At 35.7% G+C, this 144,179-nt stretch overlaps 3 protein-coding genes across 5 annotated transcripts; 1 reads left to right on the top strand and 2 right to left on the bottom strand.

Annotated features, from left to right (window-relative positions):
• Positions 1 to 28,421: 28,421 nt before the first annotated feature.
• On the bottom strand, positions 28,422 to 87,831 carry LOC141331783 (RAS guanyl-releasing protein 2). 2 transcript variants are annotated; one of them, XM_073836811.1, is made up of 18 exons: positions 87,545 to 87,831; positions 64,136 to 64,190; positions 63,722 to 63,909; positions 61,930 to 62,032; positions 60,855 to 60,908; positions 60,631 to 60,762; positions 57,185 to 57,335; positions 55,726 to 55,899; positions 52,239 to 52,355; positions 48,969 to 49,250; positions 44,715 to 44,795; positions 44,493 to 44,615; positions 42,340 to 42,455; positions 40,551 to 40,692; positions 40,015 to 40,051; positions 32,432 to 32,590; positions 32,281 to 32,343; positions 28,422 to 30,460 (listed from the first exon to the last, which is right to left on the bottom strand). In XM_073836811.1, exons 3-17 carry the CDS (start codon positions 63,789 to 63,791, stop codon positions 32,285 to 32,287), a joined length of 1,800 nt encoding a protein of 599 aa, XP_073692912.1. In that variant the 5' UTR covers positions 63,792 to 63,909; positions 64,136 to 64,190; positions 87,545 to 87,831; the 3' UTR covers positions 28,422 to 30,460; positions 32,281 to 32,284. The 2 variants fall into 2 exon arrangements, with proteins under 2 accessions (XP_073692912.1, XP_073692911.1); XM_073836810.1 differs by having other exon boundaries at positions 63,722 to 63,892.
• Positions 87,832 to 102,411: 14,580 nt separating this feature from the next.
• slc35c1 (solute carrier family 35 member C1) lies at positions 102,412 to 108,397 on the bottom strand. 2 transcript variants are annotated; one of them, XM_073837374.1, is made up of 3 exons: positions 108,356 to 108,397; positions 107,404 to 107,903; positions 102,412 to 103,266 (listed from the first exon to the last, which is right to left on the bottom strand). In XM_073837374.1, exons 2-3 carry the CDS (start codon positions 107,870 to 107,872, stop codon positions 102,695 to 102,697), a joined length of 1,041 nt encoding a protein of 346 aa, XP_073693475.1. In that variant the 5' UTR covers positions 107,873 to 107,903; positions 108,356 to 108,397; the 3' UTR covers positions 102,412 to 102,694. The 2 variants fall into 2 exon arrangements, with proteins under 2 accessions (XP_073693475.1, XP_073693474.1); XM_073837373.1 differs by lacking the exon at positions 108,356 to 108,397 and having other exon boundaries at positions 107,404 to 108,000.
• Positions 108,398 to 109,652: 1,255 nt separating this feature from the next.
• Positions 109,653 to 122,929, top strand: tollip (toll interacting protein). The gene is made up of 6 exons (XM_073836914.1): positions 109,653 to 109,819; positions 112,235 to 112,384; positions 115,335 to 115,517; positions 117,588 to 117,740; positions 119,191 to 119,287; positions 122,337 to 122,929. Exons 1-6 carry the CDS (start codon positions 109,787 to 109,789, stop codon positions 122,555 to 122,557), a joined length of 837 nt encoding a protein of 278 aa, XP_073693015.1. The 5' UTR covers positions 109,653 to 109,786; the 3' UTR covers positions 122,558 to 122,929.
• Positions 122,930 to 144,179: the final 21,250 nt, after the last annotated feature.

Raw genomic sequence — 144,179 nt, 5'->3', positions numbered from 1 at the left:
AGTGCACATTCAATACAATAAAGCACACTTCTTTTTCGCAATAACTGTGTCTCTGTCTCATTTCTCTGCGCTTAGAGAGCAACCCAAGAAAAATTGGCTGCCCTACGTTCTCCTAATGTGGTACTTGTGCAAGGTCACTATGTGCTATGTGCTTGAAGCAACACTATTTTTAGCATATGACACTGAATACCAAATAAAAAATAAATGCCACTTTATGTTCAGTGTCAAAAACGGCTGCTCGACAAAAATAGCAGAGGAGCGACAAAAAAATGTGTGAATAAGAAAACAACCATAGAGTAGATAATCATAAACACGGAAGGACATTATTCGCTTATTCATAAGCAAACCATCAGACCACATTCAGAACATGCTGAAAAAGTCACAGACTTTGCTCCACCTCCAATGCAAACTTTAGCTCTAGAACAAAACCTCAAGCAGGAAGTTTACAGCTTGGTTCATGAGGGTAAAATGAAACAGTCTTGCCAGTGTTGCATGTTTTCATGTGAAAATGTTCACTGACACAGATAAAACACGCAAGCAGACGTCATACTAAAAGTTTAAAGCAACACTTTTTTTTAGAGATGTTGAACTTTTGGCTGCATTTGAAACGGCAGGTGCTTTTTGAGTTGTGTGTTTGTATGACACATGAAGAGGAACAGGAAACTTGCATAACAAAACAACACAAAGGGAATTAAGTTGGGTAAATCAAAAGAGAGTATTTTATTTCTTGTGCTACTATTGTTTGGATGTTTTCTATGTGTGTGTTCAGGAGACTTCCTTTATCTATAGATCTATTTCTGCACATATGTGACCCTGGACCACAAAACCCGTCATAAGTGTAAATTTGTCGAAATTGAGATTCTTACGTCATCTGAAAGCTGAGTAAATAAGCTTTCCATTGATATATTGTTTGTTAAAATAGGACAATGTTTGTCTGAGATACAACTATTTGAAAACCTGGAATCTGAGGGTGCAAAAAAATCTAAATATTGAGAAAATCGCCTTTAAAGTTGTCCAAATGAAGTTCTTCGCAATGCATATTACTAATCAAAAATCAAGTTTTTATATATTTATGTTAGAAAATTTACAAAATATCTTCATGGAACATGATCTTTACTTAATATGCTAATGATTTTTGGCATAAAAGAAAAATCGATAATTTTGACCCATACAAAGTATTTTTGGCTATTGCTACAAATATATCCCAGCGACTTAAGACTGGTTTTGTGGTCCAGGGTCACATATGTACATGTTTCTTCCTGTATTATTAACAACTTGTGTGCATATGGGTTTATTATTACAAAATGTCCCCTTTTAGAGCAGTCTGGTGATACTTTATTTTTGAAAAAGGTACATTACAAGTCAAAAGGTCAGAATAATTAGAATTTTTTTTCAGCTCACCATTCATTTATATAATCAAAAATACAGTTAAATAAATATCATTCCAATTTAAAATAACAGCCTTTTTTTGAATATATGTGACCCTGGACCACAAAACCAGTCTTAAGTAGCACGGGTATATTTGTAGCAATAGCCAAAAATACAATGTATGGGTCAAATTATAGATTTTTCCTTTATGCAAAAAAATCTTTTTGTATATTTTGTAAATTTCCAACCATAAATATTTCAAAACTTCATTTTTGATTAGTAATATGCTTTGCTAAGAACTTCATCTGGGCAACTTTAAAGCAGATTTTCTCAATATTTTGATTTTTTTTTTTTGCACACTCAAATTCCAGATTTTCAAATATTTAACCAAATATTGTCCTATCCTGACAAACCATACATCAATGTTTGTATAAATCTCAATTTCAGAAAATGTACCCCTTATATTTGTGGTCCAGCATCACATATTATAAAATGCAATGTATTCCTGTGAACAAAGCTTAATTTTCAGCATCATTACTCCAGTCTTCAGTCACATGATCCTTCAGAAATCATTCTAATATGCTTATTTGCTATTCAGGAAACATTGATGATTATTATCAATGTTGTTGTTTTTCATTCAAAAGTAGGTGGTAAGAAAGATAAGTAGAAAATAAATGATTTTAGAAATAAATGATTGAAAAAATTAAATTAAGACTTTTAAATTAAATTGTGACATTTCCATTTTATTTGCAGTAGATGCTGTTCTTTTAAACCCTTTATTTAAAAAAATCCTTTAAAAATATGTATTTTGGTTTCCATGTATATTAAGCAGTAAAAGCTGTTTTCAACATTGATAAAAATAAGACCTATTATTTAAAATTAAGCATCAAAAATAATCAAGCAGCAAATCAGCATATCAGAATGATTTCTGAAGGATCATGTGACTGAAGACTGGAGTAATGATGCTAAAAATCCAGCTTTGATCACAGGAATAAATTACATTTTTACATTTGCACAGAAAACAGTTGTTAAATTCTAAAAAATATTACACAATATTAGTTTTCACTACATTTTTCATCACATAAATGCAGTCTTGGTAAGACTTTTTAGAAACATAAAAATTCATTTTTTCCAAACTTTTGACAGGTAGTGTAAATATTTTATTTCTACAAATGCAAAACTTTTATTTATTTTTTTAATTAGGGATCGAGATCTTTTACATAAAAATAAAAGTGGTCTGTAGCATGTCCTCATTAATGTGTATGCATGCATTTATGTTTTAAATCTCAACAGAAATGTGTCTTAATTCCCAATTAGACAGGAAGAACAACTGTTCCAAAGAAAGAGACTGAGCGAGACACACTCACACAAAGAAAGATAGTGAGAATCCTTCCCTTCATCACTACATCCATTATACTTCTTTCACACTGTCCACTCTGTCCATACTGATGTCTCTGCACCTGCACCTCCTTCAGAGCCTTTCACCATCCTCCTTTTTCCTACTTTACATTCCCCACCCATCTCAATTCAATTAATGTAAACATATACCCTCTGAAAAATAAAAATCCAAAAAGAGAGGGTGCAGTGAAGCCATAGAAGATCCATTCTGGGTTCCTCAAAGAACCTTTCAGTGAACAGTTCTTAATGTGAAGAACATTTTAATATTCTAAAGACGCGTTTGCCAACATAAACTACTCAAGAAGTCTATGCATGTTAAAGGTTGTTTATAGAAACATTAATGCCAAAGTGTTTCTTAAAGGAACACTCCACTTTTTTTGGAAATAGGCTCATTCTCCAACTCCCCCCGAGTTAATAAGTTGATTTTTACCGTTTTGAAATCCATTCAGCCATTCTCCTGTTCTGGCGATATCACTTTTAGCATAGCTTAGCATAGATCATTGAATCCTATTAGACCAATAGCATCGCGTTCAAAAATGACCAACGAGTTTCCATATTTGTTGTATTTAAAACTTGACTCTTCTGTAGTTATATCGTGTACTAAGACCGGTGGAAATGCAAAGCTGCGAGTTTCTAGGCTCATAAGATTAGGAACTACACTCCCATTCCGGCGTAATAGTCAAGGAAGTTTGCTGCTGTAATATGGCCGAAGCAGGCGGAGTATTATCAGAAATGAGTTCCCAGCTAGTTTAGCATTTGCACATGTGCTGCGTGGTATTACTGCTCCTGCTTCAGCCATATTACGGCAGCAAACTTCCTTGACTATTACGCCGGAATGGGAGTGTAGTTCCTAATCTTATCAGCCTAGAAAATCGCAGCTTTGCATTTCCACCGGTCTTAGTACACGATATAACTACAGAAGAGTCAAGTTTTAAATAGGACAATTACCGAAACTCGTTGGTCATTTTTGAATGTGATGCTATTGGTCTAATAGGATTCAATGATCTATGCTAAGCTATGCTAAAAGTGATATCGCCAGAACAGGAGAACGGCTGAATGGATTTCAAAACGGTAAAAATCAACTTATTAACTCAGGGGGAGTTGGAGAATGAGCCTATTTCCAAAAAAAGTGGAGTGTTCCTTTAAGGAGAGACACTGCAGGTGAATAGGGTTAAAAAAATTAACTAATAGTTATCGCCTTACTTACTCAGTTGATTGATTACATTGATAATTGCAAACATTTTTTGTATTACAAGTTTTCTGAAATGTTGTTTTAATATGCAAATGAGCATTATTTAATGAAATATGCACTAATGTCCATACATTTCTAGTACAAAAATCTAAACACTGAATGAAGTCAGTTTCAAAAATCATGTCAAATTTTGACATGTTAGTCAAATGTTTTTACAGAGGAAATGTTGGGTATCTAATTTTGTCACTTCACAATTCAGAAAATATTTAAAACAGACAGAAAACAATATATTTCTGCACTTTTGGGGGGAATAAAATGTTGTATAAAATCAACAAATCCCTCTGTAAAAGCCTTCAGAATATAGACAGGAATACAAATTTAAAGTTTGGTGTGTGTAAGTGTCACTGATATGAAGATTTATGGCTTAGTATAGGAAAAAAACTCATTTTGAGAAAACGGCCTTTAAACATATGTATTGTAATTGAAATCTATTGACACAAATAGATAAAGTGCTAAAAAAGAAACGCTTAACAGTGTCTTCTGGATGTTTTCTTTTTACTAGTCTGAAAAAACACTATGAAAAATCAAAAAGTTCAAACTTGACAGGTGCATGAAGAAACAGCATATAGTATTAAAGAAACTACATACCATAATAACAGTATGGAAATGTCTTTGTCAGTTTTGCAGTTTTTGTAAGTTGCATCTCTTTGCCCAAATAGTGTAAGATTACTTGTCATTTACCGGCTGAAAATAAGGCATCAGGTGTGAAATTACACATTTTTAGCTTGTGAATATCAACTAGGCCATGCAGAAAATGCTTAAAATATGACCTTCCTAGACTGCCCATTCTTTTGACCTAATTAATATTAATGAACCTGGGTGAGCTGAGCCCTAGGCTTGGTTCTTCTAATATCAATCAGTTCAGGTTTCATAGATTTGCTTGTTTCAAGGAGTTTAGAGACCAGACGCTTAAACAATTTACACACTAACCATGAGAAATGGGACAAAGTAGCGCAAATAGTGTAAATATTTGACAAAAAATTAAAATAGTGCGAAGTAGACATTGGCCTGTTCATCTGGAAAACATCTACTGTGTACAAACACCTGATGAACATCACACATCTAAATCATAAACACAGACAAAAAGTGGAAAGTGTAAACGGGGTGTAGAAACAATATTAAAAGTGAAATCTCACCAGCCTCTCTACACAATATGACACTTTTTTAAAGAATCAGCATTTATATGTGACCCTGGAGCACAAAACCAGTCATAAGGGTTTGTTTTTTAAAATGGAGTTTTATACATCAATTTATACTGAATAAATAAGCGTTCCATTGATGTGCGGTTTGTTAGGATAGGATAATATTTGGTCGAGATGCAACTATTTGAAAATCTGGAACCTGAGGGTGGAAAAAATCTAAATATTGACAAAATCACCTTTAAAGTTGTCCAAATGAAGTTCTTAGCAATGCATATTACTAATCAAAAATTAAGTTACGGTATAGGAAATTTACAAAATATATTCATGGAACATGATCTTTACTTAATAACCTAATGATTTTTGGCATAAAAGGAAAATCTGTAATTTTGACCTAAACTATTTATTTTGGGCTATTGCTACAAATATACTGTGTACTGTCTTTTTTAAACAAAATGAACTTCTTAAAGAACTTTAAGAAAATTGGAGAAGAGGGTATTTATTATTTAAAAAAAGCAAATGTTCAACCCAATCTCACAATCAAATCTAATAAAAAACATGAATATTCTAGATTTGATTTTCTAGAAAATGTACAATAAAAAGCAAGTGAGAAAGTTTACCCCTAAACGTAGTTGTGCATCAGTAGATTGCATGAAAACAAAAGACTTCCTGCAAATTCATACAGATTAGTCACCAGTTCACCAAACCTTAAAATAGTTGTGAGTCCTTCAATTATAATGGTTACTACACGCTTGGCTGCAAGTAAGCTGTATGTGAAATCCTCCTTTAAATATTGCTGTCTATTAGCACATGATTCTGTTTGCATAAGTGTTCTTAAATCACCACAATATGGCCACAAAGTTTGCATGCAATTTGTTAGACTGTGCAAGCAAATTAGTACCTTTAGTAAATCACTGTCTAAATATGCTAAAACCATCCAGATGGAGTATTTTGTGTAAATGCATACACTACAGCCATGCAAGTCTAGCTATTTTACTGTAAAATATGCTGTTCTGCTTTAGTCCCAGCAACAGACACCACCACATCCATCACGTCCAATCAAACCAGTCAGTTTTTAAATGTCTGGAGGCTATTGAAAGGCCTCTTATCAGATCTCAGACCGACCAAAACTTAACTCAAACAATCAAGCAATTGTCAGATGGCCAGACAGAATTAAACAGAAACGGTGCACAAACGTCCTCTTTGTGTGCAAGTGCCCACAGTTGTGTGTGAGAACGTCCGTTGGAGATGTTTTTGCTTTCCTAACCGCAGAAGAAGTCACGCTTCTCTAATGGGTTGCTTGACCGTTTAGCAATTATTGTGATGTCTGCCATCATATAACATATGTTAATTAAGCCAATCTTCTGATATCTTATGCCATATAGCTGGCAGACATAGCTGCATTGTTATTGCTGTTAAACACACTCTATATGAATGAAAAACGCTACTTCTGCAAAATGCATTGGCCACATGAGCCAAAAAATTCACACTTAATTAAAAAAAAGGGTAGCTAATGGCAGGCATGATGGTAGTGTGCTATAAAGTAGATTAAAAGGGTTAGAACAGAGTTCACACTTTTATTTTCCTTTCTTCTTTTCCATTTTGTGTATAATGTCTCCTCATTATCTTCACTTAGTGTCCTTAAAATGAAAATTCATTGCTCAACCCCCAAGGATTCTCAGTATAACAATGCAATACAAGCCAATTTCTTCTAGATTCCTGTAATTATCACCAAATAGTCTAACATTTCCAACATAAAATATATCACACACAAACCAAATTCCAAGTCACACAAAGGGCTAATTACGCACATTATATTATGTCACAGACACAAAAATAATCAGATAACAAGAGTTTGCCGTGCCAATGTACACACCAATGTCAATATATCAATGAAACACAACAAATTGCACATTTGACACGCCACCTCATTATACAGATCTGTCGCTTTAGGATAAAGACACAAACACATAGCTTTTCTCTTTACAAGATGTTAATTGATGGAGTGGAGTGATGTGGATTACTTGTGGATTATTGTGATGTTTTTATCAGCTGTTCGGACTCTTATTCTGACGGCACCCATTCAGTCCTCAGAGGATCCACTGTTGAGCAAATTATATGTTTCTACAAATCTGAGGAAGAAACAATCTTGTCTACACCTTAAATGGCCTGTTTAAGGTAACTGTGACTTTTTATCTCACAATTCTGACTTTTTCTCACAATTGCAAGATTACATCTTGGAAATCTTACTTTTTTTCTTACTTTATAACTTGCAATTGTGCGTTTTTATCTCACAGTTCTGAGAAAAAAGTAAGATTTCCAAGATGTAATCTTGCAATTGTGAGAAAAAGTCAGAATTGTGAGATAAAAAGTCACAGTTACCTTAAACAGGCCATCTAAGGTGTAGACAAGATTGTTTCTTCCTCAGATTTGTAGAAACATATAATTTGCTCAACAGTGGATTCTCTGAGGACTGAATGGGTGCCGTCAGAATAAGAGTCTCGCAATTCTGATTCATTTTCTCGCAATTCAGACTTTTTTCCTCAGAATTGTGATTTATAAACTCGCAATTGCAAGTTATAAAGTCCAGTTCTGAGGAGAAAAAAATGACTGATGTGTTCACAGAATTGTGAGTTTATATCTTTTTATATATACCTCACACTGACTTAACTCACAATTGCGAGCTTATATCACAATTCTTATTTCATTTCTCAGAATTGCGAGCTTATATCTTGGAATTCTGACTTTATAACTTGCAATTGCGACTTTATGTCTCAGAATTGCAAGTTTATTTCATGCAATTGTAACTTAATTTCTCACAATTGCGAGCTTATATCTCGGAATTCTGACTTTATAAATTACAATTGGGAGTTTATATCATGCAATTGCAACTTTATTTCACAGAACTGTAAATTTATGTCACGCAATTGTGACTTTATAATTTGCAATTGCGAGTTTATATCATGCAATAGCGACTTTATTTCTCAGAATTGCGAGTTTATATCATGCAATTGCCACTTTATTTCTCAGAATTGTAAATTTATATCACGCAACAGTGACTTTATAATTTGCAATTGCAAGTTTATATCATGCAATTGCGACCTTATTTCTCAGAATTGCGAGTTTATATCATGCAATTGCGACTTTATTTCTCAAAATTGCAAGTTTATATCTCGCAATTCTGACTTTATAACTCGCAATTGTGAGTTTGTACCTCAAAATTCTGAGAAAAATTGCGAGATAACAAGAAAAAAAAATACTGATGTGTTCACAGAATTGTGAGTTTATATCTATTTATATATACCTCACACTGACTTAACTCACAATTGCGAGCTTATATCACAATTCTTACTCCATTTCTCAGAATTGTGAGCTTATATCTCAGAATTCTGACTTTATAAATTGCAATTGGGAGTTTATATCATGCAATTGTGACTTTATTTCTCAGAATTGTAAATTTATATCACACAATACTGACTTTATAATTTGCAATTGCGAGTTTATATCATGCAGTGTATATTTTTGATTTTAATATTTTTATTGTGTGGTAACCGTTTTATAAAAGCAATAAGGTACTTGAGGCCGTGCACTCCGCTTCGCGTCGTGCCTAACAACGCCCTTCAGCCGTGATTTATTCACGATACAGCACGGCCTCTCGTACCTTATTGCTTAAATATATACCTCACACTGACTTAACTCACAATTGCGAGCTTATATCACAATTCTTACTCCATTTCTCAGAATTGTGAGCTAATATCTCGTAATTCTGACTTTATAAATTGCAATTGGGAGTTTATATCATGCAATTGACTTTATTTCTCAGAATTGCGAGTTTATATCATGCAATTGTGACTTTATTTCTCAGAATTGTAAATTTATATCACGCAATACTGACTTTATAATTTGCAATTGCGAGTTTATATCATGCAATTGCGACCTTATTTCTCAGAATTGCCAGTTTATATCATGCAATTGCGACTTTATTTCTCAAAATTGCAAGTTTATATCTCGCAATTCTGACTTTATAACTCAAAATTGTGAGTTTGTACCTCAAAATTCTGAGAAAAATTGCGAGATAACAAGAAAAAAAATTACTGATGTGTTCACAGAATTGTGAGTTTATATATTTTTATATATAGGCTACCTCACACTGCCTTAACTCACAATTGCGAGCTTATATCACAATTCTTACTCCATTTCTCAGAATTGCGAGCTTATATCTTGGAATTTTGACTTTATATCATGCAATTGCGACTTTATTTCTCAGAATTGCGAGTTTATATCATGCAATTGCGACTTTATTTCTCAAAATTGTAAGTTTATATCTCGCAATTCTGACTTTATAACTCGCAATTGTGAGTTTATATCATGCAATTGTGACTTTATAATTTGCAATTGCGACTTTATATCATGCAATTGCGACTTTATTTCTCAAAATTGTAAGTTTATATCATGCAATTGTGACTTAATTTCTCAGAATTGCGAGCTAATATCTCGGAATTCTGACTTTATAAATTGCAATTGGGAGTTTATATCATGCAATTGACTTTATTTCTCAGAATTGCGAGTTTATATCATGCAATTGTGACTTTATTTCTCAGAATTGTACATTTATATCACGCAATACTGACTTTATAATTTGCAATTGCGAGTTTATATCATGCAATTGCGACTTTATTTCTCAAAATTGCAAGTTTATATCTCGCAATTCTGACTTTATAACTCAAAATTGTGAGTTTGTACCTCAAAATTCTGAGAAAAATTGCGAGATAACAAGAAAAAAAATTACTGATGTGTTCACAGAATTGTGAGTTTATATATTTTTATATATACCTCACACTGCCTTAACTCACAATTGCGAGCTTATATCACAATTCTTACTCCATTTCTCAGAATTGCGAGCTTATATCTTGGAATTTTGACTTTATATCATGCAATTGCGACTTTATTTCTCAGAATTGCGTTTATATTATGCAATTGCGACTTTATTTCTCAGAATTGCGTTTATATTATGCAATTGCGACTTTATTTCTCAAAATTGCAAGTTTATATCTTGTAAAATATAATTCTGACTTTATAACTCGCAATTGTGAGTTTGTATCTCAAAATTCTGAGAAAATTGCGAGATAAGTTGCAAAAACTTTTTTTTTTTTCATTCAGTGGCAGAGACAGGCTTCCATTTAAGAGTGAGTAAATACTCACTCAAATATCCCTTGAATTAAATATTTGTATATTTTGCTTTAGAATTAAATATGTATATATTAATGCTTTAGATGCTGTTAATATGTCAATATTGTATGTTTTACTAATTGCACATGTGATAGAATTACATTTTAAGTCAAATACATGCAAATACCCAAGAGATCATGTTGCCTAGACAGTGTGGGATATTTTAGTGGCCTGTCTAGTGATAATGGGATCTGTCTCTCTCACTAGCTCTTACAGGGAATATAGAGCATTAGGACATGCATCTCCATCAACACAGCTTCCCATCATTTGGGTCAAAGCATTTAATATTTAAGTGTGCCATTTTAACATTACACTATATTTAGCTTGACATGCATGCAAGAGCAGATCAGAGTAAGATTAATGGAATAAAAGAAACAATACTGAATGCATTGAATGCATTTTTTGTCTTTTTTTCTAGTTGTGCTGAATAATTGTATACTTATACTCTTCTATGTCTGAGGCAAAGAAGCTTGTTTGTCTTTGCCAAATTGATCAATACAATTTTGTCACATATTAACATTGGTGCACATTTTTGTGCACTTCTTATGTCTTTGATAGGGTTTCTCACAAAGCAGTTGGTGTTTGTGGCATTAAGCTTGGAGTTTCCCACAGACACTCACAGCACTTCTATTGATTTTTGACTCTTTGCACCAGAGAAATGCATGTGCTAATTTTAAATGCTCTTCTTTCTTGCATTATCTTAAATGAAATGACTCTGCTTGAGAAACCCATGCATTTCATTAGAAGTGCTACTGAATGCCTCATGTTTCTATACATGCAGTCTGTATATAACACACATACAATGGCAAAGTAATCTCATGTATTCACACTGTGTTTCTACTACATGCACATTTACATATGTTTGCACAGACACTAAAGCACACAATATTGACAGGTTCATTGGTTCGTAAGGTTTACTTGTTGTCAATTTGTCAATATATAACACACAGACAACAAATAAATCTTACAGGCCTTCCAATCCCTATTTAATCTAAACTTAATGGAATTATTCAGTAGATATTGTATTCAATATTCATGATTTTGTGTTTTCAATTTCTTTAAACATTGTTCACACATTTGCTTTAATATTATAACATTTTATTCTGTTTTATGCATGTTTGAATTTACATTTACTTGACTGAATAACATTTCCGTCTGTTCGAACCATTATTTATTCATTCATTCATTTTGAATGAACACACATCATCTCGTACTACTTTAATACTACTTTTTTGCCTTTTTGCGGGATAATTTCATAAATTACAATGATTCCCTGTTATTATATGTTCTGTTATTTTTTTTCCCTGTATACTATATACTTTTATGAAATGGTTAAGGTAAAAATAAAAATGCTTTCAAAGGTTCTTCACAGCGATGCCACAGAAGAACCATTTTTGGTTCCACAAACAACCATTCAGTCAAAGGTTCTTTGAAGAACAAAATAAATATTTTAAAAATTAAATAACAACATTAAAGCTGAAATAAAATGATATGTAATATAAAATATATAATACAATAAGACTTAAATAAAACTATAAAATCATTAAAATAATGAAAACAAATGTAACAGTATTTAATGCAAATGTAGCTCAAAATAATGCTAAAATATATTTAAACATACATTTTAGATGAAAATGTATTTCAGTTAATTGCCAAGGCAACATTTCTAAGTTGAAGTACTAAAATTAGTAAAACGTAACCTGAAATAAAATAAAGCTAAATAGAAATATTAGTAAAAATTAAGAACATTAAGGCTTATATAATATAAAATATATAATAAACAATACTAAACTAAAACTAGAAAACCATTCAAAAATTAAATTAAATGTACAATAATTGAATGTAAATGAAGCTCAAAATAAAGCCAAAATATAATTAAACATAAATATTAGATGAAAATATATTTTAGTTAATTGCCAAGGCAACATTTCTAAGTTTAAATACTAAAATTAGTAAAACATAACCTGAAATAAAATAAAGCTGAATATAAATATTAGTAAAAATTGCACATTAAAGCTGGAATAAAATTATATATAATATTAAATATATAACAAAACAACACTTAGCTAAAACTAAAAAAAAAAAGTTCAAAAATTAAAATAAATGTACAATTATTGAATGCAATTGAAGCTCAAAATAAAGCCAAAATATAATTAAACATAAATATAGTTAATTGCCAAGGCAACATTTTTAAGTTTTAGTTGAAATAAATCTGTAAATGTTATTTACAATCTATGAAACTGCATATAAACATAACAACATTAAAGCTGAAATAAAATGATATGCATTATAAAATTTATAATACAAGAACACTTAAATAAAACTATAAAATCGTTTAAAAATGAAAACAAATTTACAATAATTGACTGTAAATGAAACTCAAAATAAAGGCAAAATATTCTTAAACATAAATATTACATGAAAATGTATTTTAGTTAATTGCAAAGGCAACATTTCTGAGTTTAAGTACTAAAATTATATAAAAAAAAATATAAAACGTATAATTATAAAATTATAAAAACGTAACCTGGAATAAAATGAAGCTTAATAGAAATATTAGTAAAAATTAAGAATAAAATTATATATAATATAAAATATATAATAAATAATTAAATAATAAATAAATAAATAAATAAATAAATAAATAATTAACAAACTAGAAAACCATTCAAAAATTAAAATAAATTTACAATAATTGAATGTAAATGAAGCTCAAAATAAAGCCAAAATATAATTAAACATAAATATAGTTAATTGCCAAGGCAACATTTTTAAGTTTTAGTTGAAATAAATCTGTAAATGTTATGTAAATTATTTACAATCTATGAAATTGCATATAAAGATGCATTTAAGTGGTGAGCTAACTGCAAATATAAACTGAAACTATAATACATTTAACACAAAAGTGTCTGAGATCAACAGAAATATAAAAAAAAATTAGTAACAACATTAAAGCTGAAATAAAAATATATGTAATATAAAATATACAATACAATAACATTTTAAAATAATAAAACTATAAAATCATTAAAAAATGAAAATAAATGTAAATGTAGCTCAAAATAATGCTAAAATATAATTAAACATACATTTTAGATGAAAATGTATTTCAGTTAATTGCCAAGGCAACATTCTTAGTTAAAGTTCCATTAATTAATTAAACGTAACCTATATAAAATAAAGCTAAATAGAAATTAGTAAAAATTGAACATTAAAGCTGGAATAAAATTATATATAATATTAAATATATAATAACACAACACTTAAATAAAACATGAAAATTATTTAAGAATTAAAATAAATTAAAGCCAAAATATAATTAAACATAAATATTAGATGTTAAATATTTTAGTTAATTGCCAAGGCAACATTTTTAAGTTTTAGTTGAAAAAAATCTGTAAATGTTACATAAAATCTATGACACTGCATATAAAGATGTATTTAAGTGGTGATCTAGCTGCAAATATAAACTGAAACTATAACACAGTAGTGTCTGAGAACATCACAATTAGTTCACACTTAAGTATATTCTTAAGTATTATTTCCGTATTAAGGAGAAAGAAGAAAAAACTGCTAAGCGGTGCTTCTTTTTTTTTATTATTTTTCTATTAGACTAGAGTGTGTCCTAATATGTTTGAAGCAGGTTCAGCCTCGCATAGACTGTTTATGAGTAATGATTTGCACCAATCGGGCCAAAAACAATCAAACGAAGCCAACAAGCGCATGTGTCACTGAGATAACTGAGAGGATGAGAAAAGACTCATTCAATCGCTAACCTCAGCCGAATAAATGCGTCAAAGTGCAAGATACCGTTGTGCAATTACGCACATTACGGTCAGCTTCACAGGGTCAAGTGCAGCCGTCAAAAAGCCATGCATTCGTACTCTTTGTTGTGCGTGCTTACGTAAGATATCTCTGCTCTTCCTATTCTTATTCCACTCCCTCGTTCTCATCTATTATCAACGTATCCCTAGCGCCTCGGAGAACAACCCTTCCCCCCATCCTAAATGAGAGAGAGATTGATAGAGACACTACAGTGCATCTTGCATTTCCCTCGCCACCTTGAACACCAGCAGCCAGCAGCAGCAAGAGCAGAGCTTGCGGAAATAACTTGAGTGCAAACTTCATGAAATGTCAAATCAACCCTTACCTTATTAAATCAGTTTTGTCTCCATCTCCTCTGTCTGTCTTCATCCAGTGCACATCCTCATCTGATCAGCAAGGGTCTGCGGTGGCTCGGCGTCTGTGTGTGCGTCTGTATGCGTGTGCATGTGTGCGAATGCGAGCCAGCAATGACGTGCAGACGTGTGAAGCTAGCAGAGCACGGTTTCAACCTCAGACATCACTTCCTCTGCTTCACAATGTGTTTCCCTTTACTGTGTTGACACATCCTCTTCTCTGCCTCTTTTCACTTGTATCCTCCAGACAAACCGCACATGCAAACGCAGAATCGGCCATGTGCACTGAAAAAAATTAAATAAAATAGGTGCATCGTTGGTAAATTGGCACATTTCACTATTGGCATTGAGATACAATTCAAAAAATCATTGCTCATACCTTCTGGATTTCATCTCAGCTCCATATACATGTGCATTCTTGCATTATCAGTGCCTAAATGACAGCTCGCTGTTAGCAGCTCACATCGCTCTGTTACACTGGCAGGTTGAATGCTCTCTGTCTTTTTCTGCCCCTCTAGCATGCCGTCTTTAATACCCATTCACATCAAACCAAAGCCGGCCCCTTCCTCCGCCCTGTTCTCCACCCCCTCCTGTCTTTTCTCTCCTTCACCCTTTTGCTTGGCTCTCTCTTGCCCTCTGGCTCCTCAGCCTCCTCCTCACTGTAGCTACAGTAATCCTTTTTCTAGACTAATGTATGGATGATTAGAGAGACTATATGGAGTCGAAATGAGGTTCTAGAAAGGCAGTTTCACAGAAATGCCATTTTGGTTTTAGAACATTTTATGCAATGGAAAGAATCTTCTATTTTTAAGTGTATATTCAATTCTCAGCATTGTGTTTGTGCATATTTGTGAATGCATGTGCATATGTGTGTGTGCATAGGCCTAAAGACCCCTGACTCATGTCAGCACACATATACACATTCATTCTCTCATTCTCTCAAGATGCGCTGTAATGGCTAGGATTGGGAGCGGCTTGCATTTAGATTCAATATTAGAGATAGAGGACTCTCCTATGGCTTGGCCATCTGGCAGCAGAATGTGGGGTGACCCTCCCTGATACTAACCCAACACCACGGATGTAGGGGAGGAGTGATTTGGGGGGGTTGGTCGATGTGCTTTGCATGTGCGCACACACACACACACACACACACACACACACACACACACACACACACACACACACACACATGTTGGGTTTACATGTTTTATGGGGACATTCCATAGGCGTAATGGTTTTTATACTGTACAAACCGTATTTTCTATCGCCCTACACCTAAACCTAGCCCTCACAGGAGATTGTGCACACTTTTACTTCATCAAAAAAACTCATTGTGCATGATTTATAAGCCTGTTTCCTCATGGGGACCTGAGAAATGTCCCCACAAGGTCAAAATCTACTGGTATTCCTATCCTTGTGGGGACATTTGGTCCCCACAACGTGATGAATACCAGGTACACACACACACACACACACACACACACACACACACACACCTTGGTTTTATATGTTTTATGGGGATATTCCATAGGCAGAATGCTTTTCCTACTGTACAAACCGTATATGTGACCTTGGACCACAAAACCAGTCTTAAGTCACTTGGGTATATTTGTAGCAATAGCCAAAAATACATTGTATGGGTCAAAATTATTGATTTTTCTTGCCAAAAATCATTAGGAAATTAAGTAAAGATCATGTTCCATGAAGATTTCTTGTAAAATTCCTACTGTAAATATATAAAAATGTAATTTTTGATTAGTAATATGCATTGTTAAGAACCTAATTTGGACAACTTTAAAGGTGATTTTCTCAGTATATTGATTTTATTGCACCCTCAGATTCCAGATTTTCAAATAGATGTATCTCGGCCAAATATTGTCCTATCCTAACAAACCATACATCAATAGAAAGCTTATTTATTGTACTTTCATATACAATATGATGTGTAAAATTTAAAGGTTTTGTGGTCCAGGGTCACATTTTCTATGGCCCTACACCTACCCTACACCTAAACCTAGCCCTCACAGGAGATTGTGCACACTTTTACTTCCTAAAAAAACTCTTTGTGCATGATTTATAAGCCTGTTTCCTCATGGGGACCTAAGAAATGACATTTGGTCCCCACAACGTGATGAATAACAGGTACACACACACACACACACACACACACACACACACACACACACACACACACACACACACACACACACACACACACACACACACACACACACACACACACACACACACACACAAAGCCTTTTTGTTTGACTCCCAAATTACAATATTACTGTAAGACGTGAAAGTGAGAGTTGGTTCTATTGTTGGTTTAAAATATATATCAGAAAGATCTTTTTATTTTTTTGAAGATTGTGTAAATTATATGAGCATGCATTTCGTATTAAAACCTTGCAGATGAGGAAACCACAATCAGAGCTCTTCTGGAGCTGTGTTGTTTGTGTTCATTTTAATTTAAAACTGATAAATATTAAAATTGATTAAATAAATAAATAAAGCTGAAATAAAATTATATGTAATATAAAATTCTATACTGTATAATACGGTATAATAAAATAAAACTATTAAATGTTTTTTTTTTAATTAACACATTTAAAATAATTTTATGTATTTAAAGCTGAAATAAAATTATATAGAATATAAAATTGTATACTGTATAATAAAATAAAATTATAAAATATTTTACAAAATTAACACATTTAAAATAATTTAATGTAATTAAAGCTGAAATAAAATTATATATAATATAAAAATCTAAACTGTATAATAAAATAACACTTAACTAAAACTATAAAATCTTTAAAATAAATAAATTTAAAATAATTTAATGTAAATGAAGCTCAAAATAAAGCTAAAATATAATAAACAAAAATATTAGATGAAAATGTATTTCAGATAATATTGGCAAAACCTGAAATAAAATGCATTAAAACTAAATAGAATAAAAAAATTAAGCAATAAATCAATAAAATATCAATGAAATAAAATAATATATAATATAAAATATTTATGTAATAAAATAACACTGAACTAAAAATATAAAATCACTCAAGAATTAAAACAACAAATATTTACAATAATTGAATGTAAAGTAAGCTCAAAATAAAATATAATTAAAACATAAATATAAGACAACATTTCTAAGTTAAAGTGCTAAAATTATTAAAACTAAACCTTGCAGATGAGGAAACCACAATCAGAGCTCTTCTGGAGCTGTGTTGTTTGTGTTCATTTTAATTTAAAATTGAATAAATATTAAAATTGATTAAATAAATAAATAAAGCTATTATAATATACAATTATATGTAATATAAAATTCTATACTGTATAATATGGTATAATCAAATAAAACTATAAAATGTTTTTTTTAATCAACACATTTAAAATAATTTTATGTATTTAAAGCTGAAATAAAATTATATAGAATATAAAATTGTATACTGTATAATAAAATAAAATTATAAAATCTTTTACAAAATTAACACATTTAAAATAATTTAATGTAATTAAAGCTGAAATATGTAATATGTAGTAAAATAACACTTTACTAAAACTATAAAATCACTCAAGAATTAAAACTAATTTTTACAATAATTGTAAAGCTCAAAATAAAGCTAAAGTATAATTAAAACATAAATAGGCAACATTTTAAGTACTAAAATCAAAATGTAAAATAAAATAAATTAAAACTAAATAGAAATATAAAAAAATGTAAGCAATAAATCAATAAAATATCAATAAAGCTCAAAATTAAAGCTGAAATAAAATTAAATATAATATAAAATTCTAAACTGTATGATAAAATAACACTTAACTAAAACTTTAAAATCTTAAAAAAATAACAAATTTAAAATAATTTAATGTAAATGAAGATCAAAATAATGCCAAAAAAATAATAAACAAAAATATTAGATGAAAATGTATTTCTGATAATTGCCAAAACCTGAAATAAAATGTATTAAAACTAAATAGAATAAAAATTAAGCAATAAATCAATAAAATATCAATGAAATAAAATAATATATAATATACAATGTTTATGTAATAAAATAACACTTAACTAAAACTGTAATATCACTCAAGAATTTGAACAACAAATTTTTACAATAATTTAATGTAAATTAAGCTCAAAATAAAATATAATTAAAACATAAATATTAGGCAACATTTCTAAGTTGAAGTTCTAAAATTATTAAAACCTGAAATAAAATAAAATAAAATAAAGCTAAATAGAAATATAAAAAATAATAACAAAATTAAAGCTGAAATAAAATTATATATAATATTAAATATATAATACAAGAAAACTTACATTAAACTATAAAATCATTAAAAAATTAAAGCTAAGTTAATGTAAATGAAGCTCAAAATAAAGCTAAAATATAATTAAACTTAAATATTAAATGAAAATGTATTTCAGTTACAGTAATTGCCAAGGCAACATTTATAAGTTTAAGTTAAATAAAATAAAGCTAAACAGAAATATTTGTAAAAATTAAAACCTTAAAGCTGGAATAAATTTATACATAAAATGGCAAAACCTGAAATAAAATCCATTAAAACTAAATATTATATATATAGAATTAAAAAAGCAATAAATCAATAAAGCTCAAAATTAATGATAAAAAACATTTAACTAAAACTATAAAATCACTCAAGAATTAAAACTAATTTACAGTAATTTATATATATATATATATATATATATATATTAGGGCCGGGACTTTAACGCGTTAATTTAGATTAATTAATTACACAAAATTAACGCGTAATCGCACTTAATTTTGCACTGCGGAACGTTTCTCACTGGATGAGTTTCAGCGGACCGATTATACTGGAGCACCAACTAGCGTTCAGACGAGACCAAAGCGACCAAAGGAATGCGCATATCACCGCAGCACATCGAGCCTCAAGTATCACCTCAATGCTTTTACAGAAGGTCTACCTACCTATAGGGTACCTGAATTTCTGAAATGAAGGCTACTATATTTCTAAATATCCCAGTGTTTCCCCTACCATCATCTTAGGGGGGGCGCGTTTACAATGTCTCCTCCAAGAAAACACGGACTGGATCGCGGACTCCATTCATAAAAAACGAATTTACTATAGCGTGGAATGCCACGTAAATTCGTCGATTTTTGGATTGATAAATCAAAAGTTCGTCTGTCACTTAATTCAAATCGCGATATGGACTAGTGTCTGTGAAAACTGAAATGCAAAAAGACCGTTTTAATATGAATCCTGCATGTTCCGTTTGCCTCTGTATGTATGAATGGCAGAGACCCCTTTTTTTTTTTTTTACTGCACGCGTGATGCTCCCGTTAATTTTTTGCATTTGAATCTCACATGAACAGATAGACTCAATCTCCAAAGCTACTGTCAGTGTCACATTTACCGTTTCATTTGAGAAAACTAGCATCATATCATACTTTACACACAGAAACTTCACGGCAACCTGTCAAAATAAAAGTACGGTTTAACATGAAACAGAACAATATTCCTATTTAAATAATAATTGACAAAAAACAATATATATGATAAAAAATAAATATAACAACAAGATTAACCACTTAATTGTAGAAAAAAATACTACGATTATTATTTAAATGTTAAATTATTATTATTTATTGATTTTAAAAGCAAATTTTAAAACCTCTGTTTGTTTGCCAAAAATTAAAAAGGTTTATTTTTTCGTTTGATTAAAAATAAATAAATGTTTATGCTTTCATTTGATTATGAGAAAAATTAAAACACAAGAATTTCTTAAAAAAAAAAAAAAAAAAAAGCAAAAGATTGTAAAGCCCTATTGTTCAAAATGTTAAAATAGAGAGTTTTGGGTTTATTTTTTCACTGAAATAAATGTTTTCGTTATTACACAAAGTAGGGTAAAGTACCGAGAAAAAAAGAATGGTAACCTAGGGGAAACACTGTATCCTATTGCTACAGTTAATGGCAATATTGCACTGGTCTGTTGGACTTGGTTGAACAAAAATAAACAATATTTTGTTGCTTAAGTTTATGTATTCAGTCATTATTCAATGGTATACTAAAAATCCATATGAAAAAACTTACTTCTCACTGTTCTCAGGTCAAATATTTATATGCGATTAAAATGCGATTAATTTCGATTAATTAATTACAAAGCCTCTAATTAATTAGATTAATTTTTTTAATCGAGTCCCGGCCCTAATATATATATATATATATATATATATATATATATATATATATATATATATATATATATATATATTATTATTATTATTTATCGCTACATAATAATGTTAGTGTAGCTCAAAATAACACTAAAATATAATTAAACATACATTTATATATAAAACTATATACATTTATATATGAATAAAATACATTAAAACTAAATAGAATAAATAAATAATAAAATTAAAGCTGAAATTAAATTATATAGAATATAAAATATATAAAATACAATAAAACTAAAATTATAAAATCACTCAAGAATTAAAACAAATTTGTGCAATAATTCACTGTAAATGAAGCTCAAAATAAAGCTAAAATATGATAAACAAATATTAGATGAAAATATATTTCAGTTAATTGGCAAAAACTGAAATAAAATATATTAAAACTAAATAGAATAAAAAATAAAACAATAAATCAATAAAATATCAATAGAGTTCAAAATTAAAGCTGAAATAAAATTATATATATTATAAAATATGTATGTGATAAAAAAAAACATTTAACTAAAACTATAAAATCACTCAAGAATTAAAACGAATTTACAATTATGTAAAATGAAGCTCAAAATAAAGCTAAAATTGTAATTTAACATAAATATTAAATGAAAATGTATTTCAGTTACAGTAATTGGCAAGGCAACATTTATAAGTTTAAGTTAAATAAAATAAAGCTAAACAGAAATATTTGTAAAAATGAAAACCTTAAAGCTGGAATAAAATTATACATAAAATGGCAAAACCTGAAATAAAATCCATTAAAACTAAATAGAATTAAAAAAGCAATAAATCAATAAAGCTCAAAATTAAAGCTGAAATAAAATTATATATATATTATAAATGTGTTATAAATATATGTGATAAAAAACACTTAACTAAAACTATAAAATCACTCAAGAATTAAAACTAATTTACAGTAATTTATATATATATATTATATATCGCTACATAATAATGTTAGTGTAGCTCAAAATAACACTAAAATATAATTAAACATACATTTATATATAAAACTATACATTTTTATATAAATAAAATACATTAAAACTAAATAGAATAAATAAATAATAAAATTAAAGCTGAAATTAAATTATATAGAATATAAAATATATAAAATACAATAAAACTAAAATTATAAAATCACTCAAGAATTAAAACAAATTTGTACAATAATTCACTGTAAATGAAGCTCAAAATAAAGCTAAAATATGATAAACAAATATTAGATGAAAATATATTTCAGTTAATTGGCAAAAACTGAAATAAAATATATTAAAACTAAATAGAATAAAAAATAAAACAATAAATCAATAAAAGATCAATAAAGTTGTATGTGTTAAAACAATAAAATATGTATGTGATAAAAAAAAACATTTAACTATAACTATAAAATCACTCAGGAATTAAAACGAATTTACAATTATGTAAAATGAAGCTCAAAATAAAGCTAAAATTGTAATTTAACATAAATATTAAATTAAAATGTATTTCCGTTACAGTAATTGCCAAGGCAACATTTATAAGTTTAAGTTAAATAAAATAAAGCTAAACAGAAATATTTGTAAAAATGAAAACCTTAAAGCTGGAATAAAATTATACATAAAATGGCAAAACCTGAAATAAAATCCATTAAAACTAAATAGAATTAAAAATCAATAAATCAATAAAGCTCAAAATTAAAGCTGAAATAAAATTATATATATTATAAATGTATTATAAATATATGTGATAAAAAAACACTTAACTAAAACTATAAAATCACTCAAGAATTAAAACTAATTTACAATTATGTAAAATGAAACTCAAAATAAAGCTAAAATTGTAATTTAACATAAAGATTAGATGAAAATATATTTTTTAGTTAATTGCCAAGGCAACATTTCTAAATTTAGGTTGAAGTACTAAAATTTTTTTTTAATTAACCTGAAATAAAATAAAGGTAAATAGAAAAAAAAACTGAAATAAAAGTATATATATATATATATATATATATATATATATATATATATATATATATATATATATATATATATATATATATATAAAATAGCACTTAAGTAAAACTATAAAAACATTCAATCATTCATTTAAAAATTAAAACAAATGATTAAAATATGCAAACTAAACCTTTTCTTCAATTTTATAGTCAGAGCGGCTATGAGATGCTGTAAGAGACTGTGATGTGCTATACCAGAAAATATTCTCAAATTGTTATATTCCATTTTATTCTTGGTAGAGTTTATTTTTTATATTTTACCAGAGTAAGACCGGCTCACAGATAGCGTTACTGCTTTCTCACAAGACTTCTTGACCTGTTTAACCTTTGCTACGGATGTGGCTTTAGGCTGCAGTGATAATAAACAATAAAATGGGTATAATAAACAAAATAAAAGGACTCTGACATCCTGGTTTCAGGCCAATATTTACCCAGACATTTCAAAGTGATTATATGGTCATCTAGTGGACAGAATTGGTACTGTAGCAGTTTTGCAGATTTCAAGTGCATGATTTCATGATGCTTGTGTCCCTAATGCTTCTAAACGGCGGGTTTGTCATTTTTAAGTGTTTATAAAAAGCCTTTTTTAATTTGCTTTTATGACCTGCTTTTCATTCTACTCTCTTCTCATGACTAAAATAAATCCCCGATTTAACTTTCTGTATCATTTTTCACAATATTATTAATGCGATCAATAAACACGTACAGTATAGTGGTCCTGTTGAGGTCTGTTATACAAAATTTTATATATAAACTATAAAATACAAAAAAACCCTATAAACTTCAAGAGGTTGGTTTAGTATAAACAGAAGGACAGTCGTGCAGAAAAGTACCTCATTGTCACTATAAAGTATGGCGTGTCTTTGAAGTTGCACAACTGTTTTTCTTCTAAAGGCTGTGGACAGCTTGTTAGGATACAAATAACAGATATTAAATCAACACGTGACTCCCTTTGCCATGAGGCTCCTCCAGCTGGACCATGATCCAAAGCACACCTCGAGAAAAAAAGAAAAGAAAACTATGTTTCACCAAGTACAGAATGAAGGCTTTGCACATCAAAATTGCTGTGAAGTGGGATGACGAATATATTTCAGACAGACAGAAGAGACATAATTACCAGCTTACAACCTGTTTGTGAACATTAATGTAAAATGTAATAAATGCAAACACTTCTTGTATACACTGGAGGCCAAACGTTTTAAATAATGTAAAGATTCTGCCGTCTCAGAAGCCAGTTCAACTAATCACAAAGTATAGCCAGAATATTTCCAATTTTATTTGTTTTATATGTTATGGAGACATATTTGAAAAGGTAGATGTAGACAGTGTTGGGGGTAATGCATTATAAGTAACGCAAGTTACGTAATAATACTACTTTTTCCAAGTAACTAGTAAAGTAACGCATTACTTTTTAATAGACAGGAAAATATCTGAGTTACTTTTTCAAAAAATCTCTCCTGTCCTCATGTTGAGAGAAATCGTGAGTAAGATGTTACTTTAGTTCTACAATAAATGTGAACATGCATTAATTCATCTCACTCACTAAAAACACAGATACAGTATTCCTCAAAATGAATAAAAGCGGTGAAATTCAACACAAACCTGCAATAATTAAATATGTTAAATAATACAAATATCCGATGTTTTTGCTGCCGACCTTCGATGATCCAATTCATCCATACTAATAAGCAAAAATGACTCAAGATAATCGAACATTTGTTTATTGCTGAAGAGTTGACATTTTTTCTTCTGCGGTCTGCTGTACAGACATGAACTTACGTTTCTCTAAGCCTGAGGCTTTTGCTGTGAAAGGGGCTTTTACATTTGCAAAAATAGAACTTTTTATATTAAAAACAAACAAGCAAGCCCTGCCCAGATTTAAAAAGTAATGCAAAAGTAACGCAATGCATTACTTTCCATAAAAAAGTAACTAAGTAATGTAATAAGTTACTTTTTTAAAGAGTAACTCAATATTGTAATGCATTACTTTTAAAAGTAACTCCCCAACACTGGATGTAGAAGACATGATCAAAATCATTGGCTCTGATCGCACAACCACACTTGGAGTATCTGAAAGTAAGACAGGTTTTTGTGCTGCCACAATGCAGTAAAATATTAATAACTATTTTGGCAGTGTGTTTTATTCACATAAAACACACATTGTTTAGGTCACCATCTATTGACTTTCATGGCTTTGTAAAAAGCAGATGGATTTCCATGTAAATCTGAGAGACATAGCCTCCTTGACTGCTTTAAACATGGCAGAGTCTATCATTTACAGGTTAACATGATCCTTATAAAAGGATTTAGGACACATATTACATTTATTAATGTGATTTTTTTCTGTATTTAAAATACATTTATGTCAGCACATTTCCACTAAAAATCACTATATTTCTTGCTTAAAATGAACCCAAAATACACTATATTGCCAAAAGTATTGGAACACCTCCTTCTAATGAACAGGTTTAACTACTTTAGTAATTTCCATGAGTCTAAATCCTAATTTTTAAGCATATAATGATATTCTAGGAAATTGTGTGCTTCTAATTTTATTGCAACAGTTTGGACAGGACCCTTTTCTCTTCTACCATGACAATGCCTCCGTGTATAAAGCCTGCATAAATGCATAAAGCCAAGTCCTAATCCCAGCTGAACATCTCTGGAGTGACTTTAAATGCAGACCTTAAGCCAAAAACTCATCACCAAACACCAATGACTTGTAAGGCTACAGTCATTTTAGCCCCTTCCAAAACTGGTGCAACAGAGATGGAAATACAATTTTTAAATGCATGAATTATGCTTCCATCTTGTTGCCACAGTTTTGGAAGTGCCTTTTTCTGTTCTAAAGAAGGGGGTGTCCCAATACTTTTGTCCGTATAGTGTATGCAAGTCATGGACGTTTTTGGCTCAAGGTGGCATTCAAAGTCACTCCAGAGGTGTTCAGCTGGGATTAGGACTTGGTTTACTGCAGACCAGTCAAGTTCTTCCACACTGACTGAATCAATCATTTCTCTATTAACCCTATTGTCTTATACACAAAAGGATTGTCATGTTAGAATAGAAAGGGTCCTGTCCAAACTGTTGCTATAAAATTCGAAGCACACAATCCCCTAGAATATCATTACATGCCTAAACATTAAGATTTGTACTAAAGTAGTCAAACTTTTTCAATAGAAGGCAGTGTCCCAATACTTTTTTGCAATATAGTGTAGATTGAAAATTAACATTTTACATTAGGTTTAAATTGAGTTAAATAAGACTACTTAGAAGCTTGGGTTAAACATTTGACAACAACACAGTCGCTGGGGTTATCCATATTTCAGCCAGCACTGGGTTGTTTTAAACTGAGCATTTTTTAGAGTGTAGATAGGCTACATTTCCAGCAATCATCACTCCAATATTTATCCTTGAATAATCACACAAAATTGCTAATTTAGTGCTAGAAAAGCATGTGCTATTATATCAAACAAAGCTGCAAGCTATTTTGTCTTTGTGTTTTCTTTTTTGAGTTACCACAGTATGCAACAGACTGGCACATCTAAAGGGCCAAGAAGGTCAAGAAGATTCACTTTCAGATCTTGGAACAGTCAAAACAGTCTTGTTATGTGTTGAGGAGACATACAGGGTATAATGGAGATGCGTATGGTTCACCAAAGTCACAGAAAACATTTTGCAACAGGAAAATGGCAACCCTTAAATTGCACTGGTGCCATTGAAGAAAAGCTGTCCATATTTCCATCATAGAACTGGGTTTCTCAAATCTTGCATTGGAGGGCCAATGCCCTGCCGAGTTTAGCTCCAACCCTAATCAAACACACATGAGCGAACGCATCAAGATCTTCAGGACCACTAGAAAATCATAGGAAAGTGAGTTTGAACAGGGTTTGATATAACCTTTCCAGGCCAGAGGGTTCCATCCATAAAATCTGGATGCCTCTTTTTTTAACTGCAAAAGGACTTTTCCATCTTTCTCTTCCTTATAGTTGCACATCACAAATTTACATGCTCAGGGAGGGGATTTTTTGAAAGCAGGGGAAATTCAGCCTTTGGCAAAAAAAATGGAGAACAAAATCCTCTATCATGTGCAGAAACTTGAAGAAACTTGTCAAGGCAACATTCAACTGTATCTCAAGAGACTGCACAATGGTGGAAAACTACAAAATAACATTTATAGCATTTTTTCCACAAAACCCACCTGTCTACAATGAATGTTTGAGTCGGAATGATTGCAATGGAGGTATTACTGATAAATGTTTAAATTTTATCATTAGCCAGTGTCACTAAGACATCAAAAACATATATAATAATAAAAGTAAAAGAAAAGAAAAACTAGATGTAAATATAATATTTTAATGGGAGACACTGCAGACAAAAACATCTTATATGCATCTTATAAAGTTTGAGATTTTGAGCTTTTTGGTTTTTCGTACTGTTTTTTTCAGACTAGTGGAAAGAAAACATCCAAAAAACACTGTTAGATCTATCCTTTATAGCACTTTATCTATTTGTGTCTTTATATTTCAATTACAATGCACATTTTAAAGGCCTTTTTTTTCAAAATTAATTTTTTTCTTCTACAATGGGCCATAAATCTTCACTTCAGTAGCACTTACACATACCAAACTTTACATTTTTATTCCTGTCTAAGGTTTTTACAGATGGATTTGTTCATATCTAATTAGCTTGATTTTATACAACATTTTATTCCCCCCAAATTGGTAAAGATACTAGCGTTTCCTGTTTTTTTTTCTTCTGAATTATGGCGTGACAAAATGAGATACCCAAACTTCCCTCTGTTAAAACATTTGACTCTAATGTCAAAAAATTGAATTATGAAACTGACTTCATCCAGTGTTTAGATTTGTGTACTACAAAATGTATGCAAATTAGCACATATTTCATTGAATAATGCCTTATTTGCATATTTAAACCTAACATTTTAGAAAACTTGCAATACAATTTTTTTTTGCAATTATAAATGTAATCAATCAACTGAGTAAGTAAGGTGATAACTATTAGTTTTTTTTTACCCTATTCACCTGCAGTGTCTCGCCTTAAACATACTGTCTTCCAAGGCTTTTAACCTTCACAATACTCAAAAATTTTGGTCTTAATTTCCCATTCGCCTTATGTTTTGTCATAAATAGTAGACACTCAAATACTATAGATACATATTAGCTGAGCTCCCACACATGTTTAGATAATTATGGGCCATTATTCGAAGCATACACCATAAGATATGTCCACCCTGTCATGGACATGTATATTACTGATAAATACATTTTCAAATATGACAATGAAAAATGAATTGGCTGGTTGGCTGGTCTTAGCTGATTTAAGATGGAAGTAGCTGGTCTCAGGCTGGGAAAGTGGCCAAAACCCCTCTAAAACTCAAAAGTAACAGGAGGAAACCAGTCAAATTTAATCCATTTCTAACACTAGGGGGCGCTACAATTTAAGCAAATCCTAATTGTGCAACTAAATGGCCAAAGAAATCTAGTTATACAGCTTGATTCTGGTTGTAGCCTAACAGAAGTATATCTTTTTATTTTTTTATTCCAAAACAGCAGTCTGGACTTAATTGAATACGAGAGGCTGATGCAATTCAGTCGCTCATGTAGATATTTTGATATCAATATTTATTGTCACTGAAAGATTCCAACAGACCTGCACAATAAAAAAGTTAGTTGCATGAGAAAAATACATTCAATCATCACCAAGAAAAAAAGAAGTCATTCTTTGTATTACATAAACATATTTCAGTGTGCAACACCACAAATTCACTTCAATGTAAAATGCATTCTCACTCTAAACACATATTCCTCTATTTTTTTTTTTTTTTGGTACATATAAAAACAAAACATTCAACAAAACAGCATAGGATATTTGAAAAGAGCATTTCGGTTAATATGCATACAATACATGTGTTACATGCCCAAATAACATAAGAGTCAGATTTCCCAGATTAACATTGACATTTCTCAGGATCATTGGAAGAATTGTGGAAATTACATTTTAACAGCTAATGCTACAACATACAGTACATTAAAAAGAGAAAGAACGGGATATTCTCAGATTGGAAACATGGACTTACTGTTGTGAAACAAATGGTGTTTTTGGCATCGTACAACAGAGCCAGAATTTTTTTTTAAAGGCATGTTTCACATCTTTTGAACACAGAACCACAAGAACTACATATAAGTATTATATTAGATATATTTAATCAGCAAAAGGCCATGGTAATGTAACTTCCTCATGAAGATTTCATTTTCCTATTTCTTTAAAGTGAAATAGCCCAGAACAAAGTGTTGGGGATTATTAAAATCCTCAATGATGAGTGATTGACCCTTTGAATTAATTCAGATTCTTTATCGCGTAGTGTTTAATGCTCAGATATGCTGATGAAAAAGGCTCTGGACATATGACCCAAAGGTGATATCTTATTTGCCATTGTGTTCCTTCACTAAATTAACATACTAGGTGAAGAAAACCAAAACGTTGTTTGGCAAACTTTCAGTCATTATATGAAGAGCTTCACAGGAATTCATTGTTTCGGTTCAAAATCTTGTTCACACATATCATTTGTGGTGTGAAAGGCAGGCCTTTCATACACTGTAAAAACAATGTGTTGAGTCAACTTAAAATAATTTGTTACCTGGCTGCCTTAAAATTTTAAGTTCCTTCAACTTTAAAAAGGTTAAGTCAACTTGAAATGTTAAGTTGCACTAAGTGACAACTTAGATATTTAAGTTGATTCAACTTAACATTTTAAGGCAGCCAGGTAACTTACCCAGCTTTTAAGTTTAACAAACCAAATTTTTTGTTAAGTCAACTCAAATATCTAAGTTGAGACTTAGTACAACTTGAAATTTCAAGTTGAGTTGACTGAACTTAAAATTCAGCAGGGTAACAAATTATTTTAAGTTGACTCAATTTACAGTGTATATATTTATTCTATACATTTGCTTAATATTTTTTTGATTTTTTTTTTTGTTTGTTTTTATAACAACATTCAGTTACAGCTGGAATATCACTCACCACTTATCTCTCAATATATAGATTATTTAAAATGGTTTTGATTCAGTTAATTCAAAGGCTTAAAGAAAATTACAGCTGATTGCATAATATTTCAGATGCAAACACACTGAGTTTACACTGAAATTCAGCCACAATTGCTTTGGTGACATTAAGCTCCAATAGTTGCATTCACAAAAAAGATCTTATTACTACAGTTTAAAAAAAAAAAAAACATTCCTGTACCTCAGAACATAGTCACCTGAAATTCCTCCTTTTCTTTTTTTATTTACAAAAGTTAAATTACACTGCATTCCAAGCAGCCTGGGAAGAATATACACCATAATGATAAATCCTACACATATGCTTGAGATTTTGAGATACATGTGCGATTACATTCAGGCTTCTGCAGGAAGAGGTGGATGGTCTGGTCAGCAGTTGCAGCTTCAGTCCAGCAGATAGCAGCATGTCCGTGTCTCACCATTTGTGGCTTCAATAGCGAGTGAACACAGTCGATCCCACAGTTCAATCCTAACTCTAGATCTTGTTTTCCTTCAACATTTTTGCAGTGGGTGTGATTGGAAGAATTTGGCCCCACACAAGACTCCTTGTTGACATGCTGTCCATTTGTGAAGTCAGACAAAAACCTGTACAGTTAACAATATTGAGTTACAATATTGATGACAGTACAATATGTTTAATGATATAATTATAATTATCATTAAAGGGGTCATCGGATGTAAAACTAAATTTTACATGTTGTTTGAACATTAATGTGTGTCGGCAGTTTGTGTACACAACCATCCTACAATGATAAAAATCCACCAAGTGGTATTTTTTAATCTTTAAAAGTAATATCCATTCTCAGCTTCTTGTCATTGTGATGAAACACAGCTGATTGACATGAGCCTCTTAACTTAGACCCGCACTCACTGAACTGAAAGAAGCCCGACTCAGATCACCATTGTGTGACTCAGGTGCAGAGGAAGACTTGAGCGAATGAGGTGTTCTGTTGTTTGATGTAATAATGAACATAGCAGTAGTCATTTACTAACGACATCTGAGCCGCTTAAAGGATAGCTATTGCCAAAATGCAACCTGGGCTGTTTTTTTTTTTTTTTACTGTAAACGAGACAAACTTATATCTAAAAGCATAATTACGACAAACAAGCCGTTTTTGAGATTGACCGTGATTTAGTTTTGTGGTCAATGGCCGGTGAATGGGAGTACTAGGGGCATAACTTTGAGCGCATCAAAATCGATATTTTTTACAACACTAAGAAGGCTCGACACACCATGAAACTTTGCTCGAAGTATTGCCTGGGTCTCTACACATGAACTCCAGCATTGAGAACATTGTTTGTGTCCAGAGAGTTTACTAAAAAGAAAGGTTTTTAACAACTCACTTACACTATTTGGGTTTCCGCTCGCAGCCGTCTGGCCAGTCAATGAATGGACTCCATAGGGCGAAATATTAGGCTTATATGAGGCTCTTTTTACAACTAGAAGGTTAATATTGTTTTTCACTTGCGACAAAACAACGAATTAGCCATGCATTTATATGGAAATATGCTTTAGGAGCTATCTATCTTTACTCTCCTCGCATTAGGAGATCGACACTTCTTGACTGGCAAGACGGCTAAACTGGCTAAACTCTGTGTACACAAACAATGTTCTCAATGCTGGAGTTCATGTGTAGAGACCCAGGCAATACTTTCATGGTGTGTCAAGCCTTCTTAGTGTTGCAAAAATATTGATTTTGATGCGCTCAAAGTTATGCCCCTAGTACTCCCAGGCACCGGCGAATTGACCGCAAAACGAAATCACAATCTCAAAAACAGCTAGTTTGTCGTAATTATGTTTTTAGATATAGTCTCGTGTACAGTAAAAAAAAAAAAAAAAAAAACAGCCCAGGTTGCATTTTGGCAATAGTTATCCTTTAAGAGACAGAGGACAATGTTACTTTCATTTTTAAAAGGAAAACACTGATCCCGATCTTCATATGGATCTATGTTTGTGTGAATCATTCGTGATGCAGCTTCACCCACAGCAGAAGTAAGTAAAAGGGTTTTTTATGCGTCTTTGCAAACGGCCTTTTTTAATGTGTTTAAATGTGTTTGTGGGCAAGTTTCGCCGATAAACATGGCTAAATGCAGCTAAAAGCTGCTAAAGTAAACATTACAGCTCATAATCCCTCAGCAGAGAGGGGCGGAGCGAGCAGATCATTTTCATTTAAAGGGCCCATGCGATAAAATGAGCTGCTATTTTGCAGAGCTGATTTTGACAAGGTAAAAGGGTGTTTATTTACACTACTCTTTTGAATTTTTTAACCAAAGTATATTAGAGACTTTTTATTAAGACCCTAAAGAATCATATGAACTTGTGTAAAACGGGCATCCCGATGACCCCAGTTTTTTTTTTTTTTCTGAGAAATGTATTTATGTAGTGATGCAGAATGTTGGTTTACCAGTTTAGAGGTGACAGTCAAATACACCCTGTTCAGCTGCCTCAACATCCTCTTCTGTGATGACTGAAAACCAAAGAACGATCAGAAATAGGCATTGAGAGTCTGGTTCACAGCTAATCTGAGTTTTGCAGTAATGTGTGTGAGAATGTACCCGTGTTTTGCAGGTTTGATGGGGCATTGCTGGGCAAAGGAAAGCTGAATGATCTGGACTGTAATGACGGTGGCGTCTCATGACTGATGCTCTTTGTTCTTTTGCGGCATTCGATCGTCAGGCGTCCGTGGCATGCTTTATGACAGTTCACACCACAAACTGAGAGAGAGAGAGAGAGAGAGGCAGCGTTAGTATTTAGGGTGTGGGACAAAAGTGAAAACTGTTAGCAAGCCCTTGTGAAAATTAAGTGCTGAATATGCACTTGTAGAGTACTTTAAATTGTTAAACTGTACTTGCAGATAATATGATAAGAACAAAATAGATTAAAAAAAGTTTAGGTTGGCTTGAGAAAGCCTAGCTTGAAAGTTTAAAGCAGCAGTTTTTAATGTTACATAGCTAGATTAGATGTTTAACATGTTGCTAGCATGATTAGAATGTAGTTAGCATGATTCTAACATTTTTTCTAGTATGTTTAGTGTGTTTCTAGCATGAATAACCTGCTGAAAAAAACAGCATGCTGGTTAGGTATGTTTTGGTGCTGGGATACTGGTTTTAGCTGGTTTATGCTGGTCATGTTGCTGGTTAATGCTGGTCCTTTGCTGGTTTATGCTGGTCATGTTGCTGGTCAAGGACCAGCATAAACCAGCAAAGGACCAGCATAAACCAGCAAAAACCAGCAAAGGACCAGCATAAACCAGCAAAAACCAGCAAGGGACCAGCATAAACCAGCTAAAACCAGCATCCCAGCACCAAAACATACCTAACCAGCATATGCTGTTTTTTCAGCAGGGTAGCAAGTTGCTGGCATGTTTCTAGCATAATTAACATGTTCCTTGCATTCTTAGGATGTTATTGGCACGTTTCTAACATGTTTGTATCATGATTAGTAAGTTGATAGCATGTTTCCAACATGATTAACACATTGTTAGCATGTTTCTAGGCTGACTAGCAAGTTGCTAGCATGCCATTAGCACGTTTCTAGCATGATAAGCAGGTTGCTAACACGTTTTTTGCATGATTAGCAAGTTATTAGCATGTTTCTAGCATGATTAGCAAAATACCAGCATGTCATCAGCATGTTTCTAATGATTAGCAAATTGCTAGCTTGTTTCTAGCATTATTAGCAAGTTGCTAGCACGTTTCTAACATGTTTGTATCAAGATTAGTACGTTTGCCAACATGTTTCCAACATGATTAGCAAGTTGATAGCATGTTTGCAGCATATTTCTAGCATGATTACCAACTTTCTAACATGCTTTTAGGCTGACAAGTTGCTAACATGTTTCTAACATGTTTCTAGCATGATTAGCAAGTTGCTAACATGTTTCTAGCATGATTAGCACATTATTTACATGTCATTAGAATTTCCAGATAGCATGGTGACACTGATACAATGTTGAGTTTTGGTTGAGAATGACATCTCCGTGTTTAAAGTATGTTTGATCAGCATTGAAATTTTGATGACAGACAGCACACATGGGTTACATTGAACTAACAGTGATTTGTATTTAATTTACAATGGCTTTAGCCGATTTGCTCTAATCCACTGGGGCTTGGTTTCAGAGCCTTCACGATTTTAGTAACTCTATTTAAAAACGGTTGAAAAACAACAATTGTAGTTTGAAAATGCATACTAATTGACCATATGCATGGATTACTTCCTTGTTTTAGACAAGCCAGCTCAGTCATTTCCGGTCAACTGTACTGTGCCGTAATAGGAGTGTACTTTGCTCTTTTTCTCTACATAATCCATTCACAATCGAACAAAAGTTTAATTTGTTTAAGAGGACCCAACATCCATGTATATGCCAGTAAATCGTTAAATATGGCGAGTCAATGCTATGATTGACATTAATAACTGGACGAAACTGACAAGCTGATGTAAAAAAAGCTTAAATGATTCAGACTAAATTCAGAGTGACGAAACTACAGCAGTAACAAGTTTGTGTTGGTTAAATATGGGCTATAATAGCTTTTACAGTTTAAGATAAAGCTTTAAAGATGTAGTTATTAAATTATATAAAATATTTTACTTGTTTAATTTAAATGAACTACATATAAGTATTTAAATAATATACCCTTACAGGCTGTTTGTGTCTGAGCTTAATGACTTTCTGCACTTGCTTAAGTATATACTTCAGTGCCTTTAAAGTACTACAATTTAATATACTAATAATTTTAGAATAAATCGAAAGGCAAGACGCCTTAAAGAATCTAGGGAGTTGAAATGATTGATCCTCTGCTGCCATCTTCTGGTTATATGGGTCATTTCATCTCATTTTTATCTTGAAAAAAGATGTTTTCCTGGAAAAGCCATTTTTCCCCATTTTCATCATGTTATGATAGTGGTTAGCTGTCAGCATTTAAATGTACAACTATGCAGGTACTCTCCTGGGATTACCAGCCTCCGCATTTCAACGATTAGTTGTTAAATAATATGAAACTTAATGTTCATGCCGCTATCATTATTTACAATTTTGCAATTATTATTTTTTCTCAGTTTTAGATAAGAACAAGGCAGTAGAGGAGTCTCAAGAGCACATATAAAATGAGCTTCAGCAGAAGTTTATGAGCTGCTTATTATTATGCATAAGTTATAAAGAACGCTCAGTGCATATGTTCAATTAGGTAAACGCCCATTTTGGACCTGCATGAGCACTTCTCTGTAGTATAATGTATGCTTCCTTATTAAGAAATCACAGGTGCATCCTATACAGAAGTCTAGTTTGTTGATCCACCTGACATGCATGACTTCTCTGGGTGCATCAGTGTTGCATCTATCTTATTTCTCCATTTCTTTGTTTTGCATGCTTGCTGTTTGCATTTGATTTTTTTGTTACTGCATCTAATAAGAAACCCATGCTGAAAAAACAGCTAAAACCAGCATAAGCTGGAGGGGTTTTGGCCACTTTCCCAGACTGGCCAGGCTGGGAGACCAGCTAAAACCAGCTACTTCCATCTTAAACCAGCTTTTAGCTGTTCTTTCAGCAGGGACATTAATTGAAAGATATTAAAGTTTTTCAATAAACCATTTTTTTTTTCTTAAAAAGAGCTATCCTGTGTCTTGTGCCCTGCTCCCTGATGACTGCTTCAGGTAATCGTTCATATTCCTGAATCTGGATTAAATGTGAAGAACGTAACTGATCTTCTTTCAGTTTAGCCTGTTCCCACTGAAACACAATCACAAAAAACTACACTGTCCCCCGGTTTCACAGACAAGACTTAAGCTTAGTCCCAGACTAAAATGTCTAAAAGTCTGAGCTTTTTCAACTGAAAGTAACTTGCACTGATTGATCTTAAAACATACCAGAGCCTTTGTTTTGTCTCAAGAGGAACAACAGTAATGTTTTTTTTCTAAGGCACATTTACAAAAATTACTTTAATGTCCTAATTGATCTATGGCCTAATCCTGGCTTAGTCTAAGCCCTGTCTATGAAACCAGGCCCTTGTGTTTATGAGAAAGTAACAGACATAGCTAATTTGTGATTGTAATAAGGTGAAATAGCAGCTTTAAAGAAACGGTTATTGAAAAAAAAACTTAAGCCCTTGATTCTACAAGTGAAACCTACTTTTATGTGATGTAGTTTCACAGAAAACAGGATTCATGTAATGGCCTTCGCTCTGAGGTGTTTATTGATCTTATTAATCTTATTAATGATCTTGATTATCGGATTCAGGTGTGTTCAATTATAGGGTAGGTGTTAAACATGGGTGGAACGAGTGAACACCTTGCCATAGTGCTTCTATTTGATATCGAAGCATTAGTAGATTTTAAATAAATACATGAAATACACATAATTCAACAGTATTATAAATTTAGTTAGATTATTTTGTATTGAGCAATTTATATAATCATATTCCCCCGGTTTCACAGACAGGGCTTAAGCCTAGTCCTAGACTAAAATGTAAGTCTGAGCTGTTTCAACTGAAATAAACTTGCACTGATTGATCTTAAAATATATCAGTGCGTTTGTTTTGTCCCAAGATGCACAGCAGTAATGTTTTCTTCTAAGCATGTTTATAAAAAATAACTTAAATGTCCTAACTGAACTATGGCCTAATCCTGGTTTAGTTTAAGCCCTGCCTGTGAAACCGGGCCATTGTGTTTAGCATATTAACTTTCCTGAATGTGACTTAAAAATAAAGGTGCTTTAAAAGGTTTTTCACAGTGATTCCATAGAAGAACCATTTTTGGTTCCACAAAGAACCATTCAGTCAAAGGTTCTTTAAAGAACCGTCTCTTTGTTACATTTTTATAATCTGAAGAACCTTCTTTTGCCATTAAGAACCTTTTGTGAAACAGAAAGTTTCTTCAGATGTTAAAGGTTCTTTATGGAACCATTTGAACAAAAAAAGGTTCTTCTATGGCATTGTTAAGCACCTTTATTTTTAAGAGCACCATGCTTTCTTTTTCAGATTTCAGAGAACCCAAAGAAAAAAAGGCAGCAGACTGATGCAAGCCAGATTTTGAATACTTGCTGGATTACTTGTTATAATGACATCAGACTTCTGAAAGTGTTATTTTATGTCTTTTTGCCATTGATCGTGTTAAACTGTGGACTAAAGTAAACTTACTCAGTTGCTGGAAAGGTATCATTGATGTTTGAAAATGTTTTCCCTAGACTTTGAAATGGTCAGAAATATTAATGTTGTTTTAACATTACCTTGGAACATCAGATAGCAACATTGTTTTGACATTGTTGACTTTTCAGTTGTATTTTCAATGTTTCAAGAAAAGTGGTTTAGAACCAATCAAATTAACAAAATGATATTACCAATTATAGCCTTTTAGTATATTTTAATATCAATTCAACAGCAGTGATGTGGAATTAACATCACTGTGTAACACTGATTCGCTGATATTATACCATTGATTATTTATATTAATTTCAATAGTGCTGTAACATCAGTGACACGGAATAAATCATAGCGTAACATTGATTAAACAATTTTACTATTGATTTTTTTTTGTTAATTTCAATGGTGATGTCAACACCAGTGATGTAAGAATTAATTATAGTGTAATATTAATTCAATGGATTTTTTTTGTTGAAATCTCAATCTTGTTTCAACATTAATTGTGGGTGCAAAAATTATGTTGCAGCAACATCACTTCATGACATTGATTCAATGACATAATCATTGATTTTCTGCTTAAATCTCACCTTTGTTTCAATATTGTGGGTGCAAAAGTGATACTGAACCAACATCACTTCATAACATTGATTTTCTGTTGAAAGCTCAACTTTGTTTCAACATTAATTGTGGATGCAAAAGTGATGTTGAACCAACATCACTTCATAATATTGATTCAATGACATAATCATTGATTTTAAGTTTAAATCTCACCTTTGTTTCAATATTGTGCACAACATTGACTTAACATTGTTTCAATGGTAGCTTGCTATCTGGGTTACTTTGTCACCCCTTCAAGATCCATTAATTTGCCCACTTTGCTCATTTCTCTCTCGCTTAAATGTTAACACCAGCTATTTTGGCCATGTTCCATGTTTGTCTTTTTACAAACATGGAACTGCTGAAGCAACTGCTATTCGAGCCTAAGATACAGATGTTTCCTCTCCTTACTGGAAACGTTTGTAAACTAAAAAGGGTAGTAAAAACTGTGGTAGCCAAAATGTTACATTACAGTATTTTAGAGATAAATTATACTCCACAATCTTTATAATTATGATCTATTCATTATAAAAGTCATAAAAGTCAGAACCATCCTGGCATAGTACAGTGAATACACTCTTAAAAATAAAGGAGATTTAAAATGCCATAAAAGAACCATTTTTGGTTCCACAAAGAACCATCTCTTTCTTAACTCTTATAATCTGAAGAACGCTTTTTCGCCACAAAGAACCTTTTGTAAAACAGGAAGGTTCTTCAATTGTTAAAGGTTCTTTAAGGAACCATTTAGACAACAAAAGGTTCTTCTATAGCATTGTTAAGCACCTTTATTTTTAAGTGTGTAGGTCCTCACACACAACACTATCACAGGATTATGCCCTCTCTCTCTCTATGTCCTGATCAGCCTTTCTTTTTATAAAAAATGATCTTATTGAGCATATTTTGCTTCCTGTATTCACTTCCTTGTATTCAGCTTCTTTTAGTCACCACTTGACAAAAATAATACCGCTCAACCACTGAGTCTTATGTTGTAACTTATAATACTTCAGATACGGTTTAACCTTTAATAGCATTGCTTCAATGTTTTTTTTAAGCTTAAAGCAAAAGCAACATATCATAAAAGCAGTTCATATTACTTTGTGCTATAACTCAAGTCTTTTGAAACCATGTAATAGCTTTGTGTGAGCAACTGATCTGAAGTAGCAATGTCCGTTTAGAGAACAAATACTTATTTTGAGTTGGATATTTTCAATTAATCATCGGATACACTGAATGATTCATTCACTATTCAGAATGATTTGATTCTTGAGTTAAGCTCACTGACTCATTGATCTGATTGCAGTGATTTTTTAGTTAACCCTTTCAGCTCTGCTGCATTATTGGGATTTTTTTTACTGATTTTGGCATACCTACTCACCCTACTCACATACACTGAAGTAAATTGATAACAAATGGTCTCTTTTTACAGAAAAAAGTCCAAATATTGGGTGGAATAATTAATATTTTTTTCCCATAATTATATGATGAACACAAATACAAAAATCTAAGTTTTTATTTGAACGCCTGTTATTTAAGATCTGTTTGGTCTATGATGCTGCAGAAAGTTTCTTTTGATTCCACTATGTGCCAGTAAATTGAAAAATTGCTTTTTTTTTTAACAGCTTAAATTTCCCACCCAAAACTATCATATGGCTTCGGAAGTAATATGGGATGCTTTTATGATAATTCTACGGTCCTTCTGAATCCTTTATGAAGCTCAAAAGCTCCAGTGCTCATGTACTGTAATGAACTCAATGCACAATCATTTCCGCATTTAACCTCAAAGGCCACCATGACTTCTGGTGCACAAAATTAACTCTTGAGGAAGTGTTACACAATAGGACAAAGTAATCTTGATAGGGTCTACTTTCACACTAAAGGTATTTTAAGCTTCTGGAACTCATAATATAATATGTGACCATGGACCACATGAGTATATTTGTAGCAACAGCTAAAAATATATTGCATTGGTCAAAAATGATAGATTTTTCTTTTGTGCCCAAAAAATATTTTAAGATATTAAGTAAAGATGTTCTATTAAGCTATTTTGTAAATTTCCTAACGTATAAGTATTAAAACTTAATTTTTTGATTATGCATTGCTAAGAACTTAATTTGGACAATTTTAAAGAAAATTTTCTCAGTATTTAGATTTTTTTGCATGCTTCAAATAGTTGTATCCCGGCCAAATACTGTCCTATCCTAACAAACCGTACATCAATGGAAAGCTTAATGTTATTTATTTAGCTTTCAGATGATGTATAAATTTCAGTTTCCAAAAACTGACCCTTATGACTGGTTTTGTGGTTCAGGGTCACATACAAAAATTCTATGTTATGCTATAGTTAATATATTATTATAGTTAATATATACCACAAACATGCCAAACAAGCACATGCAGCTCTCTCTTACCTTTGCATTTGTATCCTTGTTTATAAAAGCCCCATATCTTAAAAAAAAAAAGAGAATAGAAGTTATTTTTGAGAAAAAAAAGACAGATGCAGAAAGGATGCAGGAAATAATACGTAGAAGAGAAGAGGGAGGGACTAAGATCAAGAGAGAAAGAGAATCACAGCAGGTAAACAATAGATGAAAGGGAGAGCACAAACATCACAAACACACAACATCAGAGGCCACACACACACACACACACACACACACACACACACACACACACACACACACACACACACACACACACACACACACACACACACACACACACACACACACAGAGGTAGATCTGAAAGCACCACACACACTCAATGCAAGGGACTGGGGTACAACAATAAACAGCTACACACCACACCATGCTATAAATAAACCAACAGATCAAAGCAAATGTAAACAGGCTAATGTTCATCTGTTCATTTTAGAAAAGACAAGACGCAATAATTAAAAAAAAATAAAGTAATGAGTCTATTTCTATATGATTGCATGATACTTACAAAGCCAGCGCAGTGTTCGCAGAAGGTTGGTTTCACGTATGTGGTCTCAATAAAGGTGTGTATGAAGCCCATCTTACAGTTGAGCAAAGAACTGGCCTTCATGAAGTAATCTATCATCTCATCTCTGCTGATCTTTCCATCCCTGAGAGATGGAGAACGAAAGAACATGAAATAAGAGAGAGAAAAACAGACACTCATAAACAGCCAAACACTGCAAACAAAGGCTTAACATCCCTTATGAAAAATAAGTTAATTCAATACTAGGGGTGTTACGAGACACTTATCTCACGAGACGAGATTTTTTTACTTTTTAAAATAAATCCTCAATGATGAAATATATAGGGGAAAATAGTATTTTATTCAACGTAAAAATGTAGGTGCATTTTGATATGAACTTGTACTTTATGAAATTAAACTTATATTTTAATGAATTATATGCAGGATTAAATATGTAAACTAATGCTGCATGATTCTGGGTAAGCTGAAAAACTATTTTCGTTTATAACAGGAGATCACAATACTGAAGAAAAAAAGGATTAGAAATCTAAACAAAATTACGTAATTTACTAGTGGTTCTGACAGAATGTTCATTGCTTAAGTCTGAATTTAAAAAAAAAATGAAGGAGCAAGTGTCTCAATTACAGTTGTTTTACAGACGCTAGGACACATTTCTCAATACTTAGGTCACTTTTGCAAAACTCTTCACACAGTGAGCACAACAGAAGTCTATGTAGGCTAAACTGAGGATCAATTAGCATTGTTTAGGCACAAAATGCATTCAATGACTACATCTCTCAAATATCATGAATTGTTTTCTCACTCAGACACAACAACCGCCAAAAATCTTTGTACGTACAGCACATTTTGCACGTGCTTACATACTGTTTTCAAAACTGTTAAACTTATGTTCAAAACAATATCATAATGCAAAACTGAATAAGACAGCAAAATTCAACAGCAATATTTTATTGAAACATATTTCAAATCTAAAAATGCAGTAGATTAGCATTACTATTGTATCTGTATCAGTGGATGGTGTGAATACAAATTTTTGTATTTTGGAATTACTTAGTGCAAAAATAAATAAAAATAAATAAACAACATAAAATATAGACGAATTCTGCATCATGTCTGATTCATTCCAGTAACACATATTGCAGTTATAAACAATATATATTGCAATTATAAACAGAGATGTGTCCTTTTTTTACACAAGAAAACACTGTGTAATGCTACATGTTGTTAGTGTTTTTTAGCTCATTGTTTTGTGGGTGACAAAGTGTGTTTGTCGGCTGTCAACCTTTGCTATTTTTCTGGAAGAATGAGTTTATTTGAGACCTGAATAAAGTGTTTTGGTAGTTGTAGTGCATTTTGAATGTGAAATGAACTGCTTTGCCAAGCTGAAAGTCGGTTAGGAGAATTGTGTGAAGAGTTTTGCAAAAGTGACCTATCCTAGCCTCTGAAAAAAACTGTAATAAAGACTTGTTTCACTATTGGAATCTCTTGAATGTATAATTCAATGACAATTTTTTTTTTTAAACGTAGTTGTTGCCATCTCCTGGCGAAGAGAATAAACGTTGCTCTACAGACCTGTCAGAAGATATTTTCGTTTTGATCGCTACTGTAGACAATAAGGCCCGGTTTCACAGACAGGGTTTAGACTAAGCCAAGATTAGGCCAAAGTTCAGTTAGGACTAAATGTGATTAGAATAAAAACATTACTGGTGTGCATCTTGAGACAAAACAAAGGCACTAATATGCAATTTTATTTATTTTTCAATACACTTACTGATTTTTATCAAGTTCTCCAAACTTGCTGAGATAAGGGAAGTTATTCCTGATGCACTCGAACTCTTCACGTGAGATGAACCCGTCGCCGTTTGTGTCAAAATTCTTGAACACAGACTGTGTAAAGAAAATAGAAACAGTTTCATGAACATGTATCTCCAACAATACATTCATGTTGGGAGGAGTTGTAAATGAACATATTGAGCCTGTTAAATTTGATAATAAACAGTTACTGTCAAACAAATACACATATTTCATTCAGTACCAAGCCCCATTACTGACAAATCCCACATTGGCAACTAAAAACTAGACTGGTTCAAAAACAGAACACTGGAGCCTCAGGATGTGTTTTTTAAAGATGAGCTACTCAACAAAGCATCTAAAAAAAGCAGTGCTCAGGTCGCGAGATGCTAAAAAAACTGCTAGAGACACCACAATGGACAAACTATCATAGACAGAATACAAAAATAAATAAATATTAGCTTTATTTCTACATTATCCATCAAATTCAGTAACTCAAAGTTAGATTGCACTACAAAAAATGCTTTTCTAGCTTAGATTTTTTGTCTTGTTTCCAGCCAAAATATCTAAAAATTCTTAAATCAAGAAGGATTTTCTAGATGAGTAAAAATTGTCTTGTTTTCAGAAAAAAAAAGTCAAAATTAAGGTCTTGTTTTCAGAAAAAAAAAGTCAAAATTAAGTGCATTTTTGCTTGAAACAAGCAAAATAATCTGCCAATGGGGTAAGAAAAATAATCTTGTTTTCTGTTTGAAATAAGATTTTTTTTCTTACCCCAATGGCAGATTATTGTGCTTGTTCTAAGCAAAAACTCACTAAATTTTGACTTTTTTCTGAAAACAAGAATTTTTTTTTTTTTACTTGTCTAAAAATCCTTCTTGATTTAAGAATTTTTAGATATTTTTAATGGAAACAAGACAAAACATCTAAGTAAGAAAAGCATTTTTTGCAGTGTGTACTCAGTGGACATTTGCACACACTGCAAAAACACACTTTTCTTACATACACAGCAAAAAATGCTTCTCTAGCTTAGATTTTTTGTCTTGTTTCCAGCCAAAATATCTAAAAATTCTTAAATCAAGAAGGATTTTCTAGACAAGTAAAAATTATTTTCTTGTTTTGTTTTCAGAAAAAACAAGTCAAAATCTTTTTTTTTTTTTTTTTTTTGCTTCTTGAGTTTTTGCTTAGAACAAGCCAAATTATCTGCCAATGGGGTAAGCAAAAAAAATCTTATTTCAAACAGAAAACGAGATTATTTTGCTTACCCCATTGGGAGATTATTGAGCTTGTTTCAAGCAAAAACACACTCAATTTTGACTTGGTTTTTTTTTCTGAAAACAAGACAATTTTTACTCATCTAGAAAATCCTAATTGTGTGCAAATGTCCACTGAACTTGAACTTTGAGACACTGAATTCGATGGATAATATAGAAATAAAGCTAATATTTATTTAAGGCACTTTTTGTAATATCTGACCCAAGGAGATCTATTCAATGATTTATTCTGCCTAATATGTCTTTTCTAAGCAAATACTAATCAGGAGTTCACTAACCTAAACATTTAATAAAGACCTTCATTTAGCTGGCTGATCTTAGTTGTAATTACTATTAAATAAAGCCCGATTATCTTTAGTTGGCTCTCAAAAGTATTTGTCTAGTTTCTGAACCTTTCCATTGCACATTTCTTTTTCCAAATTGGACAATTACCAGTGAATAAAGAGGGACAGGGCTTACACTGCAAAAAAGACTTTTCTAACTAAGATGATTTGTCTTGTTTCTAGCCAAAATATCTAAAAATTCTTAAATCAAGAAGGATTTTCTAGACAGATAAAAATTATTGTCTTGTTTTCAAACAGAAAACAAGATTATTTTTCTTACCCCATTGGCAGATTATTTTGCTTGTTTCAAGCAAAAATGCACTTAATTTTGACTTTTTTTTTCTGAAAACAAGACAATAATTTTTACTCATCTAGAAAATCCTTCTTGATTTAAGAATTTTTAGATATTTCGGCTGGAAACAAGACAAGAAATCTTAGCTGGAAAAGCATTTTTTTGCAGTGAACTGAAGTAATGAGACACAAAAGTGTCAACAAAAAGACAAAACAAATTAGAATAAGAATGTTAGTTTTTCTCTTACTTCCACCATCTTCTCGATATGTTTGCTGATAATAGCGGGATTAGCTTTAGGCTTGACTGACGCTGCCCACTCATCAATCATTGAGAGCTGTTTAGGAGCTGGACTGGAAGAGGAGGTTGAGTTCTGATCCACCAATCAAAAAACATGGGAGAAAAAGAAGTCGAATGTGAATGCACTGTACTGTTTCACTGCCAGTGGGAATGAACTGAGTAGAAAACTGACCGCTGGTTTTGCAGCTCTGGGTTCCCTCTGTAATGAGAGCTGATAAATCTCCTCTTCTGTGTGGTACTGATCCAGTGACACCTATGCATAAGGATTCATTGAGTTGCAAATGATCGTTATAATGTTTTAGGAGGAGTACATGGATGATTTCTTATGTTCTTTTATTTTTAATAGACATTAAACATCTGATTTATTTCTTTTATCAAAGCTGAATTTTTCAGCATCGTTGCAGTATTCAGCGTCACATAATCAAAAATCATTCACTGCAAACAATGCTTTTCTTACTTCGAATTTTTGTCTTGTTTCCAGCCAAAATATCTAAAAATTCTTGAATCAGGAAGGATTTTCTAGACAAGTAAAAATTATTGTCTTGTTTTTAGTAAAAACAAGTCAAAATTAAGTGAGTTTTTGCTTAAAACAAGCAAAATAATCTGCCAATGGGGTAAGAAAAAAAATCTTATTTCAAGCAGACAACTAGATTATTTTTCTTACCCCATTGGCAGATTATTTTGCTTGTTTTAAGCAAAAACTCACTTAATTTTGACTTGTTTTTACTAAAAACAAGACAATAACTTTTTCTTGTCTAGAAAATCCTTCCTGATTTAAGATAAAGATATTCTGGCTGGAAACAAGACAAAAATTCTAAGTAAGAAAATCATTTTTTGCAGTGTTCTAATATGCTTATTTATTATCAGTGCTGGAAACAGTTGTGTTGCTTAATATTTTTCAAGATTCTTTGATGAAAAAAAGTTAAAAGGAACAGTGTTTATTTAAAATAGACATCTTTTCTAACAATATACACTACTGTTCAAAAGTTTGGGGTAAATTTTTGAAAGAAATTATTACTTTTATTCAGCTTGGATGTGTTATTGATCAAAAGTGATAGCAAAGACTTATATTGTTAGAAAAGATTTGTATTTTGAATAAATGCTGTTTTTTTTTTTTTACTTCAAAGTTAAAAAGAATCCTGAAAAAAGTATCACAGGTTCCAAAAAAATAACTGTTGCCAACATAGATAATAAATAAATCAGCATATTAGAATGATTTCTTAAGGATCATGTGACTCTGAAGACCGGAGTAATGGTTGATGAAAATTCAGCTTTGTATCACAGGAAAAATAAATATTTTTATATATATTAAAATAAAAAACATTGTTTTAGATTGTAATAACATTTTGCAGTATTATAGTTTTTTAAATAAATGCAGTCTTGATTAGCGTAAGAGATTACAAGCCTTACTGATCCCAAACTTTTAAACAGCAGAAAAAAAAATATTTATCCTGAATGGCAAGTCCTTAAAGAGGAAAAAGAAAAAAACATGGAAGTCCATTTTCACCAAGGGATATATAATAAAAAGTTTGACTTCTTATCTCACAATTCTGAATTCATATATCACAATTCTTTCTTTTTTCCCCCTCTTTTTTCCATTTTGTCTAAGTTAAATATGAGTTATAATGTTGCAGTTGTAACTTTATTTCTCTAAATTGCAAGTTTACATCTCACATCTCTGATTTTATAGCTTGTTATTAAGTTTATATCATCAGTTATGAAAAAAGTCACAATTGCCAGATGTGAACTTATATCATGCAATTGTTAGAAAAAAGTCAGAATTAAGTCACACCTTTTTTATTTTATTTTATGGCAAGTCCTTAAAGTAGAAAAAACTATGGAAGTCCATTTCCACCATGGGATATTAAAAAAAGTTTGACTTATTATCTCACAATTATGAGTTTATATATCACAATCCTTTATTATTCTTTTTTTCTTTTTTTCTTTTTCTCGCGTATTTTTTCTCAGAACTATGAGATAGAAACTTACAATTGTGAATTATAATGTTGCAACTGTAACTTTATTTTTCTAAATTGTGTATTTCCATCCCACAGCTCTGACTTTATAACTTGCAATTGCAAGTTTATATCATACAATTCTGAAAAAAGTCACAATTGCCAAATGTAAACTTATTTGCAATTGTAGATTGTCATGTAATTGTCATGCAATTGTTAGAAAAAAAGTCAGAATTAAATCACAATTATCTTTTTTTAATATTATTTCAGTAGCAGAAACAAGCTTCCATAAAAGGACTGTAGAAGTCAAATGAGCTGCGAAAGCTAAATTTAAAGATCCATTCTCTCTTGTCCTTGTAGTTTCTGAAATGGTTAGGTTTTGATCAGGTAAGATTTCTCTCTGTGCAGTAAATACCTGTAATTATTCACAATAATCTATGTAGAGCAATTCATGTTATGAGGACTTAAAAACACTTAGTTTCTATGGCAATGCTATGGCAACGGTGAAACGTATCTATATGCGGCTTTACTAAAACAAAACTCTGGCAAATAGCAAAAAATAGCTGTTTTTCGAAAACATATTCCATGATGAAAACTCTTAAAAACTGTGTTTCTGTGTTGCGTGTGGACACGTGGAAATCATTTAGGTATATAGTGATGCTGTGAACACACAGTATTTAAAAGTTTTTAAATACTGCGAACAGGAATATAACAGCAATGTGGGAATGCTGTATACAAAATCTCCTGTAGAAAATGCCTTTTTTGTTCTACTTCTGTGCTGAAAGTGTGTTTAATGTGAGCTGTGAACAATCAGAGCTGAAAAATACCTGAGATTTTTACAAAAAACTATAAAACGGCTATCAAACTACATGCTCGACGCATTGAGCTCTGTTGCTTATGCAGTTCAAGTTTTCCACAAGTCCACAGGCGTTACATACTTTTATACAGTTGAGGTCAAAATTTTACATCCCCCTTTCAGAATCTGTAAAATGTTAATTATTTGACCAAAATAAGAGGTTAAACTGCCTTCAGGTTCCACAAATTCTTTGGTTTTTCAGCATTTTTGTGTATTTGAACACTTTCCAACAATGACTGTATGATTTTGAGATCTTTTCACATTGAGGACAACTGAGGGACTCATATGCAACTATTACAGAAGGTTCAAACGCTCACTGATGCTCCAGAACAATAATAATAAAAAAAAAACTTGCATTAAGAAGTGGGAGGGGGGGGGGGTGTTTGAGTGGTTGAGTGAGTGTTTGAACCTTCTGTAATAGTTGCATATGAGTCCCTCAGTTGTCCTCAGTCTGAAAAGATGGATCTCAAAATCATACTGTCATTGGAAAGGGTTTAAATACACAAAAATGCTGGAAAACTTATCAGAAGAACAGCAGGCAGTTTAACTGTTCAGGACAAACAAGGGACTCGTGAACAACTATCACTAAACAAAAAAAACACAGCTGTGGATCATTCAGGTAGCAACACAGTATTAAGAATCAAGGAATGTAAACTTTTAAAGTGGGTCATTTTTATAAATTCAACTATTATTTGCTCTTGTGGACTATATGTAAACATCTTTTATATGAAATATCTTATTCAGGTCAGTACTCAATAATCAATAACATGCAGTTTGTATGATCCCTCTTATTTTGTTAAAAAAAATTAACATTTTGCAGATTCTGAAAGGGGATGTACACTTTTGACCTCGACTGTATGCAAAAGCTTGGTAAAAAGTTTCAATTGGTTTGTTCAATGCTAAAGATATCTTCATGTTTTACTCTATGACATAAAATACATCAGTAATGCACTAATATATGTAATAGCACTACACATGTTGTCAAGAGCATTAAATGTCTAATTTATCTAACAGATAAATTAATCTATGTATTAGTCACAACCACTTTTTTTCATAATTGCATTTTTTCAAACAATGAGACATTTGTTGGAAGCTTATTGTTGGTGACACTGAAGTAGTGTGAGCATTTAGTTTGTTTATAGTGTACATTTAGCTTTTATTATCTAGAGATTGATTGCTTTCATTTGTGAAGATCTTTATGATGAACATAATGTGCGAGAATCAGGGGCGCCGCTCGCAATTTTGGGCCCTATGACAAAATATGAGTTTGGGCCCCCCCTCCCACACCAAAGCAGATCTCTGGGGGCCCCTAAAGGGCATGGGCCCTTAGAATCGTCCTAACTTACCCATGCCCCCCCCCCCCCACCCCTTAGCGGCGCCCCTGGCGAGAATCATAAACCTTTGCTTATTTTCTGTAATAATGCAAAAGTCAATGGGAAATCCTAATGGATTTTTGTCAAAGGAACCAGGATTGGCCTACAAAAATACATCATCAATTGCCAATTAAGTGTTTTTTTCAAACAGACATCCATTCAATTAGTCAGTTTTATCCCACTCACTAAGAGACTCTATTCCTCTTGAAATCATATACACAACATAAAACACACGCACTCACTGTAAGTAGATTGAGCAAGTCTGTGTTGGCCTCGATGTTAGGAGGATTGTTCTGCACTAGGGCCAATTCCTGCAGGATGGCATAGAGTTGCTGAGTTTTAGTCAAGTTGACGCGAGTCTTCTGTGGGTCTGTCCAGTCCGACAAAGCGACATGAACAGCTATCAAGTCCTTGAGGTTAACAGCCAGGATTGGGAATCGGAAACCAGTGCACTCCGCGAATCGCCGCCGGTATTGACTGTAGTTTCCAAATGACGTCAACATGTCCAACAAACCGTTAAAGATCTGAAAGAGACATTCAGTTTAAAATAATGGTGTTGATCTTACAGTGGGGAAATTATTTAATCCCCTGCTGATTTTGCCCACTGACTTAGAAATGATCAGTCTATCATTTTAATGGTAGGTGTATTTAAACAGTGAGAGACAGAAAATCCACAAAAAATCCAGAACAATGCATTTAAAAAAAAAGTTACATTTTAATGAGTGAAATACGTATTTGATCCCCTATCAATCAGCAAGATTGACTTCCAGGTATCTTTTATACAGTTATCAAGCACTCGCTTAAAGGGGTAATCGGATGTCCATTTTCCACAAGTTGATATGATTCTTTAGGCTCTTAATGAGAAGTCTATAACATAAGTTGGTTAAAATTTCTCAATGGTAGTGTAAAAAAGCACTCTTTTTACCTTGTCAAAATCAGCCTTTTTTAAAGCAAGCTATTCTGTTGCATGTTCCTTTAAATGCTAATGAGCTCTGCCCACCCCGCCCCTCTCTGCTATGGAAGGACGAGCCGTAATGTTTACTTTAGCTGCATTTAGGTGCATTTAGCTGCGCAACTTGCTAACCAAAACATTTTTAAGAAAGGCCATTTGCAAAGATGCATAAAAACCCCTTATACTCACTTCTGCTGTGGGTGAAGCTGCATCACGAATGATTCGCACGAACATAGACGCATATGTAGATTGGGATCGGCACTGTCCTTTCAAAAACGAAAGTGTTGTTAATCCTCTGCGTCTTCAACGGCTCAGATGTCGGGAGTAAATGACTACTGCTATGTTCATTATTACGTCCAACAACAGAACACCTCAATCGCTCAATTAGAGTCTTCCTAAGCACCTGAGTCACACAATGGTGATCTGAGACGGACTGTTTCAGCTCAGTGAGGACGGGTCTAAGGTAAGGCGCTCATGTCAATCAACTATCCAGGGAGTGGCCTCTGTCTGCGTGTCGTCACACCCACAAGAAGCTGAGAGTGACCTGATTTTAAAAAGGAGATATTACTTTAATACTTTAAAAAAATATCACTGGCTGAATTTTTATCATTGTAGGGTGGTTGTGTACACAAACTGCCAACACACATTAATGTTCAAATAACATGTAAAAGTGAGTTTTGCATCCGTTGACCCCTTTAAAGGGAGTGCTCCTAATCTCAGCTTGTTACCTCTACAAAAGACACCTGTCCACAGAAGCAATCAATTAATCAGGTTCCCAAAAAGCTGTCGAAGGATGTCATCGCCAAGCACTTTTTCGCTTATTCGAAAATAAAAGAAACACAAAATAACTGTCAATCTCGCTCTGTCACGCAACCACCAGGACCGTCAGATTCATCTTCTGCACCTGCACTATCACCAAACACCAAACACCAAACACCAAACACCCCATCTCTAACCACCTTCACCTGCCGCTCATCATCATACTCCCTGCATAAAAGCTCTGGACATTCATTCCCTCGTTGTCTGTTCTACACGCTAGCTACCGCACTCATTCCCGTTCCTCTGCTAAAAGCCTATTACCAGTCTCCCAGTTTGACCATCTGAATCTGTTTCTTTTTCTTATTTACCAAACATTCTGTTTGTTGGGTCTATCTCTGTTCTACGCGTACCCTTCAATGTAAGTTTTGTTTGTTTCTTCATTTATCTTCTTTTCTTTTAGTTATGATGTATTGAGAAGTTCGCTGAACTGTGTTTTGTTGAAACTTTTCATTAAAACCTCGTTCAGTTTCCTAACCTCCTCTCCGTCTATCAGTTGGTCTCGTGACACCCTCGGTCTGGGTCTCCATTCAAGATCTCACCTCGTGGAGTTTCCATGATCATGAGAACAGTGAAGAATCAGCCCAGAACTACACAGGAGGACCTTGTCAATGATTTCAAGACAACTGGGACTATAGTCACCAAGAAAACAATTGGTAACACACTACGCCGTGATGGACTGAAATCCTGCAGCGCCCGCAAGGTCCCCCTGCTCAAGAAAGCACATGTACAGCCCATCTGAAGTTTGCCAACGAACATCTGAATGATTCAGAGGAGAACTGGGTGAAAGTGTTGTGGTCAGATGAGACTAAATTCGAGCTCTTTGGCATCAACTCAACTCGGTGTGCTGCCTATGATCCCAAGAACACCATCCTCACTGTCAAACTTAGAGCTGGAAACATTATTCTTTGGGGTGTTTTTCTGCACCGCATCAAAGGGACGATGGACAGGGCCCAAATCTTGGTTGAGAACCTCCTTCCCTCATTGGAAATGGGTCGTGGATGGGTATTCCAGCATGACAATGGCCTAAAACACATGGCCAAGGCAACAAAGTGGCTCAAGAAGAAGCACATGAAGGTCCAGGAGTGGCCTATCCAGTCTCCAGACCTTAATCCCATAGAAAATCTGTGGAGGGAGCTAAAGGTTCGAGTTGCTAAACGTCAGCCTCAAAACCTTAATGACTTGGAGAGGATCTGCAAATCCCTCTTGAGATATGTGCAAACCTTGTGGCCAACTACAAGAAATGTCTGACCTCTGTGATTGCCAACAAGGGTTTTGCCACCAAGTACGAAGTCATGTTCTGCGAAGGGGTCAAATATTATTTCACTCATTAAAATGCAAATCAATTTATAACTTTTTTGAAATGCGTTTTCTGGATTTGTTTTGTTGTTTTTCTGTCTCTCACTGTTAAAATGAACATACCATTAAAATTATAGACTGGCCAATTTTTTGTCAGTGGGCAAATGTACAAAATCAGCAGGGGAAGAAATCATTATTTTCCCCACTGTATATAGGTTACATGAGACAGGTGTTGTACTGCTTAAGTTACTTATCACTAAAGTATCTAAAAAAGCTGTGCTCAGGTTGTAAGATGCTGATAAACGGTGAGACACAGTACAACTAACGAATAATTATAGACAGAATACAAGAACACGTTTAAATGTCCACTGAGCAAAATCTGTCTTGAGATTTGTTGGGTCTAATTTATAGGTTACATGTAACAGGGGACAGGAGTTGTATGTACCTTATTGGTTTCGTTGCTGATGTGTGCCTGTGTCTCCTTCAGCCTAGAGATGGAGCTGTTATTGAGACCCCCGACCACCGCCATCAGCGTGTTGAAATTCTGCAGCTGTAGTAGTTTCTACAGAGCGTGAATTAGTGAGAGAAAAAAAGAGATGATTAAGTTAATATTTAATCAAATTAATAATACTTCTCAAACACATTCATGCTATTAGGAGGCTCTGAGCGATTCAGTGTCTGCAAATTAACAAATTCTTTATGCAAGCAGCAATTTTTTTATTTATTTAGTTTAGTGAATATTAGTGTTGAGGGTAAGGCTTTACAAGTAATGCAAGTTACTTACTAAAATCACTTTTTCCAAGTAACGCATTACTTTTTAATTGACAAGAAAATAAGAGTTTCTTTTTCAAATAAGTAACTCCAGTAACTTTTTCCCCCATTTATTGATTAAAAGCTCTCCTGTCCCCATGTTGAGAGAAATCGTGAGTAAGATGTTACTTTAGTTCTAGAATAAATGTCAACCTGCATTAATTCATCTCACTCACTAAAAAACAGATACAGTATTCCTCAAAATGAATAAAAACACTGAAATTCAATGCAAACCTGCAAAAATTAAATATGTTAAATAATATTAATATCCTTTATGTATTTAATCCCATTTTATTATCCAATGTCTTTGCTGCCGACCTTCGACGATCCAATTCGTCCATACTAATAAGCAAAAATTACTCAAAATAATCTAACATTTGTTTTCCTTTTTTTTTATTGCTGAAGAGTTGAATTTTTTTTTTCTTCTGCGGTCTACTGTACAGATGTCAATTTACTTTTCTCTGAGCCTGAGGTTTTGGTGTGAAAAGGCTTTTACATTTGCCAAAAATATAACTTTTTATATTAAAAACAAACAAGCAAGCCCTGGCCAGATTTAACAAGTAACGCAAAAGTAACAATGCATTACTTTCCATAAAAAGAAACCAAGTCATGTAGTTAGTTGCTTTTTTAGAGAGTAACTCAATATTGTAATGCATTACTTTTAAAAGTAACTTTCCTCAACACTGTTGTGTTGTGTCTACTAACTTCTGTTGTATGTTTGGTAAAATTTAAAATGGATCATTATTACAGTCACTCAGATTTACAAATTTCATTTAGAAATTGCTAGTAAATTCCACAAATAATTACAAACAGCAGAAACACACTCACCGCAAAAAATGCATTTCTTACTTGTATTTTTTGTCTCGTTTCCAGCCAAATTATTTACAAATTCTCGAATCAAGAAGAATTTTCTAGACAAGTAAAAACGAGTGTCTTGTTTTCAGAAAAAACTAGTTAAAATTACATGTGTTTTTGCTTAAAACAAGCTAAATAATCTGCCAATGGGGGTAAGCAAAATAATCTTGTTTTCTGTTTGAAACAAGATTTTTTTCTTACCCCATTGGCAGATTATTTGGCTTGTCCCCTAAATATGCTTCTAGCCTGCTTTTAGGAGGAGGACGGAAAGAGTATTTTAAAGAAAAAGGAAAAGTCAATATGAAAAGGAATTGGGCAGGAAACCTAAAGCGGTAGTCAAAGTGATATTTTGGAAGAGGAAGAGCTCAGGGGCCCATAAGAAGGAAGAGAACAAGGGATCATCAGGAGGAACGAGAGCAGGGGGTGATGGAGCCCCACTGCGCTTCTGAAAAATTCAAAGAGAAGAAAAGTCACATGGGTCTAGCTGTCATTGTACTAAAGGTCTACACCTGTGTTTTTGTAAGTCTTTGGATTTTCTTTTTTCAAGCTGGATTTTAGCTGACTTGCACTCTGCAGCTGTTGTACTAACAGTTGCCAACCCTATAAATGATCATTTCAACCACATTAAAAAGTCATAGGCCAAAGCATTAACAAGAAAAAAAGCTTTTCAAAGAATAATTTACCCAAAAATGACAATTCTGTCATCATTCACTCTCATGTCGTTCCAAACCTCTATGAGTTCCTTTCTTCTGTTGATCATAAAGCAATTTATTTTGAAGAATGCTGGTAATCAAACAGCTGATGGTAGCCATTGACTTCCATAGTATTTCTTTCCCTACTATGGAAGTCAATGGGGACCAAAAAACTATTTGGTTCTTCAAAATATCTTCCTTTGTGTTCAGCATGAGAAGGAAACTCATGAGAGAGTGAGTAACTTATGACAAAATTTTATTTTTGAGGTGTTTATGTGCTTACTGTACATTAAAATTAATAATTTAATATTACACATTGTGTACAGTACATACATGTTTTACATTGTACACAGAAAAAATTGTGTAGAAACAATTTTCACTCATCGCTAGTAAAATTCACATTTAATTAAATAGCAACACATGATTTAAACATGAAGTTTTGAAGACTGAAATAGTATTTTCTTGTAAATGTACTTTTTTTTAGAGATGCTCCGATCTGTCTTTTTCTCCTCAGATTTTTTTTTTTTGTCATTTAAATAAATGTAGAATTGATATATCTCTGTGTGTGGAACTGATAATCATCCTTTCACAATCTACTAAATACAGACTATTTAATTAGAAAGAAAAATTAAATAAACAGGAAATATGAAAAAAATATATGTATATTAATAATCGATGACAAAAAAAATATATATATATATTTTTTTACCTACAAAAATCAGTGCACAATAATTTTAGAAATCCAAACATTATTTTATGGGGAACAAATAAAAGTGTTGCACTAAATCTGGTAAAATGTTACACATTGCTATTTCACTGCAAAAAAAAAATGCTTTTCTTACTTAGACTTTGTTTTGTTTCCAGCAAAAAAAAAAAATCTAAAAATTCTTAAATCAAGAAGGATTTTCTAGATGAGTAAAAATTATTGTCTTGTTTTCAGAAAAAAACTAGTCAAAATTAAGTGTGCTTTTGGTTGAAACAAGAAAATAATCTTACCCCCAACGGGCTAAGAAAAATAATCTTGTTTTCTGTTTGAAATAAGATTTTGTTTTGGTTATTTAAACAGTAAGTTCAATGTACCCAACAATTTTTTGACAGAAGAACACACTGCAAAAAATGCCTTTCTTACTAAGATTTTTTGTCTTGTTTCCTGCCAAAATATCAAAAAATTCTTAAATCAAGAAGGATTTTCTAGACAAGTAAAAATGAATGTCTTATTTTCAGAAAAAACAAGTCAAAATTAAGTGTGTTTTTGCTTGAAACAAGCAAAATAATCTGCCAATGGGGTAAGAAAAATAATCTTGTTTTCTGTTTGAAATAAGATTTTTTTTCTTACCCCAGTGGCAGATTATTTTGCTTGTTCTAAGAAAAAATAACTTAATTTTGGCTTGTTTTTTCTGAAAACAAGAAAATTAGTTTTACTCGTCTAGAAAATCCTTCTTGATTTAAGAATTTTTAGATATTTTGGCTGGAAACAAGACAAAAATTCTAAGTAAGAAAAGCATTTTTTGCAGTGCAGTACATACATTAGATGCCTAATGTATAATAGGACTAAGTTACAGTAGCTTTCCTGACCTGTGCAACCTGTATGAAGTGTGCGATCACAGCGGCTCTCTGCGGTGCGGTGGGTTTACTCAGAACCATCAGCTGGATCCACTGCGAGACGCTGTTAAAGAGGGTAATAAACCTCTCCAGGATGGGGTTATCTACTGTACAGCCGTGCATTACAAAACTGTGGTAATCCTGAAACTGAAACATGTAAAACAAATGGTCACAGATCACAAGTGAGTAATATATTCATTATAAATTTATCACAGATGACAAAAACACGTTCTACACTGCAAAAAAAAAAAAAAAAAAAAATGATTTTCTTACTTAGATTTTTTTGTCTTGCTTCCAGCCAAAATATCTAAAAATTCCTAAATGAAGAAGGATTTTCTAGACGAGTAAAAAACAAGTCAAAATTAAGTATGTTTTTGCTTGAAACGGGATTTTTTTTTCTTACCCCATTGGCAGATTATTATAACTTTCTTGTTTTTTCTGAAAACAAGAAAGTTTTTGCTTAGAACAAGCAAAATAATCTGCCAATGGGGTAAGAAAAAAAAATCCCGTTTCAAGCAAAAACATACTTAATTTTGACTTGTTTTTTCGAAAACAAGACAATATTTTTTACTCGTCTAGAAAATCCTTCTTGATTTAAGATTTTTTTTAGATATTTTGGCTGAAAACAAGACAAAAAAATCTAAGTAAGAAAAGCATTTTTTGCAGTGTAACAACACTTTTCTAGCATTCATTGTGAAATTTCTGAACATTCTCTGAATAAAAGTCCTGAAAATGCTTTTGTAAATGTACTATATTTTAGTACATTTACCAGACTGAAGTTTGGTTTCTTTTTTAAGACACTTGGCAGATTATTGCTGAACTGAAAAAAGTTTAAAAAGTTAAACTAAAGTTATTGAAGTCTATGTTTATTTTGGAAATTACTATTTTATTTACATTTTAAATGAAAAATATATTTTCCAAAACATGTTTTACTCTAAAACTGCAAGAAAATCAATGCCATAAATCTAAACATAAATCTGTGTTCCACAATTGTGGTTGATATCTTAAAAAAATATATTTTTTTGTTTGGGCGGAACAAAAGTGTGACTATTTTTTTTTTTTCATAGGAATTTAACCTTTTTGAATCATGTACATGATTTTTATTACTAAGTACAATTCTGATAAAGTAAAGAAAAGAAGAAGAAAAATGACCGAACAACACCCAGAGGATTATACGCAAACATATGCACTCAACTGCATATCCAGGATTGTATTATTATATGTGGTGACTCATTATCATCAAGTACTTAATATAAGATAAAAATAAATGCATCAGCTTAGCACTCCACCCAGATATGACAGTCACATTTCAGCACTTTTAGATCATAATTAGAACATTATTTGATCTATTTCTATCTCTTGTGAAATTCTAAGGAAAATTAGAGCACTTTGACTCCAACAAAAACAGCAAAACCTGTACCCACAAACATACCATTATCTTGCAAAAGGATTTGTACTCCAGATAGGTCAGATGTTCAGCGAGCTCACAGGGGTCCAGGTGATCAAACAAAAGGGACATTTTTCTCTTTTTTGACATTGATGGAACTCTTTGGGTAACCTGGCGTTTCCATTTATACGAGGGCCTGCAACGGAAAGATATGTTATTTCAGATAGGACTAGTGTTGTTATTGTTGGCAGACGACTAGCATGCTGAAATCTGACAGTGTTGTGCAAGAACATCCTTCATGATAAACTCCCATTTTATCTTCAATTTATTGCTGAAAACTTGTGGAAAGTGCAAAAGTGTAAATAATATTTGAGTGCTACACTATTAAAAATAAAGGTTCTTTAGAAACTTTCACATCAATGGAATCTTTCTGTTACACAAAAGGTCCTTTATAGTGGAAATGGTTCTTTAGATTATGAAAAATTTCTTTGAACTTAGAAAAAAAAAAATCCTTAACGGTTGAATAGAGCAGCCTGGAAGTTATCTTCTTTTTTGGCCCACAGAATTAAAACCCATTTAAACTAGTTGGCGCAGTTTTATAGTTGTCATTTTCCTTAGTACTTTTCTAGATGTTATCCATGTTTTATGTCTCAATGACATGTAAGCAAACAACCAAATAAAGGATTTTAAGACCAAAAGGCATTGACTTCCTTCCTGTCACATGAGGCTGTCAACTTCCTACCCCTACTTCCAGAAACAAAAACAAAAAGGCTGGTTTTAGAGGGGTTTTAGACACTTTCCTAGCTGATCAGACTGGGAGACCAGCTGGAACAACTAGCTAAAACCAGTCTATCCAGCCTAGGAGACCAGCTTAAACCAGCCTGACAAGCCTAGCCAGGCTGGGAGACCAGCTAAAACCAACTACTTCCATCTTAAACCAGCTAAGACCAACCAACCAGCTTAGGCTGGTTTTAGCTGATTATCCACCTTTGTCTTGGGTTTTTGGTTTTAGAGGGGGTTTGGCAACTTTCCTAGTTTGTCTGGCTGGGAGACCAGCTGGAATAACCAGGCCTAGGCAGGTTTTAGCTGTTTTTCACCAGGGCTAGCCAGCCTAAGAGACCAGCAAAAACCAGCCTGACCAGCTTAGCCAGGCTGAGAGACCAGCTTAAACCAACTAAGACCAGCCACCCAGCTTAGGCTGGTTTTAGCTGATAATTCACCTTGGTTTTAGCTGGTCGTAGCTGGTCAGCTGGCTGGTTTTAGAGGGGTTTTTGGCCACTTTCTTGGCTGGACAGGCTGGTAGACCAACTAAAACCAGCTTCTTCCGTCTTAAACCAGAAAAAAACAGTTTAGGCAGTTTTAGCTGGTAATCCACCTTAGACTAAGCTGGTCAGCGGACTGGTGTTAGATGGGTTTTGGCCACTTCCTTCGCTTGTCTGGCTGGGAGACGAGCTGGAACAACAAGCTAAAACCAGCTTGACCAGCCTAGCCAGGCTGGAAGACCAGCTAAAACCAACTACTTCCATCTTAAACCAACTAAGACCAGCCACCCATCTTAGGCCGGTTTTAGCTGATAATTCACCTTGGTCTTAGCTTAGAAGGGTTTTGCCACTTTCTTAGCTGGACAGACTGGGAGACCAACTAAAACCAGCTACTTCTGTCTTAAACTATCTAAAACCAGCAAACAAACCAGTTTAGTAGGGATGCACCGATCCGTATCGGCCGATCACTTGCGCGTTTTGTCAGTAAAGCCGGTTCTGTAATCAGCGGTAAATGCCATCAGGTGCGTGATTTCACGTTGAGCCTTATTTACTACACACAGCCGTTGTTCACTGACGAGCTGCGCACTTTCACACTGATAATGAACATTGATTTGCGCAGCTCGTCGGTAAACAACGGCTGTGTGTAGTATATACGGCTCAACGTGAAATCACGCACCTGATGGCATTTACCGCTGATTAAAGAACCGGCTTTACTGACAAAACGCGCAAGCATGATCGGCCGATTCGTATCGGTGCATCCCTACAGTTTAGGCAGTTTTAGCTGGTAATCCAGCTTAGTTTTAGCTGGTCAGCAGACTGGTGTTAGATGGGTTTTGGCCACTTCCTTCGCTTGTCTGGCTGGGAGACGAGCTGGAAGACCAGCTAAATCCAGCTACTTCCATCTTAAACCAACTAAGACCAGCCACCCATCTTAGGCTGGTTTTAGCTGATAATTAATCTTGGTCTTAGCTGGTCGTAGCTGGTCAGCTGGCTGGTGTTAGATGGGTTTTGCCCACTTTCTTAGCTGGACAGACTGGGAGACCAACTAAAACCAGCTACTTCTGTCTTAAACCAGCTAAAACCAGCAAATCAGTTTAGGCAGTTTTAGCTGGTAATCCATCTTAGTTTTAGCTGGTCAGCAGACTGGTGTTAGATGGGTTTTGGCCACTTCCTTCGCTTGTCTGGCTGGGAGACGAGCTGGAAGACCAGCTAAATCCAGCTACTTCCATCTTAAACCAACTAAGACCAGCCACCCATCTTAGGCTGGTTTTAGCTGATAATTAATCTTGGTCTTAGCTGGTCGTAGCTGGTCAGCTGGCTGGTGTTAGATGGGTTTTGCCCACTTTCTTAGCTGGACAGACTGGGAGACCAACTAAAACCAGCTACTTCTGTCTTAAACCAGCTAAAACCAGCAAATCAGTTTAGGCAGTTTTAGCAGGTAATCCAGCTTAGTTTTAGCTGGTCAGCAGACTGGTTTTAGATGGGTTTTGGCCACTTCATTCGCTTGTCTGGCTGGGAGACCAGCTGGAAGATCACCTAAATCCAGCTACTTCCATCTTAAACCAACTAAGACCAGCCACCCATCTTAGGCTGGTTTTAGCTGATAATTCTCCTTGGTCTTAGCTGGTCATAGCTGGTCAGCTGGCAGGTTTTAGAGGGGTTTTGGCTACTTTCTTAGCTGGACAGGCTGGGAGACCAACTAAAACCAGCTACTTCCATCTAACATCAGCTAAAACCAGCAAACCAGTTTAGGCAGTTTTAGCTAGTAATCCAGCTTAGTTTTAGCTGGTCAGCAGACTGGTTTTGGCCACTTCCTTAGCTTGTCTGGCTGGAAGACCAGCTGGAAAAACAAGCTAAAACCAGCTTGACCAGACTAGCCAGGCTGGAAAACCAGCTAAAACCAACTACTTCCATCTTAAACCACCTTTTTTTGGCAGGGTATTGAAAGCAGTTATTTTGTGTTTTGTGTTTTTGTGTTAGATGTTCTCCTCCTACTCAAATTTGACATTGAAGGGGTGCATATAGTTGCCGCACATTCAAATACAAATGCAGAACATGTTCACATAAGACACTATTAACACAACTATATGCATGAAACCATTCAAACAGCAGTCTGTTTCGAACAGCAGTCTGAGCAGATGACAGATTTTTCATTCTTTTGGTGAACTGCTTAACCTTTTCAGACTGAGAACATGAAATGAGTGTGTAGGTGTGTGTCTGTGTACTTACACACTCTCTACATCAATAAGCTGACTCTGTGTTTCATTGCCGCCCGTGTTCAGGTTCTCTCTCAGGTCTTTAATCTGGTCAGCCAAAGCAGGATTCAGATCAAATTCTACGGGAAATTCTGAAATCCAGTATCTGCATAGAAAATGACAGAAAAGCAAATGCAATGCAAAACAGCAGATATGACATACCAGGCGAGTATGAATTAGATACAGGATTAGTCTTACTTTACAAGGTGGCATATTTTGGCTTTGATCTCTTCGGTGCTGCTTTCCTGTGATCTTTCCATTTGTTAAGGGTGTAACGTTTTTAATTTTAGGCCTTCATTTTATGTTAACACAAGCAAACCTTACATCAGAGCATGTAACCCAAAAATAATAGGGTTGGACATTTTTGGACATTTATGGACATTTTAATTTAATTTTGTTACATATAATTGTGCCTGTGTTAATGCTAACTGCATACATTTTGGCTCAGGTGTTTATTTTTATTGGAATTTTAATATTTCACCTTTAATAAATCTATTTTACACTAGGTAAAAAATATGTACTCTCAGGACGTTTTGGACAAAAATATCCTCATTGAAGCCCATTAAAACTGTGATTTTGAATCCCAGGCCCATTTAACTATAAAATGATGCAGTATTTATTAATAGGCTTTTATTCTCTTGGCAAGGCTTCAAAATTAAAAAAATTATTATTTTTTACTAGATGGTGCCATTTTTTGGTTTTGGCATATAAAGCAAATACTCACGTTATTCCTGTTAGTCAATTGGATAAATTATCAAGCTATAATTTTGTGGGTATGTAGAAATCATACTGTACTGCAAATCACAAATCCCACCACTGTGTTTGCCAGCAGAGCTTTGCTGGAAACCAATGGGAAAAGTTTGGTACTGCACCCAAACAAAATCTTACAATAAGCTATTTTTTTAGATATCAACCTCAAATTTGTATCACAACTTGTTTAGATGTATGGCTTTAATATTATTTTAATTTTTAAGCTCAACAATAATCTATCAAGGATCTTTAAAATGAGAGCAAACTAAAGTAATCCCAAGCTTAAAATTTTTTATGACAGTTTTTTGACATAAACATGTTTGTCCTGTGTGTAACTTTTTCAAATTGACACACAAGGGTTAATACTTTAGTGCTAAATGATATCAGGTTTTACAGCACCTTTTATTGCAAGATGTAAGATTTAGTTCCAATAAATCTAACATGGTTTGTAACTTTATCTAATGCAGTTTAAATATAATTTGTCAAGTACGATTGCATGAAAAATTCAACACATAAAGGATACTTTAGTAGCAGCTTCTTGGACAGATCGGTGGAAGATATGTACCAAGGATGCATCATCAGAAACATTTTCACAAAGGAGGCATCTTTAATTGTGCCTTCACTGTCTGTAAACATAAACATGGCAAAACATTAATGAAGAACAAACAATAACACTTTAGATTAGGGAACACATATTTACTATCAAGTAAGAGTTTTCCCACATTTAACTCTTAAGTTGCTGCTTATTTATAGCAAGCAAACTTGTTGTTTGTACTTGATATTTTTAGGTACTGGGTAGGGTTAAAATGAGTTCACTTCCATAACAAAAATGTACAGATAATGTACTCACCCCGTTGTCATCCAAGATGTTCATGTCTTTCTTCAGTTGCAAAGAAATTTTGTTTTTTGAGTAAAATATTCCAGGATTTTTCTCCATATAGTGGACTTCTATGGTGCCCCCGAGTTTGAACTTCCAAAATGCAGTTTAAATGCAGCTTCAAAGGGCTTTAAATGATCCCAGCTGAAGAAGAAGGGTCTTATCTAGTGAAACAATTGGTTATTTTCTAAAAAAATTGACAGTTTATATACTATTTACCTCAAATGCACTTCTTGTCTAGCTCTGCGTCAACTCTCGTCAAAACTCCCATCTAATTTCCTCCTCCAACTTCAAAATCATCCTACATCGCTGCAGAAGTGCCGACCCAGTGTTTACAAAGTGAACATGCAAAGTAGATCAAACGCCCTTTACAAAAAAAGGTAAAAGAGCAATGTAGGACGATTTTGAAGAAGTTAGAGAAGAAAACGAGATTGGAGTTGACGCAGAGCTAGACAAGATGAGCATTTGAGGTTAAAAAATATACAAATTGTTTTTTTATTTTTTGTGAAAATAACCAATCGTTTCACTAGATAAGACCCTTCTTCCTCGGCTGGGATCGTTTGGAGCAGTGTTTCTCAACTGGTGGGTTGCGACCCAAAAGTGGGTCGCGGGAACATTTTCAGTGGGTCGCGGAGTGTGCGGTTAAAAAAAAAACAAAAGTTTAATTTTTTAACTTATTTTGTTTATACCGGATTTTTATTTTGAAATGCACACGCGACAATCCCGGACTTTTATTTTGAAATGCGCGCGCAACGTACCGTTTGACATGTGAAATTTCATTTAATTATAGCAACAAATATGTTGAAGCGCAAGTACGACCCCGAATATGTTAAATGCAATAAAATATTGTTTATTTGTAAGTCTTGGTGATTTTCTTATGATTTATCTGTCACTACTTGTGTATGTTAACAAATAAATACAAATTAATTATAATTCCTAAAATTATATTATAGTTCCTAAAAATTTGGGTCGCGGCTTGATGACCATGTAAAACTGTGGGTCCCATGGCCAAACCAGTTGAGAACCACTGCTTTAGAGCCCTTTGAAGCTCCATTTAAACTGCATTTTGGAAGTTCAAACTCGGGGGCACCATAGAAGTCCACTATATGGAGAGAAATCCTGAAATGTTTGAATGAAAATTTAGTTCTGGAAGTGAACTTCTCCTTTAATATGATCGTGCAGTATAAGGCCAATTTGCTAGTAATATGTATGATAATAAGCAATAAGTACACACTTTTTGTTGTGAATTTCTAGGTCAACTTCCTTGACTAGCTTTACCAGCTAAGATTTGTTCTTAAAAAGCAAGATCGCTGTTTGCTGGTTCATCATTTACGTAGATTCACAGCAGAAACTTCTGCTTCTTAACTGCTCTAAATCATCAGAATAAACTTGTGTTTGAATCTCCTTCTTGTATAAGACCATGTCTTTATAGACTCACCGAAGGATTGTATGCAGAAGTCCACCAACTCATCCACCGTTCCTGAATCCATAGGTAACGGATCCATCATATCCCTCTTTTTCTTCCTCTGTCTTCACTTTCTAACAGCCTTCTGTCTTTCTCTTCTCCTCCAGTGATCTTCCTCTTCTCTTTTGTCTGTCAATGGAGATACTGTAATGGAGATGTTACTGTAAGGAGAAGAACACACTCAACATCCTTCTGATTTAAAAGTGCACTCAATTGTATTGAATGTGCAATTGTAGTGTACTTCAAATCTTAAAAGTAAATGTAAAAACATGTATTTGCAGTTAATATATTAATAAAAAAAATAAAAGGTCATTTAAGTGTACTTAAAGAGAGTACTTGTACTTAAAACACTTAAGTGCACTTTAAAAAGTGAATTTTTTCATGTACCTGTCAAGTTTGAGATTTTGGGCTTTTTGGTGTTTTATAAAGTGTTTTTTCAGACCTGTGGAAAGAAAACACATAAAAGACACCGTTAAGTGTTTCTTCAATTGCACTTTATCTATTTGTGTTAATAGATTTCAATCTCAATCCATATTTTTAAAGGCCATTTTCTCAAAATGAGTTTTTTCTTCTACACTGAGCCATAAATCTCCACTTCAGTAGCACTTACACACACCAAACTTTACATTTTTATTACTGTCTATATTCTGAAGGTTTTTACAGACGGATTTGTTCATATATGTAATTAGCTTGATTTTATTCCCCAGAAAGTGGTAAAAAAAAGTACAAAATTTGGTAACCCAAAACCCCCTCTGTAAAAACATTTCAAGGCAAGGCAAGGCAAGGCAAGTTTATTTATATAGCACATTTCATACACAATGGTAATTCAAAGTGCTGTACATAAAAGGAATTAAAATCATTATAGCATAAAAATCATACAAATTTATAATAATCACAACAATAAAAACAAAATTTAAGAACATTTAAGATGATTTTAAAAAAATGATTTAAAATTAATTAATACAGTGAAATGATTATACATAAAACAATGCAATCTGTTCGGACGTAGCACAGTACTCATTCAATAAATGCACAACTGAACAGATGAACAGATTTCACTCTAATATGTCAAAAAAAAGAAACAAAAATATTGAAACTGACTTCATCCAGTGTTTAGATTACTAGAAATATATTCAAATTAGCACATATTTCATTAAATAATGGCTCATTTGCATATTTAAACCAAACATTTTAGAAAACTTGTAATACAAAAAATGTTTGCAATTGTAACCAATTAAATAGTTAAGTAAGGTGATAATAATAATAATAATTATTATTATTATTTTTACCCTATTCACCTCCAGTGTCTCGACTTACACTGAAAAGAAGTACATAATAAATACTCTTTTAAAAACTTGACACAGAATGACATTTCTGGTGTTAAAGCAACTCTTAAAAGCAGGTTTTATAGAATATACAGAACAACTTAACTGGCATAGTTAAATATTGTTTCAAGTAAAGATCTCTGACCAAACCACCCGCTGAAGATGACATTGGACACTGTTTCTGAGATATTATTAGTGACCGAATGACAGACGTACCAAATGTCCCAACTGATAAACTTATTTAACACACACACACACACACAGAAATATCATAATGAGCTTCAGACTGCCAAGCAATTGACCTCACAATCAGAAAACCTCAAGTTATCACATCCTAAAACACAAATGGTAACACAAGCACCAAACCACAGTCTATCCTTCACACAACACACACACTTATCACTCATTGTGCTTTCCTGTACTGATAGAACAGACACACACACACACACACACACACACACACACACACACACACACACACACACACACACACACACGTTCATGCAGTCTTAGCAAACTGGCCAACAGGAAACCATGGCAACACATTCTCATCCCATTGTGATCAACCTCTCCATATGGAAACAAAAATGATATTCCAGTTTATAGAGAGAAACATATAAAGCATGACGCCCAACCAGCCATCTCACTGTCCTCTGACTGCCTAATTATTTCGGCTGAGTTCTCTGTTTGGCAGAAACCACTGAAAATACAAAGACAATCTTGTAGACAGTCGTGGATCCTTAAATAAGGCATCTTGGGTAATGATGCATGGCCACACACACACACACACACACACACACACACACACAAGCCTCCATTAAGCTACATGAAGCGTGTTTTATATAGGATCTCATTGTATGGTGGAATGTGTGCATGTGTGTGTGTCGCTGCAGAGAGGTGGGCGGACACTTTCAATTACAGCCCTCATAGAGAGAGAGAAGAGAATAATAGATTTAATAGAAGAGTGGGTTTCTGACTTAAACTAACAGCAGTTTTGACACAAGGCCTGAATCGCAAGCCACAGTCGGCCTGTCGTCTACAAATCCTGAGAAACCCTGAAACAATGTCTCTTTCTAAATGGACTAGAAATGCAAATTTTGGCAAATTCCTCTAAACGCGAACCTCTAACATGCTCTTATTAATTGAATAACCGTTGACTGGCAGGTCTTAAAGGGATAGTTCAACCAAAAATGAAAATTCTGTCATTAATTAGTCACACTCATTAGTTAGGGGACGTCATTTTATAAGTATGCATTACAATATTGCATTACTTTCTAAAAAAAAAAGTAACTAATTGCATTACTTTTCATAGAAAGTAATGCATTACATTACTTTTGCATTACCTTTTCACAACTGGGGTGGTCTTGCTTGTTTGTTTTAAATAAAAAAAGTTATATTTTTGGCAAATTCAGCAATGAAAAACAGAGATGATTATTTAAAGTCATTTTTACTTATTAATATGGTTGAACTGTATCATCGAAGGTCAGCAATGTTGATTAATAATTTGGGATTAAATTGATTATTTAACATTTTTAATTATTGCAAGTTTGTGTCATATTCAGAGTTTGCATTTCACTTTGAGGAACACTGAATTTGTAAATGCATGTTCACATTTAATCTAGTACCGCAGTAACCATCATGTTTACCTGAAACAACGTCCCTTTCTAAATGGACTAGGAATGCAAATTTTGGCAAATCCCTCTAACTGCTCACATGCTATTATTAATTGACCAACTAGCAGGCCTTAAAGGGATAGTTCAACCAAACAAGAAATTTCTGTCATTAATTAGTCACATTTATGACCAGAGTTTGTTAAAGTTACTTTCAAAAGTAATGTTTTGCAATATCACGTTACTTTCTAAAAAAGTAACTAACTGCATTACTTACTTTGTATGGGAAGTAATGCATTGTTACTTTTGCGTTACTTTTTTTCAACTGGGCTGGTCTTACTTGTTTGTTTTTAATAAAAAAATAATAATAATTTATTCAGTAATAAAAAAAGTGATGTTTATCTAAAGTAATGTTTGCTTATTAATATGGTTGAATTGGATCATCGAACATCAGCAACAAAGATGTTGGTTCATAATTTGGGATTAAATAAAGGATATTTGCGTTATTTAACATTTTTATTTTTTGCAAGTTTGTGTCATATTCAGAGTTTGCATTTCACTTTGAGGAACACTGAATCTGTAAATGCATGTTCACATTTAATTAAGTACTGCAGTAAATAGCTTTTTTTTTTTTAAACAAACAAGCAAGACCAGTCCAGTTGAGAAAAAGTAATGCAAAAGTAATGTAATGCATTACTTTCCATAAGAAGTAAGTAATTCAATTAGTTACTTTTTTTTAGAAGGTAACGCAATATTGTAATGCATTACTTTTAAAAGTAAAAATTAAAAAAAGTAAAAATTTGCATTCCTAGTCCACGCAGTCAGGGTTTCTTAGTTTATCAGGCATTGTGTGCGCTATGTAAACATGATGGATATTTGGCAAATTATTTTTGCTTATAAATATGGTTGAACTGAATCATCGAAGGTCAGCAACAAAGATGTTGGTAAATAATTAGGAATTAAAAGAAAAACTTTAATACAGTTGCTTTAATAAAAATCAATGTATAATTTATGTATATAGTGTTTTATTTTTATATTTGTTAATTCACTTTCTTAAAAGCTACTGATAAATACACCTACTGTATCTGAAAATTAAAGCACTGTTTGTTTTATTTGTATATCATGTGTATTTGTAACATGTAGCCTATCTTTGTTCTTATTTTTTAATAACAAAGATAAAATAATGACAAAAATTGTTATTGTCATTCTTTTTAATTTTGTTTTAAAATAGGTAAATTAGTTTGGCTGTGCTGCTCAGACAACTTGTAAAATAGTAAAACCAACATGACAAAGAATCGTGATAAAATCGTGATATTTCTGAAAAAATACAATAAAATAATGATATATGATATTTTTGTCATATCGCCCTCCCCTACTTTGTAGGAATTCATAGAATGTAAAAAAAGGGACGAGTTTTAGAAAAAACATGAAACATGAAAAAGCATGAAAGTCCACCCCGTCAATTGCACATGCATGAAAATGGTTAGCCACCAATACACTGTATTGTTACATGAGGGTGTTGTTTTGATAATGATAATGATAACAATAATAATAAAAAACTGTACAAAGTGGGCCATGGTGCATATTAAAATGTTTGCTTTGCCAGGATAGTTTGACCTGCGTCTACAATCATGCAAAGAAGATTGCTATTTACTATTATGTGGTGTGACTAAAAAGTCGTGTGGTGCAACCAACATGCAGAAAAATATAGCAGCTTTTATGTGGCTGAGCACAGAAATGGCCACACTTGAACCTCAGGAAATGCTAAATGAAAATCATATACACAGCTTACCCACAAAAGTACATGAGTGAGCTCAAGTCGGGTTTAAACTTGTATATTTTACAATTGTAAAATGTCATGTGGTATGACTTCCCAAAAACATAACTATATTTATAATATCAATTCCACAAATAATACAAATGAGATTTTCACCTTGAATGTCATATTTAATATTTAAATATAAAGTTTTTTTTTTTACATTTTTAGAGTCATTACATTTTAACTTTCTGAAAATAGAGTATAGTTTTTTAAAACTATATGAAACCATAAATAAAATGACTAGATTTATAATCAGTGTTGGGGGTAACGCATTACAAGTTATGTAATAATATTACTTTTTCCAAGTAACTAGTAAAGTAACGCATTACTGTTTAATTGACAAGAAAATATCTGAGTTACTTTTTCAAATATATATTATTTATATAATATATATATTATATATATATATAATATATATTTTCCCCCTCATTTATTGATTAAAAGCTCTCCTGTCCCCATGTTGAGAGAAATTGTAAGATGTTACTTTAGTTCTAGAACAAATGTGAACATGCATTAATTCATCTCACTCACTAAAAAAAACAGATACACTATTCCTCAAAATGAATAAAAACAGTCAAATTCAACACAAACCTGCAATAATTAAATATGTTAAATAATACAAATATCCTTTATGCATTTAATCCCATTTTATTAACCGATGTCTTTGCTGCCGACCTTCGATGATCCAATTCATCCATACTAATAAGCAAAAATAAAATAACATTTGTTTTCTTTTCTTTTTTATTGCTAAAGAGTTCAATTTACTTTTCTCTAAGCCTGAGGCTTTTGGTGTGAAAATGCTTTTACATTTGCCAAAATATAACTTTTTATATTAAAAAGAAACAAGCAAGCTGTCACAGTTTGTGTGGCTTAAGGGAAGAGCACGAAGCAAGAATATTCCAATACAGTCTTTTAATATAATCCACAACGAAAATACAGGAGAGCAAGGAGAATCACACACATGGGAACATCTAATAGCAGACAAAGGAAATGGGGATAACGCAAGACTTAAATACTAGAAGGGTAATTAGGGAGAACTGAAACAGGTGTGTAGCAATTAATCAAAAACCATGGGAACAAATGAGGAACTAAATCAACAGACAGGAACACAACAGAACAAACATGTGACACAAGCCCTGCTCAGATTTAAAAAGTAACGCAAAAGTAAAATAACGCATTACTTCCCATAAAAAGTACGTAATTAGTTACTTTTTTAGGGAGTAACTCAATATTGTAATGCATTACTTTTAAAAGTAACTTTCCCCAGCACTGATCTTACAAATTGGACATTTTATTATGAACTGACAATAAAAAAAATAAATAAAAATAAAATAACTTTAACACATTTATTTCCAAACACAAATTATAATTTCATAGTTTGGTGTGATGTCAGAAAAGAGAACCAATAAATCCTCCATTTTTTTTTTTTAGGATAAGCATTGAGCTTATTGCTCACACGCAAATTAATTAAACGTAGTTTGTCCTATATAGTATTTTTTTTATATCAAATGTACACAAGTTGTCACACTCTACAGTCCTGGATTGTGATGATCAATAGCTGCATATAACCTGAAATTTCTAACATTTTTTTGTAAGAGAAGTTTAAACTAAAACAGCTGTTCTAGTTGGTCTCTGATGCAATTAAACACTCATTATGAGTCCTGCGTGTGTATATATATGTGTGTTTGCACATTGTGTGTGTGTGCTATTGTCGTCTGTAAGCAGCTGTTTTCTGAAGCTTCTGTTGCTTGGTGACAGAACCCCAGAACTATTGATCCTCACAGGGGTTTAATCGAAGTGTGTGTGTGTGTTTGTCCGGTGTTTTATGGCAGAGGTGTTTTGAATATTTCAGTCTCTCCTGCAGAGAGTGTGTCCTGACAGCTCAGGGCTTGAATGATATTTCTAACTCAACAGAATGAAGCCTGTGAAAGTTGAACTATGAAATGCATCGTCTGTCTTTTTATTCATTCTCTGTTTTTAATAAAGGTGCAGATCTAATCAGACACACAGCAGTCATTACAGGAGGAAATAACATTATTCAAACAAAAGCTTTCATTCAGACACACGAGCGAGTGATATTATCGGCCACTGAATGAACACTAATGATGCCGATCTCAATGCACCTATTAATCTCACTCTCATTATTGGATGTTTCATCATTACTGTCAAAGTTAGAAGATGATCTTACCTTGGTGGAAAAAGAAAGAGGGAGAATTAGAAGTGAGACACGATATGCTATTTAGAGGAATGGCATCTGTTCATGAATCCAAAGTCGGAGACAGTTTCAAGTATAGACAAAATAAAACATTTCTAACTTAGATTCTATGCAAGTTTCATATCACTTGCTATGTATCATTCTTTGTCAACCCAAGGTTCAACATTGCAGCACTTGTGAATAAAAGTGTGAGGAGCCAATCGTTTGAAACGCTTTTCTTACTTAGATTTTTTTGTCTTGTTTCCAGCCAAAATATCTCAAAATTTTGAAAACAAGAAGGGTTTTCTTGACAAGTAATTTTTTTTTTGTTTTCAGAAAAAACAAGTCAAAATTAAGTGAGTTTTTGCTTAGAATAAGCAAAATAATTGGCCAATGGGGTAAGAAAAAAAAATCTTATTTCAAACAGAAAACATGATAAATTTTCTTACCCCATTGGCAGATTATTTTGCTTGTTTCACAAGACAATATTTTTGACTTGTCTAGAAAATCCTCCTTGATTTATGATTTTTTTTTTTTTTTAGATATTTTGACTGTAAACAAGACAAAAAAAATCTAAGTATGAAAAGCATTTTTTCAGTGCATGATTCATTTTTTTATGAAAATGAAGACACTGTCATATTTGTATATTTTAGTTTTTAAAAATTAAGGGATTAAAGGAATATTTTACCCCCAAAATTTTTATTTCCTGAACATTTTCTCAGTCAAAAGTGTTTGAACAGTAAGATTTTTAATGTTTTTTGAAGAAGTCTCTTTTGCTCACCAAGCCTGAATTTATTTGATCTAAATTACAGCAAAAACAGTAAAATTTTGAAATATTTTTACTATTTAAAATAAATGTTTTCTATTTGAATATATTTTAAAATGTAATTTATTTTTGTGATCAAAGCTAAAAAAAAATATGTTTTTCTAAAAACATTTTAAAATTTGGCTGGTAGATAAGAATTTGTACCAATGAATCCTCTGCAGTGAATGGGTGCCATCAGAATGAGAGTCCAAACAGCTGATAAAACCACAATAAATCAAATAAAAAAATCACAATAATCCTCAAGTAATCCACTCTGGTCTATCAGTTAACATCTTGTGAAGTGAAAAGCTGTGTGTTTGCACAAAACAAATAAATCAAATTAAGCAAATTGAGGCATTTTAACCTCAGCTAAAACACAATAACTCTTCCTCCAGTGAAAATGTTGCCTTGTCCGAATCAGGAGTGAAATCTGCACATATCAAGCATCATTTGCAAGTGAAAGCAGTCCAAAACAGCTCTAAGCTGTTTTGTCTAACAGCTTTTATTATGGATTATGGACTGATATTTTAGCCAGAAGCAATGGTTTGAAGTTTAAAAATGTCTTAATGATGGATCTGTTTCTTACAAACTCACAGATTTTCACTTCAAAAGATGTGGGACTGAAGTGGTGTGGACTATTTGTGGATTATTGTGTTTTTATCAGATGTTTAGAGTCTGATTCTGACGGCACCCATTCACTGCAGAGGATCCATTGGTGAGCATGTGATGCAATGCTACATTTCTCCAAATCTGATAAAAAAACAAACTCATCTACATCTTGGATGGATTATTTTTCAAGGCTTTGAAGACTGGCCCTACACTCTTAAAAATAAAGGTATTTTAAAAGGTTCTTCACAGCGATGCCATAGAAGAACCATTTTTGGATCTACAGTACAAAGAACCATTCAGTCAAAGGTTCTTTAAAGAACCATCTCTTTCTTACCTTTTTATAATCTGAAGAACCTTCTTTCGCCACAAAGAACCTTTTGTGAAACAGAAAGTTTGTTAAGATGTTAAAGGTTCTTTATGGAAACATTTAGACAAAAAAAGTTTTTTAAGAACAACTGCAAACAAAAACTTGCAAACAGTATTTTAATTGCATACGTACAAAGAACTGCAAAGCAGTATCTAGAATTATGTCCAGAGTAAGATAAACAAGGGTAATAACTATATGACATATGAGGTGACTTTGCTCACAGCTGATCGAAAAAGTCATCTCTTACCAAAAACAAAACCAGCAGGTTAGATGTGTTGCATTAGTAAGTAAGCTTTAAATAATAATAATAATAATAATAATAATAAAAGCACAACAAACTGTAGTGGACCACAACACCTTGATCCATTTTGTACAAGAGAAACATACTGGTAAAAAAACAGGTTCTAAAAAACAGACCTTACTTATTAATGTCTGCGGTTGAGCAATATTTATCATTTTCATTTTGTGTTCATTTCCTGAGGTTCAGATATGGCCATTTCTCTGCTTTGCCACATGATAGCTGCTATATTTTTAAATGTGTTGGTTGCACCACATGACTTTTTCGTTCCACCAAAAAAACATCATCTACCTACTAATGTGTGTAAATTTATCTAACTAATCTAGCATAGCTATAATTTTAATATACATCATGGCCCACTTTGTAGCTTTTTCTGGACAAGAAGTCATTTTTGTTTTTATATGCTATATATCTAAATTGGTAATAGCTATGAAGAATACGGTGCATCATCAAGCAATCTCAATGCAAGAGGTGAAACATATTGTAATTTAGTTGTTCATTTTATAATAAATAACTAGAGAGCTAAATAGGTGGGTTTATGATGTTAAGTTTTTATGTTGTTCAATGCTATTTAAGTATTACATTTCCAAACTTTCAATCTTTGAATTTGATTTCATGCTTCATTACAGTTAGACATGTTTCCTTTCCGTATTATCACTGTTTCAAACTCTTGAGCAAAAGTAGCTACATCTCTAAGTGAAAATGAGCTTGCTTTTTGTTTGCGGCTGTTTTAAACCACAGGAGGCCATTATGTTGCAAAAAACGACTTTTTTGGTAATGTGGCACACTCGTACGTTCCCAGGGATGTGCAGGTGTATTTATTATCTCTCACTCTCTGTAGTCTTTTTACAGATGCAACCTGCCAACTTACAGTGGTATGAAAAATGTTGGCCCCCTTAATGATTTTTATTTTTTTTGCTTATAAAGTTTGTCACACTTTAATGTTTCAGATCATCAAACAAATTTAAATATTAATAAGATAACACAAGTAAACATAACATGCAGTTTTTAAATGAAGAGGTTTTTTATGAAGGGAAAAAAAAATCCAAACCCACATGGCCCTGTGTGAAAAAGTGCCTGAGTTCAGTTTCTCTAGCCACACCCAAGCCTGATTACTGCCACACCTGTTCGCAATCAAGAAATCACTTAAATAGGACCTGCCTGACAAAGTGAAGCAGTCCAAAAGATCCTCAGAAGCTACACATCATGTTGAGATCCAAAGAAATTCAGGAACAAACGAGAAGGAAAGTAATTGAGATCTATCAGTCTGGAAAAGGTTATAAAGCCGTTTCTAAAGCTTTGGGACTCCAGCAAACCACAGTGAGAGCCATTATCCACAAATGGTGAAAACATGGAACAGTGGTGAACCTTTCCAGGAGTGTCCGGCCGACCAAAATTACCCCAAGAGCGCAGCGACGACTCATCCAAAGGTCACAAAAGACCCCACAATAACATCTAAAGAACTGCAGGCCTCTCTTGCCTCAGTTAAGGTCAGTGTTCATGACTCCACCATAAGAAAGAGACTGGGCAAAAATGGCCTGCATGGCAGAGTTCCAAGACGAAAACCGCTGCTGAGCAAAAAGAACATAAAGGCTCATCTCAGTTTTGCCAGAACACATCTTGATGATCCCCAAGACTTTTAGGAAAATACTCTGCTGGAAAAAAAAGCTGAACTTTTTGGAAGATGTGTGTCCCATTACATCTGGCGTAAAAGTAACACAGCATTTCAGAAAAAGATCATCATACCAACAGTAAAATAAGGTGGTGGTAGTGTGATGATCTGGGGCTGTTTCGCTGCTTCTGGACCTGGAAGACTTGCTGTGATAAATAGAACCATGAATTCTGCTGTCTACCAAAAAATCCTGAAGGACAATGTCCGGCCATCTGTTCGTGACCTTAAGCTGAAGCGAACTTGGGTTCTGCAGCAGGACAATGATCCAAAACACAGCAGCAAATCCACCTCTGAATGGCTGAAGGAAAACAAATGAAGACTTTGGAGTGGCCTAGTCAAAGTCCTGACCTGAATCCTATTGAGATGCTGTGGCATGACCTTGAAAAGGCGGTTCATGCTCGAAAACCCTCCAATGTGGCTGAATTACAACAATTCTGCCAAGATGAGTTTGCCAAAATTCCTGCACAGCGCTGTAACAGACTCATTGCAAGTTATCACAAATGCTTGATTGCAGTTGTTGCTGCTAAGGGTGGCCCAACCAGTTGTTAGGTCTAGGGGGCAAACACTTTTTCACACAGGGCCATGTGGGTTTGGATCTTGTTTTCCCTTCATAATAAAAAAAAAACCCTTCATTCAAAAACTGCATGTTGTGTTTACTTGGGTTATCTTTGATTATTTTTTAAATTTGTTTGACGATCTGAAACATTAAAGTGTGACAAAAAAAATCAGGAAAGGGGCCAACCCATTTTCACACCACTGTATATTAGATTTAGTGTGTATGCTTGTGATTGTGTAAAAATAGTTATTATTATTACTATTTAATGTTAATAGCTTATAATAATGATTTTACTCACTGAGTGCTTATTATTCATGATTGTACTGTAGTCTTGCATTAACTGTGGAGTTGGTCCGAGCCGTGTGTTAGTTTGAACAGAGACAGCTGGTATGCGGGTGGATTGTTGCGGCTCAGGAGATGTAGAAAAACTTGGTAAAAAGTGCTGTCTGCTGTGCCAAAAGTGTTCTTGACCCTCAGAATTTGCTCAATTTTTTGCTGTTTTCAAGCCATGTAAGAACACAGGCTTTACGTGGGAAGATAACCACGCAGCAAGGCCGCTTCGCAGACAGAATTAAATGAATTGCTCACTGCAATAAAAAAACACTTGACATTGGAATAAAAATATGAAGCCTGCAATGTAGTTGAGATAGATATGATGAATAATGGAAATAATTGTGAACAAGTATCTATTACGTGTTTTCATGAGAGCTTTTACTTGACTACACTAACTTGACTAAAAAAAGTTTATTGGAGTATGTTTTACAAGAAAATACCATTTCTATTATCCAAATAATAATTATTTATTTGTGTAATTTACTACCAATTTCTGAGGACATTTTATTATTATTATGTAATATATATTATATAAAATCTATTTGATGTGACATTGTCTTTCATTATATATACTGCCTTTAAAAGTTGAATTAAAATTTAAACATTTAAAAACAAATTCTATTTAACATTACATAGTTTTTCATTTTATATACTGGCTTTACAAAGTTATTTTTTCATGTCTATTTGGTGTTGCCTTGTTTCTTTTTGCAGTTTTTTTTTTTATCTTTTGTGCTTTCAGAAATAAACTTTTAAAGGCATTATATACAATGAAGATCTATATATACTTCATTTTATATACTATCTTTAAATGTTGATTTAAAATTTAAACATTTAAAAAAAATTCTATTTAATGTTAAATTTTTTTCCCCATTTGACCTTTTTTGTAATGTGCTTTGAGAAAGCAACTTTTAATGGTATATAAAATATATAAAGCACATACAATTGTTTACAAAGCAATTATTTTCCCCCATCAGAATTAAAGAATTGTGCCCATAATTTTATTGCACTCACTAAAAATGTATTTAAAATCATAAATAGTATATAACTGCATGTAAATGTGTGTTCATGTTTTTACGATGTCCTCTTTTCATTTTATGATGCCATTCTTGCATACTGCCAATTACCTCATTGCAAATTTTGATTTCAACTACACTCTTAAAAATAAAGATGCCTAACGTTGCCATGAAAGAACCTTTTTTGTCTGAATGGTTCCATAAAGAACCTTTAACATCTAAAGAACCTTTCTGTTTCACAAAAGCTTCTTTGTGGTGAAAGAACGTTCTTCACATTATAAAAGGAAAGAGATGTTTTTTAAAGGCATGGCTGTGAAGAACTTTATGAAGCACCTTTATTTGTAAAAGTGTGTTGATAAATTAGAGATATTGAAATCAAATCTGCAAATGTGTTTGAAAAACCAAATTAGTCAGAGCTTATTTATAATTATTTACAAAACTGTCGAATATGTCCCTCTATAATCTCATTTGACAGGGAGGTAATTTGTTTTTTAATTATTTAATTTGTAAGTTTGTTTGCCATTCATTGTTTCAGTTTATGTCGCAGCTTCACTTTACAGAGTCTATACTGAAATGCACTTTGGTCATAAGTGGTCACATTTGACATTGTGTAAGGCCCTTTGTAAAAGTTGTGGCCCTCTGTCTGTGTATATATGTGTGTGTGAGTTTGTGTGAAAGGGGGAGAGAAGGAAAGAAAGAGGGAATGTTCTCCGTTGGTTGTTCTATCTCAGCGCAGATGCTTCCTGTTGTGCTGAAAATGGAGCAGTTTGACAGCTTAACAAATGCCGGAAGTTACTGTTTATGAGTATTTCACAAAGAATAAATGAGATAAAGAGATACATTTCATGAGTTGTTATTACTTGTTTATTCACACTTCTGATATTTTGTTATTTTTAACTGCACACAGCTATGCTACAAACGCTCAGGCAGCACAAGTACAGTTTTTAGTAAAGTCATGCCAACAAACCACAGCAAAACTGAAACCGAGAGAGTCAGATCTTCAGCTCTGACTTGCCGCTGCACTGAGGTTACGGTAAAATTCTGGTGAACTGACAGGAAGACTTGTTTTTCTCTCTGTCCAGCTTCTGTCTTTCAGCAGAAACACAATGCAGCTTTATTAAACCAGAAATGCAAATGACCAGAACTCGCTCTCTTTATGTGTGGGTGTGTGTAACTGCTCATATGCACTCTTACTCTTTCCCTAGTAGAAATTAAGGGAAGACATCCCTAAAAAAAAGTTCATACAGTATGCTTTCTTAAATTCGTGGACTTCCTGTTTACCCGACCTGACAGTAGAAAGGGTCATACTGGGTTTCCTGTGTTTTTACAACGTTTATGTCAGAGGCCCAGACTCAGGGTCAGACAGTACTCTATACAGATTAGACATGCTGAGAGAAATATTTGCATGTCCGTGTGTCTGTGAGTGATATGCATGAGCAGCAGTGTTAAAAACAGTTGTAAACTTTCTGTGAGAGCAAGCAGACTGGTACTGCATCAGTTATTTGCGAATACTGTGGTACGTCTGGGTGTATGTTGCATGCATGCAAACGTCCGTGTGCATGTGTGTAAGAGGTTGCATAACTGCATCTCCGTGTAGACCTCATTTCCTGAGTATAGTCTGACAAAAGGTGATCCCCGTAATAGATGCTTAGGAACAGAACACAAAGTTGTTTCACTTAATGTCAATGATACATTGGTTCGGTTTCTTTAAAGGAACACTCCACTTTTTTTTGGAAATTCTCATTCTCCAACTCCCCCCGAGTTAATAAGGTGAGTTTTACGGTTTTGAAATCCACTCAGCCGTTCTCCTGTTCTGGCGATATCACTTTTAGCATAGCTTAGCATAGATCATTGAATCCTATTAGACCAATAGCATTGTGTTCAAAAAATGACCAACGAGTTTCCATATTTGTACTATTTAAAACTTGACTCTTCTGTAGTTATATCATGTACTAATACCGGCGGAAAATGTAAAGCTGCGATTTTCTAGGCCGATAAGATTAGGAACTATACTTCCATTCTGGCGTAATAGTCAAGGAAGTTTGCTGCCATAATATGGCTGAAGCATGCACAGTAATAATAATGTACCCTGTTGTCATCCAAGATGTTCATGTCTTTCTTTCTTCGGTCGTAAAGAAATGGTGTTTTTTTAGGAAAACATTTCAGGTTCCCTTCCGGGAACTCGAGCCGCGTCAGGAACGCTATGGGGAACGCCATTGGCGGGCCGCACTCTGAACTGTGTATAACAACCAATGAAATGACGGGGGTGACGTCACAGGCGCGGTGACGTCACCGACCAGGAAGTATAAAGCACGTGCGTTTGAAGCCGGCGGCAGCTTTTGTCATTCAGCGAGAGCGCTCTGTGTCTGTGTCTGTCTTGCCATTTCTGCTGTTTTTGTGTCCAGTTTGACACACTTTTATTTGAGTAGAATGGCATCTTTACAACCTATTAAGAAAAAGAGTTTGATGGTGGTTAAGCGCCCGCATAGACAGTGTGTCCCTCCCTGCCAACGCTTCATTGTTGGTGGGGATACACACAGTCTATGCGTGGTCTGCTTGGGAGCGGAGCATGCACAGTCAGCCCTCGAAAAGGCTGGCTGTGAGCACTGTGAACGCCTGCCGGTGCGTCTGCTTCGCTCCCGGAAAGCCCTCTTCGAGGAGGGGGCTTTCACTAGCGTGCCCCGTGGGTCTGGCCCCGCTTCCGCCGAGGCGGAGCGGCGGCTGCACTCGTGGGGCTCGCAGCTCGATCTGCTGGAGGGTATGGAGACGGGTGATCCCCTATCTCCGCCCTCACTCAGCGGATCGAGCGATCTCCTCCTGGATGTGGAAGCCCGCGCTGCGGTTTCTTCCCCCCGGGAGGAGGTCCCCGAGTTCCTCTTGTCTTCCTCCGAGGAGGTTGACATTGAAAGTGTTACAGAGGAACCACAACCGCCATCACGCTCGCCTCACTATGAGGAGCTCGTAGAGGTGCTGACTAATGCGGTAGCCAAATTACACATCACATGGCCCGCAGAACAACAGCAATCACATGAGCCGCAGCGAAGCCGATTAGATGATCGCTTCCTGCGGACAAAGTCAGCACCTCCAAAACGGAGCCTTCCCTTCTTCCCCGATCTCCACCAAGAGCTAGCGAGATCGTGGGAAAAGCCATACTCCTCCCGTCTTTTCTCCCCCGCTGAAAATTATGGAAATGTGGGGGGGGCAGAGGAGAGTGGCTATAGGACGATGCCACGGGTTGAACAGACGCTTGCGGGCTATCTGTCACCCGGCTCGGCATCATCCTTGAAGGCTCCGTCCTTACCCACCAGGCCCCTTAAAGTCACATCTGGCCTGATGGGTAAGGCATACACGGCAGCAGGTCAAGCAGGGTCTTGCCTTCACACCATGGGCATCCTGCAAGCCTACCAGGCTGACCTGCTGAAGGAGTTCAGCAGCGGCGAGGAAGTTAGCGTCACAGAGATGCAAAAAACTGCAGATCTCGCTCTCCGCGCCACCAAGGAGGCCGCCCGTGCTGTTGGGCGGTCTATGGCAGCCCTGGTGGCCGCGGAGAGGCATCTCTGGCTGACCCTGTCCGACGTAAAAGAGAAGGACAGGGTCACGCTTCTGGACGCCCCCCTGCAACCATCTGGCCTCTTTGGTGCTTCGGTTGATACCGTTGTGGCCAGGCACCAGGAGGCCCGCAAGCAGGCGGCGGCGTTCAGAACTTTCCTTCCTCGCCGCGTGTTCTCCTCTGAGGCTGCTGCACCATCTAAGAAGCAGCCTCAGCCGTGTACGAGCTCCCATAGAGAGGCACAAAAACAGAGCGTTGCCGCCCGTGCTCCCCCGGCCCAGCCTAGGGGACCCGGAAAGCAACGCTCTAAGTCGGGGGCTTCCAAGACGAAGAGGCCTGACCTGAGGGTCGTCCTCCAGTCAAGGAAGTCCTCGGCTAAGCGGCCCTGACGGTTGTGGTTCAGGGCCGTTGAGGGCAGCCCCTCTCGAGGGGGTTTGCACCATACCTCCAGGTGCGGGTTTCAGACCCCTTCGTGGCCCTCAGGAGATGAGTCAGCTAACCCTGCCAGTGTTACAGGGCGCGGCTATCTCCCGCGAGCATCCTCTAGCTGGTCCGCCCGGAAACGTAGCGGCCCTGGAGAGTTCGCAACCCCCGCGGGGGTTTTCCGAGGAGCTAATTCCGGCGCTTCCTGCCAGTTCGCTGTTTCAGGACTCCGAGTTAGTTCCTCAAGTAAATCCAGACACCAGTCTCGAGAGGCTGGTACCCTTAGTGAACTTTCTGGTTCTTTAGCACAGGAAGTATCTCAGGTTCGCTTTCAGGGGCAAGGCTTACCAAGACAGAGTGCTTCCTTTCGGCCTAGCTCTCTCACCTCGCACTTTCACGAAGTGTGTGGATGCTGCGCTGGCTCCACTGTGACTCCAGGGCATCCGCATACTCAACTAACAGTTAGCGGTTCAGCATCGAGGTGCTGTTCTCGCTCACATGAAAGAGTTAGGGTTGAGACTCAACGCCAAGAAGAGTGTGCTTTCTCCACTACAGAGGACCACTTACTTAGGCGTAGTGTGGGATTCGATCTCCATGCAGGCACGCATGTCTCCTGCACGAGTCGATTCCATACTGACCGCAGTGAATGCAGTAAAGCTAGGCCAGTCACTCACTGTCAAACAGTTTCAAGTACTGTTAGGTCTTATGGCAGCCGCTTCCAACGTGATACCTTTTGGACTGCTGCACATGAGACCACTGCAGTGGTGGCTCAGGACCAGGGGGTTCTCCCCGAGGGGAAACCCACTCCGCAAGATCAAGGTCACGCGGCGTTGCCTACGTGCCTTGGCCATGTGGAGGAAACCCTGGTTCCTCTCTCAGGGACCGGTTCTGGGAGTGCCTGGTCGCCGCATCACGCTAGCGACCGACGCTTCCCTTACCGGTTGGGGGGCGGTCATGCGTGGCCGCTCAGCCCAAGGCCTATGGAGCGCCCACCATCTCTCGTGGCACATAAACCGCTTAGAGATGCTGGCAGTATCCCTGACCCTAAAGAGGTTTCTCACAGACCTAAGAAACAAACACGTGCTGGTCCGTACAGACAGCACTGCGGTGGTTTACTACATAAACCACCAAGGAGGACTCCGCTCACGCCCCTTGTACAAGCTGGCGTACCGGATACTCCTTTGGTCTCAAGAGAAATTCCTCTCCCTGAGAGCAGTCCATATTCCTGGACATCTGAATGTGGGAGCAGACGTCCTGTCAAGGCAGGGGCCGAGGCCCGGGGAATGGATGCTTCACCCAGAGGTGGTGAAGCAGATCTGGAGAGTGTTTGGCCAGGCTCAGGTGGACCTGTTTGCGACTCAGGAGACATCGCACTGTCCCCTCTGGTACTCTCTAGTTCATCCAGCTCCACTGGGGCTGGATGCCATGGCACAGACGTGGCCGAGGCTGCGTCTGTACGCCTTTCCCCCGATCGCTCTGCTCCCGGGAGTTCTGGAACGGGTCCGTCGGTTTCAAGTGCGGCTGCTACTAGTAGCCCCGTACTGGCCGGCACGAGTATGGTTCTCGGACCTGGTATCTCTCCTAGACGGCTCTCCGTGGGAGATTCCCGTCAGGAGGGACCTCCTGTCTCAGGCTGGGGGCGCAATATGCCACCCCCACCCAGAGAGGTGGAGGTTATGGGTGTGGCCCCTGAGGGGGCACAACTCATAGGAGCGGGTCTCTCAACCGAGGTTGTTGAGACCCTTCCCCAATCCAGAGCTCCCTCTACGAGGAAACTGTATGGCCTTAAGTGGAACTTATTCGCGAGATGGTGCCGCGAGCGCCACCTGGACCCAGTCAACTGCCCGGTCGGTACAGTTCTGGAGTTCCTACAGTCTCGCCTATCCGCAGGGCTAGCTCACTCCACTCTAAAGGTATACGTGGCGGCCATAAGTGCCTACCACGCCCCTTTAGGTGGCCTCTCAGTAGGTAGAGAGCCCTTGGTCATACGGTTCCTCCGCGGTGCGCTCAGGCTGAGGCCTCGAGTGACACCCAGGGTCCCCACGTGGGACCTCGCTGTGGTGCTAGAAGCTCTCTGCAAGCCTCCATTCGAGCCCTTAGAGGAGTCTACGGATCGCGCCCTCACAGTTAAGACGGCGCTCCTGTTAGCACTCACCTCCCTCAAGAGAGTAGGCGATCTGCAGGCCCTTTCAGTGGCCCCATCTCATTTAGAGTTTGCCCCAGGGATGGCCAAGGCCTTTCTATATCCCAGGGTCGGGTACGTCCCGAAGGTCCCCTCCCTAGCACCGCAGCCAGTAACGCTGCAGGCGTTCTATCCTCCTCCATACGTGGAGCCAGGTCACAGGAAGTTAAACTGCATGTGCCCAGTCAGAGCTTTAGACGCATACGTCCACAGAGCTGCCACGTGGCGTAAAACAGAGCAACTGTTTGTCTGTTACGGCCCCCCTAAGAGGGGGAGCCCAGCTTCAAAACCCACTATTAGTAGATGGATCATCGATGCCATAACTACTGCTTACGAGTCCTCTGATCTCCCCTCACCGTTGGGACTCAAGGCTCACTCTACTCGGGGCATGAGTGCCTCGAGAGCTCTGACGGCAGGTGTCCCAATACAAGACATCTGCAATGCTGCGGGTTGGTCCACGCCCCTAACATTCGTTAGGTATTACGAGCTCGACCTCAGAGCCGCTCCAGGCTCGGCTGTACTCTCGGCCTAGTGCGCTAGGCCTAGAGGGGCAGCCACCTCCCTAGCCAGGAGGAGACTTCTCAAGGCGCATTCTTTCTGCGGAAAGAAGAGAAGTCGTTTCGCCACTCATAAGAGATCTGCAAAACTTTCCCCCTTTTGTCCGTGAAAGCTAGACAAAAGCCCTTTCAGTCCCTCTTGTCCTGGCAGAACCCCCAGACAAAGGACTAAGACCCCTCGTGAGCCCGAGGGCCGAGGGGTGCCTCTCGCACTGGCTGGCGAACCAGGCAGAGGTCACGGTTCTCGTGTGCCCGAGGGCCGAGAACTGTACAGCCCTCTTGTCCGCGGAATGCTAGACAATGGCTTAATTCTCCTCGTGTTCTGACGCAGGATGCTATCAGACCGAGTGTACTCCGGTCCCTCTGGTTTCTGGCTTTCCCCAGACCAAGGACTAAGACTCCTCGTCTGCCTTCACAGAAGGCCGAGGAGTGCCTCATGCACTGGCTGGCTACCAGGCAGAGGCACCTACTGTCTTCCCCGTGAGCCCGAGGGCCGGGGATTGCAGTGCCCTCTTGTCCGCGTAATGCTAGACAATGGCTTATTCCCTCGCGTCCTGGCGGAGCTCCAGGCCGAGCCTTGGATCCCTCTTGTTCTGGCTGAACCCCCAGACAAAGGATCACCCTCTCCTCGTGTGCCCGAGGGCCGAGGAGCCTTGAGGTCGAGCTCACCGTCCTCGTGGGTCTGCGGACCGAGGACTTCCCACACCATCTGTCCGCCGAGTGCTAGACAGTGGTCATTCGGTCCCTCTTGTTCTGGCTAACTCCCAGACAAAGGACTAAGACTCTGCGTGTGCCTGAGGGCCGTGGAGTACCTCTCGTTCTGGCTGGCGACCAGACAGAGGAAGACTACCATTCCTCGTGTGCCCGAGGGCCGAGGACTACAGGGCCTTCTTGTCCGCGTAATGCTAGACAAGGGCTCTCTCTTTTTCCACCCTGGTTGAGCAGACACTCGCAGGGCTCGGTAATTATGGGGGCGTTGGTAGTCTCGTTCCCCATAGCGTTCCTGACGCGGCTCGAGTTCCCGGAAGGGAACGTCTCGGGTTACGTATGTAACCTTAGTTCCCTGAGGGAACGAGACGCCGCGTCTCGGACCATAATTCCCGCACCCTGCGGCGCTCGCTTCATTCCTAAAGAGCTGCCGCCGGCTTCAAACGCACGTGCTTTATACTTCCTGGTCGGTGACGTCACCGCGCCTGTGACGTCACCCCCGTCATTTCATTGGTTGTTATACACAGTTCAGAGTGCGGCCCGCCAATGGCGTTCCCCATAGCGTTCCTGACGCGGCGTCTCGTTCCCTCAGGGAACTAAGGTTACATACGTAACCCGAGACGATTTCCCTCCATATAGTGGACTTCTATGGTGCCCCTGAGTTTGAACTTCCAAAATGCAGCTTAAATGCAGCTTCAAAAGCTCTAAATGATCCCAGCCGAGGACAAAGGGTCTTATCTAGCAAAACGATTGGTTATTTTCTAAAAACATTTACAACTTATATACTTTTTAATCTCAAATGCTCGTCTTGCCGAGCTAGACAAGATGAGCATTTGAGGTTAAAATGTATATAAACTGTAACTTTTTTAGAAAATAACCCATTCTTTTGCTAAATAAGACCCTTCTTTCCTCAGCTGGGATCCTTAAGAGCCCTTTGAAGCTGCATTTTGGAAGTTTCAACTCGGGGGCACCATAGAAGTCCACTATATGAAGATAATTCCTGAAATGTTTTACTGAAAAAACATAATTTCCTTACGACTGAAGAAAGAAAGACATGAACATCTTGGATGACAAGGGGGTGAGTACATCATCTGTACATTTTTGTTCTGAAAGTGAACTACTCCTTTAAATCCTGTTCTGCACCCCATACAAAACTATTGTATTCCGCCAGAGAGGACTGCTGCTACACATAACCATTATGTTTTATATTTGCTATAAAATGGGTAGGTTTAGGTTTGGGGGTAGGTTAAGGGGTAAACCGCTTAACTGATATAAAAGATTAGTAAATGTTTTTAGCTAAAAATACTTCCAAAATGTAAGTTTCAGCATTAATAAAAATGTAAACGTTAAAATGTAACATTATGTACTAATACCAATGCTATCTCATGACAAATTCATCTGTATGTAGTGGCAAGATTTTGTACAATTTGTCTAGACTCCATTGACGGGTGGGTTTAGCAAAAAACATACAAATTTGTACGAGTGAGGTTGAACATTGTATGTATTGTATTATACATTTAGACTGCTTAACTTAGTGACGGCTATCGAGATGTGAGGAGACTTATAACCAGCATGACAAAAAATGTTTTTGAACCAACTCACCCTGCCTTTAAAGTACAATATTTCCACAAACACAACTATTTTTTCACCAAAAAGTGCAGTAAACAGTCAAACTTATTTGCATTGCAAACCAGTGCGTGTGTACTGTGAAAATCATCCACTCTCATTAAAATGAATGTGACAGACCCCTGACAGAAGAGGATGATAGCTCACGAAAAAACAGTCCCAATTAAATGTTTCAAGATGTTTAGTGAGACACTGCTTTAATTGTGCTACAAACACAGCTGACCCGCACTGCCTTGAACCGATAAATGAAGTGACACTGACAGTCTGGAAATTCGCAGACTATTTTCTCCTGTGAAACATAGCACGGTTTCATCAGTCTTCCTGATGAGTCACGTCTTGAAATCCTCCTCTCTGCATATCTTTCTTCTAAAAAAAGCTCTGCGGCATTCCTTTTTTTGAATCTTGAGCTTAATCCAGCTTTCACCTCCAATACGCTGCTGTTTTCTGTGTCTGGCTCCTACTGTAGTGCGACAGAGATAAATATATGTGTGTGTTTCTCAATAGCAGATAAATTTGTATTTCATATTCCATCTATATCAAGCCAAAAAAAAAATCCTTTTGCTACAAAACCATTGCTTTATTAGTGAACTTTATTTTCTCTCACTGTCTCTGCATGTCTTTGCTCTTTGATCTATTTGTCCCTCCTGTGTGGCTGTGTGATTGATTTTCCCCAGGTCAGTCAGTATTTTATTTCTCTGTGCCTGAATAATCCTTGTTTATTGCTCTGTTCAGAGCTAATAACTCATCAGACTGCCGGTGAGGCTGCTTTAGTTACCAATGATTATTCAAACTCAGCTTATTGGAAAAACGTGCCTCTGTCGACATTACTGCAAAATGATTGCTTCCTAATTGCTTAAAGTGAAATATCTATTAGGTAGCACCAAAAGCACATTCAGTTTTCAGAAATTAAACGTGCCACTTAAGGTTAATGCTCTATAGTTTCTTTTTTATTTTTATAAATAACACACTAACACTAAACCCTGCCATAAACCTGACAACAGTGTTAACAAGAGTGAGCGTGAAATAAAAACACAAAAAACATTTCCTCAAGCAAACATGCCGTTTCAGCTTGCTTCTACAAGTCATTGAAATGTTTCATTGTGACTCATGTTTTGCTGGAACATTTGCAACACTATACGGGGTGCGCTACTGAGCAAGTTTACCACACCAGAAAAGCCAAACATATGGAGCTAGTAATGTGACACAAACATCAAAATGCATTTGTTTACAAATCACATGCTATGATAACAGTGTTTGGAGGTCATAAACAGGGTGTGAATTATGAGGATGCATTTCTGTAGCTTGATTTTAAATTGTAAATTCGGCATGCTCTAAAATGATCTATAAAATCCCAGTCATTTAAGGATGTGCATTTATAGCATGGACAAAATAATTGAATGATAAAGTTTAACCTCTTTAACATAATGCTGTTAAAATGAATGTGTGAAGCATACTGCTCAAATGCAACACTAAAATAAAAGTGTGTGCTTTATCTGTCAATCAGATGTGCATGAATGGCAACAGCACGCTCCCGGCGAGTTTTCTTTTCAGAATCATTATTGATCTATATCAACCCCCATGATGGACACTGTAAGTCACATCCTGATTATAACACAGACATAACAGAAAAAAGTTGAATGGCTAATGCTTATATGCTTAGTTTAGTCAAAAAAAAAAAAAAAAAAAAAAAAAAAAAGAAGTTATTCACACCTGAGTGCATCTCGTTCTTCTGCAGAATCAATAAATTGACTTTTATTGTATGAAACAAGATGCACACCGGTTTGGAATGACATAAGGGTGAGTAAATGATGACCGAATCCTTTAAGGTGAAAAACAGCTTAGAGAAGCTTTCTAAACCAATTTGGCAGCATTGCACCACATGGGTGTAAAGAAGAGGCCAGCTTAGGAAAAATGCAAAATGCACAAACGCACACTAACAGAAGTGTCAGAATGTAACTAAAATAACCCCATGGCGTGAGAGAAGCCTCTCTCTTTCTCTGAGATAAATGCGCTTCTGTCCGGCTCTGTGCTTATATTCCTGGTTTTGCATAATGCGTAATAACAGAAATGAGTTCAGACCCCCCAAAACAACAGTCCGCTGCGCGCGCGCACGCACAGATATCCAATCAGACTAACAGTGCTCGCTCACCTTGATGATCGGCTGATGAACACGCTGCGGATTCTGGTCTGGATCAGCACATCTGTCCACGGTCTTTGAAAGTTTGGAGATCCGAACGCAGCGCTCAGTGAATGATCACACGCTTTAATGTTTTCAATGTGTGATGAACACAAACACAAACAGCGTCCTGTGCGTACTGCTCTTCATCACTCTGTGCCACAAGTGTCTTTCTATTCGATCCCCCAGGGCTGGAGATTTACCGGGAGCGCGCGCACGCGAACGCGAACGCGGAGAGGGAAAGGCTGAGTGCGCGTGTGAAGCAATCTCTCTCTCCCTGATTCTGGAGCTGAAGGCGTGTAAAGGCGGGCGAGATCGACGTGCTCCGCAGAAAGGCGGCGTTCCGCGAGCACACTTCGATTTTGGACGGGTTGTCTCACCTGTTGACTGTTTTTGATGAAATCTCGCCCTCTCCTGTCGGAGGTCTGTCACAGACACCGATTAAGAATGACTGAGGGGTGATGGAGTAAATTCATTTTTTTTTATTAAAGAAGAATGATTGAACATTACTTATTATCTTAAACAGTGAAGAAGAGGAGAAAAATAGATAAACAAAATAAACTAATAACCACACAGAAAAAAAAATAAAACAGAGAAACTCAAATAAAAAAATTGTCCTTAAGACATTCAAATGTTGCAGCGTTTTTAAATTGTTATAAATTTGCATTAGAGACTTTTTCAAAGCTTCAATTTCTGATAAAATGAATTACACTTTGGTATGCATTTTGCAAATTTTTGTTTATGAATATCATATTTACCTTGCAAAATGTAAAAGTTAACGACATAATCATTTTACTTTTGTGTGAATAAGTACAAATAACATTTTTTAAATATATCATATAATTAATATTTCTTTGCAGGAATAGAAAGGCACTAACATTAAACCAAAAAACCATGAGACGAATCACAATTATATTGAGTAATTTTCTCTCTTTTTGCCGGTTTCATGACGACACAGCTGTGGTTGCCAGAAATTAAACGTAAAATCTGTGACACTAATGTTTCCAGATGTCATATTTATCTGTCCATAATGACCAACACAACTAGGACAAGGGCAAAACACAACTTACATTGTACTAAAATAAAGCAATAAAGATTACACTATCAGTCAAAAGTTTTTGAATAGTAAGATGTTTTATGTTTTTTTTTTTTAAAGTCTCTTCTGCTCACCAAGCCTGCATTTATTTGATCCAAAGTAAAGCAAAGCAGTACAATTGTGAAATATTTGTACTATTTAAAATAATTGCTTTCTATTTGAATATATTTTAAAATACAATGTATCCTTGTGATTTTAAAGCTGAATTTTTAGCATCATTACTCCAGTGACACGATCCTTCAGAAATAATTCTAATATTCTGATTTGCTGCTAAAAAACATTTATTATTATTAGTATTATAATTATTATGTTTAAAACAGCTGAGTAGATTTTATTCAGGTTTCTTTGAAGAATAGAATGTTAAGAAGAACAGCATTTATCTGAAAGAGAAATCTTTTGTAACATTGTAAATGTCTTTATCATCACTTTTGATCACTTTTAAAGCACCCTTGTTAAATAAAAATAATAATTTCTATAATCCCCCACCAAAAAGTATTCATTTCTATTACAGTCCCCCACTGGAAAATCATGGAAAAAATGACTCAATTGTTTTAAATATTGATGATTATAATAATGAAAAATGTTTCTTAAACAGCAAATCAGCATATTAGAATGATTTCTGAAGGATTATGTGACACTGAAGACTGGAGAAATTATGCTGAAATTTTAGCTTTAATCACAGGAATAAATTACATTTTAAAATATATTCATATAGAAAGCAGCTATTTTAAATAGTAAAAAAATATTTCACAATATTATTGCTTTTGCTGTTGGATGTTGGATCAAATAAATGCAGGTTTGGTGAGAAAAAAAAAAGACTTCTTTAAAAAACATTACAAATCTTACTGTTTAAAAACGTTTGACTGCTAGTGCACATATTAAAATAATCAATAAAAATAGGCATAAACAAAAATATTTTTAAACAAATTTGGGAATGTCCTTTTAATTCTCTTTATAATAAAATATATGATCTTTCATAGTTTTCACTTGCAAAAACACTAACTGGCCAGCATCTTGAAGTAAAATTACACTTGAGAAAGAAATAAGTTTTCACTGTATATGGCATAAGTTCATTTACTGTACAGTTAACCAGCAAGCAGGTTTGTACTGTAGCATTTTTAATCTTGCTAGTTGACATTTTTATAGTCTGTAAAAAGAAATAAAAAATACAGTGTAGAAAGTCATGTAGAAATGCACAGCATGTGTGTAAAAACAATTACATTTCAACAAACAGTGGGTTTGTTTTTTTAAGTCACTGGATGAGTTTAAAGTTTTGAGAGTTTGAGATACAATAAAGGCTTACATTTCAAAGTGATATAGATAAAATTGATCTTATGGATTATTGTCAAGCAACCTTTATGCTCTTTTTGGAGCTTAAAAATTCAGCCTCCCATTGACATTCATTATATGGAAAAAATATTCTTTAAAAATATGTTCTTGTGTAAAAGTCATAACTGTGTAGTATGGTGATAAAGTGTAAATCAGTTGCACAACCTTTTTAGAACAATCTGATCTAACTAACTAAAAAATTGCCTCAGAGCTCTATTTGCTTGGCTGACGCAGCTGTTAAACCCTCTATTGCAATAACAACCTGCTCAGTCACGTCTCTTACTAGGTCAATCATGTGTTGAAGTATGCTTATAGCAGAAAAATCCATAAAAGATCAATGATGCAGTGTATAATTTTTTTTTATAAGGATTTAATTGCTGAGAGCTGAATGTGTTTTGATGGCAACCTCCGACAAGACAGCAAACATCAGATCCATATCATGCTTTTTTGAGTCTTGATTTGTGCTGTTATAGCACCGGTTGACAATAAAGGGTTTTTATATTTGTTTTTACACCAAATATACATTAAACTAATTGAAATGACACATTACTTCTAAAATGTGATTAATATAAACTCTTGAATGCTGTTAAAACAGCTTCGCTTGCATAGAAAAAAAAACTTGCCCTTTAGACTCACTCTATTCTTTATTATTACTCTATATAATTACTCTATTTGCTTACTGCTTGTTTTCTTAAAAAAAAAAAAAACTTACACTAGCTTATCTGTTCTTTTTGTAATCTATCTATTTTTAGGCCTCTAACACTAGCTTGCTTTTTCTTTTTTTATTCAATCTATTTTCTTTTTATTTATTATATAATTTAAAAACTTGAGAAATTAGACTTGTCACATTGCATGTTATTGCTCCTTTGTTGATTTTTATGGCTTCCATTGTCCTCTTTTGTAAGTGGCTTTGGATAAAAGTGTCTGCTAAATGTCTAAATGTAAATGTAAATGCATAATTTTTGCAATGAGGAAGTCAGAAGATAATTGTCACTGCATGCACTTACTTTTTGCTATTGCTCACATAACTGAACATTAAACTTTAACAGGTATTTCCCTTCACTCAAAAACACAAAACAACACTTAATTTAAGCATTTACTCTCCCGATCGAGTTCTAAGCACACTAGGAACAAAAAATTTCACTTAATGCTGAAACTGGTAATCCCAACTCAAAGGTAAATTTCAGTTTTACATATTTATGTAGGTTGTGCACAATAAAAAAGCAGCTTTAATTTTAAAGAAGTAAATTTAACAAGCAGCAAAGATCTTTTTTTTAACTCCTTTATGTTTTGCAATTTGCTGAATTCATGTAGACGCACCTTTTGGCAGAGGTCTAGTGTCCTTGCGTAATTATTCCTGAGGGTGGCACTAATGCTGATTCACAGGCTCTCTAAGTAACTACCCCAAACGTGCAGTTGGGTCCATACACCATTGAAGTATTCCCTCAAAATAGGTCTATCTATCTAGTAACATTTATAGCCATCAGATGGCACTGTTGCCAATACTATGAGACTGAAACTTTTCCCAGTACAGAGTACACTCTTAAAAATAAAGGTGCTTCAAAAGTTTCTTCAAGCGATGCCATAGAAGAACCATTTTTGGTTCCACAAAGAACCATTTAGTCAAAGGTTCTTTAAAGAAATCTCTTCCTTACCTTTTTATAATCTCAAGAACCTTCTTTCGCCACAAAAAAAAAAAAAAAACTTTCTTGATGGGACCATTTAGACTAAAAAGTTTCTGAAGCACCTTAATTTTTAAGAATATTGGGTAGACTGAGTACAGTAGACACACGTTTTGCTTTTTTCCATCACTACACAAAAACTAGATGCAACCGATTTTTCATATAATATATTCTTCAGTTTGTGCACTAAAATTTCATACATTTATAATAGCTAATAAAGTAGTTAATATTTTCCACATTTAGCTCATAAACATGGTGCATTTTTGTCTCAAATGTACCCATATGGTGTACAGTTAAAACACCCATTCTTAATGATCTAAAGCTTATGGCAAATGTAAAAAATTACAAAATTACAGTTGTGCAACATATTTATTTTTTTATTCAGACTTATTATTTGCATTATTTAATTCAGATTCAGTTAAAAAAGGAACATATATTTGACACTAGAAAAGATATGGCAAACAGTACAAATGTAAACCTTATGGGGACCTATAAATGTTCCCATAAAATGGGATGGAGTTTCCTTTTAATCCCCCGTATTTTTCCGGTGTTCCTCTGTGCTTCATTTTAATTGTTGTTGTTGCACTAGATATACGTGTTTGTCCTGTGCCATTGCATTTGGTTTCATTTTCTCCCTTTAACCATACTTCTGCATGTCTGTCAAAAAAGTAGGCTACTTTTTTATTGCTTGAGAACAAGTTGTACTTTTTTACTTTTACTCAAGTATGTTTTTGGCCAGATACTTGCACTTTTAATTGAGTAAAAGTTTCACTGACACTGATAGTAGGATGAAAAACCAATGTTTCAATAACTGAAAATCCAAAAGACAAAAATCCAAAATCCTAGGCCTGCTGGCTGGTCTTAGCTGGTTTAAGCTGGAAGTAGCTGATTTTAGCTGGTCCCCCAGCCTGTCCAGCTAAGACCAGCCTGACCAGCCTACACTCTTACAAATAAAAGTTCTTCATGATACCACATAAGAACCTTTTTGTCTAAATGGCTCCATTAAGAACCTTTAACATCTGAAGAACCTTTCTGTTTCACAAAAGGTTCTTTGTGGCAAATAAGGTTCTTCAGATAATAAAAAGGTAAGCAAGAAATGGTTCTTTAAAGATCCTTTGACTGAATGGTTCTTTGTGGAACCAAAAATTTATTTTTGAAAGTGTAGGCTGGTTATAGCTGTTTTTTCACCAGGGAAGACAAGGGTCATTAGTCAGTAAGTTGGTAAGACAAATAGAAAAAAAACAAAAGACTAGGCAGGTGAACAAAAATGAAAAATACTGTTGTCGGCCTGCAGAGGGCATTATTGTGTTCAATGCACATCTATAACATTTTTCTGTTTTACTAAGCTGAAAAAAGTGACGAGAAGAAAATAACTATTAAAAAGAACGGAGTGTCTATTTACACTATACGTGAAAATAGCCCGCCTTGTTGGCAGAGGCTATTTACACTAAGTCCACCCACCAATGTGTGATTTGGATAGTCAACATTACAAAAGATTGCTGTTAATTGTCAGCTTAAGTGGCGCAGAGGATACAATAGCCAAAAATACATTGTATGGGTCAAAATTATCCATTTTTATTTTATGCCAAAAATCTGTATTAAGTAAAGATCATGTTCCATGAAAATGTTTTGTAAATTTCCTACCATAAATATTTCAAAACCTAATTTTTGATTAGTAATATGCATTGCTAAGAACTTCATTTGGACAACTTTAAAGGCGATTTTCTCAATATTTTGATTTTTTTTTTTTTTTTGCACCCTCAGATTACAGATATTCAAATTGTTGATTTTCAAAAGAGCTTATTTATTCAGCTTTTAGCCTTTAAAATGACAAACATTTTAACTATGACTGGTTTTGTAGTCCAGGGTCACATATAATGAAATCTGCAAGTTGTTACTGCATTCTAACAAATAATATTTTGAAATAAATGTAAATACTACTAAAATACTGAAATACTTACTGGGAATAAAAAAATAAAAAAAAAGACTAAAACTGAAATAAAATAATTTTAACCTAAATAGTAGTATTAAAAAAAGCCTAATAAAAATGACAAAAGCACACAACAATATTGGAAAAATTATATAAAAATAAAATAATAAAAACTTATTTAAAATGCTAATAAAATAATACTAATAAAACAAAAACTTATTTAAAATACTAATAAAATAATACTAACAAAACAATAACAAATAATACATTGACACATATTTATTATAATGTAAGAAATTGTAAAATGTAAAATGTGAAACTGCAAACAAACATGAATTTACACTGATTTAGCACTACTATAGTAGTAGTACCGTACAACAGATGACCTTTTTCTCAGTATGTAGCCTATTGTTTTGCATTGTATTATTTGCATGTTCTTTTTTAATGATCAAAAGTAAAATGGGGTTTAATAGGCTTGAAGGTAATTATAATGTTATGTTATGCTGAGTGAATGATACCATTGTCTGTTTGAAAGTGCCATTAAAGGGCATCTCAGTCTGGAGGATCCTTGGTTTCGGGCCACTTTCAGCTCCAACGCACCTGTCAGGAAGTTTCTAGTGATCCTGAAGATCTTGATTAGCTGGTTCAGGTGTGTTTAATTAGGGTTGGAGCTAAACTTGACTGGAAAATGCCCCTCGAGGAACAGGTTCAGACACTTGTCATGGATTGTATATTAACTTGGTTAGGCACAGAATTTTTAATGGGATTTAAAGTTTCTTATGTGCATAAATGCTGCTTTTATTTGGTTAAAAAAACTGTAAAATTTGGAAATATTATTTCAATTTAAAATAACTATTTTCTATGTGAATATATTTTAAAACGTAATTTATTCCTGTAATACAACGCTGAATTTTCAACATTATTATTCTAGTCTTTAGTGTCACATGATCCTTCAGAAATCATTCTAATATGCTGATTTATTATCAATGATGAAAGCAGTTGATATTTTGCTGCTTGATATTTTGTAGGATAAAAAGTGATAGCAAAGACTTATATTGTTAGAAAAGATTTATATTTTGAATAAATACTGTTATTTTTAACATTTTATTCATCAAGAATCCTAAAAAAGGAATCACAGGTTCCAAAAAAATATTAAGCAGAATGATTATTTTAAGATAATAATTTTGGTTTCGGGCTGATTTTTTAAGAAACGTGACACTGAAAACTAAAGTAATGGCTGATAATAATTCAGATGTGCATCATAGGAATAAAATATATCTTAAAATATATGAACATAGAACACCATTATTTCAAACCGTAATAATATTTTACAATATTACATTTTTCCTGTATCGTTTATCAAGTAAATGCAGCCTTGATGAGCATATAAGAAAATATTTATTTTTATAAAAAAGAAAAATCTTACTGATCCCAAACTTTGTGGCAGTCTATATGTATGCATAAATATAACTCAAAAGATCATTAGCAAGTCCTTAAAGTAGTCAAAGAGAATCCAATCAAACAAAGGAGACAACAATATGTACTTTGTCATTTATTTACTCAGAAAAATTATGCATTGTCAATATCTATGAGTGTCAAAAGTATGTTTTGAATATCTGTTACCCCTTTTTGCAGAAATAACTGCACCTAAACATGTCTCTTGTAACTTCTGATCAGTCCTGCATAATGACCTGTTGCTTATTCCTCAGTACAGAACTGCCTCAACTTGTGATCGGATTAAGGTTCGGACTTTGACTTGACCATTTCAAAACATTAACGTTGTTCTTCTTTAACCATTCTTTGGCAGAACGACTTTGCTTGGGGTTGTCTTGAAATTCAGTTCTTGGATAAATATCCAGACATTTTCTTTTAGAATTGCAGATGTTATTCAGAATTCATTATTCCATCAATGATGGCAAGCCATTCTGGACCAGATGTAGCAAAACAAGCCCAAACCATGATACTACCACCACCATGTTACACAGATGGGATAAGGTTCTTATGCTGTAATGCATTGCTTTTCTTTCTCCAAACATAATGATTCTCATTACATTTACATCTAGACATTTAGCAGACGCTTTTATCCAAAGAGGACAATGGAAGCAATCAAAATTAACAAAAGAGCAATGACATGCAGGTGCTATGACAAATCTCATTTAGCTTAACACAGTACATGTAGCAAGGTGTTATTTAATTATAAAATAAATAAAAAAGAAAATAGAATAAAAAAAGAAAAAGCAAGCTAGTGTTAAAGGCCTAAAAATAGATAGACATAAAACAACAAGAACACAGAAGCAAGTGTTAGTTTTTTTTTTTTTTAAGAAAACAAGCAGTAATTATTTTTTAAAGAATAGAATTAGAATAGAGGGTGCTAGAGTTAGAGGGTCAAATAAAGATAGAACAGATGTTTTTAGCCGAATATTGAAGATGGCTAAGGACTCAGCTGTTGGGATTGAGTTGGAAAGGTCATTCCAGCAGGAGGGTACAATAAATGTGAAAGTACGTGAAAGTGATTTTGTGCCTCTTTGGGATGGCACAATAATGTGCTGTTCATTTGCAGAACACAAGCTTCTAGAGGCACATAAGTCTGAAGTAATGAATTTAGGTAAAGGGGTGCAGAGCCAGTGGTGGTTTTGTAGGCGAACATTAATGCCTTGAATTTTATGCGAGCAGCTATTGGTAGCCAGTGCAAATTGATCAAGAGAGAGGTTTGATGTGTGGTGTTCTCGGCTCATTAAAAAATTAATCTTGCATGTATTTGCGCATTAGATGGGCCCTACGGGCCTATGGGGTTCCTTGGAACTCTCAGTTGCCTATTCATCCTTTGCGCAAACTAATTCTTCCTTCTGAGGAATCTCCTTCCTCTGCTTCAGTTATCAACTCTTTCTTCTTGAGCATTCATACAAACCTTTATCTACTACAACTGTTTGGGCCAAAGATCTCAATGAAGATGTGAATGTTTTATTTTCAGATCAGGTATGGGATATGTTTAAATCGTCTTCGAAAAACCCTAATCACCAAATGATTCATTGGAAATTGCTTCATAGCCCAGCAAGCATTTTTTGGTCTAAAAGACGTCTATTAGCCGTGAAAACACAGCCCAGACGTCTAGGCTAAAACAAGTTTAATCTGGGCTGTCAGTGAAAATTTAATAGACGTCTACAAAGATCCCAGTATTAGACTAGTCATCAATTTAAAAATGACAAATTAAAATTACACAAATTAAACCATAAAACCTTGTAAAGCCGCTGAGTCTGCTTACAGGATGGAATATCATACATCTAACTAGTTATTTTGCCAAAAATGGCATGCAACCAAATTCAAGATTATTTGGGCTGGAAGTGGGTTACACATAGCCGGACTATATCGGGTTTATAGTTAACCCAGATGGTGAAATGACGACTATTGCTTGCTGGGAGGGTTTACTTGACTCGAATGAAACGTTTTTATATGAATCTGTCATCTTCTCCTAAGTGTAATCTCTGTTCACAAGAACCTTTAGGGACATTTTTGCATTTTTTTTGGGGGGGAGTGCCCCTCTCTCTCACTTTTTTGGTCTCAACTTTCACAGGATCTATCATCTATATGGGCATTGAGAGGCACTTTTTCATGAATGATTTCTGGGACCTTACTTTATCTGGCCAACAAAGATGTTTACTGTTATCTGCTCTCACAGCAGCAAAAAAAATTGCTAGTCAACCGTTGGAGTCCTCCTCACACAATGGACAGACGAACCTGGACGGTGTATTTGTTGGACATTATATCAATGGAACTCTCAACTGTTCTCGTATACATGGATCTAATGTCAAAACTGTAAATTTATGGCAGTCAGATTTTAATGTTGTGTCATCCTTTCTAAAATCGTTGTAAATGTTTTTTTTTTTTTTGGTGGTTGTTGTTGTCTGTTTTGTTTTGTCTTGTTACCAGGGGTGGGATGGGGTGGGGTGGGTTCTTAATTTGCACATTTGATTTTTGCTTTATATTACTGTTATTTGAAGAAAATTAAATATACAGTTGTTAACAACAACAAAAAAATAACAAAAATAATCTTGCAGCCGCATTCTGGATTAATTGAAAAGGTTTGACAGAACTGGCTGGAAGACCTGCCTAAAGAGCATTGCAATAGTCCAGCCTGGACAGAACAATGAAGGAGCTTGAACAACGAAGGATTAGTTCACTTTCAGAACAAAGATTTACAGATAATGTACTCACCCCCTTGTCATCTAAGATGATAATTTCTTTCTTTCTTTATTATGTTTCTACTTCTATGGTGCCCCTGAGTTTGAACTTTCAAAATGCAATTTAAATGCAGCCTCGAAAGGCTCTAAACAATCCCAGCTGAGGAAGAAGGTTCTTATCTACTAAAGTTAATGTACAATTTATTCACTTTTTAACCACAAATGCTCGTCTTGTCTAGCTCTGCGATGCTCATCACACTCACACAGTGTTTTATCTTTTTTTGTAAAGGGCGTTTGACCTTATTTGCATGCTTACTTTGTAAACACTTTTGCAGTGATATACGATTTTGAAGTTGGAGGAGAAAATGAGATGGGAGTTTTTCAACATACCCTAACTGTATTGAACAAGAGTGCACAGAGTACACATGTGCATCACAGTGCTAGACAAGACGAACATTCGTCATTAAAAAGTATATAAATTAACCGAAAATAACTGAGCGTTTCATTAGATCAGAGCCCTTTGAAGTTGCATTTAAACTGCATTTTAAAAATTTAAACTCGGGGGAACCATAGAAGTCCACTATGTGGAGAATATTCCTGAAATGTTTTCCTCAAAAAACATAATTTCTTTACAACTAAAGAAAGAAAGACATAAATATCTTGGATGACAAGGAGGTGAGTAAATTATCTGTAAAATTTTGTTCAGGAAATGAACTAATCGTTTAAAACCAAAGTTATCTATTTTGGTCTCATCTGTCCATAAAACATTTCTCAAATAGCCCTCAGGCTTGTCCACATCATCTGTACCAAACTGCAGATGGGTAGTAGTGTTTTTGTTTGTTTGTTTGTTTGTTTGTTTGTTTGTTTGTTTGTTTGTTTGTTTGTTTGTTTGTTTGTTTGTTTGTTTTGAGTGCAGGGGCTTTCACCTTGCAACTCTGCCATGCACACCATGGTTGTTAAGCATTATCCTGATGTTGGACACATGAACATTAACAGTAGCCAATGTGAGAAATGCCTTACAAAACTTGCTTTTAGATTTATCTTTTGTTGGACCACTCCTGAGGGTAACAGTAGGCGCATTTCCATTACAGTTTTGCACAAAACTTTGCCGATATTTTATAACTGTCGATTAAAAAGTCTTGCGAAATGACAGCGTTTCCAATAACCAATGTTATGCGACTAAAACGCAATTTTTCCTCTTGTGATAAGTCATGGCATCAGATTTTTGTGGGATTTTGGCTATGGTTTTGTAACTTTTTCCAGTCTGATCAACAACCCGATGTCCTCAGAGCTATGATTTACTTCCACAAACTTGATCAAACTTTGATAGATCCTGTTTTCTAAATAGTAATCCCACTGACCGAAAACACCTCTGAACAAATGGACTCTAATTTCCTCTTTAAATTAACTGTTAATATAGAGATTCACATATTTTTGCCACTCACAGATATTATTTATTAGATATTTTTCCTAAATTAAATAAACTACCATGCATTTTCAACTCATTAGTTTGATTGGGTTGTCTTTACCAACTTTTGTAGACTTCAATCTGATGATCTTTTGGTTTATTTACGCAGAAATACAGAAAACTCTAAAGGGTTCACAAACTTTCAAGCAGCAAAGTATATACAGTAGCATACAATAGCTGGAATTTGAGCTCCAGTATACTATAACAGGATCACCAAGAGTGCATTTCCACTTAAGCTGTATGCAGATACCTGAGGAAAAAGTATCACATGCTCAAAAACCTCTGTTAACACTATAAACAGGTTAATCTGGTTGTGTGTCTTTGTCTTGCATCATGAAACACAATCTTGTTGCACCATCAGAATACACTCCATCCTCCTTAGACAAGATGAGTTTTTTTCAAAAAGTTCAACAATTAGGCCTAACTCTGGGTCAAAGTAATGAAATGATAGGTTTCATAAAGATTTCAGTAAGATTTAGAGTAACATAATGTAAGACGTAATAGACTAATGTACTTTCTACAATGTATAATTTAGAGATTTTGGAATTTAAAGAAGTGATCAGCATGAATACCATACATCAGCTGTAAATGTATGGATGAGATAAAAGTAAACAGGATGAAATGTAACAATATCATCTTTACTTTTGACTGTTAATTTGAGTAGAAGTTCAACACACCCTAGAGAAAAAGGAGGAAAAGAATGAACTTTATTGGTCTTCGCATACATCATCTTCATTCAAAATTCATAGTTCCTGCAATGCAGAAGTAGAATAGTTATCACTTACCCAGTTGGTTGATTACATTGATAATTGCAAACATTTGTTGTATTACAAGTTTTCTAAAGTATTAGGTTTAAATATGCAAATAAGCCATTGTTTAATGAAATATGTGCTAATTTGCATACATTTCTAGTACAAAAGTCTAAACACTGGATGAAGTCAGTTTCAAAATTCTTGTTTCATTTTTTTGACATATTAGAGAGTAGAGATTTTTGGGTATCTCACTTTGTCACTCCATAATTCTGGAAAAAAAAAAAAAAAAAAAAAAATATATATATATATATATATATAGAAAAGACAGAAAACACTATATTTAGTTTTGGGGGGAATAAAATGTTTTATAAAATCAAGCAAATTACATATGAACAAATCCCTCTGTAAAAACCTTCAGGATATAGACAGGGATAAAAATGTAAAGTTTGGTGTGTAAGTGCCACTGAAGTGGAGATTTATGGCTCAGTGTAGGAGAAAAAACTCATTTTGAGAAAATGGCCTTTAAAAATATGCATTGTAACTGAAATCTATTGACACAAATAGATAAAGTGCTATAAAAAAAACACCTAACAGTGTCTTTTGGATATTTTCTTTCCACTTGTCTGAAAAAAAAAAAAAAAAAAACACAAAGCCCAAAATCTCACACTTGACAGGTGCATGAAAAAATTGCATTTTTGTCTGCAGTGTCTACCCTTAAAAGTGAATAAATGCTACTTATACAAGCAATAAATCAGTTAACTCTCATGTACTATGTACTTACACTTAAGTTAATCATTTGATACAATGCACTTTTTGTGTAAAATGTTTTTACATTGTACTTATATTTTAAAAATACCTGCATGTAATTGCATCTGTAATAAATTTCTGTAATTACATTCATAATTACACTGTTGACCCATCACATACACCTTAACCAACCCTCAAACCTACCCATACCACCTAACCTTACCCATTTCCCACGTCAATAGCAGCAAAAGTGTTTTGCAATACAATATGAGCACAATAAGTACATTGTACTTATTTTTTTATGTAAGTACATAGTTAAGTCTACCTAATATAAAGTGTGACCAGTAAAATGCATTGCCACATCTAATGCAAATTAACCTGAAGGATAGTGGGAAAATAATCCATTCACACCAAGAACAATACCTATAATATATATATATTAGCATCCACACAATGCACAATATTGTTCTTTTTATTATAAGCACATACAGTTTTTTCACTTGCTGCTTTAAAAGCGGATTCTGATTGGCTGTCAGCGGGGGCAAAAAAAAAAGTTCTGAAAGTGATTTCAACAATGTTTTTCTTTACGGAAACTTGTTTCCATCACAAGATAAAGAAAATAATAATAAAAAATGTAAATGCGACTTTATCTCACAGTTCTGACTTTGTCACAGTTGATGTTTTTTCAGACTTTTTTCTTGCAATTCTGACTTTATTTTATGTAGCTCCACCCCTTTCAGAGCGGCGCTCATTGTGTCTTCTGTCTTCCGTATGTATTTCCACAGCGTGAAGGTAAGGTTGTATGAATTTATGAATGAACCACTCATTTTAAAATGTTCTTGGTCTACTGACTTTTCTTATGACTTCCGCTTCAAACATTATGCACAATGATATCTTCGTTAAAGGGGTCATTGGATGCAAAACTCAATTTTACGTTGATTGAACGTTGGCAATTTGTGTACACAACCACCCTCAATGTGATGACACACAGACAGAGGCCACTCCCACAATACTTGATTGACATGAGCGCCTTACCTTAGCCCCGCCCTCACCGAGCTGAAACTGTCCGACTTCAAGCGCCATTGCGTGACTCAGGTGCAGAGGAAGACTCTAATTGAGAGATTGAGGTGTTCTATTGTTGGATGTAATAATGAACATAGCAGTTGTCATTTACTCCTGACATCAGAACTGCTGAAGATGCAGAGGATTAACGTTACTTTCGTTTTTGAAAGGAAAGAGCAGATCCCGATCTACAAATGCGTCTATGTTCGTGCAAATCATTCCTGATGCAGCTTCACCCACAGCAGAAGTGAGTATAAGGGTTTTTACGCATCTTTGCAAATGGCCTTTCTTAATAATGTGCTAGTTAGCAAGTTTCACTGCTAAAAGTGTCTAAAGTAAACATTACAGCTCATCATCCACACAGCAGAGAGGGGCAGGGCGAGCAGTGCTCATTTGCATTTAAAGGAACATGCAACAGAATAATTTGCTCTAAAAAGGGCTGCTTTTGACAAGGTAAAAAGAGAGTTTTTACACTACCATTGAGAAATTTGAACTGAATTATGTAATAGACTCATTAAGACCCTAAATAGTCATATTAGAAAACCTTTAATAAATCCTCTTCACCAGCTAATTACTCTTCAACAGTGATGCTACAGAACTAGCTAATGAAAAAACTCAAGTACAAAGTTTTTTTTTTGTTTGTTTGCCAGAGAATAAGAAATTTAAAGGTAAATGCATTACTTTACTCAGAAATGTCAGTTTGTATATTGTGTTATTAAATAAGTAGAGTTTTGTTAAACCGGTTTTAATAAGTATATTTTACACTACAAAGTAAATGTATATACATCAAACATTCAAATGCCCATGTAAATATAAACAAGTATAAATAGATGTGCCGAACAGAAAGATTCTACAACACAGTGTTTCCTAAACTCTTTTTCACACCGCTGCATCCTCTTTACTTTTCTGACTGCTTGTGTTTTGTGTTTCCGGAGGCACTTCGACTTTCTTCATCTCGAGTCCTTTGACCCAGGTGTAGGCGAAGGATCCGCCCAGCACCATCATATTGCTTGTCCACCAGAGCAAAGTCTTACTGGAGGCCGAGTAGAGGACCGCCAACACGGTCTGTGCACAGGATTTGGCTGTGCCCGAAACATTGTGCGTCAACGGACTGGTGAATTTGATCTGAAGTCCTGTCACGTAACCGATGGCAAAGCCAAAGATTCCCCCCACAATCATCATCCCCCAAAAATCTAAATGCGTCAATCGGCTAAACGTAGACAAGCTTTTCAGTTCGCCTAAAATGACAATAAGTGGAATAAAAAGTACACTGGCATTGAGGTTATTGTAGTAGGAGAGCTTCCAGATATTTCCATCCACCACCGGCATCACTTTTTTTGTGTAAATGGCGTTGAGAGATACACAAAGACTGGCAAGTACGCCGAATATCACGCCTGTCCAAGAAAGGGAACCTGCGACAGATTCCTGGTCCACACCCAGCCAGAATCCACCTGAGGCAAAAAACAAAGCACAAACTGAGCATATCTCTTTTGTTGATGAACGGGATCTTTATAGTTGCTAAAAAAAAGTATTCTCATTAACTAGGTATGAATGCTGGTTTCTAACTTTTGAAGCCTGTTTACATCAATTACTGTACACTGTAAAAAAATTGCTGTAGTTCTGCAGCTGGTTGCCAGTAAATTACTGTAGATTTTTAATTTATGTTATTTACTGGCAACAGTTTGTTCAAAGTTAAATGAACATTAAACATTAACAAGTCTTTGTCTTTACAGAATAAAACTATAAAATAACAACCTACTGCAAAGCATTCTGGGAACCAGAAACCTTCATCAACCTTTTTCTGTTTTTTTCCTTCAGATTTTGGTTCCCAGAATGCTTTGCATGAGGCTGTTATTTTAGTTTTATTCTGTAAAGATAAAGACTTGTTAATGTTTAATGTTCAATTAACTTTGAACAAACTGTTGCCAGTAAATAGCATAAATTAAAATCTACAGTAAGTTACTGGCAACCAGCTGCCAGTAATACTGTAATTTCTACAGATTTTCTTTACAGTGTAGCTATAAAGACAACAGTAGCACTATATCAGTTTTAACCTTAACCCATTTATTTTACACTACACAGTATTTTTACATATGCTGCAAGTACACATAAGTGCACATACTGTAAAATAAGTGCAACCAAAATAACTATAAGGTCATTCCGTGACAAGTCAAATTTTAGATTTTGCTAATATGTTTTCTGAAGAAAGATAGACATGTATAGTCATGAAAGCCAAAATATTAAATGTCATGGATTAATATTTACTAAATAAGCCACTATTTTGTAGAGGGGGGTCAAAATGGAAATTTTCACCTGCGATTCAGAGCCAAGTAACAGGGGGTAAAAATTAGGTCAGAAAGATGACAGCATCGTCATGTTATTTTTACACAGAGATTGGTAAGTCTGTTAGTAAAATATGCTGACTTTATTACACGGCTCTTTAGAATGCTTGATTCTGATTGGTCAGTTGAGACATTTGCAGGTTCGTTCTTTTCAAATAATCACCGCTCCAAAGTAATAACGCATAGCCGGTACTACTTGTATGTTTAAAATCCCTCCGTGCCAGCAAAGATTACCGTTTGGCGCCATCTTGTGACAAACACTGGACAACCACAATTAACAATGGAAAATTTCGACATTAATCTATTTAAATTGTCTTACTAACGTACATAGTTTGAATGTTAGTCCCGTGGTACTATATCGTTTCGCGGAAGGATAAAAATGTTAATTTAAAACAAATATGCCAATAAAAGGTTTCAAATTCATATTCATGTCCAGTTTTTTTTCCTTATGTGGCAAGTAGCCGTGTAATAAGCGGGATAATGTACAGGCAGCCGGTAGTTATCGCAGAAATAAGCCCCTTCAGTGTCGCGTCGGGTCGGGTCCTGATCACACTGTCGGGGCTTATTTCTGCGATAACTACCGGCTGCCTGTACATTATCCCTTACTTAGCCATCTTTTTTACATTATGTGCCAATGGTGACCATTCAAAAATGGGGAAACGGCACATTTCAAGTTTTTACTACGAAGTTTGCATGTCTGTAACTCAAGAAGTATTGAAGACATTTAATGCCCTTTTAGATTTTGTGTCTTAACAAAATTTCCTTTCGGCATCTTCATTTTTAAGGCCATGTTTGGTTCCAGAGATATTGGAATTTCAACATGGCACCAGGGGTAAATTGTTCAATTGTACACATTTTTAATGGTCAAAAGCCTAATGTGGGTCAATTTGCAAAAAGTCTTCTTTTCTTTTAAAGAGGAATGTCTGAAGAAGAAATTTTGGAAAATTTCATTTTGGCAACTGTTTTCTATATGCGGCTGATTCTCACTTGAAAAAAAAAAACTAAAAGTGATTTAGTAAATGTTTTTTTTTTTTTTTTTTAAGAAAAATGTGAAAATGGGGAGAAGGGTGACATGTTTGAATTTTTTTCCTGTGGCAAACACAAAAGATATTTTGAAGAATGTCAGAAACCAGCTGACGGTACCCATTGACTTCCATAGTATTTTCCCATACTATGAAAGTCAATGGCTGCCATCAATTGTTTGGTTGACGATATTTATTCAAAATAGCTTTTGTATGTGTGTATATTCAGCAGAAGATAAGACATTTATACAGGTTTAGTCATTGACATGACTCTGAATAAAGTTTAATTTTGGCGTGAACTGTCTCTTTAAGTGGCTGATACTCGCCTCCAAAAGAATTTACTGAAAGTGATTTTGTAATATTTTTTAAGAAAGATTGGGAGAGGGAGAAGGATGACGAGTATGAATTTGTCTTTCTTTTGCCAAACACAAAAGATATTTTGAAGAATGTCAGAAACCAGCTGACGGTACCCATTGACTTCCATAGTATTTTCCCATACTATGAAAGTCAATGGCTGCCATCAACTGTTTGGTTGATGATATTTATTCAAAATAGCTTTTGTGTAATATTTTTTAACAAAGATGGGGAGAGGGAGAAGGATGACGAGTATGAATTTTTCTTTCTTTTGCCAAACACAAAAGATATTTTGAAGAATGTCAGAAACCAGCTGACGGTACCCATTGACCTCCATAGTATTTTTCCAATACTATGGAAGTCAATTGCTACCATCAACTGTTTGGTTGACGATATTTATTCAAAATGTATCTGTGCTCAGCAGAAAATAAGACATTCATACAGGTTGAGGGTGAATAAAGTTTCATTTTGGCCTAAACTTCAGCGTCTTTTAAGTATTTTTAAGCGGCTGATACTCACTTAAAAAAAAAAAAATCCCTGAAAGTGATTTAGTAATTTTTTAAGAAAGATGGGGAGGGGGAGAAAGGTGGTGACGTATATGAATTTTTATCTTTTAGTAAACAAAAGATATTTTGAAGAATGTCAGAAACTAGCTGACGGTACCCAATGACTTCCATAGTATTTTCCCATACTATGGAAGTCAACGGCTACCATCAACTGTTTGGTTGATGATATTTATTCAAAATAGCATTTGTGTGTGTGTGTGTGTTCAGCAGAAGTTAGAGATTCATACATGTTTAGAATGACATGAGGGTGAGTAAAGTTTTATTTTGGTGTGAACTGTCTCTTTAAGCATCTGATTCACCTCCAAAAAAAATTATCCCAGAAAGTAATTTGTAATATTTTTTTAAGAAAGATGGGGAGGGGGAGAAGGATGACGTGTATGAATTTCCGTTTTTTTTTTAAAGGATATTTTGAAGAATATCAGAAACCAGCTGATGGTACCTATTGACTTTCATAGTATTTTCCCATACTATGAAAGTCAATGGCTACCATCAACTGTTTGGTTGACGATATTTATTCAAAATAGCTTTTGTATGTGTGCTCAGCAGAAAATAAGACATTCAAACAGGTTGAGGGTGAATAAAGTTTCATTTTGGCCTAAACTTGAGCGTCTTTTAAGTGGCTGATACTCACTTAAAAAAAAAAAAAAAAATCCCTGAAAGTGATTTAGTATTTTTTTAAGAAAGATGGGGAGGGGGAGAAAGGTGACGTATATGAATTTTTATCTTTTAGTAAACAAAAGATATTTTGGAGAATGTCAGAATCTAGCTGACGGTACCCATTGACTTCCATAGTATTTTCCCATACTATGGAAATCAATGGCTACCATTAACTGTTTGGTTGACGATATTTATTCAAAATAGCTTTTGTGTGTGTGTGTTCAGCAGAAGATAGAGATTCATACACGTTTAGAACGACATGAGGGTGAGTAAAGTTTTATTTTGGTGTGAACTGTCTCTTTAAGCATCTGATTCACCTCCAAAAACATTTTATCCCTGAAAGTGATTTTGTAATATTTTTTTAAGAAAGATGGGGAGGGGGAGAAGGATGACGAGTATGAATTTTTCTTTCTTTAGCCAAACACAAAAGATATTTTAAAGAATGTCAGAAAACAGCTGACGGTACCCATTGACTTTCATAGTATTTTCCAATACTATGGAAGTCAATGGCTACCATCAACTGTTTGGTTGATGATATTTGTTCAAAATAGCTTGTGTTTGTGTGTGTTCTGAAAAAAGATATAGATTCATAGGGTGAGAAATGTTCATTTTGGCGTGAACTGTCTCTTTAAGAGGCTGATACTCACCTAGAATGACTCCGCAACAAAGCACAGCGTATAAGGACGTTGTTTGCTTCAGAACCACGTAGGACAGGACAACGTTAAATACAGTGGAAAGCGAACGGCCAACAGTATAGAAGGCAACTCCCACATATTTCAGGCACAAGTTGTTGAATGTGATCATGCCGATGAACACGACGCTCAAAGGTAAAATCTCTCTGGATAGTCTCAAATCAAATTTCAAAGAGGGGAAGTCCACAAATCCAGGACATAATTTAGAGAGAAAGTTCATGATCCAACATAGTCCAACACTAACAACACACTGGAAAAATGTGATGAAGACAGGCGCGTCCAGGTCCTTGTTGTCTAACAGGTAGTTGTTCAGAAATACCATGGAAATCGAAATGAACCAGTAAAGAGCCACAACCAAACCGATTTTGGTCGCTCTCATAAAGAAGGGCTCCTCTTTGTCCGGAGTGGAGTCTGTGAAAGCCATTCTTAAGATTCTGGATCGTTTGAGTTGGGATCTGTTCATGGTTCAAGAATAAAGGAAGATGAACAATGCAAATGAACATTAGTTATTTCATAATAACAACAGAAACATTTCGCGTTGGCTGCCTGTGATCCTCTGAACTAGCCATGAGTTAAACGACAACTTCCCGGTTCCGTGTTGGATTTCTTAAAGGGATACTCTCACCCGAGTAAAGTCATACAGCTATCAAGCTAAAACCATTATATTTGATCAGGCTATCACATATAAGCTGCCACAATCAGATAATTATCGTATTATTGTTTATACGTCCAATAATTAATATTTAAGTAAATAAAAAACACCAACAAATACTATAAGAGCATTTCTGATGCTTAACTATACGTTTATTCTCTTACGTAAACATTAATAATAAAATAATTTACAGTTTTACGTTTGTAACGTTAAAAAAATGAAAGAATCTGTACAAATTTAATGCTTGAGTCTTACCTTCCTGGGCATGTGACATTTGCTTGCTAGCATTTGCAATGCACATTGAAGCAGGAAGTGTTTTTATTTTTCAACTCCTCCTTTCCCTTGAGACAACCTACCGTATTGCATTATTATTACAATGAAACAACAACAACAAAAAATATATTTATGAGTCACAGACAGATAAAAGAAGCGCAAGTTCTGTTACAAAGTTTAAACTTGTCTAGAAAGCTCATTTCTGTTTTAATTTTTAAAAGAAACAAATTATAAAATTGCATAATTTTAAATGCATTAGACTGAGGTGGTATTTTAAGTATCATGTATGCATATATATATGTGTATATATGTGTGTTTTTTAAATATTATTTACAATATTTTTTCTTAGAAATAGGGAGTGACATAAATATTTTCGGCTATTATGCTCCCATTTGTACATATATCCTTCCAAAATATCTGTATAAAATTGCAATAAAATGCTCTACATTTATTAGAAGTTGTATAAATGTCATTTATGATTTTAAATTGCACCTCTGCATTTTGGAGCTATGGGAAATAAACATTTACTAATTTCAAACGATGCTTTTTAATGGCGAAAATTCCTCAGAAAGACTATATAATGGTTTATAATGGGCTCATGAATTTTGAAGTTTGTCACTACTTGAAATGTTCTTATACTTAACTTAATCAGTGCTAATAGTGTACTTTTAATAACTTTATTGTGAATATTCTATGACATGGCCGATAAAATAAACATTACATTAATTAACGTTAATTTCCAGTGGCTTTCCAGTGTATTCTAAACAAATACAGCTATGTATATGTAGCTTCCCTCAATTTTTATTTATTATTTAGCATTCATTTAGTATTTAGATTAAGTAGACTGCATAATATATATTTATACTTAATATTTATCTATTTTTTAGATTAATTTAGATATTTATGGCCCGGTTTCACAGACAGGGCTTAGACTAAGCCAGGATTAGGTCATGGTTCAATTAGGACATTTAAGTAATTTTTATAAATGGGCTTAGCAAAAATATCACTGATGTGCATTTTGAGACAAAACAAATACACTGATATATTTTAAGATGAGTCAGTGTAAGTCTCTTTCAGTGGAAACAGCTCAGACTTACATTTTAGTCTAGGACTAGGCTTAAACCTTGTCTGTGAAACCGGGGGTATATGTCTAGTTTTCCTTTGCTTATAGGAATTATTACCATGAAAATAGATTAATGGCTCTGGAAATTATTGCAGGGATTCTTCATGGCAGAAGGACTTTTATTCTGAAGTTCAGAAAGGGGCGGAGTCTGAGAGGGTGGTTGCTTATTTCCGGTAGTGAGCTTCGCTGATGCATATCGTTAGATATCACTGCATTCTGACGTAATTATTACTGTATTTTGCTTATTTGAAATATAAGACAGGCCTTGTCCGTTATCTAATAACTTCGGGATGGCAACAACAATTAGTACCCAAAGGGGACAGGTAAGAGCTGATTTGTAAATACACTCTTAACAGTACGCAACATGCTAGCTTGCTCAAGCAGCATAAGAATGATTTTTCCTATTAAAAACAAACATGGGAAGTTGCGCAGTACAGAATTAGCAACATGCCAATATGCATATATTGATGTTACATGATGTTACAGATGAAGTGGCGACTAAACATCGCAATTTTTGATGCACACTACCGAAAAAGACCAAAATAAGTAACGTTATGTACGTATGTCAGTACTTGACTTTCTGCTGCAGAAACGTCGAGATTATTTCCATTTAGAGATCGTCTATGTCGACCTAAGGCAATTGTAATGCTATGTTAACAAATATGATTTTATTCCAGACTTTAAAGATCTGTTTGTATTCCTGTGGAGCTAAACAGTCGATTTATTTCATACATTACTTGCATGCACGTTATTCTTGTCGTAAATGTGGTTTTAAAAGTCTAAGGGAGTTACAGTTGATGCATGGTATCGTTATATCAGGCTCGTGATTTAGCACAGTAACGGGAAGTTGACGTATGACATATTAACAAACACTTCCAGTCAGTGTTAATATACAATAGTAACAGAGAAATGTTCAATTTCCAGTTTCCTTGTTCTTGTATGTTTAAGTTTTTTAATAATAATAAAAAAAAAAGTAACAGAGAAATTATTAAAGGTGTGTTTAAAAAGAAAATTGCACCATGTTCAACCGTGTTTTGGTCAGCTTTTGGAAATGTTAAATAGAAAAGAGTCAACACAGAGACAATAAACAATAAAAATATTCTTTAAATGATAACAGACAATCTACCCTGTTAAACAGTTATTTGATCTCTGTAATTTGGATATTGAAAATTATTGCAAAAATCTATTTTTAAATTGCTTAATGTATTTGTTTTATATAAATTGTTATGTTTATAGTTTTGTGTCATTTACTTTATTATGCTTACTTTAATATATTTTAAAATGAAAATGTATTTATTCTAAGCATATGTTGTGAGATGTTTAAAGCTTTATTCATTTTGGTTATTATAATGAAAATATATGTCAGTATAAGTATAGGTTTGCTGATACCATAAAAAAATATATATTTTAGGGTCAAGTCACATAATTATAGAAATAAATGCCTGTTACAATAAGACACCACCTACTAATAATGATAATTTGTACAATACAAGTTCAACTAAATTAAGTCATTTTGGGAAATGGGAATAATTTAAAGAATCATTCTTTCCTTTTTTAAAAGCAAGAAATATAACATTCCCTCTCACTCTGACCCAAAAATAATTCTGCAAGAACATTATGCATTGTTTTAATTAACATTTCTATTAACTCTAAAAGAGTACATTGTGCCCTGTTTTTAATTCCCAAATACAATGCACAATTTTAAACAACTTACATTAGTAAACAACATGCTTGTAGAAAAAAAAAATCACATAAAATTATAAGCAATTATCAGAATGAAGTGTAGGTTCTTCAATAGCAATGTACTTTTAGAGTATAGGCATCTAATAGAAGATGATGGTTGCATTGAATTTCTTCACTTTTATCATGCTTTTGATTCAAATGAACACCCGTATGTTTTCCATTATTTGCATTATTTATTTATAGATGCATTGCTAAACATTATAGAATCTCTTCATGAAAATTGTGATAAATCAATCTCTTTATCAAGAGGCACATCACCCTGATTTTCCATTTAACATGGGGTTAAATAGGGTTGCCCTGTTTCTCTAAATAATGGCTACAGAAAGGCATTCTGTCTTTATTAAAAATTCAGCTATTCAACTGTATTCAAATGTGAACATGCCAAATAAAAAAACAGATACAGTATTCCTCAAAATGAGTAAAAACAGTGAAATTCAACGCAAACCTGCAATAATTAAATATGTTAAAAAATACAAATATCCTTTGTGTATTTAATCCCATTTTATTAACCAATGTGTTTGCTGCCGTAATTCGGTGATCCAATTCATCCATACTAATAAGTATCTGTTTTCCTTTTTTTATTGCTGAAGAGTTGAGTTTTTCTTCTGCGGTCTACTGTACAGACGTGAATTTACTTTTCTCTAAGCCTGAGGCTTTTGGTGTGAAAAGGCTTTTACATTTGCAAAAAATAGAACCTTTTATATTAACAACAAACAAGCAAGCCCTGCCCAGATTTAAAAAGTAACGCAAAAGTAACGTAACGCATTACTTTCCATAAAAAGTAACTAAGTAATGTAATTAGTTACTTTTTTAGGGAGTAACTCAATATTTTAATGCATTACTTTTAAAAGTAACTTTCCCCAACACTGACCACTAACTTGAGTTGGTCAAAGAAGCAATGATTAGTAATTACATGTACAAAAGGCTCTTTTTGTGATTCTGAAGTGTCATAATTCGTTGTGCAGAATCAAAAACTGTTGTTATTCTGTGTTCAGGTCTACATTGGTGAGCTGCCTCAGGATTTCCTGAGAATCACCCCCACACAGCAGCAGCAGCAGGTGCAGTTAGATGCCCAGGCGGCCCGACAGCTGCAGTACGGAGGAGCTTTAGGAACAGCTGGCCGCCTCAGCATCACTGTCGTACAGGTACATCTACATCAACTATGTATTCAGACTTACAGAGCTGTTCTGCATTACTACATTACTGCTGCAGAAAACACACACTGTTCTTCATTATATTGAAAGTAATAGTGAGTTTGTGAATAAATAGTTTTAAGGCAGTGCTTTTTAATAGGGATGCACCGAATGTTCGGCAACCGAAATTATTCGGCCGAAAATAGCATAAAAACAGTTTTTCCGGTGGAATAAGTGAAAAGGCAAAATAAATTACACCGAACAATGATGTGACGTGATCTAATAGAGGCGCACACTAATGCAGCAAACATGTCGGCAGTCTGGAAGCCTTTAAAACTGTCTGAGAAAGATGCAAAAATCATTACAAGCACCGACAGCACGAAAATGTGTAGTATCACAATGCATGTCTTCCATGAGAAGAGGAAGGGCTGGTTGTTGCTGGTTACTGTATGATGACTGAAATGGCAAAATGGCCTTAATTAGGGATGCATGATATTTATCGGACGGATATATTATTGACCGATATGGGTAAAAATTACGTAATTTTTATTACTCCGATAAATAAATGAAATCCGATCCGATAAAGTACTCTTGCTGGTAAATCAATCAATCAGTCTGGTTTATCTGAGATTCATCTGCTTTCCGAGTGCAAGTGACTGCAGCTGTAAACTGCAGTGACTCTCGGACTTTGTCGCTTTTAATACGTCATCATCTGTGTCGTCATCATCGTCTTCGCCGGTCTGGAAGTTTTTCGCGGTGGAAGATGAGGACGATGCTATTGCTGTTTGCAACACATGTTTAGCAAGGATTCTGAGAGGAGGTAAAAAGCCGTCAAGTTTTAACACAACAAATCTCACTACAGAGGTCATCATCGCGGTGAATCTGTTTTAGGGGCCGTTCACATGTCGCACCTAAAAACGCGTGGAAAACACTAGACGCGACGCTTTCTCTTTCTTTCCAAACCGCTCCGTAGCCTGTTCTACTGTGGCGTCTGCCGTTGCTAAGCAACCATGACCTGCGCTCTCCATAAAGACACAGAAGTTTCAGCAAAGGATAAATGGATTTTCAGCATTAAAAATCGCTTGCAGTAGCTCTGTTATTAAATTTATTTAAAAATGGTTATTCCTGTACAGCTATGATAAGCTGTTTCTCCACCTTGGCAGTGCTTTCAATGTTATTAAGGGAACGGGTGAAGCTGATTGGTTGGTTCATGTCACATGACCTGCGTTGGGCTTGCGGCGTTCTGAAAAGTTGATGTTTTTATCTCGATTCTGATGTTTTATTCCCCGCCTTGTACGATTTGGTTGCTGCACACATTCATAATATGATCAATAAGACGCTTTAACGGACATTTGGACATGTGACGTTACTCCATGATGCACTTTTCATTTTTTCCAGGTTGACAAATGTCAAAGCATTTTATTTATTTAGAATTGTGGTGCCTTACACAAAAAATAAAAACATTTTTGAAGAGTCAGGACTGATGTTTGCTATGATTGTTAGACCCAGATATATACAGTAATATACATTTCATTAGTTTATCTCAGATTTTGTATTCTCTTGGGTGCACAAAATTATCATATAAAAATATGAACGTATCGGCCACAAGAAGGACTTAATTATCGGCTATCGGTATCGGTAAAAAATTTTCATATCGTGCATCCCTAGCCTTAATCCATTAGTAAGTAAACTACAGAACGTTACGTTGTCTAATACAAACACAAATTGTATTTATTCTGACAGCGCTGCACAAGCTCCTTAGCCAGGGTTCAAAGTCCAAAGCAGAAGGAAAATCTGTGATGAGGATCGTTCATAAATCTGCTGCTGTCAGCATAAAGTAGTACTGAGGTCTTGCGGGTTTCCGCCAAAATAAAAGTCAACCTTCATAAATGTTAGCATTGTAATTTTACTGTTGTTTTGTAAAATAAAATAAAGTAACGCAAAATAACGATAACAACCTTAACAACTCTTTATTTGTACATTTAAAAACACATGCCTGATTCAAGAAGTGGGTCTTAAAAATGGCTAAAGAATATTATTTTACTAACTTATTAATTTTAAGTTAAATTGTGCTTTGTTGGTAGGCTATAATGTCTGCTAGAATGTTAAAAATGTTTAGTTAAAGAAATATTTTTAAATTGTTTTGAAAATCAAGACAAAACTGTAAAAAGCAAATATTGGCTGTTTAATTTATGCAATGGTGAAAAAAAAAAAACTGGCAAAATACATGGGGAAAAACCATGTTCGGTAATCTGTCTTCAGCTCAGTGTGTCATTTCGGTGCATCCCTACTTTTTAATGAATCAGATTGTGAAATGAACTGAATGATTTAATGCTAATTGAACCAGTCATTAAAGTAATAATTGCCATACTGGGCCATTTTTTCTTGAGCTGTTATTGACTGTAGAATCAATGTACTCAAAATGTACTCAACTTAAGGCTATCCAAGATGTAGATGAGTTTGTTTCTTCATTAGATTTGTAGAAATGTAGCATTCCATCACTTGCTCACCAATGGATCCTCTGGAGTGAATGGGTGCCGTCAGAATGAGAGTCTGAACAGCTGATAAAAACACAATCCACAAGTTATCCACACCATTCCAATCCATCAGTTAATGTCTTGTGAAATCAAAAGCTGCGTTTTTGTAAGAAATGAATGATTACGGCTTATAATTTCAGGCAAATCCTCTACGCATAATATTGCTTTCTCCAGAGACTAACTTGGTAAAAGGTCTAAAAATATGATTATGATAACAATGTTAAGTTATTTCCATTACTAACATCCTTCTGTGATTGTAACATTAATTGAGCAGTTACTTAAGCAATGCATTTTAGCTAGTTGTGCAAAACATTTTGGCTTAACATGACTCATTGCAACTGTTTTCGTGTTTGTGCATCTGCGACTTCAAGTGTGTAATGATTATACTGGATATTTGAAGCCCAAATTTAACCTTTTTTTCACAGGCAAAGCTTGCAAAGAACTATGGGATGACACGCATGGACCCTTACTGCAGGATTCGACTTGGTTACGCCGTCTATGAGACTCCTACTGCCCACAATGGAGCAAAAAACCCTCGCTGGAACAAAGTCATCCAGTCCACTGTCCCGCCCGGGGTCGACTCCTTCTATCTGGAAATCTTTGATGAGGTCAGACTGAAATCACTTCATTTGGTTTCATTCTAGCATCACCTTAATCTATCTGCTTTATTTTGGTCTCTTTCTCATCTGAGCTATAAATAACAGAATGCTCTTAACTGCTTTTGTACACTGGTTACATGAAGCAAAAAAAGAAAACGCATACATGTGTATATAGTTTTATTTTTTTATGCTGCATGCTGTATATCAGCATTCTCATTACCTCTTACTTAGTTAAAAATTATGTTAATTTTATCAGATTTCTTTTTTTATTTATTCTTGTGTCATATGTCCTTTTTATCACATTTAGTCAACATTAACCTAACCTTTCTTAGTTCAATTTTAGTTAACTAAAAGTCTAGGCATTTTAGTATAGCTTAATTCATTAAAAACTGGAAAAACTGGTAATCATGATTGCTTTGCTCAGATTTAGTTGGTATTAGAAATCATTTGAGAAGTTTCTTTAAAGCTTTATTTAATGGTAATGTAGTTAAATGTTGTACATGTGATTTATAGCCACACAAATGTGAAATCTGTTCAAAGCATATCTATTTTTTATTGTGTGTTGTTGGTATTGTTTTATATCTGTAATCTGTTGTAGGGCTGTCACTATTGACTTAAGTACATATGTAATAGCAACGAGGCAATAATAATAAGTTCAAATAAAGTATCAAAAGCAAGTAGTTTTATTAAACAAAACTGTTCAAATACATAATGTATTATAAACAGTAAAGCTAATGTATGTTATGCATTATAACAAATGCCTGCAGAGGGCGCCAACGGCCTAAAGATTTTTTTTTTTTTTAACTTTAATATTTGTTTAATCCTCGTTTAATATTGACTCAACAAACATTTCATTCAAATGTCCACTTAATCTTTAATATTTGGTCATTTCTTTACGACAGAAATCCTGCAGGCACTGTAATTTGTTGAATATGTGAACATCAAAACGTGTAAACACAAAGGGCAAGGGTTTAAACTTTTATTTTGAAATCGCTATGAACAGTTAGCATATAGAGATGTACAGATGTATTTTCCTGTGTTTGTGTAGTGTTATAAATGTTATACCTTACAAACCTGGTGAAACCTTACACGCATGTAAATAATTAAAGCGCATATTTTAAACATGCATCGCATATATATATATATTTAATTGAATCGTAGCGTTTGCAAATTTTTAATAGCATTATGCTTTATCATTTTAAATGGGTTTAATATGTGACCCTGGACCACAAAACCAGTCATAAGGTTAAATTTTACAAAACTGAGATGTATACATCATATGAAAGCTCAATAAATAAGCTTTCTATTGATGTATGATTATGGTTGTTAGGATAGGACAATATTTGGCCGAGATACATCTATTTGAAAATCTGGAATCTGAGGGTGCAAAAAAATCTAAATACTGAGAAAATCACCTTTAAAGTTGTCCAAATTAAGTTCTTAACAATGCATATTACTTATCAAAATTTACATTTTGATATGTTTACAGTAGGAATTTTACAAAAAATCTTCATGGAACATGATCTTTACTTAATTTCCTAATGATTTTTGGCATAAAAGAAAAATCAATAATTTTGACCCATACAATGTATTTTTGGCTATTGCTACAAATATACCCCAGCGACTTAAGACTGGTTTTGTGGTCCAGGGTCACATATGTGGAATGCACCACTTCCGGTATTTTGCCGATTACTCGACACGGGCAAAATGCAATCAAGGATTTTTTTTAAATCGAATACTCGGAATAGAATTGCGAAATCGTTACAGCCCTAATCTGTTGTCATGTATATAATTTTTTTAACCGTTATGCATCACATTGATTAACAGTTATTGTTTTTCATGACCAGTTGACATTTAACAAGTAAAATAACCCCAAATCATACCCTAATCATAAATGTAACCCTATAGTAAGTAAATTTGATTAATTAATATTACTCATCACTTATTTGTGTAATTTCACTGTAATAACATCACCTTAATAAACATAGTTTTATATTTTAGCAAGCAAATGCAAACAAAAGTCTGCATGAAATCGCAGTAAGTGCTTTTAACTGATGATTGTTTTGTGTTGGTGGACAGAGAGCATTTTCCATGGATGATCGCATCGCATGGACACACGTGACGATCCCAGAGAGCCTGCGAGAGGGGACCGTCGTGGATGAATGGTACAGCTTGAGCGGAAGGCAGGGTGATGACAAAGAAGGCATGATTAATCTTGTCATGTCCTTTGCTGTAAGTCCTCACTCACAAAATACTCCTGCGCATGAACTGTTATGGCATGTCTTGACCTTACGAGAGAGAAGTTGTTGCGTTTTGCTTGTGAAGTTGTAAACCAATGCAATTGCAATTAGTATGCCTGTTCACTGGACTGCGATTGTGTCATGCTGCATTTGTTCAGTGTGAACAGTCACAGGGTGGCCGCGGATCCTTAAAAAGTCTTAAAAAGTCTTAAATTCCGTTGTCCTAAAATAAGGCCTTTAAATGTCTTAATTTGTCTTAAATCTAAATCCAAGGGTCTTAAATTTTTTACACTTTGAAAAGGAAAAGTTTATCGTTTTGAGGAGAATCTCCTGCGCAGGTTCTAAATCTGTTCTGTTGCTAGACACGCGCTTGCTTGACAACGCCTCAGTGTTGCCAGATTTAGCGGGTTTCCGCCCAACTACACGCATTTGATTCGCAGATTAACTGTTAAGTTTAACCATCATAGAGTAAAAGTTTATAATTAGCACGTTTTTACGTTGCCGCACACACCTGACGCGAGCACACGCAGAGAGAGAGAGAGGAGAGAGAGGCGCGCGGCGCGATTCACACAGATTGATTCCTCTTTAACTGCTATTTGAACGGAAACGTACATACCAAGTCATGTCTTAATACCCGTTTTGGTATTCTGTTTAACAGTCGTTTATGTCTTCAGTGAACCGAAACAGCTGAGAAAGAGATGCGTGCCAGTATTCGGTTCGTGCATTTGGCCTTAAAGAGACAGCGTCCTATAAATACCTGCAGTGAGAAACACTAGTTATTTTACAATTAATTATTAAATTTCCCCTCCTGAATACTAGTGTTATTGATTTTATTACTAACTTTATGTTGTATTCATTTACACTTGTCATTTGTGTAATTGTTCTTGTTTTGTTACTGAACTTTAGTTCAGCTAGTAGTTTTTGCTGTGGATGAGAAGTAGCCTACCTAAAGTAAGCATTCAGTAATTAGGAAAAAACAAACTTTTTTTTTTTTTTTTTCTGATCCGAAAAATGATCCGATCCATGACTCAAAATCCGTGTTTGTTACACTGTTACATTGGCTTCAAAGTGTGTGAGAGCCTTGACTTTGTCATGGAATAGAAAATAATTTCTTCTTCTGGAATAGTGTTTTCTGTTGAATATTCCCAAGAATAATCAGTTAAATAAAATAATAATTTAAAATATCTTCATAGTTTTGTGCTAGACTTTTGCGGGACTTTCAATTTGGTCTTAAATTTTGTTTGAAAATGGTATTAAAAAGTCTTAAAATGTCTTAAATTTAACTTGGTCAAACCTGTAGACACCCTGAGTCAAATGACTGTTGAGGACACGCATGAAAATTCAGAAAGTGCATGCACTATAAACCGGTATAAAGTGTAAGAATAGTAGCTCTTTCAAAAAAAGAAGATGCCTATAAATTATTTTCCCTTTTTTTGTCCAAGTCTATCCCAGCGGGAATGATGATGCAGATGCAGCCGCAGCCTGTGGTTCTCATGCCTACCGTTTATCAACAAGGCGTTGGATATGTGCCCATAGCAGGTTTGTTTAACATCGTCACACAATAAATAGGCATGAAGCAATCGATCAGTTACTGCTTTATTTTCAGGAAGTAGTCATAAATTCAGTTTAGGGGCCATTCATCATGTTTATCTCTACTGTGTCATATATGGTACGCAAATTTCTAAGGCCTCTAAATGATCAAAATGATCAACGTTTTTTTGTGTATAATTGTACAAACGTCCACCTTTAGCATATGCTTCACGTGTCTTTTTGCTGTAAAATTACTTTTGTATTCTTAGTAATATTTCAAGATGACTTACTGGACTGAACTCAGGTTTACTTGATTATCCAGACATCATTTAAAAAAAAAAAAATCTTGTTAAAATGTAAGTATCAAATATGATCATCAGGCTTTTGAGGAATGTCATTGAATTGCATCACATTATACATTTTTATCATAAAACTAAGCATTTAAATATTATCTTGCTTAGACAATATTGAAGATACAGACTGACAACTGATATTAATATTATTTTAAGTAGTCTGTTATATTATATAGATCTCATTGATTTACATTACAAACTATCTGAATTTCATCCTACTTGTTGGCAATATATACTGCTGTTCAAAAGTTTGGAAGATTTTTCAAGTTCAAAAGATTTTTAATGTTTTTAAATAGGTTTCTTATGCTAATCAAGACTGCATTTATTTGATCAAAAATACAGAACAAAATGTAATATTGTGAAATAGTATTATGATGTAAAATAACGTGTTTTTTTCCTAGTTTAATATACATTAAAATCAGATTTATTCCTGAGATCACAGCTGAATTTTCAGTATCATTACTTTAGTATTCAGTGTCACACAATCCTTCAGAAATCAGTCTAATATGCTGATTTATTATCTATTAATGATAAAAACAATTGTGCTGCTTAATATTTTGTTGAAACCTGTAATACTTATTTAGGATTCTTGATGAATAAAAAGTTTAAAAGAACCACATTTATTCAAAATAGAAATCTTTTCTTACAATATACACTACTGTTTAAAAGTTTGGTGTCAGTACATTTTTATTCTTTCTTTTTTTTTTGAAAGAAATGAATACTTTTATTTAACAAAGATGTGTTAAATTGATACAAAGTGATAGCAAAGACTTATATTGTTATAAAAGATTTACATTTTAAATAAATGTTGTTCTTTTAAATTTTTTATTCATTAAAGAATCCAAAAAATTAAAATAAATGTATCACAGGTTCCATAAAAAATAATAGATAATTCTAATAATAAATCAGCATATAGGAATGATTTCTGAAGGATCTTGTGACATTTAAGACTAGAGTAATGGCTGATAAATTCAGCGTTGAATCACAGGAATAAATTATATTATAAAGTACAGTGCCTTGCGAAATTATTCATAGCCCTTCATTTTTTTTTCACATTTTGTTATGTTGCTGCCTTAAACTACTTTAAATTACTTTTTTCCCCACATTTTCCCCACATCAATCTACACTCCCTACTCCATAATGGCAAAGCAAAGAATAGGTTTTAACATTTGTGCAAATTCATTAAAAATAAAAAACTGAAAAGATCCCGTTGCATAAGTATTCATACCCTTAACTCAGTACATAGTTGAAGCACCTTTACAGCCTCAAGTCTTTTTGGGTCTGATGTGACAAGCTTTGCACATCTGCATTTGGCAATTATCTGCCATTCTTTGCCTCACCTTTTCACCTCTCCATCTCTGTCAGCTTGAACATTTTCTAGAGTCCTAGTTGTTCCAGTCGTCTTCCATTATGGATAGTGCTTCTGTCAACCTTCAATGCAGCAGATTTTTTTCTGAACTCTTCCCTAGATCATTGCCTTAACGCAAGTCTGTCTCTGATCTCTACAGGCAGTTATCTTGACCTCAGGACTTGGTTTTTGCTCTGATATGCATTTTCAGCTGTTAGACCTTTTCTGAGAGGTGTGTGCCTTTCTAAATCAGACTCATTCAAATGAATTTGAACTCCACTCCAAGTGTAGTAACATCTAGAAGCAATATGAATGCTCCTGAGCTAAATTTCGAGTGTCCCAGAAAAGGGTATGAATACTTATGCAACGGGATCTTTTCAGTTTTTTATTTTTAATAAATTTGCACAAATGTTAAAAACCTATTCTTTGCTTTGCCATTATGGAGTAGGGAGTGTAGATTGATGTGGGGAAAAAAATTAATTTAAAGTAGTTTAACATAAGGCAGCAACATAACAAAATGTGAAAAAAATGAAGTGGTATGAATAATTTCGCAAGGCACTGTATATTTAAACAGAAACCATTATTTTATATTGTAATAACATTTTGCTATATTACAGTTTTTTTTCTGTAATTTTGGTCAAATAAATGCAGACTTGATGAGCATAAGAGATTTTTTTTTTTAAACATTACATTTACATTACTGATCCCAAACTTTTGAACGGCAGTGTAAATATCAGCATCTGCACCAAATGGTTTTGCTCCGTTTGAGTCTCTGAATAAAACAGAGCTGTTTTTCCCCTAAAGCATGCTCACCATATTCTCATATCATACTATATGAGCCATAAAAGCCTGATGTATCAAATTTGATACTCAACAAAAAACATACACAAATGTTTTTGTCTAAAGGTTCAATAAACAGTTTAATTTAAAAAAAAAAAATCCTTTATTTAATATGTAAGACTTATGAAATATGCAGGGCTTTTTTGTTTGAATGAGTAAAATTAATTATCTTCAATGGTTGCCTTCATAACAGGAGTTCTGATCTTTGTCACCAACAGACATCCTTGTTGACTTTTTCCCTGTCACACATTAGAAATCATAAGAAATTATATATCAGTTGAGCAAACTTAATCTCAAAATTCATCCTTTGAAAACCATTTTAAAATCAGACATTGCATTTAACATGGAAAATATACATCAAAATCACATCACAAAATGTTTTCGTTCATGAATTATTAAAGTTTGAATTCTTCATTTTTACGTCTCCGTTCAAAAATGGGAGTGACAGTTAAGGGTTAATGACAATAAAAAAAAAAAAAACATTAACACAAAACCTTTTATCCTAATGTGTGTTTAGGTGTCCCTGGTATGTACAACCAAGGTGTGGTGCCCATGGGAATGCCAGCCGTGCCTGCTGTCACAACACAGAGCGCCCCCTGCAGTGAAGAAGACCTTAAAGCCCTTCAGGACATGTTCCCCAACCTGGACAAGGAGGTGATCCGCACCGTTTTGGAGGCCCAACAGGGCAACAAGGATGCTGCCATAAACTCCTTGCTACAGATGGCCGAGGAGCTTTAACTGCAGAGCGCTCAGCTAGTGCTTAAATGTACCAACAATGTAAAACTTTATACCAAAAAAGTCCCTGTAAATATGCACACTGAAGTCTATCAACCCTTAATAGTAGCAAGTAAATCTAACCACAAACTTTTAATTGTCTTTGTTAAATCAGCATTCAGAATGAATGTTTCTGGAACGGTATAGAGAATGTAGAGGATTTTTGCAAAGGACTAACCTGTCATATGTCCGCTGAGGGCAGTATACCATATCTGTATTGTAGTGATCCTATGTCTTAAAGATGTTTGATATTATGCTTTTATCTGTATGACTTTAGTTATATAAATGTATATGAATATAATTTATTTTGAAGATTATTAAAGAGATATCAGAGTATATCAGAATTAATGTCATTATTTGTGCACAAACAACTTTATGACCATTGCAATGACAGGTTGCTGAAAGCACAGAATGTCTATTAAGTGAAGTGTATAATTCCTAATATTGGCCAGTGATATTGGCAAATATGTGACCCTGGACCACTAAACCAGTCATAAGATTAAATTGTACAAAACTGAGATGTATGCATCATATGAAAGTTCAATAAATAAGCTTTCTATTGATATATGGTTTGTTAGGATAGGACAATATTTGGCCGAGATATATCTATTTGAAGATCGGGAATCTGAGGGTGCAAAAAAATCAAAATACTGAGAAAATCACCTTTAAAGTTGTCCAAATTAAGTTCTTAACAATGCATATTACTAATCAAAAATTACATTTTGATATATTTATAGTAGGAATTTTGCAAAAAATCTTCATGGAACATGATCTTTACTCAATTTCCTAATGATTTTTGGCATAAAAGAAAAATCAATAATTTTGACCCATGCAATGTATTTTTGGCTATTGCTACAAATATATCCCAGCGACTTAAGACTGGTTTTGTGGTCCAGGGTCACATATATGACGCACATTGCCTGTACATTTGCAAGACCTTGTGCTTAAAATCATTGTAGTGTTTTGAAGTAAATCGCACTCTTCTATCTTATTTTTCTCCTCTAGCTTGTTTCTTAATCTAGCTTTATAATAAACTCTGTGATGAATTGCTGCTGTTTCTCTATTGCAAATCGCTTCGGATAAAAGTCTCAGCTAAGTTCATAAATGTAAACAAAAATCAAAAGGCTATAGTTTTCGGGAGCAATATGTGACCCTGGACTACAAAACCAGTCATAAGGGTCAGTTTTTTGAAAATGACATTTATGCATCATCTGAAAGCTGGATAAATAACTTTTCATTGATGTATGGTTCGTTAGGATAGGACAATATTTGGCTGAGATGCAACTAAAATCTGGAATCTGAGAGTGCAAAAAAATCGAAATACTGAGAAAATTGCTTTTAAAGTTGTCCAGATGAAGTTCTTATCAATGCATATTACTAATCAAAAATTAAGTTTTGATATCATATGTGACCCTGGACCACAAAACCAGTCTTAAGTCGCTGGGGTATATTTGTAGCAATAGCCAAAAATACATTGCATGGGTCAAAATTATTGATTTTTCTTTTATGTCAAAAATCATTAGGAAATTAAGTAAAGATCATGTTACATTAAGATTTTTTGTAAAATTCCTACTGTAAACCTATCAAAATGTAATTTTAGAGTAGTAATATGCATTGTTAAGAACTTAATTTGGACAACTTTAAAGGTGATTTTCTCAGTATTTTGATTTTTTTGCACCCTAGATTCCAGATGTTCAAATAGATGTATCTCGGCCAAATATTGTCCTATCCTAACAAACCATACATCAATATAAAGCTTATTTATTGAGCTTTTATATGATGTATATATCTCAGTTTTGTAAAATTTTACCTTATGACTGGTTTTGTGGTCCAGGGTCACATATATTCATGGAACATGATTTTTATCTTAATGATTTTCGTCATAAAATACCCAGGTTTTGTGGTCCAGGGTCACAAATAATAGTTTATAAGAGCATGAGCAATGGTCATGGGTTGCTTACAGTTATACACTGCAAAAAATGCTTTTCTTACTTAAATTTTTTGTCTTGTTTCCAACCAAAATATCTAAATATTCTTAAATCAGGAAGGATTTTCTAGACAAGAAAAAGTTATTGTCTTGTTTTTAGTAAAAACAAGACAAAATTAAGTGAGTTTTTGCTTAAAACAAGCAAAATAATCTGCCAATGGGGTAAGAAAAATAATCTAGTTGTCTGCTTGAAATAAGATTTTTTTTTCTTACCCCATTGGCAGATTATTTTGCTTGTTTTAAGCAAAAACTCACTTAATTTTGACTTGTTTACTTGTCTAGAAAATCCTTCCTGATTCAAGAATTTTTAGATATTTTGGCTGGAAACAAGACAAAAATTCTAAGTAAGAAAAGCATTTTTTTTGCAGTGTAATTTTTCATCCAAAATCTCTACATTGCGAATTGTGACAGAAATCTTTCCACCATGCTTTTCACAGAGCATTGACACCATTGTAATTTTCCATAAGAATGAAAGCATGTAAACAAACATCAGTTTGCATTAGTTTATTAAGAGCTATTAGTCAAGAAACAAAAGAGCTGTCATTTCCATGACACCATAGAGGTAACTATCACAAATACTATTAAAATTTACAGATTTCAACCATAAGATTCGTTTGAAATACAAAGTCAAAAACACAGGTTTAGACTCTCCTCCGCCGTCTCCTTAAGGAAGTCGAATGACTGGAGCAATCTGAGGCTTTGCAGCCACAAGACTCGATGTAAATGTATGAGTGGTTGACGTTTGACCCGTCTGGGCAAGTCAGAGTCACTTCCTTTTTGCTGGTGGTCATTTCTTGACAGCAAGTGCATGAGTGCACCAGAGCGTTCGCTTCTGCAGAGTATCTGTTTCAACATACAACAAAGAGTTTGGTTGTTACGGCCCAGCACAAATGGAACAATTTTGTTGTAGTTGGAAAGTCTCTAAATTGTGATTTTAGTACTCACATTGATGAGGTCTCACACAATCCTGAGCAAGAGGTTATTTCCACAGGTGTGCTGCTTATGCAGCCATTGCTGACCAAGTAGGTGCTGTTCTTCTGGACAGTACATTTGGTGTCCAGTGTACCTAAAGGAAATGGGTACGTGTTAGAAAATGTAGTTCTACAACTCGTATGACCTGAAACAGTTTGCAAGTTCAGTAGTAACTTTCACAAAACACAGTTTCACTGCAAAAAAGTTGTCTTGTTTCCAGCCAAAATGCCTAAAAATTCTTAAATCGAAAAGGATTTTCTAAATGAGTAAAAATTATTTTCTTGTTTTCCAAAAAAAAAACTGGTCAAAATTAAGTGTTTTCACTTGAAACAAGCAAAATAATCTGCCAGTGGGGTAAGAAAAAAACATCTTGTTTTCTGTTTGAAATAAGATTTTTGCTTACCCCATTGGCAGATTATTTTGCTTGTTCTAAGCAAAAACTCACTTAATTTTGACTTTTTTTTTTTTCTGAAAACAAGACAATTTTTACTTGTATAGAAAATCCTTCTTGATTAAAGAATCTTTAGATATTTTGGCTGGAAACAAGACATAAAATATAAGTAAGAAAAGCATTTTTTGCAGGGTTGGGAAACTAATATTTAATGCACTTCATGTTTTTAATAACAAATGGAATATACTTACTTTCTTTCTTTCTATTTTTATATTGATATGGTAAAAGGTTATCCTATTTAAATCAATCTGATAAATTTGGTCAAAAGTAATCTACATGTAGTCTGAATATATTAATTGAAAAGTGTAATATAATAGATTACTAACTACAATTTTTGTCATGTAATTTGGAATCAGTTACGGACTACAATTTGCAAGTAATCTATCCAGCACTTTTCTTTTTTAAAAGTTATTTTGCTCATAGAAATAATTTTCTGGCATTACCAGTCTTATTAACAAATTACAAATCATGATTCAAATGGAACATAAATGCCTTTTCTAAGAGTAATGTTGAACTCTCATTAACATATTTTTGTCAATTGCTGAATAATGCTTTTTAAATTGTCCAGACTCACAGGTTTGACAGCAGCCATCTGCATCTATTGTCTCTGTTCCCTGTAGAAGCATTAAAAGCATTAGCCATTGAATATTCTTAAATGTAAGATATTACGTTGTCCTAAATAGTGTCTATTTCAAGCCACTTACAGGGATACAGTTTTTAGGATTGAAGGGAGGGCATGTAGTCTTCCTCTCAACCGTCACTGAGTTACCGTTGACTCTCTCACATGTGTATTTCACACATTTGTCGTTAGATGGTTGCCATATCTGGTCAACCTGTTAGTAGAGAATGTATACATAGCACACTTAATGCAACATTAAAAATGGCATTAATTTGATGTTATGCACTTTAAAATGCAATGCAAAAAATGTTAAAATGCTAAAATAAATGTCATGTCAGAACTTACTGGAACGGTAACTGTGATGTTGTCATGCATAACCACACAGTCGGTGCTAACACACTCTCCACAGCACTGACCAGGAATGTGCTGGTACTCGTGACCCTGAATGAAAAGAAAAATAAGGAGAAATACATTAAATTGCCTGGTTGTTGATACATAACTGTGAACCGATGTCTTTTAAATATGTCTTTTCTAATTGTTTCCAGGTTTTGTTGTGCTTTTTGTAAAGCAGTGATATTCATAACCCAACTGAGCTAATCTTTATTAAAGATGGAAATAGACGTTTATACCTCTGGACAGTTATCATTGCAGCCAGCTATTACACACTCTGTAGCAAGAAGTTTTGTTTCAGGATCTACGGTCCAACCACACTGACATAGCATACAAGGGTCATCACTTGGTATAGTTGAGCCAGGCTAGAAACGAAGATAGTGAGAGGGAACAAGTGAATTTTTGATGTCTTGTAAGGTATTTGTTTATATATATATATAATGAAGCAATATCTCATTTTACCTGATATACTGTAGTATTATGGACACAGACTTCCATGGGTGCTGTAAAGAATAAAAAATTAATGAGTGTACACCAAAAATGAAACAAAGTATCTTTACTGAGAACAACTGGTCCATATACTCACAGCAAATAAAATCTGGACAGCAGTTATTTGGAGAAACGCTGAAGGATGGTATAAAGCCTAGTGGACATTCTATTGTGGGCATAGGGCACAGGTTCACATCACAACCTGTAGAATAATATTAAACATTTTTGTTCAGGGTTTCATGTAAATGTACAGGCATTTTTACAAACCATTTTTGCTTAGGACCTCATTTTTAAAAGCCATCAGTTGAAAAACACTAGTAAATTTGTCTGAATAACTAAAAACTAGTATATATAATAAATTTGCAGTTTTTGAAGCATCTGTTGTAAAAAGACTGTGTCCCCAACCCTTTCTTCTTTTCATATCACTTACTGCATTCAGAGATTTCACAGCAGTCAACTGTTGTGTTGACAAGCACTTGTCCAGGCATATCACAAGTAACAGGAGGTGAAACAGGGCAAATTATAGGCTGGCAACGGACCATCAGAGTTTCACTCTCGCACTCACACATTTGACATCCACTCTGCCAAGTATCATTGGGCTAAAAAACCATAAAGAAAAAAACATGGTCATGTATATCCTATGCAAGAAAGGTATAGCATATGCAAAAAAGTAGGGTCATGGCTCTACTGATTTCATAGCCTGTGAAAAAAGACCATATTATTTGAAGATGTACCTGCTTTGGTGGATAAATGGCATCACACTTAGGCCCAAAGGTGGTTGTTGTTACTTCTGTGTCTGTATTAGTTGTGGAGATGAATGTGACAGGCTGTGTTGTTCCTGAGGAACTTGTGGTTGTTGATGAACTGGAATAGGTGGTAGTTTCAGGAGGAATGGATGGTGATGGAGAGGTTTGGCAAGATGTTGAAATCTTCACAATATCACAAGTTGCATTACAGTATGCAGTGAAGCACCACCCAAAGCCATCAGTAACATTGTAAATGATATCACCTGAAAAAACAAAGTTGCAACATTTTGAGCTTTTCTTACAATTGTTAAATAGTAATTTTAAATATATGTAGATATTATATACCTGATTGAAAATGTGTCCCATTCACAAAGCAACAAACAACAGAAGTGGTTGAGAATACAGAGGATTTAGTTGTCACTGGGAGGGTGTTAGTAAAAGGTGGTAATGTTTGTGTAATGGGAGCAATTGAAGTCTCCATGGATGTGGATGAAACGGTGGAAATATATACTGTTTTAGTTGTTTTGAAAGAAGTTTCCACTTCTAAAGTTGTCATGGTTGTGGTTGTTGGTTGGCTAGACACACCAGTTGTCACCACCTTTGGCGGCCTGGTGGTGCTGAACAAGGGTGCCAGAGTTGTGGTCAATTCATTCTCAGTTACAGTCTCAGTTGTTGTTGGTTGTCCAGTTGTTTGAGTAGCTGTAGATAATTTTGAAGTTGTGGAGACTACACTTGGTGCTGATGATTCTGTAGAGGGTTGAACAGTAGTGCTTCCTTCCTCAACAAAGAGTGTAGTGGATGGGATGGCTGGTGTGGTGGTTGAAAGAGTTGTTTCAGCTTTGATTGGTTTTGTTGTTGAAGAAAGACCCTGAGTGGAAACCTCAGACCCAGTGGATGATTCTACACTCACTGTTGTGTACACAAGGGTAGTGGCTGGTACAGGAGTTGTCTTTGTTAATGTTGTGGCCTGTGAGGATCTAAGGGATGGTAATAAAGTATTTGTCCCTGGCAAAGCTGTACTTGTAGATGTTTCAGATGATGTGCCTGTAATCTCTTCTAAAGTGGTAGTTGCTGTAGTCGTTGGTTGGCTTGTTGGACCAGTTGTCACAACTTTTGGCGGCCTGGTGGTGCTGGACAAAGATGCCAGAGTTGTGGTCAATTCATTCTCAGTTACAGTCTCAGTTGTTGTTGGTTGTCCAGTTGTTTGAGTAGCTGTAGATGATTTTGAAGTTGTGGAGACTACACTTGGAGCTGATGATTCTGTAGATGGTTGAACAGTAGTGCTTCCTTCCTCAACAAAGAGTGTAGTGGATGGGATGGCTGGTGTGGTGGTTGAAAGAGTTGTTTCAGCTTTGATTGGTTTTGTTGTTGAAGAAAGACCCTGTGTGGAAACCTCAGACCCAGTGGATGATTCTACACTCACTGTTGTGTACACAAGGGTAGTGACTGGTACAGGAGTTGTCTTTGTTAGCGTTGTTGGCTGTGTGGATCTAACGACTGGTAATGAAGTCTGTGACACTGGCACGGCTGTGCTTGTAGATGTTTCAGATGATGTGCCTGTAACCTCTTCCAAAGTGGTAGTTGCTGTAGTCGTTGGTTGGCTTGTTGGACCAGTTGTCACAACTTTTGGCGGCCTGGTGGTGCTGGACAAAGATGCCAGAGTTGTGGTCAATTCATTCTCAGTTACAGTCTCAGTTGTTGTTGGTTGTCCAGTTGTTTGAGTAGCTGTAGATGATTTTGAAGTTGTGGAGACTACACTTGGAGCTGATGATTCTGTAGACGGTTGAACAGTAGTGCTTCCTTCCTCAACAAAGAGTGTAGTGGATGGGATGGCTGGTGTGGTGGTTGAAAGAGTTGTTTCTGCTTTGATTGGTTTTGTTGTTGAAGAAAGACCCTGTGTGGAAACCTCAGACCCAGTGGATGATTCTACACTCACTGTTGTGTACACAAGGGTAGTGACTGGTACAGGAGTTGTCTTTGTTAGCGTTGTTGGCTGTGTAGATCTAACGACTGGTAATGAAGTCTGTGACACTGGCACGGCTGTGCTTGTAGATGTTTCAGATGATGTGCCTGTAACCTCTTCCAAAGTGGTAGTTGCTGTAGTCGTTGGTTGGCTTGTTGGACCAGTTGTCACAACTTTTGGTGGCCTGGTGGTGCTGGACAAAGATGCCAGAGTTGTGGTCAAATCATTCTCAGTTACAGTCTCAGTTGTTGTTGGTTGTCCAGTTGTTTGAGTAGCTGTAGATGATTTTGAAGTTGTGGAGACTACACTTGGAGCTGATGATTCTGTAGACGGTTGAACAGTAGTGCTTCCTTCCTCAACAAAGAGTGTAGTGGATGGGATGGCTGGTGTGGTGGTTGAAAGAGTTGTTTCTGCTTTGATTGGTTTTGTTGTTGAAGAAAGACCCTGTGTGGAAACCTCAGACCCAGTGGATGATTCTACACTCACTGTTGTGTACACAAGGGTAGTGACTGGTACAGGAGTTGTCTTTGTTAGCGTTGTTGGCTGTGTGGATCTAACGACTGGTAATGAAGTTTGTGACACTGGCACGGCTGTGCTTGTAGATGTTTCAGATGATGTGCCTGTAACCTCTTCCAAAGTGGTAGTTGCTGTAGTCGTGGGTTGGCTTGTTGGACCAGTTGTCACAACTTTTGGCGGCCTGGTGGTGCTGGACAAAGATGCCAGAGTTGTGGTCAATTCATTCTCAGTTACAGTCTCAGTTGTTGTTGGTTGTCCAGTTGTTTGAGTAGCTGTAGATGATTTTGAAGTTGTGGAGACTACACTTGGAGCTGATGATTCTGTAGACGGTTGAACAGTAGTGCTTCCTTCCTCAACAAAGAGTGTAGTGGATGGGATGGCTGGTGTGGTGGTTGAAAGAGTTGTTTCAGCTTTGATTGGTTTTGTTGTTGAAGAAAGACCCTGAGTGGAAACCTCAGACCCAGTGGATGATTCTACACTCACTGTTGTGTACACAAGGGTAGTGACTGGTACAGGAGTTGTCTTTGTTAGCGTTGTTGGCTGTGTGGATCTAACGACTGGTAATGAAGTCTGTGACACTGGCACGGCTGTGCTTGTAGATGTTTCAGATGATGTGCCTGTAACCTCTTCCAAAGTGGTAGTTGCTGTAGTCGTTGGTTGGCTTGTTGGACCAGTTGTCACAACTTTTGGCGGCCTGGTGGTGCTGGACAAAGATGCCAGAGTTGTGGTCAATTCATTCTCAGTTACAGTCTCAGTTGTTGTTGGTTGTCCAGTTGTTTGAGTAGCTGTAGATGATTTTGAAGTTGTGGAGACTACACTTGGAGCTGATGATTCTGTAGACGGTTGAACAGTAGTGCTTCCTTCCTCAACAAAGAGTGTAGTGGATGGGATGGCTGGTGTGGTGGTTGAAAGAGTTGTTTCTGCTTTGATTGGTTTTGTTGTTGAAGAAAGACCCTGTGTGGAAACCTCAGACCCAGTGGATGACTCTACACTCACTGTTGTGTACACAAGGGTAGTAACTGGTACAGGAGTTGTCTTTGTTAGCGTTGTTGGCTGTGTGGATCTAACGACTGGTAATGAAGTCTGTGACACTGGCACGGCTGTGCTTGTAGAAGTTTCAGATGATGTGCCTGTAACCTCTTCCAAAGTGGTAGTTGCTGTAGTCGTTGGTTGGCTTGTTGGACCAGTTGTCACAACTTTTGGTGGCCTGGTGGTGCTGGACAAAGATGCCAGAGTTGTGGTCAATTCATTCTCAGTTACAGTCTCAGTTGTTGTTGGTTGTCCAGTTGTTTGAGTAGCTGTAGATGATTTTGAAGTTGTGGAGACTACACTTGGAGCTGATGATTCTGTAGACGGTTGAACAGTAGTGCTTCCTTCCTCAACAAAGAGTGTAGTGGATGGGATGGCTGGTGTGGTGGTTGAAAGAGTTGTTTCTGCTTTGATTGGTTTTGTTGTTGAAGAAAGACCCTGAGTGGAAACCTCAGACCCAGTGGATGATTCTACACTCACTGTTGTGTACACAAGGGTAGTGACTGGTACAGGAGTTGTCTTTGTTAGCGTTGTTGGCTGTGTGGATCTAACGACTGGTAATGAAGTCTGTGACACTGGCACGGCTGTGCTTGTAGATGTTTCAGATGATGTGCCTGTAACCTCTTCCAAAGTGGTAGTTGCTGTAGTCGTTGGTTGGCTTGTTGGACCAGTTGTCACAACTTTTGGCGGCCTGGTGGTGCTGGACAAAGATGCCAGAGTTGTGGTCAATTCATTTTCAGTTACAGTCTCAGTTGTTGTTGGTTGTCCAGTTGTTTGAGTAGCTGTAGATGATTTTGAAGTTGTGGAGACTACACTTGGAGCTGATGATTCTGTAGACGGTTGAACAGTAGTGCTTCCTTCCTCAACAAAGAGTGTAGTGAATGGGATGGCTGGTGTGGTGGTTGAAAGAGTTGTTTCAGCTTTGATTGGTTTTGTTGTTGACGAAAGTCCCTGAGTGGAAACCTCAGACCCAGTGGATGATTCTACACTCACTGTTGTGTACACAAGGGTAGTGACTGGTACAGGAGTTGTCTTTGTTAGCGTTGTTGGCTGTGTAGATCTAACGACTCGTAATGAAGTCTGTGACACTGGCACGGCTGTGCTTGTAGATGTTTCAGATGATGTGCCTGTAACCTCTTCCAAAGTGGTAGTTGCTGTAGTCGTTGGTTGGCTTGTTGGACCAGTTGTCACAACTTTTGGTGGCCTGGTGGTGCTGGACAAAGATGCCAGAGTTGTGGTCAATTCATTCCCAGTTACAGTCTCAGTTGTTGTTGGTTGTCCAGTTGTTTGAGTAGCTGTAGATGATTTTGAAGTTGTGGAGACTACACTTGGAGCTGATGATTCTGTAGACGGTTGAACAGTAGTGCTTCCTTCCTCAACAAAGAGTGTAGTGGATGGGATGGCTGGTGTGGTGGTTGAAAGAGTTGTTTCTGCTTTGATTGGTTTTGTTGTTGAAGAAAGACCCTGTGTGGAAACCTCAGACCCAGTGGATGATTCTACACTCACTGTTGTGTACACAAGGGTAGTGACTGGTACAGGAGTTGTCTTTGTTAGCGTTGTTGGCTGTGTGGATCTAACGACTGGTAATGAAGTTTGTGACACTGGCACGGCTGTGCTTGTAGATGTTTCAGATGATGTGCCTGTAACCTCTTCCAAAGTGGTAGTTGCTGTAGTCGTGGGTTGGCTTGTTGGACCAGTTGTCACAACTTTTGGCGGCCTGGTGGTGCTGGACAAAGATGCCAGAGTTGTGGTCAATTCATTCTCAGTTACAGTCTCAGTTGTTGTTGGTTGTCCAGTTGTTTGAGTAGCTGTAGATGATTTTGAAGTTGTGGAGACTACACTTGGAGCTGATGATTCTGTAGACGGTTGAACAGTAGTGCTTCCTTCCTCAACAAAGAGTGTAGTGGATGGGATGGCTGGTGTGGTGGTTGAAAGAGTTGTTTCAGCTTTGATTGGTTTTGTTGTTGAAGAAAGACCCTGAGTGGAAACCTCAGACCCAGTGGATGATTCTACACTCACTGTTGTGTACACAAGGGTAGTGACTGGTACAGGAGTTGTCTTTGTTAGCGTTGTTGGCTGTGTGGATCTAACGACTGGTAATGAAGTCTGTGACACTGGCACGGCTGTGCTTGTAGATGTTTCAGATGATGTGCCTGTAACCTCTTCCAAAGTGGTAGTTGCTGTAGTCGTTGGTTGGCTTGTTGGACCAGTTGTCACAACTTTTGGCGGCCTGGTGGTGCTGGACAAAGATGCCAGAGTTGTGGTCAATTCATTCTCAGTTACAGTCTCAGTTGTTGTTGGTTGTCCAGTTGTTTGAGTAGCTGTAGATGATTTTGAAGTTGTGGAGACTACACTTGGAGCTGATGATTCTGTAGACGGTTGAACAGTAGTGCTTCCTTCCTCAACAAAGAGTGTAGTGGATGGGATGGCTGGTGTGGTGGTTGAAAGAGTTGTTTCAGCTTTGATTGGTTTTGTTGTTGAAGAAAGACCCTGAGTGGAAACCTCAGACCCAGTGGATGATTCTACACTCACTGTTGTGTACACAAGGGTAGTGACTGGTACAGGAGTTGTCTTTGTTAGCGTTGTTGGCTGTGTGGATCTAACGACTGGTAATGAAGTCTGTGACACTGGCACGGCTGTGCTTGTAGATGTTTCAGATGATGTGCCTGTAACCTCTTCCAAAGTGGTAGTTGCTGTAGTCGTTGGTTGGCTTGTTGGAGCAGTTGTCACAACTTTTGGCGGCCTGGTGGTGCTGGACAAAGATGCCAGAGTTGTGGTCAATTCATTCTCAGTTACAGTCTCAGTTGTTGTTGGTTGTCCAGTTGTTTGAGTAGCTGTAGATGATTTTGAAGTTGTGGAGACTACACTTGGAGCTGATGATTCTGTAGACGGTTGAACAGTAGTGCTTCCTTCCTCAACAAAGAGTGTAGTGGATGGGATGGCTTGTGTGGTGGTTGAAAGAGTTGTTTCAGCTTTGATTGGTTTTGTTGTTGAAGAAAGACCCTGAGTGGAAACCTCAGACCCAGTGGATGATTCTACACTCACTGTTGTGTACACAAGGGTAGTGACTGGTACAGGAGTTGTCTTTGTTAGCGTTGTTGGCTGTGTGGATCTAACGACTGGTAATGAAGTCTGTGACACTGGCACGGCTGTGCTTGTAGATGTTTCAGATGATGTGCCTGTAACCTCTTCCAAAGTGGTAGTTGCTGTAGTCGTTGGTTGGCTTGGACCAGTTGTCACAACTTTTGGCGGCCTGGTGGTGCTGGACAAAGATGCCAGAGTTGTGGTCAATTCATTCTCAGTTACAGTCTCAGTTGTTGTTGGTTGTCCAGTTGTTTGAGTAGCTGTAGATGATTTTGAAGTTGTGGAGACTACACTTGGAGTTGATGATTCTGTAGACGGTTGAACAGTAGTGCTTCCTTCCTCAACAAAGAGTGTAGTGGATGGGATGGCTGGTGTGGTGGTTGAAAGAGTTGTTTCTGCTTTGATTGGTTTTGTTGTTGAAGAAAGACCCTGAGTGGAAACCTCAGACCCAGTGGATGATTCTACACTCACTGTTGTGTACACAAGGGTAGTGACTGGTACAGGAGTTGTCTTTGTTAGAGTTGTTGGCTGTGTGGATCTAACGACTGGTAATGAAGTCTGTGACACTGGCACGGCTGTGCTTGTAGATGTTTCAGATGATGTGCCTGTAACCTCTTCCAAAGTGGTAGTTGCTGTAGTCGTTGGTTGGCTTGTTGGACCAGTTGTCACAACTTTTGGCGGCCTGGTGGTGCTGGACAAAGATGCCAGAGTTGTGGTCAATTCATTTTCAGTTACAGTCTCAGTTGTTGTTGGTTGTCCAGTTGTTTGAGTAGCTGTAGATGATTTTGAAGTTGTGGAGACTACACTTGGAGCTGATGATTCTGTAGACGGTTGAACAGTAGTGCTTCCTTCCTCAACAAAGAGTGTAGTGAATGGGATGGCTGGTGTGGTGGTTGAAAGAGTTGTTTCAGCTTTGATTGGTTTTGTTGTTGACGAAAGTCCCTGAGTGGAAACCTCAGACCCAGTGGATGATTCTACACTCACTGTTGTGTACACAAGGGTAGTGACAGGTACAGGAGTTGTCTTTGTTAGCGTTGTTGGCTGTGTAGATCTAACAACTGGTAATGAAGTCTGTGACACTGGCACGGCTGTGCTTGTAGATGTTTCAGATGATGTGCCTGTAACCTCTTCCAAAGTGGTAGTTGCTGTAGTCGTTGGTTGGCTTGTTGGACCAGTTGTCACAACTTTTGGTGGCCTGGTGGTGCTGGACAAAGATGCCAGAGTTGTGGTCAATTCATTCTCAGTTACAGTCTCAGTTGTTGTTGGTTGTCCAGTTGTTTGAGTAGCTGTAGATGATTTTGAAGTTGTGGAGACTACACTTGGAGCTGATGATTCTGTAGACGGTTGAACAGTAGTGCTTCCTTCCTCAACAAGGAGTGTAGTGGATGGGATGGCTGGTGTGGTGGTTGAAAGAGTTGTTTCTGCTTTGATTGGTTTTGTTGTTGAAGAAAGACCCTGTGTGGAAACCTCAGACCCAGTGGATGATTCTACACTCACTGTTGTGTACACAAGGGTAGTGACTGGTACAGGAGTTGTCTTTGTTAGCGTTGTTGGCTGTGTGGATCTAACGACTGGTAATGAAGTTTGTGACACTGGCACGGCTGTGCTTGTAGATGTTTCAGATGATGTGCCTGTAACCTCTTCCAAAGTGGTAGTTGCTGTAGTCGTGGGTTGGCTTGTTGGACCAGTTGTCACAACTTTTGGCGGCCTGGTGGTGCTGGACAAAGATGCCAGAGTTGTGGTCAATTCATTCTCAGTTACAGTCTCAGTTGTTGTTGGTTGTCCAGTTGTTTGAGTAGCTGTAGATGATTTTGAAGTTGTGGAGACTACACTTGGAGCTGATGATTCTGTAGACGGTTGAACAGTAGTGCTTCCTTCCTCAACAAAGAGTGTAGTGGATGGGATGGCTGGTGTGGTGGTTGAAAGAGTTGTTTCAGCTTTGATTGGTTTTGTTGTTGAAGAAAGACCCTGAGTGGAAACCTCAGACCCAGTGGATGATTCTACACTCACTGTTGTGTACACAAGGGTAGTGACTGGTACAGGAGTTGTCTTTGTTAGCGTTGTTGGCTGTGTGGATCTAACGACTGGTAATGAAGTCTCTGACACTGGCACGGCTGTGCTTGTAGATGTTTCAGATGATGTGCCTGTAACCTCTTCCAAAGTGGTAGTTGCTGTAGTCGTTGGTTGGCTTGTTGGACCAGTTGTCACAACTTTTGGCGGCCTGGTGGTGCTGGACAAAGATGCCAGAGTTGTGGTCAATTCATTCTCAGTTACAGTCTCAGTTGTTGTTGGTTGTCCAGTTGTTTGAGTAGCTGTAGATGATTTTGAAGTTGTGGAGACTACACTTGGAGCTGATGATTCTGTAGACGGTTGAACAGTAGTGCTTCCTTCCTCAACAAAGAGTGTAGTGGATGGGATGGCTGGTGTGGTGGTTGAAAGAGTTGTTTCAGCTTTGATTGGTTTTGTTGTTGAAGAAAGACCCTGAGTGGAAACCTCTGACCCAGTGGATGATTCTACACTCACTGTTGTGTACACAAGGGTAGTGACTGGTACAGGAGTTGTCTTTGTTAGCGTTGTTGGCTGTGTGGATCTAACCACTGGTAATGAAGTTTGTGACACTGGCACGGCTGTGCTTGTAGATGTTTCAGATGATGTGCCTGTAACCTCTTCCAAAGTGGTAGTTGCTGTAGTCGTTGGTTGGCTTGTTGGACCAGTTGTCACAACTTTTGGCGGCCTGGTGGTGCTGGACAAAGATGCCAGAGTTGTGGTCAATTCATTCTCAGTTACAGTCTCAGTTGTTGTTGGTTGTCCAGTTGTTTGAGTAGCTGTAGATGATTTTGAAGTTGTGGAGACTACACTTGGAGCTGATGATTCTGTAGAGGGTTGAACAGTAGTGCTTCCTTCCTCAACAAAGAGTGTAGTGGATGGGATGGCTGGTGTGGTGGTTGAAAGAGTTGTTTCAGCTTTGATTGGTTTTGTTGTTGAAGAAAGACCCTGAGTGGAAACCTCAGACCCAGTGGATGATTCTACACTCACTGTTGTGTACACAAGGGTAGTGACTGGTACAGGAGTTGTCTTTGTTAGCGTTGTTGGCTGTGTGGATCTAACAACTGGTAATGAAGTCTGTGACACTGGCACGGCTGTGCTTGTAGATGTTTCAGATGATGTGCCTGTAACCTCTTCCAAAGTGGTAGTTGCTGTAGTCGTTGGTTGGCTTGGACCAGTTGTCACAACTTTTGGCGGCCTGGTGGTGCTGGACAAAGATGCCAGAGTTGTGGTCAATTCATTCTCAGTTACAGTCTCAGTTGTTGTTGGTTGTCCAGTTGTTTGAGTAGCTGTAGATGATTTTGAAGTTGTGGAGACTACACTTGGAGCTGATGATTCTGTAGACGGTTGAACAGTAGTGCTTCCTTCCTCAACAAAGAGTGTAGTGGATGGGATGGCTGGTGTGGTTGAAAGAGTTGTTTCAGCTTTGATTGGTTTTGTTGTTGAAGAAAGACCCTGAGTGGAAACCTCAGACCCAGTGGATGATTCTACACTCACTGTTGTGTACACAAGGGTAGTGACTGGTACAGGAGTTGTCTTTGTTAGCGTTGTTGGCTGTGTGGATCTAACGACTGGTAATGAAGTCTGTGACACTGGCACGGCTGTGCTTGTAGATGTTTCAGATGATGTGCCTGTAACCTCTTCCAAAGTGGTAGTTGCTGTAGTCGTTGGTTGGCTTGTTGGACCAGTTGTCACAACTTTTGGCGGCCTGGTGGTGCTGGACAAAGATGCCAGAGTTGTGGTCAATTCATTCTCAGTTACAGTCTCAGTTGTTGTTGGTTGTCCAGTTGTTTGAGTAGCTGTAGATGATTTTGAAGTTGTGGAGACTACACTTGGAGCTGATGATTCTGTAGACGGTTGAACAGTAGTGCTTCCTTCCTCAACAAAGAGTGTAGTGGATGGGATGGCTTGTGTGGTGGTTGAAAGAGTTGTTTCAGCTTTGATTGGTTTTGTTGTTGAAGAAAGACCCTGAGTGGAAACCTCAGACCCAGTGGATGATTCTACACTCACTGTTGTGTACACAAGGGTAGTGACTGGTACAGGAGTTGTCTTTGTTAGCGTTGTTGGCTGTGTGGATCTAACGACTGGTAATGAAGTCTGTGACACTGGCACGGCTGTGCTTGTAGATGTTTCAGATGATGTGCCTGTAACCTCTTCCAAAGTGGTAGTTGCTGTAGTCGTTGGTTGGCTTGGACCAGTTGTCACAACTTTTGGCGGCCTGGTGGTGCTGGACAAAGATGCCAGAGTTGTGGTCAATTCATTCTCAGTTACAGTCTCAGTTGTTGTTGGTTGTCCAGTTGTTTGAGTAGCTGTAGATGATTTTGAAGTTGTGGAGACTACACTTGGAGTTGATGATTCTGTAGACGGTTGAACAGTAGTGCTTCCTTCCTCAACAAAGAGTGTAGTGGATGGGATGGCTGGTGTGGTGGTTGAAAGAGTTGTTTCTGCTTTGATTGGTTTTGTTGTTGAAGAAAGACCCTGTGTGGAAACCTCAGACCCAGTGGATGATTCTACACTCACTGTTGTGTACACAAGGGTAGTGACTGGTACAGGAGTTGTCTTTGTTAGCGTTGTTGGCTGTGTGGATCTAACGACTGGTAATGAAGTCTGTGACACTGGCACGGCTGTGCTTGTAGATGTTTCAGATGATGTGCCTGTAACCTCTTCCAAAGTGGTAGTTGCTGTAGTCGTTGGTTGGCTTGTTGGACCAGTTGTCACAACTTTTGGTGGCCTGGTGGTGCTGGACAAAGATGCCAGAGTTGTGGTCAATTCATTCTCAGTTACAGTCTCAGTTGTAGTTGGTTGTCCAGTTGTTTGAGTAGCTGTAGATGATTTTGAAGTTGTGGAGACTACACTTGGAGCTGATGATTCTGTAGACGGTTGAACAGTAGTGCTTCCTTCCTCAACAAAGAGTGTAGTGGATGGGATGGCTGGTGTGGTGGTTGAAAGAGTTGTTTCAGCTTTGATTGGTTTTGTTGTTGAAGAAAGACCCTGAGTGGAAACCTCTGACCCAGTGGATGATTCTACACTCACTGTTGTGTACACAAGGGTAGTGACTGGTACAGGAGTTGTCTTTGTTAGCGTTGTTGGCTGTGTGGATCTAACGACTGGTAATGAAGTCTGTGACACTGGCACGGCTGTGCTTGTAGATGTTTCAGATGATGTGCCTGTAACCTCTTCCAAAGTGGTAGTTGCTGTAGTCGTTGGTTGGCTTGGACCAGTTGTCACAACTTTTGGCGGCCTGGTGGTGCTGGACAAAGATGCCAGAGTTGTGGTCAATTCATTCTCAGTTACAGTCTCAGTTGTTGTTGGTTGTCCAGTTGTTTGAGTAGCTGTAGATGATTTTGAAGTTGTGGAGACTACACTTGGAGTTGATGATTCTGTAGACGGTTGAACAGTAGTGCTTCCTTCCTCAACAAAGAGTGTAGTGGATGGGATGGCTGGTGTGGTGGTTGAAAGAGTTGTTTCTGCTTTGATTGGTTTTGTTGTTGAAGAAAGACCCTGTGTGGAAACCTCAGACCCAGTGGATGATTCTACACTCACTGTTGTGTACACAAGGGTAGTGACTGGTACAGGAGTTGTCTTTGTTAGCGTTGTTGGCTGTGTGGATCTAACGACTGGTAATGAAGTCTGTGACACTGGCACGGCTGTGCTTGTAGATGTTTCAGATGATGTGCCTGTAACCTCTTCCAAAGTGGTAGTTGCTGTAGTCGTTGGTTGGCTTGTTGGACCAGTTGTCACAACTTTTGGCGGCCTGGTGGTGCTGGACAAAGATGCCAGAGTTGTGGTCAATTCATTCTCAGTTACAGTCTCAGTTGTTGTTGGTTGTCCAGTTGTTTGAGTAGCTGTAGATGATTTTGAAGTTGTGGAGACTACACTTGGAGTTGATGATTCTGTAGACGGTTGAACAGTAGTGCTTCCTTCCTCAACAAAGAGTGTAGTGGATGGGATGGCTGGTGTGGTGGTTGAAAGAGTTGTTTCAGCTTTGATTGGTTTTGTTGTTGAAGAAAGACCCTGAGTGGAAACCTCAGACCCAGTGGATGATTCTACACTCACTGTTGTGTACACAAGGGTAGTGACTGGTACAGGAGTTGTCTTTGTTAGCGTTGTTGGCTGTGTGGATCTAACGACTGGTAATGAAGTTTGTGACACTGGCACGGCTGTGCTTGTAGATGTTTCAGATGATGTGCCTGTAACCTCTTCCAAAGTGGTAGTTGCTGTAGTCGTTGGTTGGCTTGTTGGACCAGTTGTCACAACTTTTGGCGGCCTGGTGGTGCTGGACAAAGATGCCAGAGTTGTGGTCAATTCATTCTCAGTTACAGTCTCAGTTGTTGTTGGTTGTCCAGTTGTTTGAGTAGCTGTAGATGATTTTGAAGTTGTGGAGACTACACTTGGAGCTGATGATTCTGTAGACGGTTGAACAGTAGTGCTTCCTTCCTCAACAAAGAGTGTAGTGGATGGGATGGCTGCTGTGGTGGTTGAAAGAGTTGTTTCAGCTTTGATTGGTTTTGTTGTTGAAGAAAGACCCTGAGTGGAAACCTCAGACCCAGTGGATGATTCTACACTCACTGTTGTGTACACAAGGGTAGTGACTGGTACAGGAGTTGTCTTTGTTAGCGTTGTTGGCTGTGTGGATCTAACGACTGGTAATGAAGTTTGTGACACTGGCACGGCTGTGCTTGTAGATGTTTCAGATGATGTGCCTGTAACCTCTTCCAAAGTGGTAGTTGCTGTAGTTGTTGGTTGTCTTGTTGGACCAGTTGTCACAACTTTTGGCGGCCTGGTGGTGCTGGACAAAGATGCCAGAGTTGTGGTCAATTCATTCTCAGTTACAGTCTCAGTTGTTGTTGGTTGTCCAGTTGTTTGAGTAGCTGTAGATGATTTTGAAGTTGTGGAGACTACACTTGGAGCTGATGATTCTGTAGATGGTTGAACAGTAGTGCTTCCTTCCTCAACAAAGAGTGTAGTGGATGGGATGGCTGGTGTGGTGGTTGAAAGAGTTGTTTCAGCTTTGATTGGTTTTGTTGTTGAAGAAAGACCCTGAGTGGAAACCTCAGACCCAGTGGATGATTCTACACTCACTGTTGTGTACACAAGGGTAGTGACTGGTACAGGAGTTGTCTTTGTTAGCGTTGTTGGCTGTGTGGATCTAACGACTGGTAATGAAGTTTGTGACACTGGCACGGCTGTGCTTGTAGATGTTTCAGATGATGTGCCTGTAACCTCTTCCAAAGTGGTAGTTGCTGTAGTCGTTGGTTGGCTTGTTGGACCAGTTGTCACAACTTTTGGCGGCCTGGTGGTGCTGGACAAAGATGCCAGAGTTGTGGTCAATTCATTCTCAGTTACAGTCTCAGTTGTTGTTGGTTGTCCAGTTGTTTGAGTAGCTGTAGATGATTTTGAAGTTGTGGAGACTACACTTGGAGCTGATGATTCTGTAGACGGTTGAACAGTAGTGCTTCCTTCCTCAACAAAGAGTGTAGTGGATGGGATGGCTGCTGTGGTGGTTGAAAGAGTTGTTTCAGCTTTGATTGGTTTTGTTGTTGAAGAAAGACCCTGAGTGGAAACCTCAGACCCAGTGGATGATTCTACACTCACTGTTGTGTACACAAGGGAAGTGACTGGTACAGGAGTTGTCTTTGTTAGCGTTGTTGGCTGTGTGGATCTAACGACTGGTAATGAAGTTTGTGACACTGGCACGGCTGTGCTTGTAGATGTTTCAGATGATGTGCCTGTAACCTCTTCCAAAGTGGTAGTTGCTGTAGTCGTTGGTTGTCTTGTTGGACCAGTTGTCACAACTTTTGGCGGCCTGGTGGTGCTGGACAAAGATGCCAGAGTTGTGGTCAATTCATTCTCAGTTACAGTCTCAGTTGTTGTTGGTTGTCCAGTTGTTTGAGTAGCTGTAGATGATTTTGAAGTTGTGGAGACTACACTTGGAGCTGATGATTCTGTAGATGGTTGAACAGTAGTGCTTCCTTCCTCAACAAAGAGTGTAGTGGATGGGATGGCTGGTGTGGTGGTTGAAAGAGTTGTTTCAGCTTTGATTGGTTTTGTTGTTGAAGAAAGACCCTGAGTGGAAACCTCAGACCCAGTGGATGATTCTACACTCACTGTTGTGTACACGAGGGTAGTGACTGGTACAGGAGTTGTCTTTGTTAGCGTTGTTGGCTGTGTGGATCTAACGACTGGTAATGAAGTCTGTGACACTGGCACGGCTGTGCTTGTAGATGTTTCAGATGATGTGCCTGTAACCTCTTCCAAAGTGGTAGTTGCTGTAGTCGTTGGTTGGCTTGTTGGACCAGTTGTCACAACTTTTGGCGGCCTGGTGGTGCTGGACAAAGATGCCAGAGTTGTGGTCAATTCATTCTCAGTTACAGTCTCAGTTGTTGTTGGTTGTCCAGTTGTTTGAGTAGCTGTAGATGATTTTGAAGTTGTGGAGACTACACTTGGAGCTGATGATTCTGTAGACAGTTGAACAGTAGTGCTTCCTTCCTCAACAAAGAGTGTAGTGGATGGGATGGCTGGTGTGGTGGTTGAAAGAGTTGTTTCAGCTTTGATTGGTTTTGTTGTTGAAGAAAGACCCTGAGTGGAAACCTCAGACCCAGTGGATGATTCTACACTCACTGTTGTGTACACAAGGGTAGTGACTGGTACAGGAGTTGTCTTTGTTAGCGTTGTTGGCTGTGTGGATCTAACGACTGGTAATGAAGTTTGTGACACTGGCAGGGCTGTGCTAGTAGATGTTTCAGATGATGTGCCTGTAACCTCTTCCAAAGTGGTAGTTGCTGTAGTCGTTGGTTGGCTTGCTGGACCAGTTGTCACAACTTTTGGCGGCCTGGTGGTGCTGGACAAAGATGCCAGAGTTGTGGTCAAATCATTCTCAGTTACAGTCTCAGTTGTTGTTGGTTGTCCAGTTGTTTGAGAAGCTGTAGATGATTTTGAAGTTGTGGAGACTACACTTGGAGCTGATGATTCTGTAGATGGTTGAACAGTAGTGCTTCCTTCCTCAACAAAGAGTGTAGTGAATGGGATGGCTGGTGTGGTGGTTGAAAGAGTTGTTTCAGCTTTGATTGGTTTTGTTGTTGACGAAAGTCCCTGAGTGGAAACCTCAGACCCAGTGGATGATTCTACACTCACTGTTGTGTACACAAGGGTAGTGACTGGTACAGGAGTTGTCTTTGTTAGCGTTGTTGGCTGTGTGGATCTAACGACTGGTAATGAAGTCTGTGACACTGGCACGGCTGTGCTTGTAGATGTTTCAGATGATGTGCCTGTAACCTCTTCTAAAGTGGTAGTT

Source organism: Garra rufa, chromosome 3 (genome assembly GCF_049309525.1).
Source record: "Garra rufa chromosome 3, GarRuf1.0, whole genome shotgun sequence".
Taxonomy (NCBI): Eukaryota; Metazoa; Chordata; class Actinopteri; order Cypriniformes; family Cyprinidae; genus Garra; species Garra rufa.
Note: the sequence above shows the minus strand (reverse complement) of the source record. Positions and strands in the feature narration are given on the sequence as shown.

What these genes read in the sequence shown, in the direction of transcription:
- LOC141331783 (XM_073836811.1), bottom strand. Translation starts at nt 63,791, where the DNA reads ATGATGGATCCGTTACCTATGGATTCAGGAACGGTGGATGAGTTGGTG. An exon ending in ACTTCATACAGGTTGCACAG is followed by an intron (nt 52,356 to 55,725) that starts GTCAGGAAAGCT and finishes CACGCTCTGTAG; the next exon opens with AAACTACTACAGCTGCAGAA. An exon ending in CCAGAGCTGCAAAACCAGCG is followed by an intron (nt 44,616 to 44,714) that starts GTCAGTTTTCTA and finishes TTGGTGGATCAG; the next exon opens with AACTCAACCTCCTCTTCCAG.
- slc35c1 (XM_073837373.1), bottom strand. Translation starts at nt 107,911, where the DNA reads ATGAACAGATCCCAACTCAAACGATCCAGAATCTTAAGAATGGCTTTC. An exon ending in TTGTTGCGGAGTCATTCTAG is followed by an intron (nt 103,267 to 107,403) that starts GTGAGTATCAGC and finishes TTTTTGCCTCAG; the next exon opens with GTGGATTCTGGCTGGGTGTG.
- tollip (XM_073836914.1), top strand. Translation starts at nt 109,787, where the DNA reads ATGGCAACAACAATTAGTACCCAAAGGGGACAG. An exon ending in ATCTTGTCATGTCCTTTGCT is followed by an intron (nt 117,741 to 119,190) that starts GTAAGTCCTCAC and finishes TTTTTGTCCAAG; the next exon opens with TCTATCCCAGCGGGAATGAT. An exon ending in TGGATATGTGCCCATAGCAG is followed by an intron (nt 119,288 to 122,336) that starts GTTTGTTTAACA and finishes ATGTGTGTTTAG; the next exon opens with GTGTCCCTGGTATGTACAAC.